Below are 144,179 nucleotides of genomic sequence, written 5' to 3'. Positions count from 1 at the left end.
GTCCATTAACTGATGAATATAAAATGAAATGTGCATTCTCATACAATGTAAAATTATATTGCCATAAAAAGGAATAAAGTATAAGACACATGAAACTTTTTTGAAAATTTTTAATTTTTTCCCACATTTTAGTGGTGCATTACAGTTGTTCATAATAGTGTGATTTGTTGCAACATATAAGACACACGAAACTTGAAAGCACGTGCTAAGGGAAAAGCTAGTCACAAAAGACCACATGCTGCATGATCCCATTTATATGTCGTATGCAGAACAGGCAAGCCTGTAGGGACAGAAAGATTAGTGGTTTCCTAGGGATAGGAGTTTCCTATAAAGGGAGAGTAGCTGCTAATGGGGATAAGGTTTCTTTCTGTGGTGATGAAAATGTTCTAAAATTGATTGTGGTGATGTTTATATAACTCAATTTAAAGCCATCAAGTTGTACACTTGAAATAGATTAATTGAATATCAGGCAATTACATTTCAATAAAGTTTTTAAAAGGCAACCTAAATTAAAAGACTGTAAAAGTCTTTTGAATATAGCACAAAAGTGAAATTACATATGTCAATTTTGTTTTTCAATCTTACTGGTATCATTTTCAATTTGTAAAATATTCTACTTGTTGCTTTTGCTCTTCCACCTGTTTTCCCCTGACGTTCCTTGAATTATCACAACATGTTCAGTCACTAAGTGCATTTTATTAAACTTGTGTGGCCAAAATTTGGTGTGGTTGACAGGACAATGTGATATAAATTCAAATAACCTCAGCCCTAGTTGCCTAGTTGTATAGTTTCTCTTTCTCTCTCTCTCTCTCTCTCTCTTTTCTTTACTGGGGATTGATACCAGGGGTACTTTATCACTGAGCTACATCCTCAGCCCTTTTTCTTTTTCATTTTGAGACAGGGTCTTACTAAGTTTCTTAGTAATTTCTTAGCAATTTCTAAATTGCCCAGGTTGGCCTCAGAACTTGCCATCCTCCTGTCTCAGCCTTCAAAGTCACTGGGATTACAGGCAGGCACCTTTGAGCCTGGCAAGGTTCTTTGTGTTTTTTTTGTTTGCTTTCTTGCTTTAAATAATTATTTTTTAGTTGTAGTTGGACACAATACCTCTATTTCACTTACTTATTTTTTATATGGTGCTGAGGATCGAACCAGGGCCTCACACATGGTAGGTGAGCACTCTACCATTGAGCCACAAACCCAGCCCTCTTTGTGTGTATGTGTATGTGTGTGTGTGTGTGTGTGTGTTTAAACAAATGGATTTCCTTTTTAAATTTTTGCAGTCATAGCTTAAGAAGAGTTTTAAATTTTCTCTTAGATTGTAAAGTAACTAAAATAATTGTTTTGTTTTGTTTTTTATTAACTTTTCTCTCTTCTCCCACCCACTTGGTTACAAGACGTTTTGTTGCTATATTAACCAAGTTTGGCAGCTAGAGAATTTATGCAATCTGACTGCCATGACATGCCTATGAATTATGTGAGGCAGATCATCTATGTATTCTCGTGTTTTAAAGAGAATTTAAGTTTCACAATAATTATTTCGAACTACTCAAGTTTGTTTACCCTGATATATTAAAAATGTATTTCATAGCCGGCTTTTCTAGCATTTATGATGTGTTTGTGGTATATCCCCTGTAGACCCCAAGTTAATCCTACAAGTAAGGAATATAGAGTTTATATTAAACTAATTCAGGCAGATCATATTTTTAAATTTAATACTTGAATAGTTTGTCAAATGTCACATTATTTTAAATGTATTCCAAGAGTATTTTTATATTAAATTCCTTAAATGTGTGGGTTAAAATTAGGTAAGTTAAATGCTACTGTGAATTTTAAATAGGAACATTTTTAGGCCTTCTCCTTTGGGGTTTGATTACTATTTATGTTGGATTTATAAATTTTAAAATAAGTAGTCACTTTTTTGACTGGCAGTTCATGTGCCAACATCAATATTGAATTTATCTAGTAGCTATTTATGCAATGTTTAGACAGGCAAAATGAAATAGAAAAGTGAGGCAATTGTCTGTAGATCCTACCCACACAACTTCCAGCAACTGCAGAGAAAATGGTTTGGTTGTCCAGAACAATTGAGTTGTGTTGACTGTGCCCTGAACATTGAGTTAATTGCACAATTCTTGATGTCCTTTAGCCTGTGTTTCTGCAGTTCACCTCCAACCTCAGCTGTTCACGTGGTTGTTAATTAAACATGAGGATTGTTTCCGTGAAAACAAACTGGGGATCTTTGTCCATTGTAAAGCTTGTTCTTTAAGGATGATTTCATCAGTGGCATAATCTCTTTTAATGGCCATAGGGAAAGAGATTACCAAGATATAGCCTCACTTGGATATAAGAAATTCACCCTTTAAAAAAGGTAGATGGCATTACGATTTGAATTTTCTCTATTTTTTTTAAACCCATATGGTGCATAGTTTTCTAAACACACATCTATGCAAACTTGAAGACAAAGAGATTTAGTAATTCATGGATAGGGTTAATTATTGAGTAACTGCTATTCAAATTAATTAGTTTTTACTCATTGATTCAATCCTGCAAAAGAGACTTTGGAAGCATTGACTGAGTCTTACATTTCAACTCAGGAGAAGTTAATTTTGATCACTGAGGTGTAAATTGCAAAACTCTGCTAAAGGTCTCTCCCATAGTGAAGCTACTAAGTATGAGAAAGGGAAACGCTGTGTTTCGCTATTGTCCTGATTTTTACATTCCCTAAATAAATGCCAAAAGGCCATTTAGAGGGTGTCAGTAAAGAAGGTGCCTGTGTTGAATTCTCACAGGTTCTGACCTGCCACTGGATGGAGAGGGGAGGGCATGGACTAGAGATGACCTTTAATGTCCTTCCCAACCTTGAGCTTCTGCGCCTCCAAGAAGTGGGCATTGAGCCTATCCTTTACAAAGTTACCATATGGGAATAAAAGATGTTCACACCAAAAAGAGTCCACATTAATGACAGCTTCGATGGGTTAAGCCTTTTCTATGCTTGGATTCATGTATATAACCTCCTTTAATTCACCCAGATAATGAATGAGGTAGAAATTCTTATGCCAATGCCCTGTCTCACTCCCACCCTGGAGATCAAACCCAGTGCCTCAGGCAAGCTAAGCAGGTGCTCTACCTTGAGTTACACCCCAACCCCTCATCTTCATTTTACAAGAGAAAAGATCAAAAGTTAAAGAGGTAAAAGGACATGTCATGGGGCTGGGGATGTGGCTCAAGCGGTAGTTCGTTGGCCTGGCATGCGTGGGGCGCTGGATTCGATCCTCAGCACCACATAAAAATAAAATAAAGATGTTGTATCCACCGAAAACTAAAAAATAAACATTAAAAAATTCTCTCTCTCTCTTAAAGAAAAAAAAAAAGAACATGTCATGATCAGGAGCCAATAAGCAGGAATCCCAAAATAGCTTTCTGGGGAAAATTAGAGCTTCTATCATCACTGCATAAGGATCCAAGGAAATCCCTTCAAAGAGAATAGGATCATAACAAGGCCTAGTTGTGTTCTTGACTTTCACCACTGAGAAGAATTTCAGGATATTGCCAAAGAAAGGCACAAGCCCAGATTTACTTAAGGATCCCAAAGGTGTACTGTACACACTCAAAGTCAGGATGCAGGTGCCCCTCACCCCTCAGAGAAGAGAAGACAAGTGATATATCCAGGGATGACCCTCTGACTATGATATTTGTGGGAAGAAAAGTGCAGGTTCTCAGACAAACTTTTTTGAAAATCAAGTCCCATGACAATCATTCTATACTGGGGTTCTGAATGTTTCTTTTTGGTTAAGCAATCTCATCCTAAGTCTTTGTGGGCACTTTGTGTAAATCTTTAAATCTGATGGTGTTTAAGTTAATTATGTTTTTTGTTCTAGTTGATCTGTTGCAAGCGTACGGTGGAGGTTTTGGTCGTCTAACTAAAGTAATAGACATGTCAGGTTGTGCTTGTAGATCCGGGTCTCTGCCTAGATCACCTTTTTTTTTTTTTTTCATTAAACTTTGCTTTAATGGGTCTCAAAAATGCTTCAACAGATTTTTTAGTCAAGTTGTTTTCCATTAAAAAGTATGGATTTTAGGGGCCAGAGTTATAGTTCAGTGGTAGAGCACTTAGCCTGGTATAAAAGGCCTTGGATTCAATCCCTAACATTGCAAAAAAATAAAAATGCTGTTTTTAAAAACTAATCACTTAAAAATGCCCCCCACCCCGATGATCCACAAAACATTCTCCTTTCCTTCTGAAGGTTTTGTGATATGTTGTTATCATTCTTTTACTATGGAACTTAAATGGCCAATTGAGGCAAGCAGTCCTGAGACAATTCTTCCACCACTGAGTAAGACTTGGGTGGCAGATGTTAGGACTGATATTCACGTAGCCTTCTGAGCTGTCTTGGCAGACTTGGTGGCCTTACCAGCTCCAACAGTCTTTTTGTCCACTGTTTTGATGGCATCCATAGGAAATGTCTGTCTCATATCACAAACAGCAAGACAACCTACAGAAGAATAGTGAGGGACGCTCTCCCCACATGTGGGCTTGTCTGAAGCCATATCAATGATGGCAGCATCACAAGATTTCAAGAATTTAGGGCCATCTTCCAGTTTCTTATCAGAATGGCAATGAATCTTTTCTTTCAATAAACTTGCAACCAATGTACATTGTGTAATAATCTAGTATCGGGCATAGCCAGCATGGATTTATTTAGCTTGGATGGTTCAGGATAATCACCTGAGCACTGAAGCCAGCTGTTTGGTCACCCTTCCAACCAGAAATCAGCACAAATGCTACTGTGTCAGGGTTGTGGCCAATTTGGTTAATGTGGGTTCTGGTTTCCTTAATGACTTCTTTGTTTCTCTTCTGGCTGTTGGGTGCCTCAGTGGAATACATTCTGTTAATGCCAATGATTAATTGGTTGGCAGTGTGTAAGCCAGGGCATGCTCCTGGGTCTGCCCATTCTTGAAGGTGGCAGCTTCAAATTTTCCAATACAAAGAGCAATAATTAGGACAGCACAGTCAGCCTGAGAGGTGTCTCTCATCATGTTTTTGATAGTCTCCTAGTCCTAGGGCATCAATGATAGTCGTATAGTACTTCATGGTCTCAGATACGGCAGGGAGATCTCAATAGTGATGCTAACTTCAAGCTCAGTTTTCAGTTTGTAAGATCCAGGCAAAATGACTTCATGACTTTTGCCAACAAATGGATGGATCTGGAGACCATCATGCTAAGTGAAATAAGCCAATCCCGAAAAATCAAAGGCTGAATGTTCTCTCTGATATGGGGATACCAGCACAAAACAAGGGGTGGGGGAGAATAGAAGTTCTTAGACAAAGGGGAATGAAGGGAAGATGGGGGGATGGGTATAGGATAGACTGTAGAATGGATCTGACCTAACTTTCCTATGTCCGTATATGAATACATGACCAGTGAAACTCCACATCGTGTACAACCACAAGAATGGGACCCGAACTAGACTTAAGTTATATTCTGTGTATGTCTATCAAAATACACTATACTGTCATGTATATCTAAAAAAAAAAAAAAAAAAAAGATCCAGGCACACTTGAAGGAGTGCCTTCCCATCTTAGCAGCCTCTTCACAATTTTCAGTTATTTTGTCCTCCCACCACATTTGTAGATGAGATGGCAGTGGTAGACTTTTCCAAATCTATGTGTCCAAAGATGATGATGTTAATATGAGCCTTCTCCTTTCCCATTTTAGCTTTGATTTAGTGGTGGTTTTCATGATACCTTTGTTCTAAAGACAAAAGTATTATGGAAAAATAAGCATATTAAGATATTAAGTCTTCTTTGTAACCAAATGATCCAGAGATTTGTCTCCATTCTCCAATAGGGATTGCATATAGAACTAATAATGTGAATCTATAACAATCACTTCTAGCATTCTTTGAAATTTATGCATGCCCACGCTCAAAATGTCATATTGGCTGGTCTGAGGTCTTAGCTCAAGTGCCTTCCTCTATTGTTATTCCGTTAATGTTAATATTTCTCCACTTGGCTATCTTTCTTTTTCTCCCTTGTCATATTCCCACCACAGTCTACATAAACATTAATGATAGGCTTGTGCACACCAGAGTATTTATAAAATAAACAAAAGACCAATTTACTGACTAAACTTCTGTGTGGCTAAAATTATATACATTCTGTTTCATCCCACAAGAAATACTTGCATCAATTATGAAAACCCATGCCGAAATTATTTTGAAAAATAGAATAATTGTTGATTGCAAAATCAATTTTCTCAATTATTATTTGAAATATGTATTTCCCATTTCATTCAGTAACTTGTGCTGCTTATAATTTGTATTATGACACGCTTGTCTAAATCAATCCTTCCAGATGGTTTAAAAAAGAGTTGAGTTGTTTTTATTCCTGTTAATTTTTTTTGTACCTAGAGATAATGTAGGTCAAAGATAGTTTTCATTTTTAAATAGAGTTCATGTTCTCATTGCTTAAGTAAACTCAACATCTCCAATGTCAATGGCTTTTTATCTCAGGAGATATTGGTATTACTGAGTATCTTAAAATGTGTTTTAGGCTAACATACCTTTGAATAACCTGGAGAATTTGTATAAAATGCCTGTTTGGGAGCCTTTTTCCAGATCTATTGAATCTGAATCTCAGGAGTGGGGCCCCAGAAAGCTTTCTGTAAAACTCCCCAGACAATACTTAAATATTCAAAATATGAGAATCATTGTCTTAAAAGGTCATGTTACTATCAGTATTTAAAAGTGTATCCAGGGACTGTGGGTGTAATTCGGTGGTAGAGTCTAGCATGCAAAAGTCCCTGGGTTCCATCCAGCACCAAAAAAAAAATAAATAAAATAAATGCATATCCACACTTAAAACTTCCTGGGTCTCTGGCAGGTCATACCCAGTTGTAGGAAAATAGGTCTATGTGATAATCCACTAAGGAATAACCCAACCCAATTGCTAACTCTGTGTTCAAAATGATTGCACCATATATGTGCCAATCAACCATATCTGCGGCAGGCATGATGACTATTCCCCCTTAAAACAATAGAGACAAATGTGTCCCCTACTTTGTGTTGAAACTGATTTGGCAAACACAGTTTTGTAATCCAATTTTAGTTTTCAATTCTCCTCCTACATTTTTCTAATATCACCTTTGGCATGAGGAGGCAATTCTGAATTTAGTTTGCAGGGCAGAAGGAATGTCTTGGTGGGACAGTTACTCTACTTGACATGCTGACACTCAGGTGATTCACTTTCCTCCCTTCAAACATGAAGTAACAAAGACAAATTTGCCAGGTCAACCTGACCTTACTGTTGCTGTCAACTCTGATTGCTCAAAAAACAAACAAACAAACAAAAAACGCACAAACAAAAAACAAACACTGCATTTTTTAAGTGCCCTATAACCACTCTAGACACTTTAAGTACAATTGGAAAAGAAATATAAACATTCTCTTTCTTCCAACATATCATTGTACTGAATGGCAACTATACAATTATTTGGAGGTATAGGAAAATAGTAACTGTCTTGCTATCATGCAGTTCTTCTTTATCTAGGGAACTTCAAATTTTCCTAACAACAAGAGAAACAAAATTCTGTGATAAAAAATCTCAGCTGTCTAAATCATGTTTATAAAGGTCTTTACGGCTGAAGTGCAGCTGCACCCCATTGTTTGCTAATATCCATTGCATGAAAAGCCTACTAAATTCAACCAGTATTCATAATTAATAACCTCTTATGATCCAACTTCTGTTTGTAGTCCTAAATTTTTGCCAACCTAGAATCCAGGGCCCACTGATTATCTTAAGAAGGATTTTTATATTTTCCCCAAATTGTAACATAAAAGTAATAGCAAAGCATTGCTTGTTTTTTTTTTTTTTCTTTTTTTTAAGTTGTGCTCTCCATGAGCTGTGTAGAGAGAGCATGCTTTAAATTCTTCAGGCTCTGGAATGTCAAAATTCCCAGATGACTGAAAATCACTTACTCATCTAGATATTTAGGCAAGCTTTACAAAGTTTATTAGCACATAATACCTATATCTTGAGACCATATTACTTCGAAAGACCTATACATATTGAATATTAGAAAATGAGCATATTGCTCTCAACTTTTACTATGTAACTGTTAGTTTTCCTCCCTTTGGTGAGACACATTTTCCCCCACTTAATGAGATGAAACTGAAGTTATAAAATGTCAGAGCACTATATTTGGTTTTGCTATGTATATATTATATTATTCTGAAAGTATAAGGTCATAAATTTGGAGGCTTAAGCTATATGAAGTGTTTCATTATAAAGCAATATATATATATATATATATATATATATATATATATAGCTTTGTATATATAGTTGTTTCATGGACTTAGTTGCAACATGTGTTCATAAATTGCTATTTAAATATTATCATTAATAACCATAAACATTTTATTTAAAATAAGATTTTATTAATTGTAATATTTCATGCAATTATGACTCTTATTGCTTCTTTGTTGCACTTAAACAAAGACTCCACAGGAGGTATACAAATTCCCCCAAGGATTTTGACATTTGAACTAATTACATCACTTGGATCAAGACTCCTTGTTATTGGAAGTCACAGCTGGCTGTTCTAAGGGCTGGCCACCCACAAGACTCACTGAGCAGAGGTGTTAAGAAATTTGGGGGTACATTTTCTGCTTTCAGAGAATCAATATCACTGGTGATTATAATTATTTTTTTGGTTCTTTTTCCCCCTCATTATTATTTTCAACAAGCGTGACTTTCCTGGGGGTTCTGATGGAAGACAGAGACCACTCTTTCAAAAGTTAAAGTTGTAATGGCACACGCTTGTAATCCTAGCAACTTAGGAGGCTGAGGCAGGAAGATTGCAAGTTCAAGGCCAGCCTCAGCAACTTAGCAAGGCTCTAACCAACTTAGAGACAGGGTCTCAAACTAAAAAATAAAAAAGGGCTAGCATCCCTAGGTTCAATTCCTGGTACTCCTCCTCCCCCCAAAAAGTTAAAGTTGGTATTTTAATCAACACAAGGCTGAGGCTGCAAAGAACATTCTGATCATATGACCACACCACATGTTTGATTTTAAATCAAGTCAGGGTTGTGGAGGTGATTAATAACACACATTGACTTGAAAGTCAATTGGCATAATTATAAAGGGAAAACTTTTCTGGCTTTGGTGAGGAAACATAATTGATCTTTACATTCCTTTCTACTTTAAAAAGGCTTTCTAGCCTTTTAAAAAATCTTCACACTTGGGTTACATATTAAGCTTGGAATTATATGGTTTACGAATGTGAGATTAATACACTTTCATCTTGGCGTAAATATTCTCCAAATATTTATTTAAAAATATGCAACAGTTATGGCAGTCATAATTTAACACAGATGGTAGGACTATACCAACACCATGTATTAATAGCAGAAGTAGTCTATTTGAATTTTCCTAAAATTTTGCTGCTGGGAAATTTGAAGGGACCTAAATCTAATTTATTTCGACTGTGCTTTGTGGAATACACAGAAGGTTTGTAATGCTTCCTCAGAAGTAAGGATGCCAGAGAGGTGCACAGCTGTCCAGGACAGTGGGAGTGAACTGCCAAATGTCCACAAGGGCTGGAGGGCAGATGTGAGGATTCACGCCTCCATCCTCTTCTGGCTCACTGATCTGTCCTCTCATTAGGATGCTTACTTCATTTTCTGGCTCTTTGGAGAATCAGCATTGGCACATATTCCCACACCAAGACTATTCATTTTCCTCATTAGGAAAGATTAGGGGGAAAAAGAGAAAAATGCAGGAGGGCAAAAAGCATGTTGCCCACACACCCCTCCCCCACCTTCAGCTGTGAAAGACCAAAGAGTCTATTTCTATTTGTTTTTTATTTATTTTAATTAGGTATATATGACAGCAGAATACATTTTGATTTATTGAACACAATTGCAGCCCAATTTTTCATTTCTCTTTACATGATGTAGCATCGCACCATATGTACAGTCATACATTTACCTAGGGTAACGATGTCCATTTCATTCCACCATCTTTCCTGCTCCAATGTCCCCTTCCCTCCCCTTCTTCCCCTTTGCCCAAAGTTCCTCCATTTTTCCCATGCTTCTCCCCTCCCCCCCCATTATGGATCAGCATCCACTTCTCAGAGAGAACACTTGGCCTTTGGGTTTTGGGGACTGGCTTACTTCGCTTAGCATGGTATTCTCCAACTCCATCCATTTACCTGCAAATGTCATAATTTGTCTATTTCTTACTGGAAAATTAGTGACTCTAGGATGTAGCTCAGGGCCTGGTGCACAGTAGGTACTCAGTCTTGAACAAAAGCATGTTTCCTCCAGTCATACCTTCCTTACTTTGTAGGGACTCACTAATGATGTTTTTATTTGTTCTTTTACTTATTGACCCATCCACACAATACATACCAATTAAGGACCCACTGAGGACCCACTACAATACCAAGGACCCGACAAATATTTCACCTAGACACTTCATTGTATTGTAAAAATAGACATCATTTAATTTTTCAAGCACTTTCTTTCTATTTGGCATTCAGTAGTTTCCCCACTGCACAGGAAACTTATGTCATCCATGTCTTGTCCACCTGATGTCTTCCATCAAGTGACAATCGAGTCTGCCTAAACTTTTGGCCCAGGAGGTAGTTATTAGTGAGCATAGGAAACAGGTGCAGGGCCTGTAAGATGCAGATTTCTTGTTCCTGTCTGCAAGAGATGCCAATTAATTTGCAGGGTGAGAGGCCAGGTTTTCAATATTTTAAAAAATCTCCCCAAGTGATTATAATGTGTGGTCAAGTATAATATCCACCAGATTAATGGGCAGGGTTGCTCTACCATTGAGCTGCATTCCCAGCTCTTCTTTAATTGTCTAAATTTTGAGACAGGGCTTCACTAATATGCACTGGCTGGCCTCAAATTTGTGATTCTCCTGCTTTAGCCTCCGGAGTTGCTGGATTTATAGGCTTGCACCACTGTACCTGGCTTGTAATACATTTTAAAATATGTTCTTATAGAACAGTTTTAAATTCAGAGAAAAATGTGAACAGACTAGAGTTCCTATCTATACTGTGCTAGTATTCCCTATCGTTAACATCATTAGCATGGTACATTTGCTACAATCAATGAACCAGCATTAGTACATTACAATTAATTGAAGTCCATATTTTATTTAGATTTCCATAATTTTTACCTAGTAACCTTTTTCTGCTCCAGGATTCCACCTAGGATATCATATTGTTTAGTCATTGTGTCTCCTTAGATGACTTTTGGTTGTGACAGCTTCACACACTCTCCTTGTTTTTGATGACCTTGGCAGTTTTGAGAAGTACTGGACAAGCAGTTTGTACAATGTCTCTCAACTGGGATTTGTCTGATGTTTTCTCATGATTAGGTTGAGGTTATGGATTTGGGGAGAAAGGTCACAGAGGGAAAGTGCCATTCTTTTTTTGTTTCCCCACTTTGGTATTGGAGATTGAACCCAGGGGGCAATTAACCACTGGGGCCACATACCTAGCCTTTTTAAAAAAAATTTTTATTTTGATACAGGGTTTCACCAAGTTTCTTAACACCTTGCTAAGTTGCTGAAGATGGCCTCAAACTTGTGATCCTCCTGTCTCAGTCTCCCAAGCAGCTGGGATTACAGGCATACAACACTACGCCAATCTGAAGTGCCATTTTAATCATATTATGTCAAGGGCACAGACTATCACAACTGGGAAGATGTTAATCTTGATCACTTGGCTTAAGTAGTGTTTGTCAGGTTTCTCCACTGTAGATTCTCCCTTTTTAATGCCTTTTTGATACTATACTCTTTGGAAGCCTCTATGTGTGGTTCACACTGAAGGAGTGAAGAGTTATGCTCTACCTTACATGATTTATTTTGAATTCTTATGTATGGGGAAGGACTCCACAGATGGCCCCTAGATCTCAGTCAAAGCAGCATGATGGGAATTCACTTCTAGATGTTTGCCAGGAGCCCCTAGGGCTCTTGAGTATTGATGGCCAGATTTCCCTGCTGAAGCAAGCAACAAATTGCATACCATTGTGCTGGAGGGGCTTTTAAATTTAGGCCAAGGTTCTGTACCCAATGTGTTGGTTCTCATCAAGTTCCAGATCAGAAACCACATTCTTCACACTCTTCCTGCAAGATCACCCTGCCTGGGCCCCTACTGAGAAGTGTCGTATCCCTGGTCTCCTGTGTGCCTTTAGCACGATCTAACTTCTAGTATTTTTATTTAATGTATGAAGCTTCATTATTAAACTCTAAATTCTAAGGAAACTGGCTTTCACATCTTCATCTTTTTGTAGCACCTAGGGCATTCCCTCAGTGGACAAATGATAGGACAAATATTTTCTATTGTAAATATTTTTACAATAGAAATGTAAAATGTTTTGTGTAAATGTAGATATTACCAATTAATATGCTCTACACATTTACTGCACTTAAAACTAACACTTTAGTAGTAGCATTTAGTATATTTACAACTTTCACAGTATCTAGAACATTTGGAACATCTAATTCCAAAACATTTTCATTACTCAAAGGAAACCTTGCACCCAATAGCATCAACTCCCCCAGGCCTGGGCAAGCATCAATGTGTTGTCTCTATGGATTTACCTATTCTGAATATTTCATGTAAATGGAATCATACAATATGTAAATTTTTGCATCTTGCTTCTTTCCCTTACCACAATGCTTTCTTTTTTTTTTTTTTTTTTTTAGAGTAGAAATTAGAAGTTTATTAAAGGACAGCAGAAAAGACTTCTCCCGGAGGAAGAAGGGGACCCAAGAGGTGGAATCCCAATGCTTTCAAGGTTCACCTGTATTTGTAGCATGTGTCAGTAATTCATTAATTTTCATGGTTGAATAATTAAGCATTTTGCCTTCTCCTGAAGATACATAGCCTCTGCCCTGATCTTACCACTAGATGGCATCACTTTCCTGGAAATTTCCTGGTTGTTGCCTATGCTGCTTAGTGAAACTAACCAAACTAAAGTGGAATTTTATCAATTCAAGAACCGCTTTCATTGCAAAGCCGACTCATACCTAAAAAACTAGCCACTGTGGCTTCTTTCGTGCCCCATCATACACTATGCCATGGGTCTAGTTATTATAGGTGGGTTATAGGCAACTGTGGTCTCTAGAAAGTAATGTTTTTCAGATGTGTTAAAAATATTTCTTTCATATTGAAAGAATTATTATACCATAAATCTTTTATTCAACCATCAATGAATAGTACTCCTGTCAAGGTTTGAATAAAAAAATATTATAGGGGATTTTGTTTTGTCCTTGTAAAATCTATGTGGCTTGATTTAGAAAACCTGGTTCTATTCATTAACTGAAGGATCCTAGGCAACTTATTCAACCTTCTTGGGTTTACTTAATCCTCTACAAAGGGATAAAAATAAGTAACATCTTTCTTTCTGAGTCTGATGGGTTTCAAATTAAATAATGTCTATGGAAATGCACTATAATCTGAGAAACATTATGTTAACTTTGAGTATTTAAAAATTCACACTCATGTTGGTATTTATGTATTAAACTATTAAGGTAGTCAATACAATCAAGCCCAGGGGTTATCAAGGATTTGAACAATCTAAAAGGCAATTCCATTTTGAGGATCTCTCTGGGACTACTATCATAGAGGGTGCTTTGAAAAGATTCTGTGCAGAAATTCTAGCAATATTACTTGACTTAGCTAAAATACATTTTGGTATGAGGAACATTTATCCTGTCTGGTGACAATAGTTCACAGCCTCTTTGTACCTTTAATGCCCAATATGGATTTTGACATGTTATAAGCCTTAAAGAAGTATATAATGTTCTGGACGTGGTGGTATACATCTGTAATCCCAGTGGCTTGGGAGGCTGAGGCAGGAGAATTGCAAATTCAAAGCCAGCCTCAGCAATTTAGCAAGGCTCTAAGCAACTCAGTGAGACCCTGTCTCTAATTAAAATATTAATAATACTGGTTGAGTATTCCTGGGTTCAATCCATGGTTCCAAAAAAAATTATATAATGTGAAACAATAAGCAAATTCCATTTCCTGTATTTCTCCCTCAGTTGACCAGGTTTTGCTTTAGGGTAACAACAGTTTCCTTGTTTATTAAATTCTTCTTATCTGGCCCTCAAAAAAATACAGCAAATGAATTCTTAAATCCACCGAATTCTTAAATAGACAAAAATATTACTACTAAAATGAGTTTAAGATAGTTTAAGTTTTGATATTTTACCAGCCTGTTACAAAGTTATACATTCTCTGTTAGTTGACACAGCTGCTTAATTAAAGTTGCCCAAGAGGTAATCATTTTTTTAAAAAAAATATTTTTTAGTTGTTGATGGACCTTTATTTTATTTATTTGTATATGTTGCTGAGAATCGAACCCAGTGCCTCACAACCCTAGGCAAGCGTGTTACCATTGAGCCACAGCCCCAGTCCAGAGGTAATCATCTTTTGACAGGTGTTGTTCATAGCTAAGTTTACAAATAATTCAAGTGATCTGAATTTTCCAAAATATAAGCAATACAGAGCTCTTTGCATGTGTAGGAAGTAGCGGGATCTTGAAAACAGGATAGGCAGGATTACATGAGATGATCCACACAAAGACTTCAGCTGGCAACTTTGGGATAACAAGGTAAAGACCTCTGGGCAGATGAGGCCCTGCAGATCCAGTTTGGCAGATTGGGTGGGGACCAGATTTCTATCCACAAGCACCTCCTTGGGTAGCAACCTTGCTTAATGAACAACTTACAGAACTATTTTTGGAAGCTCTAGTGCTAGTTATTGTCATTTAGAGTTGGTAGACAGAGTGGTCAGACTGCTTCCCCCACATGAGCTGATGCCTAGTAACATAATTACCTGGGCTTTGTCTCCTCAAAAGAGACAATAATTTTTTTTTGGTGCATTATCATTATACCTAATAGTGGGATTCATTATGCCACATTGTACATGTGCATAATTTGCTGAGTCTTATTCCTCAGTGCCTTTCCTTTCTCTCTTTCTCCCTCCCCCATCCTCTTGCTCAACTCTACTGATCTCCCATCAATAATTATATATATATGACTGGGGTTCATTGTGGTATAATCCTACATGGACATAGGGTATTTATTAATTCATGGTGCTGGGGATTGACCACAGGCCTTCAGGCAGGCTAGGTCAATGCTTTACTTCTGAGCTACAGCCCCAGTCCCCGATTCCTAGTCTTTTGGGGGAATCTCATACTGCTTTTCAAAGTGGTTGTACCAATTTGCAGTCCCACTAACAATGCATGAGTGTACCTTGTCCCCACCTCCTCACCAGCAATTATTATTTGTATTTGATGCCTGCCATTCTAACTGGGGTGAGATGAAATCTTGGTATAGTTTTGATTTGCATTTCCCTGATTGCTAAGGATATTGGAAACTTTATTATATATTTGTTGTTTATCTGTATTTTTTCTTTTGAGAAATAGCTGTTTAGTTCATTTATCCACTTTTGACGGGGTTGTTTGTTCTTTTGGTGTTAAGTTTTTTGACTTCTTTATATATTCTGGATATAAATCTGTTGGATGAGGAGCTGGCAAAGATTTTCTCCCATTTTGTAGACTCTTTTTTCATGTTCTTATTTCCTTTTCTGTGTGAAGTCTTTTACTTTCATGCTGTCCCATCTACTGATTTCCAGTTTTCTTGAGCTTGAGGTGTCTTATTAAGGCAATCAGTGACTGTACCGGTATGTAGTGTTGGCTCTGTTTTATTCTAGCAGTTGCAGTGTTTCTGATTTAACTCCTAGGTCTTTGATCTACTTTGAATTGATTTTTTGTTCAGGGCGAGAGATAGGGATCTAACTTCATTCTTCTATTTATGGATATCCTGTTTTCCTAGCACTATTTATTTAAAAGACTATTTTTCTCCAATGTGTTTTTGACATCTTTGTCAAGGATCAAGATGACTGTATCTGTGAATTTGAAGAAGACAATAATATTCACCCAATAGGGTGAATATTAAGCAGACCAAATGAGTGGGTACTAGCAAAATGCAGAAAGGTGTTTTGCAAATGTATATATTCCAGAAAATGCAAGCTATTATTATCAATATTTTCCAGATAGACTAGTTCTAAAATGATAGACAAAGCAAAATTGCATACACCAATCCTTTGACGGTCTTGTGGAATGGGATTCAGGGTATTGAGGGTTTTTTAAATTAATTAATTAATTTTAATTAGGTATATATGACAGCAGAATGCATTTTGATTCATTGTATACAATTGCAGCACAACTTTTCATTTCTCTGATTGTACATGATGTAGTGTCTCACCATATGTGCAGTCATACATGTACCTAGGGTAATAATGTCCATCTCAATCCACCATCTTTCCTGCCCCCATACCCCCTTCTCCTCATCTTTGCCTAATCAAAGGTCCTCCATTTTTCCCAAGCCCCCACACCTCCATTATGGATCAGCAACCACCTATCAGAGAGACCATTCGGCCTTTGGGTTTTTTTTGGATTGGCTTACTTTGCTTAGCATGATATTCTCCTACCACATCCATTTACCTGCAAGTAAATTATGCAAGTGCCATAATTTTGTCCTCTTTTAATGCTGAGTAATATTCCATTATGTATATATACCACAGTTTTTTTATCCATTCATCTATTGAAGGGCATTTAGGTTGCTTTCACAGTTTAGTTCTTGTGAATTGAGTTGCTATAAACATCGATGTGGTTGCATTAATATAGTATGCTGATTTTAAGTTCTTTAGGTATAGGGTGAGGAGTGGGTTACCTGGGTCAAATGGTGGTTCCAATCCAAGTTTTCTAAGGAATCTCTACACTGCTTTCCAGATTGTTTGCACCAATTTTCAGTGCCACCAGCAATGTATGAGTGTGCCTTTTCCCCCACATCCTCTTCAACACTTATTGTTGTCTGTATTCTTGATAACTGCCATTCTTACCGGCGTGAGATGAAATCTTAGAGTAGTTTTGATTTTCATTTCTCTAATTACTAGAGATGTTGAACATTTTTTCACATATTTGTTCATTGATTATATATCTTTGTCTGAGAAGTATCTGCTTAGCTCCTTAGCTCATTTATTGATTGGGTTGTTTGTTTTTCTGGTGTTAAATTTTTTTAGTTCTTTATATATCCTGGAGATTAGTGCTTTATCTGATGTGTGTGTGTGACAAAAATTTGCTCCCAAAATGTTGGCTCTCTCTTCACCCCATTGATTGTTTCTTTTGCTGAGAAGAAGCTTTTAAGTTTGAATCCATACCATTTATTAATTCTTGATTTTATTTCTTGTGCTTTAGTTGGGACCTAAGGGTGTTGAGGTTTTGAAAAAAAGATTGTTCTCTGCAAGAGCTCTGGTAAGAACACTGTGGCCACGTGATCTTGCAGAGAATTATAAGTACTTAAACCCTTTTGGAAACATCCAAAGTTAGAGGAGCATGAAATTCTTCCTTGTAACTCCATAATATTATTTACTACTTCAGTTCCAGTGCCTTTCATCTGGGTGTTCAGCAAATATTTGTTTGGTGGGCTTATGCAGTCCTGGAAAATTTCTACAACCTTTGCTCTCTGTTCATCCAGACAGCTTATTTGTTAGGATTGCTAGTTTGTTCTGAAGTCTGAAATCAGATGAGACAGTTTTCTCAATCTCTTCTCCAGAAATAATTACTTATTTATACCTTTTCAAATATGACAGCCTCCTAAAGCATGCTTTTCTTTATCACTTGGATTTTCTGTCACCTGCCTTTTATTATTATGAATATTCCTGTTCCCAGGATGACAAGGAATATGAACAAGCACAAGAATCCTCAGATTGCATTCTGCTGGAATCTGAATACCAGACTTTCTCAACAGACTTCATTTTTAAGGATATTTTAGGTTCACAGCAAAATTAACCAGGAAGTACAGACAGTCCCATATGCTCTCCCCTCCAACATCCTCTCCCACAATCAACATCCTACACTAGAGAGGCACATTTGTTACAGTTAAACCAAAATCAGCATGTGCTTATCACCCAAAGTCTGAAGTTTGTATTACGGTTCATGCTCTGTGTTGTACATTCTGTGGGTTGAAATAAATAAAAAATATCACGTGTCCACTATTACAGTATCATACATAACAGTTTTCTTTTCCTAAAATTGCCCTATGCTCCACCTATTCATCTCTCCCCACTGCCTATACCTGCCTGAAGCCCTGGTAATCACTGATCTGATCATTTACAATCTCCTCAGCTTGCTGTTTCCAGAACACCAGCACAGTTGGATTTAAACAGTAGGTGGCACTTTCTCATTGACTAATTTTGCTTAGTAAAGTGCATTTAAGGCTGTGCACCCTAGCACTTACCTTTTAAAAAGTAAGTGATGGTGTAGTGATGTACACCTGTAACCTCAGTGGCTAGGGAAGGTTGAGGCAGGAGATCGCAAGTTCAAAGCCAGCCTCAGCAACTTAGCAAGGCTGCAAGCAACTTAGTGAGATGCTGTCTCTAAATAAAATATTAAAAAAGGGCTGGGGATGTGCATCAGTGGTTAAGTGCCCTCTGGATTCAATGCCAGTACTGCTAGAGAAAAGAAAAAAAGCATTTAAGTTTCTTGGGTGTCCTTTCATGGCTTGAATAGCTAATTTTATTGTATTTTATTTTTCATGTTTTGGCAGTACTGGGGTTTGAACCTAGGGCCTTGCATATGCTAAGTAAATGCTCTACCACTGAGTCACATCCCCAGCCCTTTTATTATTATTATTGGTTCTTTTTAGTTATACATGACAATACAATTCATTTTGATATCATTATAAAAGCATAGAATATAATTTGTTCTAATTCAGTCCCCAGTACTTTTCCCCCTTCCCTTCCTCCCACCCCATTTCCTTCCCTCTACTCTACTGATCTTTCTGCTATTTATTTATAATTTTGTTTAAATTATTGTCTTGTGACTGCACACGATGGTGAGATTCACTGTGGTATATATATATATATATATATATATATATATATATATATATATATATATACACACACATACATACACACAGGAACGGAACGTTGGGTCAGATTTGTTTCACAGTTTCTGTATCGACATGGCAGGACCCCTGTGTGTTCTGCTGTGTTGCATCAAACCTAGTGCCCCAAGCAGTTAGTTATTGACTGGTCACAGGCCATCAGATAAAGGTGTTGGAAGTTCCAGTGGTGAACACAAGAGGATGCTGTTGTCTCATCTTTCCGACCCTGGCTCCCTTTAAAATCTTGGATATCCGTTAAACGCGTTTTAAAACCTAGCATTAAAGAAGCAAGTTCTTTATTCTATTGGGTTCGGTCAAAATATTTAAGACAAAGCAATTTAAACTGACTATCCCTCTCTATTGGATAACATAAGGCATAACGATATTATAATTAAGGGAACGGTCTGTGCCCTCTTAAATACTAATTTGCTTTATTAATCACTGTGGACCCCTTTCAGAGATAATTGCTAACCCCGAACACTTCATTCCACACTTACTGACTGCCTTATAGGTGTTGGGAAATTTTCTGGGATCTAAGTGGGGATCCAGGTATTTAGCCTGGTGGATCTTCCACCAGGAGAAGGTTGGGGGCAGAATATACCTGCTGACATAGGTTTGACAGCCTTGAAACTTGATCTTGGGAATTATCTTGGAAATAGATTTATGAAGGTGAAAGGGGATTTGGAAATACCTAGTGGAAAGTCAGATGCCTAGAGGGGCCAGGTGAGGACTGCCATTGGGTGAAGAACAGGTGTTCTCTCAGTTAGCTTAGTCTACAATAGACTACAATTTTCTTTTTCTTTCTCTCTCTCTCTCTCTCTCTCTCTCTCTCTCTCTCTCTCTCTCTCTCCTCTCTCCCTCCCTCCCTCTCTCTCTTTCTTTTTTTTTAACAACCAAAAGCAACTCCTCCATTCGCTACAACACACACACACACACACACACACACACACCCCTTATCCTGGAGTCACCAAAGAGGAAGTACCGCTCTGGAAATGTAAATTAAAAAAAAAAAAGAGGAATGAGATGACTAGGCAAACCACTTTGTTGTCTTCCCACCCTCCGCCCAACCAACTATTTCTAAAAAAACGAATCTCAATGAATAGTCACCTTAAACTCTAATATTGAACAATGGAAGACCACAGCATGAGTGGTAAGCAAAGGTAGGGTACAAGTGGGGTCTCTTGTTTTCCTGTTTCCTTACAGAGTTTTCTAGACTAATAAAAGGGCTTCCCTTCCTGGACCTGGTTCTATGTCTCCTGCTGAACTTTGCCACGACAGAGCATGGTGTATGACCATCCTCAGGTACTATCAGAAGTGAGGTGGGTAAGTTGTGCCTTCCTCCCTTGACGTTTGTGAATAAAAGAATGGGCAACCCAGGCAGGGAGTCCCTGAGACTAGATTTTTCCAGGGAACTCAGATTTTGATTTTTCAAAAGAAGCCAGGAATCCAGACTTTCATAGAAACTCTCCCAATTTAAAAAGTTCATCAATGAATGAGAATTTTTCAAATGCTTTGAGGGTCAATCCAAGCTCATTGGAGACCTAACCTTGTGTCATTGTCTAGGAGTTTAACTGATAACCTAATTCAATCCCTTAATTTTACAAATGAGTTGATAGACTCAGAGAAGTTAAGGAATTGCTTGATGTTATCACAAAATCTATATTCCTTTCATTTAGTCATAAAATAGTTACAAAAAGTGGAGAATATGTCTGATAGCTATTGACACAACTGTTGACATAATTTGGGATTGAGATGAGCCATGCTCCTTGGCAATATTCATGCTAAGATGATTTGAAAGTGTGTGATTTATACAAACAATGACTGTACTGTGGGCCTAATGTGGAAAATGAGGATTATTGCAGAAAGGCTAATGAGAAGACCAAAGCTCTGCTACCCTGGCTGTTCTGTGTTACAAGCAGGCACCAGGATGGTGCTGTCAAATATGAATGGTTACCAACACAACAGTGTGTTGGAAAACAGATACAGGATAATGTCACAAGAAATCCTGGGCAAGTCAGAAATTAGTATTTTATGAATCTAATAATAAAAAAGTACATACAGATTTTACTATTAAATTAAAAAGAATGGTCCAATATCACATAGGAAACACAATAAATATGTGGATTTGAATGAGTGAATGAAGGAACATTCAAGTGAATTCAGTAGGAACTGCAAATTTGGGGTCCATTTCAAATGCATTCAGTGTTCATTTCATGGAACCAGGGAATTTTTTTTTTCCAAAGAAAGTGCTACTTCTTTGAATGTTTATCACACCTGGCTAATTTTTGTGTCAAACTGAAATTCAAAGAGGAAAGCCAATGGCAGATGTCACTATCTGGTCTTGCTAAGTTTTTAACTCGTTTATCTTAGGGACATCCACACCTTGAAAACTTTGAATCCTTTCATTCATTCATCCAATAATTGAATCCTAAATATACATCAGGCACCAAGCTAGGTGCTGGGAATACCATGGCAAATGTGATGGGCACCATTTTGGTTCTCATTGAGCCAGATAGTTTAGACCCAAACGTGATAAATGCAAACAACAACTAAAACACTCACATTGAGCCTGGCGTGGTGGTGCACACCTGTAATCCCAGCAGCTCAGTAGGCTGAGGCAGGAGGACTGCAAATTCAAAGCTGTCCTCAGCAATTTATCGAGGCCTTAAGCAATTTAGCAATAACCTGTCTCAAATGAGAATTTTTTTTTTTTTAAAAGGGGGATGGAGATTTGTCTCAGTGGTAAAGCACCCCTGGGTTCAATTCCCAGTCCTAAAATAATAGTAATAATAAATAAATAAATAAATAAGTAAAACTTCAAATTGGATGGAAAACACTCTAAAGCCACTGGGATTCAGTTTACTGTTTCTAAACTTTGCAGAAACAAAAACAAGCTAGCATTTTTATCATGTTATGCTTCTCCACACTTCACATTCTATTAGAATAAAATATAACTAATGATAGTTATTATTTATATTGCTAGAAGCTCTTGGTTCTTCAAGATGCTTGAATGAATTGTGATTTATTAACTTAGTGATGTTATCATAGTCTTATCTAGAACCATGAGAACTAATTAAGATGAGCATGTAAACTCGGAGGGGAGCAGACACAATGGTATCTTGTATGTGTAATTTTTTTTTTTAAGAGAGAGAGAGAGAGAATTTATTTATTTATTTTTTCAGTTTTTGTCGGACACAACATCTTTGTTTGTATGTGGTGCTGAGGATCGAACCCGGGCCACACACATGCCAGGCAAGCGCACTACCGCTTGAGCCATATCCCCAGCCCTTGTATGTGTAATTTGGATAACACAAGATGTACTTAGAGCATAGACAGTAATGGGGATTTGGTCACTTTAATTTAAGACATTTATCTGGATGTCTTATTCATTTGCTTTGGCTTTATCCTGATCAAATACTGTCTTCAATTTGCATTTTCTGAATGAATAAAGGTGAAGTGGAAACTTGCTAATTAATTCATTGAGAAGATCAACAGAGAGAGTCAGAAACGGTAAATCAACCCCAGCAAAGCTGGCTATGTCCCTTTTTCAAACAAGTTTAATTGGTCTTCACTTGTGTTTCTGCTGTTAGCAGATGAATGGTTCAGTGGGCACCATCCCTCCCTTCAAATGATTTACAAAAATGGTCTGATCTTTCCAAGCACAGTGGTCCTCCCCTATAATTCAGCTCAGGAGGCTGGGGCAACAGGATAGCAAGTTCAAAGCCAGCTTCAGCAACACGGTAAGGTCTTAAGCAACTTAAGGAGTTGTCTCAAAAAAAAAAAAAAAAAAAGGCCGGGGATGTAGCTCAGTTGTTAAGCACCCCTGGGTTCAAAAAATCAGATTTAAGAGGTGGGAACATGGGTTGAAGGGAATAATTCTATAAAATGAGCCCACTGTGCTGACCCCCACATGCTTTCTTTTCCAAGAAGCAATTTACCTGCAGCCCTACCTGGCTTAAGAGGACAAGATAATGCCACATTTCTCTGCAAACTACCTGTTACCTGCAGAAGAAATGGAGGCCCCAAATAATGTTGATAAGAGGAACCCAAGTTAGCTTGAAGGAGGAAACTTTTGTGGCCTTTTTAACAGACCAGAGCCCAGAACTCGGGGAGACAAGGATAATTCCTCCTAACCATAAAATTTGTAAGAATTTATGTTTAAGAATCCAATTAGAACAAGTTAGCATGGGCCAAAGTAATCTAAAATTGTCTTAGCAGTGGGGACTTGAAAGTCTGATGTTATCCTGCTGTCAGTCAAGTCAAGGGGTGCTACTGTGTGGGATTTTCTGGATCCCAAATAAAACTGGGGTATAGGAGAGTGCTGCAGTCTGGCTGGGCACAACTCTTTATTCCCAAACTCTCACCTGCACTCTACACACAATTCCCGGGAACACACTCCCTCCACCGGGCTCTGTGCGCCAATTCTCCCAGAACCCGGGGAGAACTCAATGGGAACTCCAAAGTAGCGCCCCCCACCCCCAGGCAGCAGGATCCACCCTAATCCCGGATCCACCCTATTCCCAGCAGGATCCGCCCTAACCCCCCCCCCCCCCAGCAGGGTCACCTTTCAGCCATTCCCTCTAGCAAAATGCCAGGCTTCATTCTGACTAAACTGTGGCTCTCAACAGGAGAGGCACATTGTCCCTCTTCTCTTCGAGTGGACCCACTCTCTCCTTTGAGAGTGTTCCCTTTACCCCTTTCCCATCCCTTCTAATAAACTGTTAATCTGAGCGACCTGTCTGAAATCTTTCTGATTGACCAAAAGAATTGGGGCTTAAAGGGGGGAGGTCTTCATATTGCTTCAGTTTCCTGGAAGGCCCAGCCCTGTAACACTTATCACTCATTCTTTCTTGAAAGAGCCTTTGTTGGTGGACAAATGGAAGTGTGGGTGATGGTCTGAGACATTGCAGCCAAACTGGGAACTGAGGACATGGCCGAGACTGATCTCAAGATGGTGCATGACTTCACCATGGTGGTGGCAGACACTCCTGCAGCAGATGCAAGATAAATTTCAGGCCACGTACAAGCACATATTTGGAAGAATTGACGGTACAAGTAGTCACATTGATGATCTGTGGAAAAATATCACAGACCTCCTGACACTGGGCTGGGGCAGAAGAACTGGAAGGTGAAAACATGATACCTGCTACACAAAAGAGTTGTAGGTTGCTAGTTACACTGGAACACCTTTTTCCAAGCCAAGAGAAGACAGAATGACATTTTTGCAACTAACTACTAGGTGTAAACAAGTTTCTATGTTATAGTGCATTCTTACCATATACTATGCAATCAGTTTTTAGAGTGATCTCTCTCTCCTGACCTCCAGGTTTGGAACTTGGTCAGTTGTGCTCTTTGTTATTAAACACAAAAATTTGGGTGGTTCCTGTGAAGGAAAAAATAAAATGAAGATGAAGAAAGAAAGAGACTGTGTGCTCTTTTGCTGGTGCACGGACTGCCCTTCCCTCTGTGATTATCAAACTTACAGAAGCCGTGCGTATTTGTTCCATCCTGTATCTTCCTTATCTCCCTCACTAGACCTTGCAGGTATTCCCCAAGGGCCAGTCCTTGCTCAGCTGCTCTAGCTTCATCTCACCTCTGAGGCACTAATTTTTTTCTGGCCCAGAGTTTCCCCCCATGGCCCCTGATCCTAATTTCCAATACTAGCTGGGTATTTCATTGCCACCCCAAGTTCCATGTGTCCAATATTGAATAGTTCACAAGCTGTTAATGATCCACTTCCTCCTGGCTATGAGACATAGGGGCTTCTCCCAGTCTCTTCCACTCCATATCTAATCAGTCTCTTTGTCCTATTCATTTTCCCAGTTCTCATTGAAATGGCTTATTTACTCACTTCCAAATACACCTTGCACTTTGCTTGGCAGTTTGCTCTACCAAGACTACTTTCCTACTTGCTTATTCAAATGCTCCAAGAAGGGGCACAAGCCCCACCTGTGGCTTGCCAACTTCTCTCCCAAGCAATCTACTTTTCTTCATTGTCCCAGCAAAAGTAGATGTCCTTTATCTAAATGATCAAATTACTCTTTCTTATGGTAAGAAATCCTTTGTTGTTCTTGAAACCCTTTATTGTTATTCAATCACTCTCATTTACATGGCTATTTATATTTCCAGTTAGCTTATAGATTCCTTGAAGACAGAAGTCATGTCTTAAAATGCCACTGTACTGTGCACCGAGCCTCTACAGACCAGATGTTTCAGCACACTGGTTGGTTGTTAGCTTTGCACTGCATCTAACTAGTGATAAAAATGGAGTGATCCAATTTACACGGTGTGGAAATGGGCTCCACTTCCTGTTAGGAGGAGCTACAAAGTCACATTGCAAAAAAAATGGAAACAGGGATGGTGGAGAATCCCAGTTATTTTCACATTCAATCTGCCCCAGAATTAGACAGACCTGGTTTTATACACCAGCTCCATTTACTAATTGCAATTGGACAGTTGAAACTAGACAAATTCTTTAACCATTCTGAGCCACTTTTTCCTCAGTTGGAAAAGAGGTATTGTGTGAGTTGAATAAAATAACACATAAGGCCTGGGACATGATAGGAACTCAAAAAATATCAACAAATTTCCTCACAACTCTCCCTCCAAGGAATTGCTCTTAACATTAAATAAATTAATTAATTTTATTTAAATAAAATTTGGGGAAACAAAATGCTAAAACTAAGCACATATTTCCAGAAAAAAAAATGACAGAAAAGATGAGTCTGAATACATTAACTAGAAAATAGCCTGATGTTAGTTAATGAAGAAGAGGAAGAGGAAGAGGAGGAGGGAGAGGAGGAGGGGGGAGGAGAAGAAAAAGCCCATGTGCTGATCCAATAAGATCAAGAAAAGGTAGGACAGAAAGTTTGTGGGTCAGACCATGGGGAGTTTATCACTTTCCTCTTTTCGTATTCCAGAGCTGATTGGAGCGAGAGAGAATTTGGGAGATATAGAAAAAGAGACTGAGTCTCAAAAGAGAAGTGCCCATGAGCAGCTGGAATTCAGGAAACACTAAGGAACTTATAAAATGCAAAATAAACATTTCTGAGCAACCCAGAACTTATCCTCAGCCTGTGCCCTTGGCTGGCACCCTTGACCCATGCCTTTGCCTGCAAAAAGTAACCGGAGGGCAAGTAATAGCAAGCACAGGGAAAACTGGCACAAAATTAAGTAACTACCCTCTGACTCCACCTCTGGTCCAGCCCCTTGCTCCTGTCTCTATATAAATATCAACACCCCAAACCAATGGCTTGCGGTCTGTCTCTCTCTCTGAAGATGGTCCATTCTCTCTTGAATGTGTGTTGCTTGCTTTACCATCAAAATGTCTCTCCCTTGTGACAACCTGCAATCTCTCTTGAATGTACATCTGCTTTCTTTGATAAATTTGTCTTTATCTCTGACTGGCACACGCTGAAATTCTTTTCTGTCACGTATGATAAGGACCTCACTTGTCTCGAATCAAGGTCCCCTTCTACTAGAACTGCTCTGGTGACAGGAGTACTAGATGAGTAAATTTTCTTCATCTCTCGTTCTCCACACATTTATTCCTATTCTAGACATATCCTCAGAAGGGTTTTAGATGGCCCAGAGAGCACTTTAAACTGCACAGCAGCACCCAGCTAGGACACTATTGATGTCAGGGATGAAGTATTGGGTTACATGTGGGTTCTGCCAGTGGTTGCTGGCTTTGTTCATGATAAATGCTTCATAAACACTAAGTGAATGGATCTATTAGAGAAGAACAACAGTGGTGATCAACAAAGGTGACACGTAACTGGCATCCACTCATTCTGCAAAGATTTATTACATTTCTATTCTGTGGGCCTTCGGGGAGTGGTAAATGGGACAGAAGATTCCTGTCATCAAATAGTTTATTCTCTATGTGTTCAAGGGAGGGATTTTGTATTTTCAAGTAACATTTATTAAATGCTATGCTTCAATTACTGTGCTAAGCACTTTTCAAGTTTAAATCCTATTGAACCTTCGCCAAGGTCTTATGAAGAAGGGAAATAAATTCGGTAACTCAAGTTCTGAGTTGTTATGTAACTTACTCAAGGGCACCCAGCTAGCAAGAGATAGAGCTGAGCCTTAAACTCAGATCTGATGCCAAAACTTGGGTACTTGATGACTATGGCTAGATTTATGGGGGGTGGAGCTTTGTGGGGAAATTGGGATATTTATTTTTCATTTTCTTATTTTTTTTTAGTTTTACTATTATTATTATTAGTTGTTCAAAACATTACAAAGCTTTTGACATATCATATTTTTTTACTATTTCTTTTTTTTTAAAGAGAGAATTTTTTAATATTTATTTTCTTTTAGTTATCGGCGGGCACAACATCTTTGTTTGTATGTGGTGCTGAGGATCGAACCTGGGCCGCACGCATGCCAGGCGAGCGCGCTACCGCTTGAGCCACATCCCCAGCCCCTTTTTTTTTACTATTTCTTTTGATTTTCTTATGACAGCTTGAAACAGAAACAAATTGGAAGAATTACACCATGAATACCTCTATGTTTTTACCTAGATTCTAGGTCAATATTTTAGTAAATTTGATTTATTACACAGCTATCCATCTCTCTCTAACCATTAATCATCTTATACTTTTGATGTCTTTCAAAACAAGTTACAGACAACAATAGAAGTTGAGATTGGTATTTGACCTTGAAGGATGTTGTCAGATCTCTACAGGCGGAAGGGAGGGAAAGGAGAGGCCATGCAGACATGGGAAAGAATGTGGGTAAAACCTAGGCACTGTGATTTCATGAAATAAGAAGGCTGTGAACAAAGGGTGATGGTTAGTGTCCAGGAGCATGGTAATAAAGAAGGCTGGATGAAAGAAGCCAACCAGAAAATTATTTCCATTTCATTGAAGTAAATATGGGAAATAGGAACCACCAGAGTTTCTGGTAGAAAGAATGCTGGGCACAAATAGTGTCAGGAAGATTAGTTGTGGAGATGGGCAGGGAGAGACTAAAGTAATGGAACCGTGGCTGTTCTAGTGCACCATGCATGAGGGAATCTGAGACTGCAGAGCCGTGTCAATAGCCGGGGAGATAAAACTGTTAAGAAAATGTAATATAAGAAGTGTAGTGATGTTTAAATTAAAGAATAATATTTTCTAACAAATAGTAGTTCAAAATAAGACAATCTAAATTTCATTTTCCAAAAAAATGTTCTTTCACCTGTGATTTTTCAGAAAACATCTCATCTTGATAGAGCTTTATGAACCAGTAGTGGACCTCTGTTATGGTTTGGATGCGAGGTTCCCCCCAAAAAGCTCTTGTCTGAGACAATGCAAGAAGGTTTAGAGGAGAAATGATTGGGCTATGAGACCCTTAACCCAATCAGTGAATTAATCCCTGATGGGATTAACTGAGTGGTGACTGGCCTTAGGTAGGGTCTGGCTGGAGGAGGTGGGTCACTGGGGGTGTGGCTTTAGGGGGTGTATGTTTGTATCTGGTGAGTGGAGTCTCTGCTTTCTGATCATTATGTGAGCCGATTCCCTCTTCTACACTCTTCTGCCATGATGTTCAGCTTCACCTTGAACCAGAGGAAATGGAGCCAGCTGTCTATAGCCTGAGACCTCAAATAAACTTTTCCTCCTCTAAAGTTGTTCTTATCAGCACAAAAGCTGACTAAAACAACATCCATGTCCTTCCAGTGGTGGTCCAGGTCAAGCTTCAGCTTTGTCATCTCTGGGTTCATCCCTGAAGCACTCAAAGAAGAAGGCACTATGTCCTCCTCCAGTTTTGTGCTCACCCCATAGGAATATTTAGCAGTGTCAGAGGACATTTTGATTGTCTTGACGATGTGGTTATTATTGAAATCTCATAGGTAGAGACAGACCAGAGATGCTGTGGAATGTTCTACAATGTACAGGGCAGCCTCACAGTAAAGGAATCAGCAAGTCCAAAGTATCAGTAGTTCAGAGATTGACAGTAACCTAATAAGTACAGAGGTTGGGATAAGTTGCTGCTCAATCAATGTTTTTGGAATGATAATAATGGCCTCATTTTGTAGATGAGAAATCTGAAGGTCAGATCTTAAGAAATTTCCCAGGCTCATACTGCTAAAAAGTGGTAGAAAGATTTTTATTTTGGTCCTCTGATTGTAAAGTCAACATCTTTCAGTTATACCATGATTCTAGGAAGAAGAAAAATGGATTGAAATGATTCCATGACTTCAAGTCATCGCAGATGAGAGAATTTTAGCATCAGAGATGAAGATGGTGAGGTTGGAAAGGAGAAACTTGAGTTACTGAGGAGCTAAGAGAACAATGCTGTGATAACTTCAGTTCCTGACATTTTAAAATTTGAAGTGATGTTGAGGGGGTGGGGGGGAGAATGCAAGTGGAAACATCCACTGGGTGTCTGGTGACAAGAACTGGAGTTCAGAGGGAGGTCAGAACTGGAAATGCAGTGTTGCTGACAGCAGTCATGAGAAGGTGACTTGAGATATGTATCCAGAAAGGAGAGCAGGGGCTGCGGATGTGGCTCAGTGGAAGAGCACTTGCCTGACATGGATGAGGCTCTGGGTTTGATCCCAGCACTACCAAAAATAAATCAACAAATAATAATAAAGAGAGTCAAGAAATAGGCGCTGACTTCTAAGAAAATGCTGATAAGTAATAAAAAAGGAAGTCAAAGAAAACAGTCAAGAGAGTGGATTTGAAAGGTGTCCAGAGGCCAAGATGTAAAGAAGTCAGATGAACAGTAGTCCAAGAAGACAGTTATTCAGAAATCTATGTTTCTTTTTTTTAATATTTATTTATTTTTTAGTTTTCGGTGGACACAACATCTTTATTTTATTTGTATGTGGTGCTGAGGATTCGAACCCAGCACCTCGCGTATGTCAGGCGAGCGCGCTACCGCTTGAGCCACACCCCCAGCCCATACGTTTCTTGATATCCAGATAAGAGTTTCACTATGTCTATGTATTGCCCTAGTTTGTGTAGCTGACAGAATAAAATACTTACACCTTACTTAGGCTGTTTGTAGTTATTCTTAAAATCTTTATTAGTCTTAAAAATGAAATTTCAAATTCCATTTAGGCAAAAGCCTTAAGCTTCCATCCCAACCTCCAACCTTTTGGTAGCTTTCATTCTGATGTAAACACTCCAAATTCTCCTTATCTGGAGCCAATGTTCTTTTTATTTATTTTTTTTCTCTCTCTTTCTCTGCTGACCAAATAACAAGAGCAAATAATTCCTTCCATAATGGATGTACCCTAAGGTGCATGCTTCTCAGAACCTCATCTGAAAATTAATTGCACCAGCGGTACAATAGGATTTTAGTTAAGACACTTGTTATTTATTGCCTGCAAATGGTAGGGATTTGACCAAATATGCTATGCCTCCAGGCTAGAATAATACAGGTAGCACTCAATTCTAGGGAGAAAAGGGAAGGGAGGGATATGGAGCACAGCTATTAATGGTAGCTGAGGTGCTGATCACATCAGCAAAAGGTTATTTAATTAATAATGATGTGGAGCTGGGGTTGTGGCTCACTGGGTTAGAATCTCATCACCACATAAAAATTAAAAAAAAAAATTGTGTCCACCTAAAACTAAAAAAATAAATATTAAAAAATAATGATGTGACTATAGTACCATGTCCCCTGCTAAAGAAAAAAATTATTCAGTGACACTTATTAGACCATGATAAGGAAGACAGTTCAGGACCACTGACAAGCAGAGGGATCTGCAGTAAAAGAGTGTGGGTTCTACTCCAAATACAGCATGGAAATTGACAGCTAAGGGAAAGGGGGAGGGTCAGAGGATGGAGAAGGGCTGGAGGAAACATCATGCATGAAGGAGATTGTGTTGCATTACAATTCTTGTAATGCAAAAATAAACAAACAAATAAATAAAGTAAAGGAGATTGTGGTAAAAGTGACCTGACAGGATTCTTGCTGAAGGCAGGTCAGAGTAATCAGAAATCACATGGGGGATGATAGAGGATAAGGAACCTGGTCAGATCTCCAGGGTGATCAAATATGGCGTAAGGGGGTCTTGCTAACCTGACTTACCAATACATTTTGCTAACACTAGATTTTTGTAGAGAAGTACACAGAAGACCTAGAGAGGTTAAGAATTAAAGTTGGACCAAGCAAATAATCTTTATCACCCCCAACTTTTTTTTTTTTTAATTTAGAAAGACCGTTAAGTAATAGGATGGTTTAATAACTTTAACATATTTACTATGTTCAGGGCATTGCATTAAGTACATTCTATGGATTATCTCATGTGAACTCTCACAAGGGCTCAGTGGTTCAGATTTAATTATTATTCCACTGTTGGCCTTTGAACAGATGACCAGGTCTTGGAAAATCTCCTTATCTGTGCTTACCTCCTTACCAAAATCCTGGCCTGTAAGCATCATTGGCCAGAAATGGTTTATGGGCTGCCCAGTACAGTAGATGCCAGCCACACATTGGTATGAAGCACTTTGAAATGTGGCTAGTGCAGCCAAATAGCATTAAAAACAAACAAATAAAATACACACACACACACACACACACACACAAACTGAATTTAAAGCTTGGTGCAGGGGCACCTGCTTATAATCCTAACTGTTGGGAGGCTGAGGCAGGAGGTTTACAAGTTCAAAGCCAGCTTCAGCAACTTAGGGAGGCCCTGAGCAACTTAGGGAGGCCCTGAGCTATTTGGTGAGAACCTGTCTCAAAATTAAAAAATTAAAAAGGGCTGAGGATGTGGCTTAGTGGTGAAGCCCTTGGGTTCAATCCCTGGTACCAACCAACCAACCAACCAATAAACAAATAAAAACCAAAAAAAATCCCACCCAATTACAATTTAATTATTTAATTAAAATGTAAAAGTAAAGAGCCACATTTCAAAGCTCTGTTGGACTATGCAAATATTTCCATCACTGCAGAAAGCTCTATTGGACAGTGCTATTTAGAACAGACACTGCATCTCTCTTCCTGCCTGGTTGGATTCTAGGGTTCTACCTTTACTTTTCTCCCAGAGTGTGAGCTTAAGGGCTTTCTTCTCTCCTTCCCAGTTCCTCAGTCTTCCAACCTAAGAGAAAGGCGATTCCTTTTCTCTGCCCATATCCATAGCAGCAGCTATTTTGACAGCTGTTAAGTGGGGGACCCCACAGGAAGTGAACTTTCTTTATCAGGCTCTGCCTATCTCCTTTTCACTATTCTGTTCTTCTTCTCTATCTTCCTCCTCGTCCTTCTCCTCCTCCTCCTCCCCATCATCATCATCACCACCCCCACACACAATTATCAAACTCTTAAAGGATGAGACTCTGTCAGAGACAGAGTTAGGCAAAACAAATCTGAACACTCTCAGAATAAAATAACAACCACACAGCACTTAATGGAAGAAGCAAAATATTTGCTTTGGGCTTTGTTTGAGGCCCTGCAAATGGTGACTGAGAAGGGAACCAGTGAGTTTTCCTTCTATCCTTAAAATAAAACAAAACCGGTGTCCTACATTATTTAACTGAGAGAAGTATTTTATGAAATGCAAAGGTATTCGAGGCTTATAACCTAAAGACCTTGACAACTGAGAGTTCAGGGCTCAAGTCTGCCCTGCTTTAGAGTTTCATTTTCAATGCTAATGAATTCTTTCAATAGCTGTATTCCTTCCTTCTTATTTGTATTTTAAACATATGTTCACTAAGTCCACGCTTAGATTTAGCTTAGAGGTTTTTGCAAATGAAAAATAGGACTTAAATTCAGATTTATAGGGCTGGGGATGTGGCTCAAGTGGTAGTGCGCTCGCCTGGCATGCATGCGGCCCGGGTTCAATCCTCAGCACCACATACAAAACAAAGATGTTGTGTCCGCCAAAAACTAAAAAATTAATATAAAATTCTCTCTCCCTTTAAAAAAAAAATTAAAGAACTGTTTAAAAAAAAAAAAAAATTCAGATTTATAATTAAAGGGCAAGAAAGAGAGGGGAGGGGAAAAGGTAAAATGACCAGAAGGAAAAATGAAAAAGAACTTCACTAGTCTGAAAATACCCCAAGTGGGGCTGGAGATGTGGCTCAGTGGCAGAGTGCTTGCCTAGCATGAACCAAGCCCTGAGCTCAATCTCCAGTGCAGCAACAACAAACAAAAAACCCTAAGTGGCAAACAGTGCTAGTATCAGTGACTTCCTTTTTCCCTTCTTCGAGAAAAGTCAAATTTATTTAGAAACTTCGATGTACATCTGAGCCTCTAGGGAATCTTGTTAAAAATGCAGATTCTGATTTAGAAGATTTGTGGTGGGGCCAGATAGCCTGCATTTTTAACAAGCTCTCAGGTGTTGTTGGTCAGTGGATCACTATGAGTAGCGGGAATGCTGACCCCAATAAGTTGGAATCAGAACTTATCAGTTCAGAGGCTTTGCTTCTGATAAGAAGAGCGTTTTACACAAAGGTTAGCCTAAAACCTGCCTATGTGGAGTACCTCCTAGAACGACTACTTTAGGTTTTAAGTCAACATTTACTGGGGGCATGTTATGTACTGGGCCCCTGCATCTCGCTCTCAACAACCAAGTGAAGTTGGCGCTATTATTTTCCTTTATTGTGCAGATGAATGTACAGATGAACAAACTGAGGCTCAGATAAATGGACCGCCCGAAGTTATGGGCTTGTTAGCAGAGTTGAATGTAGGTCCGTTCGACGCTGTTAACTAAAGCTCCGGCGCTTTAGTTTTCTGTGCTGTGAAATGGTTAGCACGAGCCAGATCACCACCAGATACACCTAAGAGTACTTGTGTCTTTTTCCTGATCTTGCTCTTTGACCCCTCGGGGAAAAGTTCATTTTGAAAATACTGAGCCCCCTTGGCTTGTTTAGGTCAGGGGCTCTCACGGTTGTTCCAGGGAGAGTCGGGTAGTCCTGGAGCGAGCTGGCTCGGGACACAGCTCGAGCTGATGCATTACATAACCACGAGGCGTCCCTCCTCCCCCACGCCCCTCACCCTTGGCAGAGCCACAGAACAGAAAGAGGATCCCAGTGATAAATCCCTATTGCCCGCCCGGCACAGTTCCCAGCGGAGCTGGCGGGTGTGAACCAGGCAGTGCGTTCTGGGCGCTGAGCAGTGGGATTTTCCCCGTGCCGCACTCCTCCCCCGGTGCTGCCCTCAGGGCCCGGGGCCTCAGTCCCGCCGCTGCCTCCGCCCTGTTGGCTCCCCGCCCCTCGGAAGCGCCGACCGCGGTGCCTGAGGCTAGGGAAGAGGCCACCACTCAGGGACGCGCGGGTGCGCCCTAGGGGCATGTCGGCGCTCCACTGCCAAGGCTGCAGCGGTCCCCGCGAGGTGAGGCCGCAGCGGGACCGGGCTGCGGGCGGCGCGGCAGGAGATCGGGTAGGGAGTGGGGCCATCTGCATGGTTTGAGGGACTCTGCAATCTGGCCCCACCAGGATGTCCCAGACTGGGTCTTAAGAGCGACTTGGTGCCCGGATCCCTAGAACCCGGGCCGGGAAGCTCCCTGCTGCGCTCACCCTCTTCGCTCTTCCGACAGAGTGAGCTGTGCCAAGGGCGAGGTGGCTCAGGTGACACGGGCATCCTTCGAGACAGGGTTCCGGGTGGCGGGGCAGCGGGGCGATAGGGATGGGTTTGGAGCTGGTGGAGGACCGGGACGCTCCATTCTTTCTGTGCTGTCCCAGTACCCAGCGCGCGCCGTGAGTCTCCGACCCTAACTTGGGTCGCTCCGAACGCCTGTTGGGTTAGGACCGAGACACGTGCCCATTCTTTCCGTCTGTGCCCCTTGGCGCTTTGGCGTAATTTCTGGACAGGTGACTGGGGACGGAGAGCCTTTGGTCTCCATATCCCGCGGTTTCCAAATGCAGACTTCCCGATACAAAAGAGAACCGCTTTCTCCTGCATTCTGTGTTCCCTGCAATTTTTAACCATTAAGCCCTGATAATAACGTTTATTTACTTTTTGTGGTGTCTTAAAAATACACCGGCCTTCAAATTTTTCAATGGATTAAACGTAGTTTCTCCAGTTACTTCCTATCTGGGGGGGAAAAAAATCGGTGATACTTTGCAATGAGAACTCACAGCTCAGCATTCTATCCTTCCATTTTGAAGGGTCTGTCTTTAGTTTCTTTCCCCTACCTGATTCTTTGCTGAGGTCTGGGCGCTCCAGACTCTCAGCCAGGAAGATCTTCAGGCCTGCCAAATGAAGAAACATTTGTTTCCAAGGTGTCTGAGCTCCCTCGCTTTTAAAATCCGACAGCCGCTCCCTACCCCTCGCATAATTTGTCTCCCTGCCAAAATCTTGGCAGGTTACAGCTAATGGTGTCTACCTCTCCTAAGGTGTCCAACCTATGTCTGTTGAAGGAATGAAGGATGGAAAAGAGTTACTTAGTGATCTGGCTTGATCACTTATAATCATAGGATCTTAGAAACCAAGGATTTCATAGATCATCATCTACTAGAATCAAACCTTCATCTTTCACAGCCCAGGAAACTCAGATCCAGATCTCCAGGATAGGCTAAAGTCATGTTAAGGTAGAGGGAAAACCAGCACTTGAATCTGGGCCTTCTCGTTTCCTCCTAGTTCTGTTTTCCAGGCATATTGCCTGCACGCGTTTGAACAAAAATGATATGACTAGAATCACCCCATCATATCATTTCCTCTCCTTCCTTTTTATTTATCTTTTTTAAAAATCTGGTAGAATTCTGAAATAGATAAGAGAGGTTGATTTAGTCAAACTGCCTTTGTAGCATAATTGAAAGAAAAATAGGCATCCTTAATTTTAAGTAATATTTTCAATTCTTCTTATATGAAGATGAATATGCAAATATCCCAGGTGAATCCCACAGGAAGAAAAGTAATCAAAATAGATGAAAGTCTACACCAATCTGTCCTTGGAGTTTCTTCTGATTCTGTACTCTGGATGGTGATGTTTGTTTAGAGATAAAGACATGATTTATGGTGTTAGAGCTAACTTGAGAAAAGTGGCTTATAGGAGGACCATTTATTTGTTATGATTAATACCATGACCTATAACAGAAGTTGTGGTTTAAAATTTCAAGGAATTGGTGCTGGAGCTGTAACTCAGTGGTAGAGCGCTTGCCTCACACATGTGGGTTCAATCCTCAGCACCACATAAAAATATTAAAAAAATAAAATAAAGATATTGAGTCCATCTACATTTTAAAAATCAATTAAAAAATAAAACTGACTTTTTTAGTATTTTAGAATTGCATTACACTGCATGTTTTTCGCATTTTAAAGTTTAATTCAAATTAAGTAACATTTATTGAGTGCCTACTATGTGCACAATACTCTTCTGGACATTTGGGATGTGTCAGTGAACAAAACAAAGAACTTTGATCCTGTGGAGCTCATGTTATAATTCATTCATTAGAATTTTTCCAGAATTTTGTTAGGCAGATAAAAGAGAATTGCAGTTTCGCCTAAAGCAGGGAAATGAACACAAATGTTCCAATTTGCCTTCCTCCCAATCCCATGATTCTGTTGATTAAACGTGGGAAGTAAAAACAAAAACAAAACAAACAACTCAACTGAAGTTGCTTTGACTTTGACAAACTGACTTACTACTATATATGAATAGCAGTGCTCACCTTCGGCTATTTAAAATATGTTCCTTTGGAGTCTTTTTCCTTTATTTAGGGACATCATTTTGGTGACTTTAAGACTAATGAAGCATAGGAGGATTAGTTTTCTCAAAAGTGTGAGTGCTACCATGTTACTGTTGGAGACAATAATTGCATTAGCTTGCAGAATGTAGCTGGCTTTTTATTTATTTATGAAGGTGGCATTTCATTTTTATTTTGTCTCACTTTACATTTTGTCCCCTCTGGTCTCTGAATTCTTAGGCAGCACAGTGTTGACTTATTGGTAAATCTGTTACTGTGATTGTTTCATTAGACATTCCAGTTTTCAATGATCTCTAATTCTCTCATTTGCATTTTCTTCAAAATGGCATGGTTTGCAAGCTCAGGCATGTTTGTTGTTTTTAGCAAATGCTTATCAAAATGAACTTGGCAATCTTTCCATCGTATACAGCCAAAAAAAAAAAAGCAGCAACTACAGCATTCAGTGCAGCATTTGGGTTTTGTTTTGTTTTTTTTTGTTTTTTTTTTTTTTTTTGCATTCCTCACCTAACCAATTGCTTTGCTTTTAGAAATTATTGAATCAGAAGTTATTGAGTTTATGAGTTCCCTGTAAATATATATAAAAATTCACCCATTAAAGTAATGTAATTTAACTGAGAAAAACCAAATCCACAGTTGAAGGCTTTGAGAGATTTTGAACACAAAGATTCTCTCTGTGTCTGTTTTAAATTTGCCCTACATCAAAGGATGCTAAAAGTGTTATTAACTAACAGTTCCCTATTTAAAGGTGGTCTCTGTTAAACACATTAAGTCATAATTTCTGATGGCTGCTGGGTACCCATGGAAATTGATTTTTATCTTCATTCACCCACCACTTTGTCCCATCAAATTCTCATCCTGCTGTCTTTTTCTGTATTGATAAGGGGGATGAGTTGCTGTAGCCGAGTACAAAGTTGCATTTCTTTAATTAGTTATTTAATAAACTTATTAGTTTATTATACTTCTACCATATTTCGAGCACCTCTTTTTCTGTGCTGGTGGCAGTAAGGGGTTTACAGACACAGAACCTGCCTCTGAAGAAGCTTTCAGCCTGATTTGGAAAAAAGAACATTCTATGACTAGCAGATATAACTAGCGTAAGAGATAGGTAAATACTTTCCATATTAAAAGGCAGGGGAAAGCATGTAGTCACTGTGGGGAGTTGAGGGTTGGGAAGACTTTATAGAGAACATGTCTGAGCTGCTTCTTGAAAGACAGTAGCATGGTAAAGCTTTCATGGAGGTGAAAGAATAAACTGTCTTTATGGGAGCACATTCTTGCCTCTTCTGTTCCTTTTTTGTGGTGCTGGGGAAGAACCCAGGGGCTTGTACGTGTTAGGCAAGTGCATTACCACTGAGCTACAGCCCCAACCCCACTTGCTTCTTTTTGAAGATAGATAGAAGACTTCTTATTAGGGACCAATTGAGGTTGTGTTGGGTTGTCTAGTAGATACTTATCGCTCTGCACCCTTCTGCACACCTCCTCCTCTGTCCTGGGTAATGGACCACTGATCAATACCCAAACAACTCATTGCCTGACCAATGTTTCCCTTCCCCTCTGAAATATACTGATTGTTGCTCAGAGTACAGAGATCTTTGTAGCAATAGCAATCACAATAAATTTGCATAGTTTTCTCTTTACAGCTCAGGAATGCACTTAGGGTGCTGTTTGGTCACAGTCTTGTTTATGCCAGTTGTATTTGCTCCTGTAATTTTTCAGTGTAATTAAATATTGCACAAATTAATTTAACGTGAATGCCAACAACGAGTTTGTTTCTATGAAAGCGGAGTCAATTTGCCATATAGGCCCATGCGTTTGTTAGTCAGTTTCTGGTTGCTATAATGAAATACTTGAGATAATTAGCGTTTCTAGAGAAAAGGTTTATTTTGGCTCATGGTTTTGGAGGTTCCAGTCCAATATTGGGCAAACCTGCTGCTTTGCCCTTCTGGTGGGAGTGCTGCATAGCAATGGTGGGGCTGTGTATGGCGGAGAAAACTTCCACCTTACGGCTAGAAAGTAAAAAAAAAAAAAAAAAAAAGAAAGGATGGGTGAGGTCTGACAGTCTCCTTCAAAGACATACCCCTCATTAGCTAAGGACATCCCATAAGGCCCCACCCACTTCTCAAAGGTTTTACTGTCCCCCAATAGCACTACCGTGAGGACCAAATCTTTAACACATGGAAATTTGTGAGGCATTCAACATCCAAACTGTAGCAGCCCATGAATGTAAGCCACATTAAAAAAAAAAATCGATACAGGGGAGGGGAGGGGGGATGGTAGAGGATAGGAAAGGCAGCAGAATACAACAGTCACTAATATGGCATTATGTAAAAATGTGGATGTGTAACCAATGTGATTCTGCAATCTGTATTTGGGGTAAAAATGGGAGTTCATAACCCACTTGAATCTAATGTATGAAATATGATATGTCAAGAGCTTTGTAATGTTTTAAACAACCAATTTAAAAAAAAATCGATACATGCTGTGCCACGGATGAACCTTGAAAACATTAAATGAAAGAAGCCAGATACAAAAAGACCACATATGGTATGATTCCATTTATATGAAATGTCCAGAAGAGGCAAATCCAAAGAGATAAAATATGAATTAGTGGTTGCCAGGAGATGGACAGAGATAGGGGGAAGTGGGAATGACAGATAACGGCAAAATGATCTTTTTTGTGCATGTGATGATGGCTGTTTTCTGGAACTAGATAGTGGTGATGGTTGCAGAACATTGTGAGTATACAAAATCACTGAATTGTACACTTTAAAATGATTGAATTGTCAAAGTTTATGTTAGGTGAATTTTATCTCAACTGAAAAAGACTATAAGGCTTTTTAAAAAGCCACATGAACAGGGGCTGGGATTGTGGCTCAGCGGTAGAGCGCTTGCCTAGCACGGGCGGGACCCGGGTTCGATCTTCAGCACCACATACAAACAAAGATGTTGTGTCCGCCGAAAACTAAAAAATAAATATTAAAAAAAAAAGCCACATGAACAAACTACTACTCTTAGGTAGTAGTAGAATACACAGCTATAAAAGGTTGGGAAAGGACAGTAAAAATCTAGAAAGATTTTGCACTCAAGCATTTATATCTTTACAGTCCTGTTTTAAGAAATGGGAGCAAGAAATCATGGGTGTGGTGTAACCAATAAAGGCAACTCAGAACTCCAACTGTGACTCAATATCCAAAGATTCGTGGATGCATTTATGTTCACTTATCTGACTAAAGTTGAAATAAAATGTTTGAAATGTGTTGATCAACTTTCAATTCTGTTTGAGTGACTTCAATTGCTTCAGTTTCCAGTATATCTTGAAAATGGCTCATCTCTCTGCATCTGGCTAGAAATTCTTGTTTATGAGCCTCTTGGGAAATATAGAATTAGTCACTTAAGCTTATGGAGGAGACTTGAACTTAGTTTTCAGGTTTCCAAATCCCTATAAAAATCAACAACACTTTCCCCTCCAAACTCTCGTTACAACTGCCTGGTTTGTATATGTCAACAGAGTAGTGACATAAGATGTTAACTCCACCAATACTTCAAATTTACTACCCCAATAATTTGTAGAATATAATTTTTCAAAATAGTCCTGAGCACGATTCACCATCTTGTGGTTTATTTGACATATTACAAACTATGAGTGTAATTCCTTGTTTTGGGGACAAACTGGTATTGTTTTTGTAACTCTGCTTTGCTTGATGAAATACTTTCCATAGAAATGAGCTCATATTTATCTATTGAAACCAGCTGTATTTCTTGAAATAGCAATTTCAGTTCTCTGAAATCGGTAACTTCAAAACAGCCACATTATGTCCCATGGAGGAACCACCAAAAACCCTCCCTCACAATCAAGTTACATCTGCTTTAATAAAGAATAGTGTTGTTTCTTCAGTCAGATATGGGTCAGTCAGAAAGGTATCCCGAACCAAGCTTAACTCTCATTATTAAATAGCTATGAATAGGAGTAGTTCAAACTCAAAGGAATAACTGGTATCAAAAAGATGTGGTTTGCTCATATGGATACCTGATAACTTAGTAGCCAGAAATCAGCTGACTCAATGGTTCTCAATGCTGGATAGTCCTTAGAATCACCTGGGAAAGAAAAATTTACTAGTGCCAAGGCTCACTCCCCAAAATTCTGGTTCTGTAGGTTTGAGATAAGATCAGGGCATCTGTATTTTTTAATGCTCCCTAGTGAAGCTCATGTGTGTTCAGGGTTGAGAGCTACTTAATAATTTTATGCTTCTTCAGAAAAAAAAATTATTGAAAAACAATAGTTACATAATATTTTAACATCTGATGAAAAAAACATGATACTTTTTCTTATTTTCACTGTTTGTTTGTTTGTATTTTCTCTATACGGTGCCCATTCAGTATAGGGGAAGTTTTTCCCAATGGTTAAATTAATTTTTACTGATTTTTTATACCCTGTGGAATTTACTAAGTATATAGTATCAAAACAATCAAATCAACCTTATTGGTCTGTTTCCTATTGTTGTAACAAAATTCCTGAAGGTGAGAACTTTTTAAGGAAAAGAGGTTCATTTAGTTCATAGTTTTGGAGATCAAAAGTCCGAGATTGGGTAGCATCCTCTCTCTGGCTTCTAGTGAGGGCCCCCTTGGCTGTGTCTCATCGTGGTGGGTGGTATCATGGTGGGAATGTGTACTAGAGGGAAAGATCACATGGAGAGACAAAACCAGAGAAAGATTCAGTCTTGTCCTTTTTTACCAATCTACTCTTTCAGAAATTAACTCACTCTGGGAGACCAGTCTTAATCACTTCCAAGGGTGATGCTCCCAATGACAACCACATGTAGTTAGGCCCTACCTCTTAAAGGTCTCACCAACTTTTAACATTACCACATGGAGGACGGAGCTTCCAACGGTGAACCTCTGGGGAACAAACCATATTCAGACCATAAGGCATCACCAAATTGGAATAATTAGAGTCAATCAACAAATTAATTGACCAACTTTTTTTTGTGTGTGTTCTTTTTTTTTAATTTATTTTTTAGTTTTTGGCAGACACAATATCTTTCTTTATATGTGGTGCTGAGGATCGAACCCGGGCCGCACGCATGCTAGGCGAGCGCGCTACCGCTTGAGCCACATCCCCAGCCCTTGTGTGTGTGTGTTCTTGATGCTATCATACAGGTATATTTTTGAGGACAATAATTTGACCTTTTGCTCTATAACAACAATCTGTTTCCTTTAAAATAACACAGATATGTTTCCCTAAATTGAATTGTCAACCTTAATGAACAGACTGCTTTCGTTTTATTTAATTGTATCAAAATGGATTTTCAGAGTATAAAGGTTTTTACGTAGAAAGATATTAAAGAGGGCTATTAGGTAAGAAAGAAGCTTTAACCTTGTGTTGTGTGACTTTAACAAAGTCTGATTGATTTTAGGTTGTTCTCTGTCATTAGTATTTATCGTCTGTGAGAAAATGTGGTAAGGTGATTGACGTGAAAACAGGAAAAACCTATCAAGAAGCATCTCACGTTTATCAGTTGGCTTTCTCAAATCGTGCTTTGACTGTTAATTTTTTTTTGTTAAAAGATGGTGTCTTCTAATAAAAAAAAACTGTAAGTAAATAGCAGAAAGATCTGTAGAGCAGAGGGAAGGGAACAGGGGGAGGGAGAAAGGGAGGGGGAGGGAAAGATCTGGGGACAAATTAGGACAAATTATATTCCATGCTTTTATAATTATGTCAAAATGAATCTTATTGTCATGTATAACTAAAAAGTACCAATGTATATATAAATTATATATATATATATATATATATTTATTTATTTCTTAAAGACAGTGGTGTCTTCATGGATCTTGACTCATAGACTTCTAGGAGTTTCAAGGAGCTTTCAGGGGCTGTTACAGGGCATAGGCCCTACCTCTTAAAGGTCTCACCAACTTTTAACATTGCCACATGTTAAAATGGGTAGGTGAGGGGAGAGCTTCAGCTTCCAGCTTAGGGCTTCTCTCTGGTGGGCCCGCTCTGCAATGTGAGCAGGTGCTCTGGATTTGACATCATGGGTTTCCAAGTAAGATTTTGGATTTCTTGGCTGAGACAAATTTGTTACAACTGGGCTCTGTGTTTCTAAATCTCTGATTCCCTCCACCCTGCTGAATTTGGTTTATGTCCTGGCAGCCACTAATTATCTGTAGCCACTGTTGTGCCTTTGTATTGAAAAAGCACAGTGAGTCTTTGGTCTTATTTACTTTATAGATTTTGGTGCTTGTGGTGGGAGAGAGCCAAGTGAGCAGTTAGATATTCAGAGAAAGAAATGTAGATTGGAAATTATTTGTATAGAGACTCAGCTCCAGTCATATGTCTTCCTTCCTGAAGGGTGTTAATAGAGAAAGGTGAAGATGGGTCAAAGACAAAATCTGCCCTGTTGGACCAGACACCCTTTTCTATACTCACATGAACCCAACACACATTTGGGCAATGGAGCTCTGTTTTCATTTTATATTTTTTACCACATGCGTCTGCCTAACTGTCAAAAGAGTGTTTATGTGTGTGATCAGGGTGGAGGGTAGCCAGATGGAGTCAGAGCAGAGGACTAGGACATTGCTTCTTTCTTTGAAAACCCTCTATCCTGCACACATTTGTAGGGCCCCTTATGTATGCATATTGAAATGTAGAACAAGAGGATTAACTTGAACGGTTACTTTATGGATTTGCCATTCAGTCACTGTGGTGTCCTTTAACACAAAAATGTTTTAATAAATATTGTGACTGATCTCAGTGGTGCATGCTGAAATCCCAGCCATTCAGGAGGCTGAAGCAGGAGGATCACAAATTTGAAGCCAGCCTGGGCAATTTAGTGAGACCCTGTCTCTCAAAAAAATAAAAAGGACTGAAGGTGTAACTTGGTGGTAGAGCACTTCTGGGTTCCATCCCCAGTGTATAGTTTCTTAACTTTCAAAGTAAAGAGATCACCCCCAAGTTTCAGTTCTCCCTGGTGGAACTAAAATGTTGTCTGCTGATTTCTGGTTGTGACCCCACAAGGTCCCATGGCTAAGTCTCGGTTCCACATGAATCTGTGCTTCATTGACCCATAACCTACCCTCAATGCTGGCCAGCTATCTGGCAAATTTAGTGACAAGGATCACTAGGCAACAGTATATTAACTAAATTTAAGAACTCATAAACACTCTTAGAAAAAGCTAAAGTACTCAGGTAAAGAATAAATAAATGCTCATAAATATGATACCTGTTAAAAGTATTTTACTTATTAGAGTGTTCCAATGATAAAGGGATCGGTCATTATGTCAAAGATAAAGACCTACACATTTCTTACTTTCTTTTTATTTCTTATCTTTATCTTTAAAATTTAAAAAAGTACATATTTGTATATTATATATATTATATAATATATAATTCAGTGAACTCTAAATTCTAATTTTATTAGATATGAAGGTGTCATTAAAGATTCAGATGAAGCTGAGACAGGAGGATTCCAAGTTCAAGGCCAACATGGGCAACACAGACCCTGTCTCCAAAAAAAAAAAAAAAAAAAAAAAAAAAAGGGTAGTGGTGGTGGTGGCCTGGGATCCAGTTCAGTGGCAAAAAATGCTTGCATAGCATATGCAAGGGTTTGATTCCCAGTGCTGAAAACAAAATTCAAACAATGCTAAGGAGCTAATGTGCTCAAATTTGCTTTTCAGAATCTTCCTGGTATAGTCTGCTTTCTTTATAAATTCTTTCATGCTACAATAGCTAGTTGACTATAAATGCAGGCTATGTTATGGTGAAGTTTCAATTTATTTTTTAGTAGTTTTAAGCAGAAACTGCAGAAGAGACATTTGAATTCAATGAAATAAAATTATTTACCTTTAAAGTCTCTAGTAAAAATGCTGTGATTAAGCAATGTTAAAATAACTCAGTGAGTTTACTTCTTCACCAGGCAGGTGTTTACTGTGTGTCACCACATGCTAGGTGCTGTGCCGGGTGCTGATGGTCTGCAGATAATAGATGGGCCCTTTACTCAGATGTTGTCCACCTCTCAGAGAGGGCAGGTGCCTGTCTAGAGAATCACAGCACTGTGAGGAGTCCTGTGACCACCTGCTCTGGAGGTCAGAGCCAGAGGCAATTCAGTCTGCCTAGGCTGGTCAGGCTGTTAAAGAAGTAGAGAGATTCCTGTGGTGAACATTCTGGCAATAAGAGCGACATGTACAGGTACTCCTAGGTGGAGAAGTGCACTGGGGTTGAAAGCACATCAGGTTCTTCACAGCGCTGCTCGGGTTGACATGCAGGGAATATAGCTCCAGTGATAGATGACACCAGAGGACAGGCAGGAGCTGGAGCTCTTAGGATCTTGTGTATTACACTGAGGACTTTCAATATTGCTTTGGCAGCTTCTACACAGCAAGAGTTGGGAGGCAGTGGGGGGTTTCATAATTAAATTAGCTGTGTTTCAGATAACTCTAAAGGAAGCTTGAAGAAAGGCCCCAGAAAGGGATGAACTAAGGGTCTGTTGACAGAATGCAGGTGGGAAATAAAGTTAGTGCCTCCGGGTAAGACTTTTATTTATAGTTATATTCTTGATGCCTGGTATTCTGTAGGGGATATCTGATAGGCAGTTTGATATTCTGGACAAGAAATCCAAATTTGGACATCATCTGCTAATAGAATCAGTTGAAATCACATGTCTGAGTATAATTACCTGGGCAAAAGTGAAAGAAAGGTATAAAGCAAGTTAAAGAATGAAGGAGAGGGGCTGGGGTTGTGGCTCAGCAGTAGAGTGCTCCCCTAGCATGGGCGGGACCCAGGTTCGATCCTCAGCACCACATAAAAATAAAGGCATTGTGTTGTGTCCATCTACACCTAAAAAATAAATGTTTTTATAAAAAAGAATTAAGGAGAATAACCAGGCTGTGCTCATGCTGTACCCAAGGTATGTCTTGGTGCTATAGTTTGGATATGAGGTGTCCCCCCAAAGCTCATGTGTTAGAAAATGCAGGAATGTTCAGAGGTGAAGCGATTAGATTAGGAAAGCTGCAACCAAATCAGTAGATTCATCCATTTTATGGATTAATAATTTGAATAGATGATGAGTGGTAATTGTACACAGGTGGGGAGTGGCTGGAAGAAGTAGGTCACTGAGGGTGTGTCCTTGGGATTATATTTTGTCCCTGCCGTGAGCTGAGCAGCTTTCCTCCATATACCCTTTCACCATGATGCTCTGCCTACCCTGGGGCCCAGAGAAATGGAGTTGGCCATCCGTGGACTGAGTCCTCCTCAAAGTTGTTCTTGTCAGGTATTTTGGTCACAGCAATGGAGATTGACACACTTGCACCTTTCTTTTTGTACTCTAATTGTATACCTATGTGATGGCCTTTTTCACTGGGCCAATTGTAAGGGCAGAGTCTGTGTCTTATTCACAGTGTTACTGACACTGTGCACCTTCTGAGAGTGCCATTTATAGGTCTGTGTGTTTCTGCACTGTGAACAGTATCCTCTTGAGTGGCACTTCAGCTGTTCCTGCTTAACTGATCCCAGCAGCCATCATAGTACCTGCTATGGTTTGGAGAAGGTTTGTCTACTCTGAGACTCATGTGGAAACTAAATCCCTGCTATGAGATATAAAAGAGGTAGGACCACATGGGACCTTTAAAAAAGGCGATTAGGGTTTTGCCCTCAGGAACAGATTAATCCATTCATGCTATTAATGGATTAATGGATGAATGAGTTATCTCAAGAGTGGGTCTGCTCTAAAAGCCAGTTTAGCTAGATCTCTTGCATATTTTCTGTCTCTCCCATAAGATGCCCTATGTGGCTTCAGGACTCTGACAGCAGGATGGCTATCACCAGATACAGCCCCTTGACTTTGGTCCAGAATTGTGAGCCAAAATAAATCTTTTCTTTATAACTTACCCATAGCTATAGTATTGTGTTTTTAGTAACAGAAAACAGACTAAGACAGTGCCAGTCATATGGTAAGTGTTCAACATGTTTATTGAATAAATGAATAAATGATACATCATATAGTCAGAGGGAAAGAATCTAGCACAAGGAAGTAAGAACAAGAGGTCCACAGCACTCCCCTTATGGAGATTCAGGGAAGAACAGTTCTGATAATGAGAGCAAGGTGAACTTGCCAAGTGCTACAGAAGGGTCAGTTAATGAAGGGTGACAGAGTAACCACAGGAAATGAGGAGTCATTGGTGATAATGTCAAAAACATCTTGAGTGGTGCCTGAGGGAGGCAGGAGGCAAATTCCATTCCACTGAGGTGGAAGGGAGGACTAGGGGTGAGGAAATGGTGTAGACAGGTCCCGAAGAGGCTGGGTTTGTGAAGAGAAGAAAGAAATTGGTGACAGCCGGGAAAGGTGGTGAGGCTGTGGCAGTGGGGGGTGGGGGGTGGGGGGGTTCTTCTCTGCTCTTTTCTTGTCTTCTCTCCTTCACATTCTTCCTCCTGCTTTTAAGAAGACACTTGGGTAAATTTATAGGCTAAGGAGGACCCAGGGAAAAGTCTAGATTCAAGATGTAGGAAAGAAAAGAGGGAATACTCCTGGAGAAACTAAATACAAAAGGACATGTCACTTTTTGAGGCTGGAAGAAAAGAAATAAGAATGTAGGTGGATATGAATAAACTAGAGGGATAAACTGAAGGAAAAGAAATGGAGTAGAATCCCAAAGGCTTCAGGTTCTGTCTGTAAAATAGTAACTAGTGCGTTTTGAACACTTTCTCGAAGTCCTGACCAATCCTGTAAAGATGGAATTATTATCTAAAATACAGAGAGATTAAACAACTTGCCTGAGGTTATACGGCTATTGAGTGTCAGAACCAGGTCACGGAGCCACTGACCATCTTGCTATGCTGCTGAAATCGACAAGTACACAGGGTGCTTAGGACTTCAAATAACCAACGTGCAAGCAGCAGGTACAACATATTGCTGCCCAGTCACACCCAGAACTTATTTTTGTTGGAATTCATAATCTGCAAGGTCGGGAGGTTTCCTGTAGCCAAACTTGCCTTACCAGTTACAGGAGTGGAAATTTTTGGATGTTTGGACTGATGTGGAATTAGGGATTGGTAGTGTGGGGTAGAGATGCCAGCAAGGGAGCAATTGAAGTGATGACTGATGAGCTCTCACCTCCAAGGAGAAAGACAAGAGAGCCAGGCGATAGGATTAGAGAAGATGGAGCAGCAAGGGCGAATCTCAAGGAGGTGCTCAAGGAGGTTGAAAGCCAGGTGCAATAGGAATTAAAGAATTGGAGACTTGTGGAGGAGAGAAAGTCAGGCTTAGAGAGGGGTGCTTTATTTTCACAACAACCCTAGGTTTCAGAAGTGAGGATTGGCATGTGTCGTGATAGGTTGATGGTGTGGTTTGAGGATGGCATGGCTGACGGGTTGCAGGTGACCTGATGGGCCATGAGATAATCTCCACTGTGCTCTGCCTGCCATTGGAAGATAGTGCCTGGTGACCCTAAGGGCTGGTTTGAACTTTAGAAAACTCCAACTCAAGTGTGTATGGGTCTGGGGAAATTTAGATTAGCTGATTGACTGGCAGTCAGTAAAAAGTGCTTGATGGACTCAATAACACATTGTCAAAGAGCAGCTGATGAGCTTTGCCCTGTGATTTTTGAAAAAGAACTTGAAGTTTGAATCAGCAAAACAAACAGATTTCATAGGTAACTGAGTGGAGGACCCAGGGAAAAGTCTAGATTCAAGTTGTAGAAAAGAGAAGAGCTAATACTCCTGGAGAAACACTCCTGAGATCTATCTCATGGCCCATCATTGTTATTTAGGAAGGAAAAGACGTGATCAAATGAAATCTCCTCCCCTTCCTTCCTCCCTGCTTCCTTTTCTCCTGATTCTGTGCAACATAACACTCTTCAGACAGAGAGAGAGGCAGCTGAAGACCATCAGGCCTCCAGATGTGGAGCTTTGTTATGACTTGAGGGGGTCGGGGTCATGTGAGATGAGCCGGAAGCTTGGGTAGAATTCAGTGTGGTGTCCCCTGCTTCTATAGTTAGCCAGGCGATGGGAAACCAGCAAGTGTACTGACCCTACAGCTGCACAAGCCATCATCTCCTCTGCTCTGCCCATGTAGAATTCCAGGAAATCGGAATGAGACCCGACATGAGCTTAGAAAACCCAGCGTGGGAAGATACAGAGCTACCAAGGAAGGGGATTCTATGTGGGTACCAGGTCTGATACATAAGTGGCATGAGTGGAAAATGCATCAGTGAGGATATTTGGGGATATCCTAACTGCCTCTGACCTTGAACTGGCTTCCATAGTAAGGAAAGTATTTCTCTATGTAATAGTAAGTCCAGAAGCAGAATGTCTGGGCTTTAGCTTTGCCTCTCTGTGATCTCTTGCCCTGGTCCTGCCATTTGTTGGTTGGTTTCTCAACCTGATCCCCCTCATAGTTTCAAGATGGCTCCCACAGTGTGAAGGGTCACACTGAGCTAGGAAATGTAGAGTGGATAGGGAGAGGACACTGTGTCATGTCTCCTCAGCAGTGAGGAAGCCTTTCCTGGAAGCTCAATGGAAGACAACTGTTCCTCAAATCATTGGTAAGAATTGGGCAATTGCTTTTTCCTTAAATCAGCTCATCCACCTACAAGGGGACCAAGATTACCATAATTCTTTTTTTGTTTTTAATTTTATATTTTTATTTTTAGGGGTACTGAAAATTGAACTCAGGGGCACTCAGTCACTGAGCCACATCCCCAGCCCTATTTTGTATTTTATTTACAGACAGAGTCTCACTGAAGTTGCTTAGCACCTTGTTTTTCCTGAGGTTGGCTTTGAACTCATGATCCTCCTGCCTCAGGCTCTCGTGCTGCTGAGACTGCAGAAGCGCACCATAGCACCCAGCTCCATAATTCTTGATTATCCATTTTGAGTGGATGGGATGTTGAGAATCAATTACAAAGTCTAAGATAAAGGGGACAAGAGGACATTAGTATGACATTCAAGCAGCCTTGCGGAGGGGAAAGAGCCTCGATGTCAGTCAATTCCCAGCTTCAGCATTTGTGAACAGTGTGAACTTGGACAAAGTCCCAGCTTCTGTGACCCTCAGTTTTCTGGAATTGTTGCAGAAATTGAAAGTGTTTTATATAAACTGTAAGTAAGAATACAAATGTGAATTATTCATTTAACGACAACAACAATAGTAATAATATCAACACCACTTCCACTTCCTCTTCCTGAGCACTTAGTTGTTGTAGGCATTTGGCTACAGGCTTACCTGCATGCTCTTCATTACTCATTCAGCATGTGGAGAGCCATAACTATATTTAAGAATTTTGCTAAATGCTTTATTTTCTATATTCTAAATACCAGTTAAGCTAAGAACATGAATCACTAGGGTAGGGTAGGGGCAGAGAACAGGTGTGAGCTTAGTTTCATTCAGGGGTCCTGTTTCCTTGCCTTGTGTGACAGCATAGTGGCATCTGGGCATGGGACCTCAGATAATTGCTCTTTTTTTTCTGCTTCTGATTGCCTTGTTCACCAGTTCGCTGCATGGGGGATTTACAAAATCTAAGTGTGTATTTGCTTTTAAATCACTCAATGCTTTTCTTGCCATAGTTTCTTTGTTCCCAAATATAGATTTTTGCAATTTTCTGCTTTTGAAATAGAAGAGGGATTTTTCAAATGCTTATTAATTTCCTGTCTTATTTTTGAACCTCATGAAGAAGTCAAACCTGAATTTTTATTGTATTGAGGCATTGTGACCATGGGACCCATCAGTGAGGTATGAAGTTTGGAATTAGGCGACATTATTTTTTTGATGTTGCAAATTGCCTTGTTTCGAACATCCTTGTGACAGGAGCTTCTTCCATATTTTGGTTCATATTTTTATGACAGCTTCCCTGAAGGAGAAATCCTGGGTACAAGGTTTTGAACTTTGAAAAATACAGATTGCCTGATTAATCCATGGAAGCTCTTTGAATGGTAAAAAGAACACACTTATAGGGTTAGCTTGGGATTATGAATTTTGTCTTTTCATAATGTTTTATGTGACTGGGATCATAAAGTATTCCTAGAAAATTTGAATTGTTTTCATATTATATAACCTATTTTTCCCCAGAGCTCCGTTATAACTATAATAAAAATAGTTTTTATATGATTTAGTCTGTACTAGATTTTGAAGGGACCCAGCCCCTATCAACTCCTCCCCCTTAATCTATCAAGTCTTGAGAAGAAACTAAACTTGTACATCTTAATCCTTCCTCCCTTTGTGTGAGTTACTTCTTATGAGATTTCTGATCCTGTGGTCACATAGACTCCCTGTAGGCCTATCTCGGGACACATCTGCTTTCCATTCACAGTTCTGGTCCTCACAGCAGGACCCCTGCTACACTCTTAAATATTTTGGAATAAATTGATAGGAGATACTGGCGTTTTGCTGACACAGTATGAATATAGGATATTTGTTTTAGAGTTGTACTGGAGATGAAAAGATTTTCATTCATATGACTTGATGCCCCAGGGAATTCTTTGGACAATTCCTAAAATACCAATGCTTTCTATACTCGCCCCCACCAAGATATATGGAAGATGAAGCTATTGGCAATAGAAAATCAGAGGAATGAACTGCCATTTTTCTTAAATAGATTTTTAAAAATTACAGTTGTGACCATAATGTGTACAAAGTAACACCTATTAATATTTTAGTCACCTTATATGTTAGGTATGACAATAGGAAAAAGGAAAGGCCCACCTGCCCAGGATGCTCCCAGCCACAGGGGCCACAAAGCAAGGCCAGTAGTCCTGGGGAAGGTGGAGAGAGTGCTGTGGCAACTGTATCATTTGAGGGAGGGCCCCAGAGCAGCCCTGTGATGTGTAAGCCCAAATTGGAGACCCAGGAAGTCCTCATGCTGGATCACACAGCAAATCAATGGGAAAGCCTGGATTTCAATCTTCCTAGGCATAAATTGCATATTCTTAATTTGCTTTGCTTGGGTTCTTTTTTCCAGATTTGAATTTTTTAAATTATCACTAAGAAAATAAAAGAGTATTCTGCTTCCCCTACTTTAACTGAGAACAGTTCGGTGGGTGTGCCTCCAGGAAATTGTCTTTGCCTGTTCAAATCACCTAAGGAAGTTGTGTGCCAGCGTCCAGCCAGGCAGAACAGCTGCTGGGAGGCAGGAGTGCCTTGTCCTCTGTGGCACCTACCTGGGTGAGACTTGTGGCATCCCAGCTCTGGGGACCAGGGAACTCCCAAGTTTAGCAGCGAGGAACCAGCATGGCCTCACAGCCCACCCTTTTTGCATAGGAGAGCTATTTGTACCCTCTGGTTTTCTGCCTGCACTGCTCTGACTTCCCAAGCAGAGAACAGGGTTCCTCAGCAGTGGAGAGGTCATGGGGAGGCCCGTCATCTTTTCTTTAATGCCTGGTCTTGTTGGTGCCCAGCTACTTTGCACGAAAGGAATGAAGATACCCTAATTCTGCAGGTAACTTGTCTGAGTGGCTTTGGGCAGGTTGCTTCAAGGTTAGATGTCTAGTCTCAATTTTTCGCCTAAGGTGCCCCCCCCTTTTCCTTTCTCATTTTAATGTTTCTGAAATAAAATGTGATTGGCATTAGGTATGTATCAATAAAGTAGTGTTTCTTAATTTTCCTTTTTTATCAAAAAGTTGTTAAGTCAATGGAGTAACTTACAATTTAGGTTATTTTAGGATTGTGGGAATATTACAATTGGTCCATTAAGGAGTCATTTGAACAATGACCACAGCCTGATAAACTACTCTGTGAACTGTGAAGCACTGTATAAATACAAAGGATCAGAAAGTTGCCAGCCAGGGAGTCACTTCTCAGAGGTGCCCAGTCAGGAACTTCTTGACTTCAAAGCTAAATGACAGTCTTCTATTCAGTGAAGTTGATATTCTAGATTTTAAGAATGTACATTTCTATTTTGTCCTCCACCCTTTACAACTCAGCCATTTTCCTTTTGAATTAAATAAACAAACATGGTTCCTAAGCATCTGGATTTTTCTTGGACACCTCCTTACTATGGATTTACTGGATTCCTGGCCTTTGCTGGAAGTATCAGGATGGCCACAAAACTCTTGTTAACTTAACCAGAATATTAATCCAAAAGGAGGTGTTGTAATTCAAATTGAAAACTAGAATGTCATTGAGCACCTAAAATAGGCCAGGCATATTAAAAAACAATTACTCAGACACTGCACTCTGTTCTGGTCCAGATGGAGTTCAGTGTAGACAGAGCAAAGAAAGAAACACAGGTACACAGCTAAAATTTCACTTTTCAGCTAATTCTACCAATTTGCCCTAATAACAGGGGACTCAATCAGATCCAAATAGTGTGCCCTTTACCTGGTAGGAAACTAGGTAAAAATAGGGCGTGAATTAAATAACACATGGAAGCAAGATCACAGAGCGAATATTTACATTTTGCAAAAAATCTGTTATGTGAGCAAACAAGTGCAAGTTAATGGTCTGTTACAGCACTGAAAGCAGGAGATGCAATCAAACACCCTGGGGGGCTCAACTATGAAGTAGCTGAGCATGATGGTGGGGGGACGCATTGGACTGTAGCCACATGGGAAGGATTGACCCATTCTCTCACCTTTCAGCAGATACATTTTTAAAAAAGTTATTCAGGTCTTATTTAATTTCTTCCAGTTTTGGTAAATTGCATATTTCAAGAATTGTCTAAGTTGTCACATTTATTGGCATAAAGTTTGTAAACTGTTCCTTTTTTTAAAAAAATTGTCCTAATTTGTTATACATGACAGCAGAATTTTGACACATTATACTAAATGGAGTATAACCTCTCATTCTTCTGGTTGTACATGATGTAGAATCACACCAGTCTGTAGTTATATGTGCTCATAGGGTAATAATGACTGATTCATTCTACTATCTTTCCTATACCCATACCCCCTCCCTCCTTTCACTCCCCTCTGCCTAATCCAAAGTACCTCTATTTTTTTCCTAGTCCCCTCCCTTATTGTGAATTGGCATCCACATATCAGAGAAAACATTCAGCCTTTGTTTTTTTGGGATTGGTTTATTTCACTTAGCAGGATATTCTCCAGCTCCAACAGACACTTCACAGTAGATACTTTTGTTCTTTCTTGGTGCTAGGAATTCATCAGTGATCAAAATCGACTAAAATCCCTGTCCTGGAGTTCATGATCTAATCTGCTGCTGCCTTAGAAAACAAGTAAACTAGAATTATCTCTATTATATTAGAATAATTATATTAAATGTATCTCCAGGGGGCTGGAGTTGTGGTTCAGTGGTAGAGTGCTTGCCTAGCACATGCAAGGTCCTGAGTTTAATCTTCAGCACCACATAAAAATAAAATAAAGGTATTGTGTCCAACTACAACTAAAAAGCAAAATATTTAAAAAAATATATCTCTAGGTAAAAGTAAATTAATCAGACACATTGGTGTGCTCCTGATCTCTGAATAAATTGAACAGATTTCAGTTTTGTTGGTGTTGAGACCTTTTCCACATAGAGAATATTTCTGGATAAGTGATTTCTGGATAAACAAGATTACTATAATTATAAGAAGAGGTAGCTTATTTTTGAAAATCTACTTGGTCTGTTGCCCTGATTTGACAAATAACCATAATTATGAAGTATTATTGGCTCTTCACAGCAGCACCTGGTTTTTTCTAGTTTTGCTGTTCAATTGAAAATAAAACTTCGTCGTGAAAAAATCCCATTTTCTCCATCGTGTTACTATGTGGTGACTTATTGTGGTCAGCTCAGGATGGCCTAGTGTGATTGAGAGGGTTGCAGGCAGTGGATTCCCTGTGGGGGGCTGGGTGGGAGCTGGTGAGCATGAACCAGCCCCCAGGACCCCAGGAGGCTTCACTCAGGAAGTGCTTTTCAGGCCTGGTTTTCCAGTGACCTGCTCCAGCAGGGCTTTGTACAGTGTGACTCTGATGAGATCACTACAATAACAAGCCTGAGAGCCTGGACCTTGGAAACCATATGCCTTTTCTTTGAGCTTCTTGTGGGAAAACAGGGATAGGAACCATTGGTGGCTGCACTTATCTTTCATTTCAACAAATGGAACTTCTGCTATGTCTGAAAAGGAGGCAAAATTAATCAGTGGTGTGAGAGAAAGAGCAGGTGGCTGGCAGGGACTGGAGCTTTCGGCACTTACCCCCAAGCAAATTAGAGGATATTAAGGAGATGAATGCTTGTGGCATGGGTTTTTGTTTCAGGACCTTCTTCAAATGTGTACCTGGAGCTCATTAATTTTGGCAAATCGACATCCCTGATTTGGGGGACTTTCCACTGGAGAGACTTGGGAGTTCTAACAGTCCTAAGTGGTCTTAGGGAAATCTCTCCCCACTGACCAAATGCATCCATGGAAGAAGGGCACATGAGCACCCACTGGGAAGGGAAGCACCCACTGGGAAGGGAACCACCCATCAGCCAGGAGGAAGGCACTCACCAGAACCTCCCCTTGCTGGTACCTGGATCTCAGATGTCCAGTCTCCAGAACTGTCACAGGGTAAATGTCTGTTTTTTAAGCCATCAGCCTATGGTATTTTGGTGTAGCAGTGTGAGCTGATTATGAGAGGCATAGCGCTGCTCTTCTTAACGTACTACCTGGTTGATGGTGTTGTTTCTCTATCTTTGATGACACCATACTCTCCAGGACCTCTTTTTACTTTTTTTGCCATACTTTCTAAATTTCTTTGAAATCTTCTATTTTCCTAAAAGAGAAGTCTCCCTTCTTTTACACCAACCCTCAGAGCAATGTGTTATTCAAATAGTGGTCCCTAGATCAGCATCGGCTTCACTCTTGAGTCTGTCAGAAGTATGAATTTCCAGCTCCTTCCAAACCTGCTGAATCTGAATCTGTTCATAGAAGTCTGAGATGGCCTACTCTTCTAGGATTTCGGTGGTCAACTGTTTGTCCCAGCATTCAAGTATTCATTGGATGTCTTAGTCCATTTTATGTTGCTATAACAAAATAACTGAGATTGGATGATTATAAAGGAAAATGTTTATTTGACTCGTGATTCTGGGGCTGGAAAGGCCAAACAGCATTGCACTGGGGTCTGATATGCACACCTCTGGCTATGTTACAACATCAAAGAGAAGTAGAAGGGGAAGAAAGTAAAAGAAGCCAAGTACAAGGGGTGGCCTTGACTTATAACAACCTGCCCTCTTGGTAACTGATACAGTCCCATAAGACTAACTCATGACATGAGCACTAATCCCTTCCAAGGGGGTGCCCCTATCTTCCACTAGGCACCGCCACTTAAAGCATCATCATCTTCTTCTTTTTTCTTAATTGTTAACATTTTATTGAAATAACGCCAGCAAATTTGCACAACACTAGGAACTACACATTGGACTGGTGAGAAGCATCATCTTCTAACACCATCACATTGAAGACCCAGCTCCAGCACATGAACCGTTTAGAGGACAAACCACATTAAAACCATAGCATCTGGACACCAGATCTCTCTCCTGGGCTCTAGTCCAATCTATCCAATAGAGCTGCTGGACTCTCTACTTAGAGATTTTTCATGGGGATATCACACTTAACCAGTCTGTCTTTGTCTGTTTCCGGATACTAATAACACAACACTACACACTGGGTAAGTTATAAGGAGAGGTGGAAAATTTTGGCTCATCGTTCTGGTCCATGGTCAAAGAGATACATCTAGTGATGTATCTGCTGGCGCAGTCCTGAGGCAGTAAAGGGCATCATATGGCAAGAGACGGGGATTGAACATGCGTGTTCTGTGCCCCCTACCCTCTCTCCTAAAGCCACCATTCAATCATGGGGGGTGCACTCTGATGACTACCTATTCCTGAGTGTCCCCCAAGGCCCTACCTCTGAATACCATAGTCGGATTAAGTTCCCACCGCCTTAATACCTCACAATGGCCATTACATTTAACATGAGTTTCAGAGGAGACAAATCATATTCCAACACAGCCAGTTTGACTCTGCGTTTCCCAAATATGCCTTTCCTCTGTTGGTTAACCAGCAAAAGACAAGGCATCTCTGGAAACTTCCTTTAGAATTCCCAAATGACCACGTACTCCTGCATTGAACAGTTTCTGTGGTGCCCTTCAGAGCTAACAGCTGGTGTCCACTGGTCCCGCCAGCCTGTTGTTCAGCAGGCCTGGCCCGGGGGCTCAGTGCCTCTGTCAACTTCTTGTTAATTACTTTGAATATTACCCATTGAATCATGTTAGATTAGGAACACATCTAACTTTTCCTCCTTGACAGTAAGTTTCAAAGTGCACCAGCATTTTATAAATATTTAATATTCAGTATTAATCATTATGTGTGTTGTTAATTATTAATACATTCCAAATACTAGTGGTTAATAAATATTTTTAGTGGTAAGGAAATATGACATTCTCTGATTTCAGTGTCAGATTTTCAGAACATTTGTGAATGACCATAGTAAATCCAAAGGAAGGACTATCAAGAATGTAGTGTGTGGGGCTGGGGATGTGGCTCAAGCGGTAGCGTGCTCGCCTGGCATGTGTGCGGCCCAGGTTCGATCCTCAGCACCACATACAAACAAAGATGTTGTGTCCGCAAAAGAAATAAAATTAAAATAAAAAATAAATATAAAAAAAAAAAAAGAATGTAGTGTGTGGGGCTGGGATTGTGGCTTAGCGATAGAGCGCTCACCTAGCCGGGTGGGACCCCAGTTCGATTCTCATCACCACCTTTTAAGAATAAAGGCATTGTGTTGTGTCCATCTACAAAAAAGATTCTCTCTCTCTCTAGGAAAAAAAAAAGAATGTAGTGTGACCTGATATATCATGTGACTAAATTTTAGGGAGAGAGGAGTCAGAGGAAACCTAATTGTCCAACAATAGAGGGGGTGGTGAAATCAATTAGAGCATACTCATACAATCAAATACTATGCAACTATTAAAATGATCAGACAGAGTAAAAAAACCATTAGTGAAAATACATCCAGGGTATCATATTAAGTGAGAAGATCAAATTATGGATAGTATGATAAGCTTTTTTTTTTTTATTGTAGTAAAATGTAGATTTCAAAATTTCCCATTTTAACCTTTTTTTTTTTTTTTTTTGGTACCGGAGATTGAACCCAGGGTCACTTAATCACTGAGCCACATCCTCCTGCCTCACCCTCCTGAGTCACTGGGATCACAGGCATGCACTACCATGCCTGGCCCACTTCAACCATTTTTATGTGTACAATTCTGTGTCATTAAGTACTGAAAAGGAAACACAAAGTGTATACCTCTATAGTCTACTCCTGATAGTTCACTTACAATGCCAGATGTGTGGAATTCTCTTTCCAAACTAAGCCATTCTCCAATTCTCTGTGTCCGGTGACTGGGTGTCCTACAATTTAACTCAGTTCTGACACTGTGTACCCAGAGATATCCACAGGCTAAGGGTCCAGTCCAGAGACTTCCTCACTTCAGAGGCTCATGGAAAGTCTATGATGTCACTTATACTTTGACCTGATTGGCTATAAATCAGAGGCTCCCCACCCCAACCTCTGAGTTCAGTCCTATCCTAGAAAAGCCCACAGAACTCAGGAAAAGTTTCCTTATTATATTACCAATTTACTGCAAAGGATATATTAAAGGATACATAGAGTGAGGTTGAAGGGACCCCAAGTGCAGAAGCTTTCCTCCCATGCAGTTTTGGGGTTGCACCACCTCCTGGCCTATGGTTGTATTCTTATACCACCAACTTGGAAGCTCTCTGAACCCTGTGCTTTTAAGTTTTTTATGAAGGCATAATTACTTACGCGTGATTGATTAAATCACTTGTCCTTGGTGATTAAGTCAGTCAGCCTCTCCCTTCTCAGGAAGTTGGGGGTGGGATAGTATCTCAAGTTCCAACCCTCCTGGCAAACAGCCCCCATTCTAAGGGTCTCCAGGAGCCCCCAGCCATAAGTCAACTCATTAGCATGCAAAAAGATACCCATGGCTTTCAAGATCTTAGGTTTTCTTAAAATTCCAAGGGTTTTAGGAGCAGTGTACCAGAAAACCAGGGCAGAGATGATGTATATTTTTCTTAATATGTCACAAGTACATTCATATTGTTGTGCATCAACATCCATCTCTAGGTCCTTGTCATCTTCCCAGACTGAAACTCTGTACCCACCAAACTTTTAACTCCAACTCTGGCAACCACCATTTCACTTTCTGCCTTTATGGATTTGACTATTCTAGATACTTCACATAACTGGATCCATGCAATGGCTGTCTTTTTATGGCTAGCTTAGCATAATGTTGTCAGGTTTCACTTATTTGTAGCATGTGTTGGATTTTCCTTTCTTTCTAAGGCTGCATAAGACTCTATTTTGTGTATGTAACACATTTTGTTCCTCCGTCAATGCATGTTTATATTCTTTGACTTTTTGGCTATTGTAAATAATGCTGCTGTGAACTTAGGTGTGTAGATAACTGTTTGAGTTCCAACTTCTGATTATTTTGGATGTATACTTGAGAGTGGAATTGCTTGATCATATGGCAATTCTATTCTTTAATATTCTGAATAACCTCCATACTTTTTTCCACAGAGGCTGCACCATTTGACAATCTCACCAGCAATGAACAATGTTTCCAATTTCTCCACATCCTTGCCAACACCTATTTAATTTTTATAGTGGCCATTGTAATGCATATGAAGTCACATTTTTATTTCCAAAAGTTGTAATTTAATGCTTCAGGCCCCGGGTTCATTGCCCAGGGCAATAAATATATATCTTCAAAGTATTTCTTCCAAATAAAAACAGTGCTTGTTTGGGTTACAGGATACAGATGATTTTAATTGTCCTTTTGCTCTATTTTCTCCTTTTTCTGCAGTTAGTTAGAATATATCACATGCATAATGGAAAGTGTTTGAGGGTGATAGCAACTCCCATGGCTCTGGCAGCGCAGCCTCATACTTCTTGATTTGGGATTTAATACCTTTCTGTGTCACTTTCTGCATGTTGAGGCCATCCATGGATGCACCAGCCCTTGAAGCCAGGTGCCACCCTTTCCTGTACCAGGTGAGGCAGAAAGAGTTCCTTGGAAGTAGATATGACTATGGAAACATGATAGGCCTCAGCATGTGTCTTTCTTGCTCATCTTTTTCTCCACATCTATTTTTACTGCAAAGAAATCTCCTTTGAGTTTGTTCATTCACCAAAGTTCTGGCTGGTCCCCTCAATTAATTTCAACTGCAAAGGGTACGGTAATTCCTGCCTGTTCCGTGAAACTGTGTATTTTGCAATTTCCCAAAGAGTTTAAGGCTCCTAACAAGTGTTTATCTCAGCTTACAAAGCAGTCAAGATTTCCCATGTACCATTTTGAAAAAAAAGGTGAGAGAAATCTTCATGGAGCTCATTACCACTTTTGTGAAAATAGGAGGTATCTAGTTTATAATATAAGTTATTCTTTTCTTTCTTGAATTACTATGTTTGATTATGTGCAGGCTCAGAGTGGGGGTTACAAAGTGTTTTTATTTTTTAGTGTTAGAGAGCTTGATGAACCAGGGGACAGGTGATAAGGAAAGGCACATTTGTTAATGGCTTCTTTCTTTTTTTTTTTTTTTTTAGCAACAAATTGCCCAAGATTGACTGCTCTAGTCAATTATCAGTGACTTCTTATGGGGACATATTTTTTTTTTTTTTTAAGAGAGAGAGAATTTTTTTAATATTTATTTTTTAGTTTTCGGGGGACACAACATCTTTGTTTGTATGTGGTGCTGAGGATCGAACCCGGGCCGCACACATACCAGGAGAGCACGCTACCGCTTGAGCCACATCCCCAGCCCGGGGACATATTTTTTGTTCTTTGTTTGGTTTTGACATGATGATTCTGGCTGCCTAGTTTGAAGGCCAAAGATTTGAAGCAGAAGAAAAGAAACTATTAGAGCTGCCTACACTTGAGCTGTTAGGACCATGCTTGGTTTGTGCACATACAGGACAGAGAGGGGAGGTGAGATGACTAAATTGGGGATACTTAGTGCCAGAAGCAGTTGAAGCTGAGATTGAATCGTGCATGGGGAAGTACAAGAGTAACTCCATTTCCTCATCACTCTACATCTGAATAAGATCACAGTTTCTTTTCCTCAACATTTCTTCCTTGTGCTCAGATTTCTCACAGACTTCTCAAAGGAGAAATAAAATGGAGCCCTTTGGGTTTGGCTTTCTGTCACCTTCCTCCCTAGCTTCCAGCCTTCTGGTACGGAAGCTCATCTTCCTCCATACCCTCTTCTCAGGCTCCTGGTTCCTTCCCCTCACAGTTGCCCCAGCCCTAGTGGGGACAACAAATTTGAATGGGGACAATTATAGACTCCACCCACAGCATCTTTCTTCCCAGTCTCTTCTCAATTTTATTGTGAACTTGTCCTCCCCAATTACAGCGGGTCCCCAATTTGTGACCATGATCAACTTAAGATTTTCAGCTTTAAGATGATGCGGCAGCCATATGCATTCAGAAGAAACTGTAGTTTGAATTTCAAATTTTGGTCTTTTTCTGAGCTAGCAATGTCAGTTAGATACTCTTGTAATGCTGGGCAGTGGCAGAAAGCCATAGCTCTGAGTTGGTTATGTGATCACCAGAGGGGACAACTCATGCTCCCCAATGTATTATGTTGTCTGTGTTTTGGGATATTGTGTTTTATGGGTTTGCATCCCATTGTGTTTGCAAAATGCCCGTATCTGTGTGTACACACACACTTCATTGTTTTGAGCATTTTGTTATAAAATAGGCTTTGCCTAACTGTAGGCTAATGTATGTATTCTGAGCACATTCAAGGTAGGCTAGGCTAAGCAGCTATGATGTTTGGTAGGTTAGGTGTATTATATATGCATTTTTATATTGTGTGTTTGTGTTTGTGGTACTCTTCAGTGTGGTACTCCCCACTGAACCCAGGGGTGCTTTACCACTGAAGTACATCCCCAGCCCTTCTGATTTTTTTTTTTTTTTAGGGGGGAGGGAGGGAAGAATCTTGCTAAGTTGCTGAGGCTGCTCTGGAACTTATGATCCTCCTGCCTCAATCTCCTGAGTTGTTGGGTTTACAGGCATGTGCCACTATGCCTGGATAAATGCATTTTTGATTTATGGTCTTTCCTTCCTTCCTTCCTTCCTTCCTTCCTTCCTTCCTTCCTTCCTCCCTCCCTCCCTCCCTCCCTTCCGTCTTCCTCCTCCTCCTCCTTCTCCTCCTCTTCTTCTTCTTCTTTGTTGTTGTTGTTGTTGTTGTTCTGAGGATAGAACCTGGCGTCTTGTGTATGCTAGGCAGGTGCTCTACCCCAACCCTACAATTCACACTTTCAACTTTCTGTTGAGTTTATCTGGATATATGTTGACTCCTGGTAAGTAGAGAAGCATCTATATTGTGAACACGCACACCTGTCTTTACCCACCTGGCCCAGGGTCTTTTTCAGGTCATTGCCTACGATGCACCTGTCCACGTCTCTTTATTTAGGTATATTTAGAACCCCCACCTCCTGCAGCACCATGTTCTAGCCTTACTGGACTATCCCTTTCCTCTCTACCTTCACTGTGTGAAATCACTCCTGTGCTGCATCATGCTGTGTGTCCCCACAGTGAAAGCAAAGAACCATTAAGAGAGAGGACTTTGGCAAATGAATGGGATTTTGTAGGGACCTTTTATAATTCTGAGCGGGATTGGAATAGCAACTATGGATTAAATGGCATTACACTAATTTGTGAGTTTTCTTTTCTTTCCTAAGTGAGTTGCCTCCTAATTTTTCCCCCAATAAAACATAGCTACATTTAAATAGTGATGTTAATCAAGGACCTCCCACTGTAGTACTGTATATTCAATGTAAAAGGAAAATAAGGTAAAAAAGATGGTCGAATTTCTTATTACATGAGAAATCCATCTTCCTGATGTAATTTAATGAGATTTGTTATATGCAAAGAGAACGTCACTTTATTTTCTTTAATGTCCATTCGTTTTCATGATGTGAGGCTGCTTTTGAGAGTATTTACCAGAGAGAGATGAACTAAGTGCCTGTTCTGTTTTGACAAGGTGTACTTATCACCAAACAGGAACCATCTGATCCTGATGTCAGACTGTAGTTTTTTTTTTTAGACTTTTTTTTTTTAATATTTATTTTTTAGTTATTGGTGGACACAACATCTTTGTTTGTATGTGGTGCTGAGGATCGAACCCGGGCCGCACGCATGCCAGGTGAGCGCGCTACCGCTTGAGCCACATCCCCAGCCCAGACTGTAGTTTTGATAGTGAATAAATCACATGTTTCCTGCCAGCTTTGATGATCCTTGTTGATCATCTTTTCAATCTTTGGTGAAGAGAGAAGAGAAAACAGACTGCTAACTTCTTTGGACAGATGGAGGTCTAGTTGATATAAAGTCAGGAAATTCCTGATCCTCTGCCAAGTTAATATTTATAAGAATCCTGTGGCCTCAGTCTGTGGCAATCAATATGATTTGGCAGCTGGAAACTTACATGCACACTCCTTATGGAAGGGCACTGACATTAGCGACGCCTGGCATGCATGCAGGCAAGACGACTGTTTATTTGCTTCTCTAATCCTAAGGGATCAAGGCACTTGACACATTTTTGATAACTCTCCAATGAGTTGCTCTGAAATACTGCAAACTTCTAGGCAAGTTGCTGAATTTTGCTCAGGAATATTACCCATTAGCTGGCGAGTGCAGGCAGAACTTTATTCTCAGTTTACCAATATTTCTCTGAGCCTCACCTTTGCTTGAATTCCAGCATCAAATGGTCACTGTAGCATATATCACCCTACACTCCCCTTAATGAGACAAGGGACTTAGGCTGTTGTAAAAATGGGGATCTATGAGTAGCCACCCTGTAGATAAATTAAAAGCAACACAGTAGCATGGTACAGTGGCACAGGCCTGTAATGTCAGCTACTCTAGAGGCTGAGGCAGGAGGATCACAAGTTCGAGGCCAAGGGATACATATTGAGACCTTGTCTCCAAAAAAAAAAAAAAAAGAAAGAAAAAAGAAAAGAAAAAAAAAAATCAGAAGGACTGGGAATGTTGGTCAGTGGTAGAGCACTTGCCTAGCATGCATGAGGCCCCGAGTTATGCCCCTACCACTATAAAAGAAACGAACGAACAAACAACACAGTAAAGATCACATTGTCTTCAATTCACTTTCAGTTTTAATAAACATTTATTGGGGCACCTTTGTATGTTATGCATGTTCTAGGTTCTGGGAATCCCACAACAAATAAGATTGGCAGAATTTCCTCAACTCCTGGAGTTTACACGTTCATAGTGAAGACAAACAATGAACAAATTTATGAAACAACTTAAATAGAGACAAATGTACTATGAAGTAAATAAAAAAGACTAATTTAATAAAGCATTATTAAGGAATGGGGGTGAGAGAGTCATTATAAAATTATTATGGTGGGGAAAGAATATCTTAGAAGAGATATGTGAGGTGAGACCTGAATGGCTTGAAGGAGCAAGCTTGGTGAAGACAGGTTAAAGTATTCCAGGCAGGTAAGAGCAAGTGCAAAGGCCCTGAGATAGAAACAAGTTTAGCATTCTGGGAAGTTTGTCCATTATGAGCAAGGGTAACTGTGGTAGCAGGTGAAATTTGAAAATGTGAAGCAGGTTAGATTCTTTACGGCATTACAGGCCATACTGACGTCAGGTGTTCTCAGGCAATGTGGAAACAATTAGAGGGTTTTAAGCAGTGGAATGATGTAGTCTGATGAATAGCACTGCCTTCTACCAACTTCACATTTATAGTGCAATCTAAAAAGCCCCCAAAACATGTCAATGTATCTATTGTAAGAATATTATGGAAGGTGTTATTCTGCCTCACGTAGGTCTTCGATGAGGAGTTAAGGAGGTAATGCAGTGGTTAAGAGTTTTAACTCTGTCTGAATTCCAGCCTTCAGTGGAATTTGTAGGGAACCTGACTGCTGCAGCCCTGCAGGCAGGGTTAAACATCTGTGTGACCTTGAATAAGCCAGTGACTTATGGCTTCTGTTTTCCTAATAATAAAAAAAAATAATGCATGTTTGAATTACTAATGTTGGGCCCCTTTGGGCTTTTCCAGTTTGGGTTTTTCCAAGGGATGCCTGAACAAACATTCTCATACATGAGCTCGGGTGCACTGGTATGTGCATTTCTGTTGCCACAGACTTAGGAGAGGGCACACAGAATGCTGTCTTTAACTATTTTACATGCTAAGAGTTATCCAAGATAATTACATCAAGTTTCACTTCTGCTAATAGCTTAGGAGAGTTCACTTGCCCACATTCTTGCCAACACTTCAAATTCCAATCCTTAATTTTTTAAAAAAAAATCAATCTGATGTGTATATAGTGATATATCATTGTGAGTGTATATATTTAATTAATAGACTGTTTCTTAAAACCGTTTTAAGTTTACAGAAAAATCAAACAGAGGGCTGGGGCTGTAGCTCAGTGGCAGAGAGTTTGCCTAGCTCGTGTGAGGCACTGGGTTCAATCCTTTGCACCACAGAAAAATAAAAAATAAAGGCATTCTGTCCATCTACAACTACCAAAAAAAAAAAAAATCAAACAGAAAATGCAGAGTTTCCACCTACTCTTTCTTTCTGTCCCCTCACAGTTTCCCCTAATGTTTTGCATTGGTGTGATACATTAGTTACAATTGATGAACCAAAAATGATACATGATTATTAACTAAAGCCCATAGTTTAGGTTGGGATATATACTTCTGATGCTTTTTGTTTTAATTTCTTTGATTAGAAATGAAATTGTGCAGCCTTTCATATATTCATTGACCACTGGATTTTCCTTTGTGTGGACTGACTGTTCAAATCCTTTTTCTAATGGTTAAAAATTATTAAGGACATTTCACCATTTGCTCTGATAAGCCACCTATTTGGGCATGGTGCTACACCTTCACCAACTGTGTCTCCAAACACAGTATGTAGCATTTCCACAGAGTAAATACAGCATTAGCTTTCTTTCCAAAGGGAAGCCTGATTGTCTGAGGGGACAGAAGCTTTTAAATACTTACCATCAACTTTATTTTTAACCTTTTTTTTTAAAGAGAGAGTGAGAGAGAGAGAAAGAATTTTTTAATATTTATTTTTTAGTTTTCGGCAGACGCAACATCTTTGTTTGTATGTGGTGCTGAGGATCGAACCTGGGCCTCACGCATTCCAGGCGAGCGCGCTACCGCTTGAGCCACATCCTCATCCCCCAACCTTTTTTTTAACTTTATTTTTTTTTCATATTGATTGTTCTTGATAGGAATCCTTTGTTGGTAATATATGTTGCAAGTATATTCTTCCTTTCATGGTCTTATCTTTCTATTATTTTCCTACTGTCTTTTGATGGGCACAAGTTACCAATTTTAATGTAGTCAAATGTAACAATGTCTCCTTTATAGCTGGAGCTTTTTGAGCCACACTTTTGAATTCTTTCCCTACCTCCAAATCGTGAAGACACGGTAGTCCCCTTATCTGCAGTGGGGACTTTTAAGACCCCATGGATGCCTGAAACTAGACAGTACTGAAACTTAGATACACTGTGTTTTTTCCTATATATACATACTCAGGATGAGTATGTATATATAGGAAACTATATATATTTATTTTAATTTTTTCAGTTAGGCACAGCAAGAGATTAACGATACTAATAACAAAATATAATGATTATAACATTATTCTGCAATAAAAGTTATGGGAATGTGGTCTTTCTTTATCTCAGTTATCATGGGCCAGGTGGCACAGATAGGCTGGATAGAGGGCTGACTCATGTCCTGCAGTGGGGACAGAGAAAGACAGCATGAGGTTTTATCATGTTCCTCAAAATGGAGATTTTAAACTTGGGAATTGCTTATTTGGGGGATTTTCCATTAACATTTTTGAGCCATGGTTGATGTGGGTAACCCAAATGGGCAAAACCAAAACAAGAATGTGGGTAAGGGGAGTCTACTGAATTATCTTTAAAAACAAAAAAAACCAAAACAAAACAAAAAAAACCAAACAACAACAACAACAAAAAAAAACACTTTTCTTTTTTTTAATATTTATTTTTTAGGTGTAGATGGACACAACACAATGCCTTTTTTTTTAATACTATTCCCTCTACCTCATATTCTTTTTTTTTTTAATATTTATTTATTTAGTTAGTTATTGGCGGACACAACATCTTTGTTTGTATGTGGTGCTGAGGATCGAACCCGGGCCGCACGAATGCCAGGCGAGCGCGCTACCAGCTACCACTTGAGCCACATCCCCAGCCCAAATGCCTTTATTTTTATGTGGTGCTGAGGATCGAACCCGGGTCCCGCCTGTGCTAGGCGAGCGCTCTACCGCTGAGCTACAATCCCAGCCCCCCGAATTATCTTTTTAAAGTTTAATTATTTTGCCTTACATCTTTGGTTGTATAATAAACCTGAAATTGACTTTTGTGTGAATGGTGTGAGATTGGGGCTGTGGGTTTTTACATTAATTTTATTGAGCACTCAGATGTGGGATATATTTTTATAGCATTTCCCCACCTATTTCCCCTTGTTATTCTTGGGTATGGGACTCTATTCATAGAAAGTTGGATCTCCCAGACTGATATATAAACTTTCTTATTCTTCTTAATATTCTATATCTTCATGTTCTTACTTATTTTATGGGATATTTCTTTGACCTTATCTTCTAATCCTTCAATTATTATTCTTATTCCAAGGGTTTGTTTTTGGTTCTCAAAGTATTTCTTTCTTCATAGCATTCTATTCTTGTTTCACGTATGCATTATCTTTTCCTTTTCTCTTTGAAGATGTTAGCTATAGATTTTCTTTTTCTTGAACTTTTTTCTTTCAGAGCCTTATCCGTCCTCTTTTGCCCTGGATTGTCATTGTTTTCTTTGATTCATTTTTTTCCTTCCTGAATCTACTATCCCATTTTATCATAATAATTAATAATTACATGGCAACATTTGGTTGTTTATTAGTCTCAGAATGAGACACTAAAGAGCCACTTGGGAGGAAGGGCTTGAGTAACTTAAGTTGGCAAGTTACATTGTAGAGTGGGCAGCCCTCCAAACAGCTATTGGGTGTGGTTCCTGAGTAACACTTCCAAGCCATAGTACTTTTTCTTTTAGCCTGATCTTTTTCTCCAAAGAATCCCCCCCCCCCGCCCCCAAACCAGGAAACTGGTTGCTAGTGTATTTGAAGTCAAATGGGGCTGGGGAGATTGGATGGGGCATTTCATCATTTGCTCTGATAAGCCACCTATTTGGGCATGGTGCTCACCTTCCCCACCAGCACCACCTGTGTCTCCAAACACAGTATGTAGCATTTCCACAGAGTAAATACAGCATTAGCTTTCTTTCCAAAGGGAAGCCTGATTGTCTGAGGGGACAGAAGCTTTTAAATACTTACCATCAACTTTATTTTTAACTTTATCCCATTTTTACTGTCTTTAGAAATTCTTTATTCCTTAATTTCTGGGTCTTTTGGGGGCTCTGCAAGTTGACTTACTTCTTACTTTCCTGCTGGATTAGGTTTCAGTGATCTGTGTTTTGCTAAGTCAGATACCATCTGTTCATTCACTTCCCAGCTTTCAAAATTTGTTTGACATCTTTTGTCTACTGTTGACTTCTCTCCTGTTCTCTTTAACCTTGTGGCTTATTTCCCTTTTATTCCATTACTATTGTGGCATTTTAGGAGAGAGCAGAGATAAACACATGTGTTCAATCTGCTACATTAAATGGAAGCTGCATGTATCACAAGGTATCTAACTAATTCCCTGCTAATAGAGAATTATGCCAATGTTTTGCAGTTACAAAAGATGCCTATGCACTCTTATACAAATGTATCTAAACGTTTGGGGGAATGTTACTGTTAAATTCCTAAATGTAGGAGCATTGGGTCAGAAGTTAAGTACATTTAAAAGTCACTGTCACTCAAAAAAGTTGAATGAATTAATGTTCTTATCAACAGTGTGTATGAGTAGAACACAAGTTTTTATTAATGAGTTAGCTACATGTCCTCAGTGATGCTGGGTCAATAGATTTCTTTGCTTGATTTAAAACACTTCCTGTATTTTGTAATCTTTGTAGGATTTTTTATTAGATAACTGAAAAACTTGATATTAAACATTATTGTATTACAGTTCTTCCGAAAAAAAAAAAGATGTTGTGTGCAAGTGATTAAATTAATTTGTCAATAAAATAGAGCTGATATAATTATTTGGATTTTCTGTATTTTTGCTGTGTTCTTCTGACTCACAGTCCTCCAATTTCATAGGTTGCTTTCAATTTCAAGTTTTACCAGAACCTTTAACATTAGAGGAGCTGATGATTTTGTTATAGTCTGCTTTGACAAGATTACCTTGGGGGAACCCTCTGTCTGCTTGATGGTACAAACTCCTATCGCCAGGCTTCTGACATGAATACTGGCCCATCTGATGAGTTGAATGTTTGTGCAAAAAGAGATAAAAGTGTTTAGACTTGTGAAACATTGGTAGTGTAACTATGTGGAACGGAGAAGCAGCTGAGAAATGGGCAGAGCCAGGGACTGGGAGTTGATAGCTCAGAGTCCGCATTCTGGCTCAGCCACGTATTTTTGCTGAGCTTGGATAATCACAGAAGCTCTGAGCCATATTTATAATACAAAAATAACAATCTCAGGACTTAAAGGTGCAAGTGACAGAAATCAAACTCAGGGTGACAAAAACCACAAAGCTACTTCATTTATTCACTTAAAGAGAACCTCAAGGACAGTATTTAGATAGAACAAAGTTCAGATGCTTCAACAATTTCAGAATATGTATTTCTCTACTTCTCACTCCTGTTCTTTCCTGGGTTGGCTTAACGAAGACAAAAATGGCCACCAGCAGTTCTGGGCTTGCATTCTGTGACCTGGGAACCCCATGCGAAGGAGGTACTCCTTCCCAGTTGTTCCAGTAAATGTCTCAGGACTGATTGGTCCAGCTTAGTTCCTAATTATCTGAATGAGTCCTTGTGTCTCTAATTGGTCAGGCCTCTTCAGGAGCATGTAGATTCAAGGCACATAAAAAAGAATGGGTAAATTCCCAAAGGAAAACTGAGATGCTGTTGCTTAAAGGAAACAGGATGATAGTGCTCAGACATAGGCAAGAAATGACCATTAACCTTCTCTGCTTTGCTCGCTTGATTGTTCTGAGGCTTAAATAAAGTCATGTTTGTGAATATAAACTTTTATGGATATTCACTTATAACTTAGTAATATAAACTTAACCAATTTTTACAGTTAATTTTTGCAAATCCTTTTGATCTTGAACAGGTCATCTACATTCTTTTTCTTAAAATCGCTCTGTGTCAACCCATGAAAAATAGGATAATTTCAAAGAGCAAGCAATGATAACTTTTAGTGGATAATTTATATACATTTATCATCCCATTTATAGAGTCTTGTTTAAAATGCCTTGGCCAATGAAATAACCATGAAAGATTATTAATCATATCTTGGTATGCATTGTGATGGTCAGGTAAGATAAACATAGCTTTAAAACTTTGAAATTGATCTTTTGTTTGTTTGTAAGTATGACAACACAAACAAAAGAGAACAAAAGGAGGACTCAGACATATGTCAGTCTCAAGGTGTGACATCTTTCAAATATTCCTTCTCTTGGTAATCTTTTTGATATTATCCATGAATCGATCTAAACTTTTCTTGAGAATATTTAAGCTTAAATTGATATTGCTTCTTGGGGGCTGGGGCTAGGGCTCAGTGGTGGAGCGCTTGCCTAGCATGTGTGAGGCACTAGGTTCGATTCTCAGCACCACATAGAAATAAAATAAGGGTCCTCTGACAACTAAACAATATTTAAAAAATTTGATATTGCTTCATTCCTCAGAAAGGCTGGTACCTGAGACTGCAAAGTAGCTAGTGCCGTTACTCCACCCCCAGTCACTTTCCATATACATCAGATCTCCTCTTGTCCCTTGGCACATCAGACTTCAACTCACCATGATAATTGTGCAGAATAACGTCAACCAGATTTCAATATTTCGGTGTGAAGCTTATATCTCATTTCACCTTGAGGTCTCTGCATCCTAGGCCATATTCTTCTCCCAACTTCTTTTACAAAAGGAATGTGTTGTTCTCTGGGAGTCCCCCAAACTGCCCAAAGAGGAGCATCCATAGATTTCTAAGGCATCCTTTGGTAGGAGCTGTCACCATGTTGGTTTGTTGTTGATGGTGCTGTTAACCCAGACCAGGGCATTGGCAAGCCCCAACATATTAAAGCTAACTTATTTAAAGTGTCACGAGCCTCTCACACAGCCCATCAATTTGAAGGTGAGGGGCTATGATTCCCAAGTCTTCATTAGCACTCCTATAGGTGCAGAATTAATTCAGAAAGGAAAGGGACATTCTGGGAGGTTTGGGTCCCTGGCCGCCAAGCTGCTGAAACGCTGACCCTCTGGTTCTCTTCTCACTATAGCGTGTCCGACTCTGAACACTGGCCACAAATAGGTGTCAAAAAGTCATAGTTGCTCTTATGATAATGTTGACCTACAGAATTAAAACACTAGGTTATATTTTTTGCCACATCATTCTAGATATTTCCTTTAAATTCTCACTTATGCAGTTAGATGTTGTTTTGCCTTAGAGGTCTGGTTACTTTGTCCCAGGATGATCTTGCTCATCCAGAGGAATCTGACCCTTTGTACAGACTCTACAGAGCCCAGGGCTTCCTTCCCAGTGGGTTGCGAAAAGGATTCCCGGTGGCTGGCCCCCAACCTTTTGAAGCACTGCCCCTTGGTAGTGAGGGGTCTCTGTTCTATCCTGTAGTTTTAGATATCATCCTTGAGTGTCTTTTAATCTGCAAGACTCAATTCAGTACCAGTAAACCACACATCTCTCTTCTGGAACGTACTTATTTACTGTGTCCTTATCTTTGAAGTGCTAACTACAAACATATTTTTTTTTCCTTCAAAGAGTTAATGTTATCTTAGGAAACAAAGGAGAAAAGAAAAGAGAGAAATAAGGCATCCAAGAGGCCCCTGTTTCCATACTCTTCATTTCGGGTCTCTCTTTTGTTTTTAGATTTGTTCTATCACATGCCCCGGTCACATAATTTACTTATGCATTCAATTTGCTAATTTTTTTCCATTTTATTTCGTATTACATAACATGCATGCTACATAATACATTGCTTAACGTTCTCACGGGGTAGATGACCATAAATGAGTTAGTGTTTCATCAATCATGAAAATGCTTTTAAACCAGTGTTCTCCAAACTCTTGGACAAATAGTAATAATTACTCCAAAGATGCACTTTCCATAAAACTCTACCAATATAGATAATGGGAAGCCCTCTTTCCCCTGCTCTGGGAACCTGTGCATGTATGCAGTACTACTCTAGGGTGAGGAAGCAGATTGATGATTCCAGAGAGAATCTGGAGTGATATCTTGGCAAAGATTGCGTAGGCCAAAACCTACCTCTAGGCATCTTATAGGTGATGGGCTTCATCTTGACTCTAAATTTAATGATGTTTTTATGAATCCCAAGTCCCCTTCCCTGACTGAGGTAAGGGAGGAGGACTCATTTCTCAGTCTTTATGGGTCCTTCTTCTACCCTTCCTCATCTTCCTCTTTTCCTAACTCCTCTCTCCCTCCCTTCCATCCTATCTTCTCTTCTTTTAAATAAGATAATAAGTAACCCATTAGTCCTAAAGTACCTCAGGGAACCCGGGGCAGGAAGAGCCAGTAGACTTCATGTAGGATAGTTAGTAGCATCCCTGGCCTCTGCCTTCTGGATGCCAACAGCATACCTCAAGTATGACAGCCCAAAACGCCTGTAGACTTTGCCAAATGTTCCCTGTGGAGCCAAATTGTCCCTGGTAGAGAACCACTGGTGCATATGAAATTGTTTTCTTGTTCTGTTCTTGGTTCTTCTGCATATACAGCAGAAACTGGCTCCCCAGAACCTCCCAGCACCAGCCCTACTCTGTTGCTCCATTTCCCAATTCCTAGCTCCAAAGATATAGAATCAGGATTTGTTTCAGGCTTTGGATTGGTTCTTTGAAATGAGGTGTGGACTCCTGGTCCAATTAGCAGAACTGGGGAGGTGTGTATCATACAGTACAAACATGGTAACGGGTCCTCCAAGACAAGAATCATCCTGTGGATCTGAATTTCCCTTGTAGCTGTTTGTTCTCCATTCATCGATTAATTTAGATGGGAAAAAATTCTAAACATATTTTTTTAAACTATCAGATTTTTTAAACATCATATTGTACATAATGGAACATGTATAATTGTGGAGATGGTATAAAGCAGTCGGTTGAGAACACAGGCTTTGGAGACAGACTATCTGGGTTCCCTTTCACTGTACCATGTGCCAACTGTGACATGGACAGGTATTTGATCTCTTTGTCTGGGTTTCCTCATCTACAAAATGGCAGTAATGATACATCACTTAACAGATGTACCAGGCATTGTTTTAAGCAGGTTAATTAAACTGTGTAATTCTCACAACTGTGAGTTTAAAGTTTTTCCAGAAATCCTTAGGATCAGATTTTTGAAATGGTAAATAGAGCAGGATTTGTACTCCTCCAGCAGGGTCTTAGGGAATGAATGTCCTGTAAACAAGCACCAATGACTGTACTCTAAGACATAAGGATATTCCATGAAGAGAGATGCTTAGGAACTCTAAATAGTAAAAAATCTTGCCACCAAATAAGTGCACTGCTAATATTTGAAAAAATTTTGTTTGCAGAACTGTTTTAATTGTACATTTGCATATTTATCTTCATCTTATAGTTTAGGAAAATGGGTTCAGAGAGACTGAGTCAATTGACTAAGATTATACAAGGGCAGAAGCTGAGAATTGAATGCAGTCATTTTGATGTCACAGAGGACTGCTCTTGGCCATGGAGTTACAATTCTTCATTCTTCAGAGGATCCTTTTGAGGACTGAATGGTATAAAAAGCTTGCAGAGCAGGGCGGGCACATTGTGAGTGCTATTTAGTGATTGTGATTTTCTGTATTCTAAGAGGTCATCATGATTTATTATCATAGCAGTTGACAGTGCAGTGATGTATTTGGTTCTTTAAGGCAGGGATTCCCAATCTCTCTCAGGGAGGCCCCCTCAAAAATCTTCTAAGCTACACTAGAGTTGATCTTGTGGCTGTGGCTGGCCCTGGCAACTGGGCTATGGCCATCAGGGATTCTGCCCAACTGCCCTGTAAGCTGAGGGGGTCTGTCATAAACTGAATATCTGTGTCCTCCCAAATTCAAAGGGGGAAGTCCTAACTTCCAATGGGACTGTACTTGGAGATAGGGCCTCCAAGGAAAAAAAATATAAGGTTAAACACTAAACCCAGTAAATTAAGGGTCATAAGGATGATCCCTGATTGGATTAGTGTCCTTATGTCTTTGTTTTCTGTTGTTAATAATAATAACACAATGTCACAGACTGGATATATTATAAAGAAAAAAGGTTCATTTTGGCTTATGGTTCTGGCCCAATGTGGAGGAGCCACATCTGATGATGGCCTTGAAGGCAGAGTCCTCAGGTGGAGACAAGGAGTTTGAGAGTGATCTAGTCAAACTGGTTTTTATAGCAAACACACTTTAGAGATTAAACTCATTAATCCACTAATTCTATGAATGGATTAATCCATTCCCGAAGGCAGAGCCCTAATCCCCCCTTAAGGGTCCCAACTGGTCCCACCTCTTAATACCTTAGGATGGGGATTAAATTTCAACATGAGTTTCAAAGAGGAGAAACCATATTAAAACCATAGCACCTTATAAAGAGAGATGCCAAAGAACCCCAGCTTTATCTCTCCCATGCATACGCACTAAGGAATGCCATGTGAACATCTAGCAAGCAGGTGGCCATCCCCAAACCAGGAAGAGAGCTCTCACCAGAAGCTGAATAGACATCTTGCCTCCAAAACCGTGAGAACATACATTTGTGTTTAGGCCAGCCAGTGTGTGGTATTTTGTTACAGCAGCCTGTGTGGACTAATGCAGCTTCACATCACCCCTGTAGCCCAGCTCAGCAGTCAGGAGACTGTAAGAAAGCAGATAGATGTGTCTCTCTGCAAAAAATGATTTCAAGTTGATGGATTTTCTAGATTTTTTCTTTTTTTTTCTTTTCCTCCTTCCCTTTCGTCTTTCCTTTCTCTACTGTACTGCTGCTAGATTCTCACCTGTGACTTGTCATACTTGGTTACAGATTTGACAGTGATACTCTTTCCTCCCACACTGAGATAAATAACTTTTGATCGTCATTGGTGGGTCCAAAACCTGTAAAATCAAACTTAGTGTAGAATGCCCAATAAAAATACATCTACAGCACTGACATTTGGAATGCTCTTAATAGTAAAGTAGAGAAATTTTTTAGCAGATACCATCACCATTCATCAACCTGTGTGTGTGTGTGTGTGTGTTGTGTATGTGTGTGTGTGTTGTGTATGTGTGTGTGTGTTGTGTATGTGTGTGTGTGTTCTTGAGAAATGAAACACCAAATGAAACTGAATGTGACACCCTTTTCTAATTGAGGAGCGTGCATTTAAAATGTGAATGATTAAGTACAGATTAAACTATAATTTTCAATCTTATAGATGATTGATTATTTGGCAGAAATCAAAATGTTTATTTTCTCTGTTCAGACCACTTCATTTAAAGATTCCAAAAGAATTCAGTATAATTGAAGTTTTAACTTTTATCTTGAAAACAATGATTCATTCTTCTCCTCAGCCCCTGTGAGGACATTTTGTCATTGTCAGTATTTTCGAAAGGAGTTTATCAAAGGAAAGAAAATGATCTCCTTGTGTGCACCTAAAAAGCACGAAGAACACTACATTCTGCTTCTGTCCAGCACAGTTGTTCTAGAATGGACTTTTCCACTCTGTGCTATTTACTCATCAAATATTGCTTCACTTCATTTTGTAAGAGGAAAACAATTTTGAAAATTTTAGCGAAAGTTCAGGCTGGAATAAGTTTTTATTTTACACGTATACACTCACATGTATGAAAAACTCTGTCAATTAAATTATAGCCAACCTTAAAATATGATAAAAAATTTATTCCACAAATAGATCCTTTTTCTTTATTTCACTTATTTCAAGTAGTTGGGCAGACAAGAATTAAAGAGAAAATTTCCACATATGAAAGAATATCTCAAACCAAAACCCTTTCAAGTACTAGTGGGAGGGTACAGTCTTGATTAGTTTAAAAAAAAGAGGGCAAACATAAAATGATAAATATATAAAGTAGCACTGTCAGTTGCCAAAGAGTTAGAAAAACACATGTGAATTGATGTTATATGGGTAAAAAAAGTGAAACAGTTTGCACACGCTTAGTTACAACCATTTAAAAGTAGTTTTTATGATTTTTTATAAAAAGACAGTCTAAGAAATTCAGAAAAGGCAGGAACAGGACATTCATAAGCTTACTTTTCTCAAACAACTGTTTTCCACTTTTGTGTGTTCACTTCTCTTCTCCTTGTGTGTGTGTGTGTGTGTGTTTCTACAGTTGTGTCCATATCACATATATTGGTGTTCTGATTTTGAGTTAGGAGCTCAGCATAGGCATTTCTGTGTGCTGTGTCAGTCCTTGTGATTGTCATTTGTAAAGATTTATTATAGTCCATGGATTGGACACATCTGTGTGCAACTTAGGACAAACATTTAAAAAGGGAAGAGAGTATAGGATCATGCATTTGGTGTCCAATTTGACTGTAAGATTTCAGCACGCTGTTCTAAAGAGAGAATTAACTACAATGTTCAAGGGACATGATATTTTTTGGATTTATAGTTTTCTCTCTTATTTTCCCTGTGCTAGTCTCCCTTATTCAATATTTAACTTTTTTTTTGTTGTCTCCATATCATAGTGTAAAATTGACATGGAAATATGGAGACATGGGTCTCTGTTGATAGTTTTTCCTGTTGGACTACAAGAAATACATATGTGTTTTTGGCTATTTTTATTTCCTAGTAATTATGATTAGTAAATAGTACCAAAGATATTTATGTACTAATAATTTTCTAACTATGTCTCTAATTTAGTAACGGGAATGAGTTTAACTTAGTTAAATATTTTTAACTTAGTTAACGTTTTTTTGTTTGTTTGTTTTGTTTTTGGTGTTGCTGGGAATCAAACTCAGGTCCTTGCACATGCGAGGCAGGGACTCTACCACTGAGCTACATCCCCAGTCCCTAGTTGAGGGACTATGTTACCATGTAGGTATCAGGATAGAATATAAAATCTATTACTTTTTAATGTGGAAAATTATTGAAAGGAGCAAATTAAGATGAAAAGTGTATCTGTTGGTATAATAGGGAATGAAATTGACATTTGTTAATATGTGACTATTTTAATATGTGTCAGATGCTTATCCTTGTATTTTGACATTTAATTGTAATTTAAGCCCATTAAAGAACTGTTTATTCCAAAATACACAACAGGAGAGATTCAGAAAACCAAGTTGCAAGTCAAGATATATACTAGTTATTGAGTTGGGCAGTGCCTCCCAGGGCTCCTAAGGCCCTGTTCCAATGGGCTTAAAAATGTAATATAAGTATTCATATTGGTAGCAAAGTTTTAAAGGCCTCAGTGAGCGGTGAGGAGAAGAAAGTCCTTAGAATTATTTAGAGAGGAGTGTCCTGTGAGAGGAATGGATTTCTTTGTCTTTTAAAAAATTTTTCCATATTTTTATTGGTGCATTGTATAGTTGCACATAATGGTGGATTCATTCTTAATATATTCACACATGCACACAATATAACAATGTAATTTGGCCAAAATCACTCCCCAGTGTTTCCTTTTCCCCTTGTTCCCTTTCCTCTACTGTACTGATCTCCCTTTGATTTTCATGAGATCTTCCACTCTTTTTTTTTTCTCTCTTTTTCCTCTTTAGCTTCCACATGTAAGAGAAAACATGACTCTTTACTGTCTGCATTTGGCTTATTTCACTTAACATAATGTACTCAAGTTCCATCCATTTTCCTGAAAATGAATAATTTCATTCTTCTCTATGACTGAATAAAACTCCATTGTGTATATATTTACTTCTCTCTCTCTCTCTCTCTCTCTCTCTCTCTCTCTTTCTTTTTTGGTACAGGGATTGAACCCAAAGGTGCTTAACCACTGAACCACATCCCCAGCCCTTTTTATATTTTATTTAGAGACAGATTCTCACTAAGTTGCTGAGGCTGGCTTGGAACTTGTGATACTCCCGCCTTACCCTTTAGAGCCACTGGGATTACAGGCAGGTGCCACTGTGCCCCACCATTTACTATATTTTCTTTATCCATTCATTCATTGATAGATACCCAGGCTGGTTCCATAGTTTGGCTGTTGTGAATTGTGCTGCTATAATCATGGGCATATACATATTACTATAGTATGCTGATTTTAATTCTTTAGGATAAATACCAAAGAGTGGTATAGCTGGGTCATATGGAGCTTCCATGCCTAGACTTTTGAGGAGCCCTCATACTGATTTTCATTGTGGTTGCACTAATTTACAATCCCAGAAACAGTGTAAAAGTGTTGCTTTTTCTCCATATCCTCTCCAGCATTTGTTATTGTTTGTATCCTTGATGGCTGTCATTCTAACTGGAGTAAGATGATATCTCTGTAGTTTTAATCTGCATTCCCTACTTGCTAACAATGTTGAACACTTTTCCCCCACATATTCGTTGGCCACTTGTCTTTCTTTCTTTCTTTTTAGGAAGTATCTGTTTATTTCATTTTCTCACTTATTAGTTTGTGGGGGTTTTGATGTAATTTTTTTAGTTATTTGTATATTCCAAATATTATCTTCTGTCAGAAGAGTAGCTAGCAAAGATTTTCTCCCAGTCTGTAGATTCTTTCTTCACGTTCTTAATTATTTCTTTTGTTGTGCAGAAATTTTTAAAATTTGATACTTTATTAACAGGGCATTATTTTCTGAGCTTTTGGGGTTTGATTGAGAAAGTGACTGCCTGCCCCTATATGTTGGAGTGTTGACTCTACATTTTCTTTTAGGGGTTACACAATTTCTGATCTAATTCCTATGTTTTTGATCCATCTTGAGTTGACTTTTGTGTAGGGTGAGAGCTAGGAATCTAATTTCATTCTTCTACATATAAATAACCAATTTTTCCAGCACCTTTTCTTAAAAAGGCTTTTCTTCGGTGTGTTTTTGACTTATTTGTCACAGGTCAGATGATTGAATCTGTGTATTTGTCTCTGGTTCTTTTAGTCTGTTCTATTGGTCTGTGTGTCTGTTATAATGCCAGTATCATGCAGTTTTTGTTACTATAGCTCTGTAGTATAATTTGAAGTCAGGTATTGTGATTCTTTCAGCATTGCTTTTTTTGGCTTAGAATTGATTTGGCTATTCTGCATCTTTTATTCTTTAAACTAAATTTTAAGACCTTTTATCTAGTTCTGTGAAGAATGTCATTGGTCTTTTGATGAGGTTTGCACTAAATCTGTATATTGCTTTCAGTAGTATGGCCATTTTAACAATATTAATTCTGCCTATCCGTGAACATAGGAGATCTTTCCATCTTCTGAGATCTTAAATTTCTTTCTTCAATGTTCTGTAGTTTTCTTTTTGAAGGTCTTTCACCTCTCTGGTTAGATTCAATCCTAGGTATTTTATTTTTAGGCTATTGTGAACAGGACTGTTTTCTTCATTTGTTTCTCAGCAGATTCATTATTGGTACGATAGGAAAGCTATAGATTTTTATATGCTGATTTCATAACCTGCTACTTACAGGAAGATCTTACAGGAAGATCCTGTGGGACTTACACCTGGGAGGAGATGACAGAATTAGTACATGTGCACATTCACATTACAGGCAGTATTCTCAGTGGCTTGAAGAATATCCTACACAATTGCCATGATTTTTAAAAATGCACATAAGTGTCTTAGTGAATCACAAAATAAAAATTATTTGAAAATATTATGAAGTTCATTTTATCTCTTCTCTTCCTATGTTTTTTTAAACAACAGATAACTTATATTAACAATACAACTTATTACCAGGTTTAGCTAAAGGCATATTTCTAAGCTTATAGATTGTACACACATGCAAAGATATTGAGAACTAGTTTCAGGGCCCTTGTTGTTCAAAGTTCGCCCAACTTGTTTGGGTCCCTAACTAGAAGGAGGTGGAATGAACTGGCTCAGTCATAACTATTTCTATCAGGATAAGAACAAGGACAACCAACCACCTCTAGGGGCATTTTTGTATTTCTAACTTTCATTTCAAGGAAGAAAGTCAGGCCCTCCGTCTCTTACAGAAAAAGAGCACACCACATTCTCGGCCTTGGCAACACCTTGTCCTTTGTGTGACCTGCTGTGGCTCAAGCAGTGATCAGAGTCTACAGAACACAAAAATAAACATCTCTGAGGGCCTGTGGAATTTGATGGCCTGTGTAATGTGGGGCAGACAGTGGGCCGCAGGCCAGGCTCTGTAGGTAAGCCCTCCCGCGGCCCACACTCCTTCTTAGCCACTCTGCAAAAGCAAGAAGAGCGAACCTGGCAGTAAAGCTCTGTTTCCAGGTTTGGACTGGTCTGGGGTCAGGCCTGGACATGCCCCCTTGTAGGCAGGGAGCTCTGCTCACCTAGGGCTTTATGAACCAAATGCTGGCGAGGCTGGTTATAGTGGATAAAAGAACAAAGAAAACACTGGTGATTTATTGCCCCCATTCCTAAAGCTCCTTGTACCAACTCCCATGTGATTTTTGGAACTAGAGAGCTGAGGAAGTTCATTCACGAAATATTTTTTGAGCATCTCTTCTCTTCCAGGTGCTATCCTGGAGGTAGACTGAGCAAATGGGAACCATAGTGTCCCCTGCTGTGAGGGAGCTCACACTGTCACACAGATGTGTGTTCTTCTGCCTGCATTCTCTTTCAAACACCAGTTTTCCATGATGCTCCATGATATAAAGGGTTAACTTCTAACCAACTAAAAATATTTGACTCCTTACCATTCCTGTTTCAACAACATGGCAGAGGGCAGTGATTACAGAGTGCGGCAAATGTTGTGGTATAGACCGGCTGTACCGTTCTTCAATAATAGGTTCTCTGTTGGCTAACAAAAAGACTCTGTCAAATGTGCCTCAAATTCCCAGGTTCTCCTCTGCAGCCAAGAAGCTTTGAACATAACATAATCTAACTTAATAATTCCACATTCTGTAAGAGTGCAAAATTAGAATTAAAGAATTCCACAAAGGGCACCGAGTTAGACAGAAAAATTTATTCATTACGTCACCTAAATATTGAGAATGAACTCTGTACCAGATAATTTGCTAGGTGCTTGGTTACTCGATTGTATGATATATCTATATATGTCATAAGATACACATATACATGTGGTTTTTTTTTAATTTCATATGTATATTTTTAAAATCAATCAGGGCTACAGCTCAGGCCTATCACTTATTTTACTTTCAAATAAGAGAAAAGATTTCATGACTACAGAAAATGGAAATCGGAGGCAAGTTCCTGGTTATAAACTACACTGTCAACAATTTAGAAATAAGCATTTTTTCTGCTGTTGCCTAGAATCCGTGGCTCTGTGTATCAGGAACTGAAAGGGTAGAAGAGAATTTTGCTTTCTACATTCTGCCTTTAATGTGAATCACGAGTTGTATCTTTTCCTTCCTTTCTGTAGACCAAATACCATATAAATCACTTTGCTGTTTATTCTGGGTCTTATGTAAAGTATTCTTATCCTCAAAATATCACACACAGTGTAGAAACTTTGGTAGCTTTCTTAGCAAAGGTCAATGTTTCAGTTTAGCGCCCAAAGGTCCCTGACAGGCATCCAAAAATTTATGGTTGAAATCAGTAATTATTTACTCCCCTGTTACCAGGATTTGTTGGAGGACAAAGCAAAGAGAAGCAGAAAAGAAAAAACTAAAAAGTGAATCATTAGTCTTTCTTCATCTAAGAACCTATGGGCAGTGTTTTTGAGCAACAAAAGTAAATCCATATGCAGTTAAAGACATCCTAAGACCCAGACATTGCTCCCTGGATCAGAGTGTACAAACTTGAGCAGAGTGGGGCTTCCCTAACTTCCTCTCACGTTAGACCCTCCTGGAAACTGACTTTGCCCCCAGGATAGGAGTCTATAAAGCTGGAATTCTTTGCTATTCTGGCATAAGGGCTTTGCAGGTAGTTGCTGAAATTCCCTCACAGCATACTTGGAAAACTGTCCTTCCACATCCTTTACACACATGGTCCCTCTGTGTTTCCTAGTCATAGATCGGGATGCTAGATGGGGCCTAGAGTCTGGGTTGGGGAAGAATCATACATTTAATTCTTGGTAAGAGGGGATAATACAATGTCAAGAGACTGGGAAGCAAGTTATCCTCCATGAATATCCACAGGGGTTTATAATCAACAACATTTAGCAAATATATATGCCAGGCACTGCTCTATACGATGGGGACACAATGTGGAAAACATAACAGGTATGGCCTCCACCGTGATGGAGCACAGAGGCCAGTGGAGAAACAGCAGTGTGCCTTGATGAAGAGCGCAAGTCTGAAGTCAGACCTGAGGTGGGATCTTGGTAGGACATTGCTTGCTTTATTTGTGATTTTTATTGTGATTATAATACCTGCTTCATGGGGTTGGGATGAATGTAAGCTGGAATAACATTTATAGCAGTGAATTCAGAGCCTGGTGGCTTAAGTGCCCTAAATAGTAACTGTTGGTATCATTATTATTTTGTGACTTTGTCCCTGGCCTAGGAGTCAGAGATGAGCTCGAAGAGCTGGCGATGCCTCTCTGACAAGAACACTATGCTTCAGTGTGCTCCACTTAGAGACAAGCTGGTTGTGTTAAGTACTCTTCATCTTCTAGTTATAATGGATGTTTTTCTTGCTTTATGTCTGGAGATTAGTTTATTTTTTATGACTTGAGTGTGTGTGTGTGGGGGGTTCCTCAGTGAAGGCAGAACTCTTTTTATTCATTTATTAGGCATTAATTAAGCTCTTACTGTGTACCAGGCTCTGTGTGAGTGTATATAAGAGTGGTATATGTGAGTGTGTGTGTGTGTGTGTGTGAGGGAGAGAGAGAGAGAGAGAGAGAGAGAGAGAGAGAGACATGCAGTTTGGGGGTGGTGAGGAGAATTGGGGGGGGGGGGTAAATATGTCTGAAGATAGTTTCTGTTCAGTGGAGGAGTTAAAGAGTCTAGTGATAGAGCTAGATCGAGGTAAGTAGATAACAATGATGTTCTTGGTAGTGCAAGAAGCAGGCATGGGCAAAGGTCTCTAAGAGCCTGGATAAGGAAGATACCTGCTTTGAGGTGTGGATGCAGTTGAAACAGGAGTGATAGAAAAGTCAGATGGGGAAGTGGAGAAGGAAGGAATTTGAAGGTAAAAAGAACAGCTTGTAAAAGATATAAAGCCTGATATTTTTAGTGAGTTGCAAAAAATTTATAATATCATGAATAGGTGAGGGCAGACATGGTGGGTTGGAAATGAGGTTGATATTTGGTAAAGGAGCTTGTTGTGCATATGGTTGAATATAGTTTCTACTGTGGACTTTGAGGACCAGGCAATGCTCAGTAGATGCTGTCTGAGGACATTGAGTTTCCATGATCACAAATAGTGTTTCTGTTTCCTTCTTGCTACTACAGAGACAAGAGTGTCTACATAGACAAGTTTCAAATGAGATTCCCTAAGGGCTACAAATAATGTATCCTGAAAGAATACTGCCCCACTGCAGAGGGTCCTTCCAGTAGGGAAGGGTCCATTTGGAAATCTCACAATTCTTGGTTGCTATAATAAATCTAAACTTTTTCATAAGCCTCCATTTTAATTGAAGGCAAAACTGGGGTGTTCGATCTGCAGTTTGTGTCCTAGGGAAACTGTCTATCCACAGATTATGAAGATCTTTCTCCTTTGTTTTCTTCTAGTAGTTTTATAGTTTTTGCTATGACCCACTTTAAGTTAGTTTTTGTGTGTGATGTGATATAAGACTCAAAATTCATTTTTTCCCATACGAACAAATGCACAGGTCTATATCTGGGCTCTGTTCTGTTCCACTGATCTAATGTGCCAATATAATACTGTCTTGATTACTTTGGTTTTAGAGTAAGTATAGAAATCAATTGATAATTTTTTATCCTTTATTTTTGCTCTTAAAAATGACTTTGTGAGGAGGGAAGATGGCGGCGAGGGGAGTGCATTACCCCCGTGTGCTGCTTCACTGTGTGGGAGTATGACAAGTCAGGACGGCTAAAGGATATCTTGTTAGGAATTTCCAGCAATAGTGGGGTGCGCCGGAACCTGGAGGAAGGATTTCCATCGCATGAGGATCGGCTACGGGGACTCAAACGCGAGAGGTTTGTCGCACGGAGGGTAACACTGCTTATTCAGCAAATCGCCCCGCGGCTAGAGTCTGCAAGGCGCGCTGGGATAGAGACGCAGGGTTACAGCGCTGCAGTTTCTGCCAGACGCGCAAGCACCGCACTCAGGGCTGAATTCTGGGTTCGAGACGGGGAAGGAAGCGGTCCATCTCGGTTCTCCACACCGGTCAGACCACAGAGGAGGCCAGCAGCCACCATGTTGGTAAACTGACGTCACCACACCTGTTTTTGACTGACCGCAGCTCATTCAGCCATAGAACAGGTAATTTCAGGCTGCAATTCGCCTGCGGCTTGCAGACAGATTGCTAGGGTTCAGCGCCTGGGGGCTTCTTAAAATCTGATCTTATCGGAGTGAACACGGAGCGCGGGGCGGCCAAGTCCCGGCTCCCGGAACCGTCCCGGAACCGCCCTGGCTCCGGGCTGCGGAGCCTGCGGAGGCTGCTTCTTGGACCCTGCTAATATCAGAGCAAACACGAAACACCAAGAAGCCGAATTCCAGCTCCCGGAACTGAGCCCGCGGGGACTGCTTCTTGGAGCTTACACTTATAGGAGCTTACACCGAGCACAGAGCGGCCGAGTTCCGGCTCCCGGAACCGTCCCGGAACCGCCCTGGCTCAGGGCTGCGGAGCCCGCGGAGGCTGCTTCTTGGACCCTGCTACTATCAGAGCATACACCAAACACTAAGCGGCTGAATTCCGGCTCCCGGAACTGAGCCCGCGGGGGCTGCTTCTTGGAGCCTACACTTATAGGAGCTTACACCGAGCACGGAGCGGCCGAGTTCCGGCTCCCGGAACTTCCCTGGACCGGGGCTAGGAGCCCGCGGAAACTGTGTCTCGGTCCGGGTCCTGCTGAGGGCAGGTCAGGACTCACCCATTGCTTGGGTTGCCTGGCAAGGGGAACGAAATGCTGCCATTCGCATAGGATACCAACATGGCAGAGATCTGATGTCAGCAGAAAGCGGTGGAGGAGAGATCTTCATCAATACCAGCGGTGACATAAGCAGTTGGTCTTCTGGTAAGGGGGGTGAGGCTCAGTCACCCGAGTCTCCTCAATTTGTCCTCGAGCCGGAGGGAAGGAGCCGGGCCGCCGCCAGCCCCCGGAGCAGGCCCAGCGGCTCGCCAGCGTGGTGACCGCGTGACCCCAATTGGAGAGGGGGCGGAGCGGAGCCGCCACCCACACCCGCCAGGTGGGCAGACCCACGACCCAGTAGTACATGGGCGTGGTAGGAGGGGCAGGGCAGAGCCGCCCTTCGCGCTTGCAAGGTAAACAGACCTGTGACAGCCTGGCGGGTCAGGCCCAGTGGCCTGCCAGTGTGGTACACACGTCACCCCAACTCGAGTAGGGGCAGAGCAGATCCTTATCCCACGCCCGGATCAGGCCCTGCCGGTGTGGTGGTCACGTGACCCCAATTGGAGTGGGGGTGGAGCGGAACCGCCACCCGTGCCCGCAGGGTGAGCAGACCAGTGATCAACCTGCAGATCAGGCCCAGGGGTCCGCAGGCGTGGTAGGAGGGGCAGGGCAGATCCGCCGCCCGCGCCTTCAAGGTAGGCAGACCTACAACAGACCGGCGGATCAGGCCCAGGAGCCTGCCGGCGGGGTACAAACACCACCCTAATTGGAGTAGTGACAGAGCAGAGTCGCCTCCCTTGCCAGGAACAGACCCAGCATCCTGCAGGCGGGGTAGTCACGACACCCCAATTGGAGTAGGGGCAAAGCAGAGCCTCCACTCGTGCCCGAAAGGTGGGCAGATCTGCGACCGACCAGCAGGACAGGCCCAGTGGCCTGCTGGTACGACAGACACGTCACCCCAATTGGAGTAGGGGCAGAACAGAGCCGCCACCAGCTCCCAGAACAGGCCCAGTGACCTGCCGGCGTGGTAGCCACGACACCCCAATTGGAATAAGGAGAGAGCAGAGCCGCCGCCCGCACCTGCAGGAAAGATACGCAAGCAGTATGAAAAGACAAGGAAAGAAAGGACCACAAGCAATGCAGGTCAACGCAACTTTAGAAGAGGTAACAGCTGCAGCAGATGGAATGTCAGATAAAGAATTCAGGATATACATGCTTCAGATGATCTGGAGTATCAAGGAAGACATTAAACAGCAAAATCAGACAATGAAAGATCACTTCGACAACGAATTACGCAAACAAATCCAGGAAGCAAAGGATCAACTATACAGGGAGATAGAGGTTATAAAAAACAAGCAATCAGAAATCCTAGAAATGCAGGAAGCAATAAACCAACTTAAAAACTCAATGGAGAATACTACCAACAGAGTAGAACACTTAGAAGATAGAACATCAGACAATGAAGACAAAGTATTTCAACTGGAAAAGAACATAGACAGCTCAGCAAGACTGTTAAGAAACCATGAGCAGAACATCCAAGAAATATGGGATAACATTAAGAGACCAAACTTAAGAGTCATTGGGATACAGGAAGGTACAGAGCTCCAAACCAAAGGAATGAGCAGTCTATTCCATGAAATAATACAAGAAAACTTCCCAGACTTGAAGAATGAGACAGAATCCCAAATCCTAGAAGCCTACAGGACGCCGAATGTGCAAAATCATAAGAGATCCACACCTAGACACATTATAATGAAGATGCCCAACATACAGAATAAGGAGAGAATTTTAAAAGCTACAAGAGAAAGGAAGCAGATTACATTTAGGGGCAAGCCAATCAGGATAACAGCTGATCTTTCAACACAGACTCTGAAAGCTAGAAGATCCTGGAATAACATATTTCAAACACTGAAAGATAATGGGTTCCAACCAAGAATTGTGTATCCAGCGAAATTAAGCTTCAGGATGGAGAATGAAATTAAAACCTTCCACGATAAACAAAAGTTTAAAGAATTCGCAGCTAGAAAACCATCTCTTCAAAACATCCTAGCCAAAGTATTACAGGAAGAGGAAATGGAAAATAACAATGAAAACCAACAGTGGGAGGTAGGACAGTAAAGGGGGGGGGGAAACAATCAAAGAGGAAAACAAACAATGTTTAGTAACAGAAATAAACAAATATGGCTGGAAGAACAACCCATATCTCAATAATAACCCTAAATGTTAATGGCTTAAACTCACCAATTAAGAGACACAGGCTAGTAGAATGGATCACAAAACAAGACCCAACAATATGCTGCCTACAGGAGACGCATTTGATAGGAAAAGACATACATAGGCTGAAGGTGAAAGGTTGGGAAAAATCATATCACTCATATGGACTTCGGAAACAAGCAGGCGTGTCCATACTCATATCAAATAAAATAGATTTCAAGCCAAAGTTAATCAAAAGAGATAAAGAGGGACACTACATACTGCTTAAGGGAACCATACACCAACAAGACATAACAATCATAAATATTTATGCCCCAAACAATGGTGCAGCTATGTTCGTCAAACAAACTCTTCTCAAGTTCAAGAGTCTAATAGACCACCACACCATAATCATGGGAGACTTCAACACACCTCTCTCGCCACTGGACAGATCTTCCAAACAAAAGTTGAATAAGGAAACTATAGAACTCAATAACACTATTAATAACCTAGACCTAATTGACATATATAGAGTATACCACCCAACATCAAGCAGTTACACTTTTTTCTCAGCAGCACATGGATCCTTCTCAAAAATAGATCATATATTATGTCACAGGGCAACTCTTAGACAATATAAAGGAGTAGAGATATTACCATGCATCTTATCTGATCATAATGGAATGAAACTGAAAATCAACGATAAAAGAAGGAAGGAAAAAGCATACATCAATTGGAGAATGAACAATAGGTTACTGAATGATCAATGGGTTATAGAAGACATCAAGGAGGAAATTAAAAAATTCTTAGAGATAAATGAAAACACAGACACAACATATCGGAATCTATGGGACACATTGAAAGCAGTTCTAAGAGGAAAATTCATTGCTTGGAGTTCATTCCTTAAAAAAAGAAAAGACCAACAAATAAACGATCTCATACTTCATCTCAAAATCCTTGAAAAAGAAGAGCAAAACAACAGCAAAAGAAGTAGAAGGCAAGAAATAATTAAAATCAGAGCTGAAATTAATGAAATCGAAACAAAAGAAACAATTGAAAAAATTGACAAAACTAAAAGTTGGTTCTTTGAAAAAATAAACAAAATCGACAGACCCTTAGCGATGCTAGTGAAGAGAAGAAGAGAGAGAACTCAAATTACTAGCATACGGGATGAAAAAGGCAATATCACAACAGACACTTCAGAAATACAGAAGATAATCAAAAACTATTTTGAATCCTTATACTCCAATAAATTAGAAGATAGTGAAGGCATAGATAAATTTCTTAAGTCATATGATCTGCCCAGATTGAGTCAGGAGGATATAGAAAACCTAAACAGACCAATATCAATTGAGGAGATAGAAGAAACCATCAAAAGACTACCAACTAAGAAAAGCCCAGGTCCCGATGGGTATACAGCAGAATTTTACAAAACCTTTAAAGAAGAACTAATACCAATACTTTTCAAGCTACTTCAGGAAATAGAAAAGGAGGGAGAACTTCCAAATTCATTCTATGAGGCCAACATCACCCTGATACCTAAACCAGACAAAGACACTTCAAAGAAAGAAAACTACAGACCAATATCTCTAATGAACCTAGATGCAAAAATCCTCAATAAAATTCTGGCGAATCGGATACAAAAACATATAAAAAAAATTGTACACCATGATCAAGTAGGATTCATCCCTGGGATGCAAGGCTGGTTCAATATACGGAAATCAATAAATGTTATTCACCACATCAATAGACTTAAAAATAAGAACCATATGATCATCTCGATAGATGCGGAAAAAGCATTTGACAAAGTACAGCATCCCTTTATGTTCAAAACTCTAGAAAAACTAGGGATAACAGGAACATACCTCAATATTGTAAAAGCAATCTATGCTAAGCCTCAGGCTAGCATTATTCTGAATGGAGAAAAACTGAAGGCATTCCCTCTAAAATCTGGAACAAGACAGGGATGCCCTCTCTCTCCACTTCTCTTCAACATAGTTCTCGAAACACTGGCCAGAGCAATTAGACAGACGAAAGAAATTAAAGGCATAAAAATAGGAAAAGAAGAAATTAAATTATCACTATTTGCAGATGATATGATTCTATATCTAGCAGACCCAAAAGGCTCTACAAAGAAACTATTAGAGCTAATAAATGAATTCAGCAAAGTGGCAGGATTTAAAATCAACACGCATAAATCAAAGGCATTCCTGTATATCAGCGACAAATCCTCTGAAATGGAAATGAGGACAACCACTCCATTCAAAATATCTTCAAAAAAAATAAAATACTTGGGAATCAACCTAACAAAAGAGGTGAAAGACTTATACAATGAAAACTACAGAACCCTAAAGAGAGAAATAGAAGAAGATCTTAGAAGATGGAAAAATATACCCTGTTCATGGATAGGCAGAACTAACATCATCAAAATGGCGATATTACCAAAAGTTCTCTATAGGTTTAATGCAATGCCAATCAAAATCCCAATGGCATTTCTTGTAGAAATAGAGAAAGCAATCATGAAATTCATATGGAAAAATAAAAGACCCAGAATAGCAAAAACAATGCTAAGCAAGAAGTGTGAATCAGGCGGTATAGCGATACCAGACTTCAAACTATACTACAGAGCAATAGTAACAAAAACAGCATGGTACTGGTACCAAAACAGGCGTGTGGACCAATGGTACAGAATAGAGGACACAGAAACCAATCCACAAAACTACAACTATCTTATATTTGATAAAGGGGCTAAAAGCATGCAATGGAGGAAGGATAGCATCTTCAACAAATGGTGCTGGGAAAACTGGAAATCCATATGCAACAAAATGAAACTGAATCCCTTTCTCTCGCCATGCACAAAAGTGAATTCAAAATGGATCAAGGAACTTGATATCAAATCAGAGACACGCCGTCTGATAGAAGAAAAAGTTGGCTACGATCTACAGTCGGTGGGGTCGGGCTCCAAATTCCTCAATAGGACACCCATAGCACAAAAGTTAATAACTAGAATCAACAAATGGGACTTACTCAAACTAAGAAGTTTTTTCTCAGCAAAAGAAACAATAAGAGAGGTAAATAGGGAGCCTACATCCTGGGAACAAATCTTTACTCCTCACACTTCAGATAGAGCCCTAATATCCAGAGTATACAAAGAACTCCAAAAATTAGACAATAAGAGAACAAACAACCCAATCAACAAATGGGCCAAGGACCTGAACAGACACTTCACAGAGGAGGACATACAGTCAATCAACAAGTACATGAAAAAATGCTCAACATCTCTAGCTGTCAGAGAAATGCAAATCAAAACCACCCTAAGATACCATCTCACTCCAGTAAGATTGGCAGCCATTAGGAAGTCAAACAACAACAAGTGCTGGCGAGGATGTGGGGAAAAGGGTACACTTGTACATTGCTGGTGGGACTGCAGATTGGTGCAGCCAATTTGGAAAGCAGTATGGAGATTTCTTGGAAAGCTGGGAATGGAGCCACCATTTGACCCAGCTATTCCCCTTCTTGGTCTATTCCCTAAAGACCTAAAAAGAGCATGCTACAGGGACACTGCTACATCGATGTTCATAGCAGCACAGTTCACAATAGCAAGACTGTGGAACCAACCTAGATGCCCTTCAATAGACGAATGGATAAAAAAAATGTGGCATTTATACACAATGGAGTATTACTCTGCATTAAAAAATGACAAAATCATAGAATTTACAGGGAAATGGATGGCATTAGAGCAGATTATGCTAAGTGAAGCTAGCCAATCCCTAAAAAACAAATGCCAAATGTCTTCTTTGATATAAGGAAAGTAACTAAGAACAGAGTAGGGACGAAGAACAGGAGAAGAAGATTAACATTTAACAGGGATGAGAGGTGGGAGGGAAAGGGAGAGAGAAGGTAAATTGCACGGTAATGGAAGGAGACCCTCAGGGTTATACAGTGGAGGGGGTAGAGAGAGAGGAGGGGAGGGGAGGGGAGAGGTGGGGAGGGGGGAGGGTGGATGATGGGAAAGGCAGCGGAGCACAACAGACACTAGTATGGCAATTTGTAAATCAATGGATGTGTAACTGATGTGAATCTGCAATCTGTGTATGGGGTGAAGGTGGGAGTTCATAACCCACTAGAATCAAAGTGTGGAATATGATATGTCAAGAAATTTGTAATGTTTTGAACAACCCACAATAAAAAATTAAAAAAAAAAAAAATGACTTTGTTTTTTTCTAAGTCTTTTGCATTTTCATATAAATTTTAGAATCAGCTTGTAATTTTCTATTAAAAAGAGAATGTAGGTTGAGATTTCATCAAATCTGTCAGTCAACTTGGATAGATATGATATTTTCCAAGTTTTCTAATCCATGAACATGGTCTCTGTCTCTTAGTCTCTCTCTCTCTCTCTCTCTCTCTCTCTCTGCCCCCCCCCTTCTCTTTCCTTCATAAATTTATCTCATTGCTGTTTTGTAGTTTTTAGTCTACAAGTAATGTACATATTATGTTAAATTTACTCCCAGGCATTTCATATTTTTCATGCTACTACAAAGTGATATTTTAAATTCTAATTTTATAATTGTTTACCACTAATACAGATAAATGCAACTGACTATAAGAGGAAAAAAATCACAAATTTCATTTAACCACAATTAATAGCTATGCGTTTCAAAATATATCACTAAGTAATGAACAGACAATCACATAATGGCAGAAAATACCTGCAGTACATACACCTACAAAGGATTTGTATGTAGAATATAATAAATTCTTTAATCTCAACAATAAAAGATAATCCAATAAAATATGGGCATAATATCTGAATAGACATTCATAAAAGAAGATTTATGGATAATTAATGATTATGTGAAAAATGGTTGACACCATTAGTCATCAGGCAAGTACAAATTAAAACTGTAATGAGATACCATTATCTACTAAGTATTGTTCAGGTTTTGGGGCAACTGGAACTCTAGTAGGTTACTAGTAATATCATATAACCACCTTAAAACAATTTGGCATGTTCTTCTAAAGTTAAATATACACTTACCATATGACTCAGCACTTTCATTCCTTGATGTTTACTCAAGAGAATAAACATATGTCCACAAAAAGGCTTGTGTATAGATGATCACAGAAGTTTTTTTCATAATGGTTTAAAACTGGAAGCAACGCTAATGTTCGTCAACAGATGAATGAATAAACAAATTGTAGTACATCCATAACACAGACTACTATATTCAGTATTAGAAAAGGAACTAACTAGATACAACAAACTGGATGAATCTCAGAATATCATCAGGAGGGAAAAGGGTGATAACTCTGTGGTAGAGCCTGTGTTCAGCACATGCTAGGCTGTGGATAGCCAATCCCTAGCATGTGTGTGGACACACACACACACACACACACACATACGATCAGCAAAAGAAGTCAGAAACAAAATAGCCCACATCATGTGATTCCATTTGTATAAAATTCTTGGCAGACAAGACTAATCCATATTAACAGAAAGTAAACCAGTGGTAGCCTGGTCCTGGGATTGGTAAGGACCGATGGCAAGGAAGCCTGATGGAGCATTTGTGGGTGATGAAAATGTTCAGTCTTGATTGTGGTGGTTGTGGTCACAAGAGTGTATACATTTGTCAAATGTACTGAAATGTAGTTTTAAAATAGTGTGTTTTGTTGTATATCAACTGTGCCTCGATTTTAAAAGTTTTTAGCCGTCTTTACAAATTTAATCTTTTTCAGCTAAGCGCAGTCTTTTCTGCAGATTACTTAGTCAAATCCAAGGTTAATCTCCTTATGAGCATTGTTTCTCCCCTCTGGGGCTTCCCCCTTTAGAAGTGTCTGGTCTGGGGACAGCACATGCAGCCCTGTGACAATGGCAGAGACGGTGGTTGTCATACAGTTTGCTGGTTATTCACTAAGATATCATGAGCCTGTGCAGAATTCCCCCTTGTATTGGTCAGTGGGACCCCTGCTGATCTCCTGGACCTCGTAATACAGTGAAACTCATCCTGCTGGTGTCCAGGTGTTGACTTCCATCTTCATGGTGTGTTGTGCTGAATTGTCTGCTGTTGGCGCAACCTGTGGTTTATACTTTCTGTATGAAAGTACTTTCCTCAGGGCCTGGAGAAATCCCCCATCTTTCTTGTTAAGTTCTTCTTAAGGACCAGCTGTCATTCCCACTGGGCTTACTTTACTTGCCAGAAAGTCACTTTCCCTTTTGCCACAGCCCTCTCAGCTCTTAGTCATCTTCTGTGTCTCTACTGAGAATATGGGAGAATGCCTTCATCAGTGGCTCGGTGAAGCTGCATCTTCACATGTGACCTCCTTGTGACAGCTTCTCCATCAACAGGCGAGCTTGGGAGCACTCTCTTCACTGTACCATATACCTGCCCTGGTCAGACTCAGGGAGTGAAAGATGTGTCCCTGGGAAACTTGGGCAGGTCATCACTCTTTCTTTAAAACAAAAGCAAAGACAAAAACAAAAACACAACATTAAAAAACAAAAACAACAACAACAAAAAAACCTTTCCCTTTCTTCCCAGAATGGGCTTCTACTTTCCTTTCTGCATGGTGAGCACTTCCCTACAACACAATCTATGGTTCCTTGCCTGCAGAACTAACCTCATTCCCTATAGCTGCAAGTTCCTGTCGTAGCCTTAATGACTAAAGAGGCAAGAGGCAGTACAGGGTTTTGTTTTGTTAGTACAGGAATTTTTAGAAATACCATAAAAAAGGAACAGACTGGTAAACTTCACTGCTCTTCAGTGATAACAGAGAACAAAGCCAATTTGATTGACTGGGAGTGCTTATTCTACCAGATGACCTCAATGACAGGGAAGGTACACTGGATTATCAGCCACCTGGGTTGGGGTGGTGGGTGACACTAGCAATTCAGCAGCCTGATGAATCAGGAAAGAGCAGCAGAGAGGAAGTGACTCACACAGCATCATACCAAGGAGTAGGGTCACTTGGACCCAGACATCTTGATTTCCAATCTGGGTGTTTTCCTGTCACACCCCTTTACCTATTTTGTGGCTGCAAACTGATTCATAAAGGAAAAGTATAGCGAAAGGTTAAGAGGCTGGAAATAGAAGGGATTGGGGAAGGAAATCCCTTGTTGGAAGCCTTCCCAAAACAAGTGGATCCAAGTCCACTCTTTCCTTTTACCTAACTGCTTACTGATGTAAGAAGTTTGTAGGTTTTCTACTGAGAAAGGGGATCGCTTTGGAAAACTTCACTGAGGACAGCATGAAAGAGTTTCCCCACAAATGGAGTATTTTACAGGAGGGTTATTGAGTGTTAGCAAGAATTCTTTAGGAATGACTAGATCTTTTTTAAAGTAAGAAGGAAAAAGTAAAATAGACTATATCCCAGTTTGTACTATAAGGGATAACCTTAGTAGAGCAACACAGTATATAGTATTTTGTTGTTGTTGCTTCAGAAAATTTTTCTGAAGCCAAAATAAGAATCAGAATGCAATTACTTTTTAGTGATTGGTGTCAAAATACAATAAATTGGATGTTCATTAGTAAAATGAAGAACTGTTTGATGGTAAATGCTCCCATAATTTGCAATTTTAAATATACTACTAACTCAGAGTAGCCTTTCCTAATGTATTTGTCTAATATCACGTGGGTTAATTATTTACAAGGATGCCCAGGTCAATGTTGCAGGGAGACTGTCAGGCTGCTTCCAAGTCTCTAGGAACTGAGATTCACCTTGTCTAACCTGCACATTTCTTCTGAATACATACAAATCTGCTAGACATTTTTTTAAATATTTATTTTTTAGGTGTAGATGGACACAACACAATACTTTTATTTTTATGTGGTGCTGAGGATTGAACCCGGGCTCCACCGGTGCTAAGCAAATGCTCTACAGGTGAGCCACAATCTCAGCCCCATCTGCTGGACATTTTTGAGAGAAACTCACATGGGCTGTTTTGTGAGCAGCAGTCTACCCTTGTGCCAACCCTGCAGGCTGCCCCTTCTTCCTTTTGTCGTGGTTGCCCATATGAATAGGCACTGAAGCTTTAGCATCGCTTGGACATCTTGTTGACAGAAATTCCAGTAGCAATTTTTGAAATCTTAAGTGCAGATGGACCCATGCACCCCTCAAAGCCAGCCAGAGCTACTTGTTGGCCTCTGTGCTCAGATGCAGTGTTGTCAGGAGAGGCCCTTCCCTTCCCTGAGCTTTGGTTTCACCATTATGAAAATAGCGTCATCTCTGAGGGTTGTGAGGCTCAAGGGTGAGTATTCACAGGCAACTATGAGTTGCAGTTCAGCACACACATGTGTTCAGGGAGGACGTCGCCTGCTCTGTGGCTTCACCTAGGTTGACGCTGCCTTATAACAGTCCTTTGTTCATCATGCTGTTGCTATAGCAACACTGGGATTGTTACTTAAAATTTTTGTTTGCATTTGTACAATTGTAATTTTTGAGATTTCCTCATAAATCAGGTCTTATAATTGTGAGGATGCCAAAGAGGGATTATTCCATCAAAACAAATGCAAAGAGACACATTTGGGGTTAGCAGAGGCAGAACATAATGCTTAATATTCTTGTAAAGAAAGGAAACATTCTATTTCATCAGGAGCTTGGTGTTCACTGTGTGTCATTTATTGAGTAATAACCTGTTTTCAGTGTGAAGTATCAACAAATGGTATGGTTATTTTTAGTCTTTGAGAAGCCATATAAAAGAGATTTTTGTACTCACATTTTATACTATAGTGGACCTGAAATAACTATTCAAGAAAATTGGGGGTTGTTATTATACAATTGTATATACACATTATACACACACACACACACGCATGCACGCATGCACGCGTGCGCGCACACACACATACTTAATACAGTTTTGAAGATTAATAATAACTTAATCATGCCAGTCCAACTATATTCAAACTATATTCATCTTTGCATATTCTTGTTTTGTTTTGTTTTGTACCAGGGATTGAACCCAGGGGTACTTTGCCACTTAGCTACATCCCCAGCCCTTTTTAATTTTTGAGATAGGATCTCACTAAATTGCTTAGGGCCTTGCTAAGTTACTGATGCTCGCCTTGAACTGGTGATCCTCCTGCCTCAGCCTCTGGAGTCTCTGGGATTATAGGCGTGTGCCACCACGCAGGGCTCCTCTTTGCATAATCTTGCAAACAATTTCTACATAGATTTCACCTCGCTTCCCCCAGAAGGTATATACACTTTCAGAATATTCTTCTTGCTTTCATGTTGCATCATAAATGCTTCCCATATTGGAATATTATCTTCTTGTTTGTAAGTTTAAAGGATTACATAGTATTCCGTTTATTTACTGGATCGTAATTCTCTAAACACTTTCCATTTGTTGAGCATTTAAATTGTTTTTGTGTTATGTATTATTCATAAAGCAATTCTAATGTTTTTGCTCTTAGTGTTTGCTTCCCTAAAATTGTTTTCTCAGAATCATCTTGCAGAAATAGAATTGCAGTTCAATGAATATGAATCATTTTCTGATTCTTGATCCACAACACTACACTGCTCTCCGGGACTGTTGCATGGCACTGTTTCAGTGTTTAATAACAATCGGCAGTGCCACTGAAGGTGGTTCTCATACAGTACATTTATGGGTAGGTAGATTTACCCTTCCACTGGAAAACAGCTTAGTGTAGGAGGTTATTTAAATGGAAAACCTGAGACCAGGACCAAATCAATGCAGAGGTTTCTTTCTTTATAAAATATTTTTTAGTTGTCAATGACCTTAATTTTATTTATATGCAGTGCTGAGAATCAAACCCAGTGCCTCACACATGCTAGGCAAGCACTCTACCACTGAGCCACACAACTCCAGCCCTTAATGCAGTGGTTTCTAAGCTTTGACTTTTTGACTGTAGAATTAATTCTATCATTTCATGACACATTGAAGCTAACTGCATTAGCTTAACTGATTATTTATTCCATTATTTGCATTTGTACGCAGGTGTAAGCCAAATCTTGAATGCTGACCCTATTGGAACTGAGAGAGCAAGCATGCTAGACATAAAGCGTAATATAAATGTGATTCACATATGACTGTTTAAAAAGCTTTGATTTATGCCAACATGATACAGGCAGAAGTTGAAAACTGTATTGCCTTCGGGGTCCTGAGGAGTTGTCCATGAGTGAAATAGCATGGGGTTGGACTGTCTGGGCCATCAGGGACAGGTGAAGTGGGAGTACAGATCTTATCTAAATTTGGACACTACCACTTGGTCCCAGCTGATGAATTTTATAAAAAGTGTTTAATTAGTGCACTATAGTTATACATGAAAGCGGGGTGGGGTTCATTTCGGCATGTCCACAAATGCATGTAATAGAGTTTGCTCCATTTCAGTCCTCAGGGCTTCCCCTTTCCCTTCACTCCTTGCAACGTAGAAACTTTCGTGCTTCTATTTTTTTTAGAAGTATTTGGATGTTTGAATCTTTAGGTTTTAGATAAATCTTCTGATATGTACGTGTCGTAGTTAATATAGTCATGGACATTTTTACTAATTAGTAAATGTCATTCCGGATGCAACAAAAATGCCCTAACGTTCAATTTGGTCACTGCTGCCAGTTTGAGATTGCTTTCATTTGACTCTAACTACAATCCAGTGAAGCAGGCAGAAGAGGGTATTTTTTGTTACAAACAAGGAAGCTGAGGCCCAGAACTGATTGTCCCACCGTTTGTGCACTGCCTGTCCCCTGGTAACGTAAGCTTCATGAAGCCATTTCCTTCACTGCTCACAACCCAGCTCCTGGAATCGTTTCTGGAGCAGGTGGACACTTGGAGAAATATAGGTTGAATGAATGAATGATGAACAAATGAAATGAAGTTAAGTCACATGTCAAACAATGTCTACATTTCTGTGCCAAATATTCCTCATTCTTTATCTCATTTTAATTTGACAACATTTTGTGAGAGTTAATAATATTATTTTGTAGTAGAGCAAGCTGACACTCAGTAAGTTGCCCTGAGTTCATGCATTTTAGAAGTAGAGACTTCAGGCCAGAACCCAGATCCTCCTTGGATTGCTGATTCCTTTCACTATCCTACTCTGCTACTCTGCCACATAGTTGTAATATTGATATTGTCCACCCTATCCTCCCAAACCCGGACATCTTATCTTGCATCGCCTCTTCCTATGCTGCATGTGGGGGAAATACGGAGGTGATCAAAGTATTATTCTATGAATTACCTGGTTTATTGACATACAAAGAAAATTTTTGCTTAGGTTCATAATGCTTAAGGAGGAGGGGAATAATGAGAACAGTCTCACGGGGAGTAAACTTAGATGTACATTAAACACATAGTGAGTGGGTTCCAAATTTATTGAAGTCAAGTTACTCAGGGGCAGACCTCTGTAGAAAGGAAAATGTAACTAAAGTTTGAGGTGTATATTTATACAAGCAGTTCTTTGGAGGAACTGGCTCTACCATTGCAGCAGAGATCTGCAATGTCACATGAGGTGCCCTGGTGCTTGAGGGTGGTGCCGGTGTTGGTGGGAAAGTGTGTGTTCAAAGCTTGGAAGCCAACATAGTGTCACCCTGTTACAGCCTGAGTTCTCAAGTCTTTGGAGAAGCAGCCAGCGGAGTGTAGTTCTGCTGTGGCCTAAATTCTTAAAGTGTCAGTCAAACCCTTGAAATTATATATATCTTGAAGTTCTGTAGTTGCTATGGTTTGGGTCTTGAGTGTTGTGCAAAGGTCCACATGTTAAAGGCTTGGTTCCCAGATTGTGGTGTTACTGGGAGAGTCCTTTAAGAAGTAGGTCCTAGTGGAAAGTCTTCAGATTATTGGGAACATACACTGGAAGGGGATCGTGGGACTCTGGTCTCTTTGTCTGTTTTGCTTCATGGCCATGAAGCAAGGGGTTTTGCTCTGCTACACACTCCTGCCATGATGTGCTACATTGTTTTAGGCCCCCCAGGCCTAATACAATGTATTTGTCCAATCATGAATTGGAAACTCTAAAACTGTGAGCCAAAATAAACCTTTTCTCATTATAAATTGATTATGTCAGGAATTTGTTATAGTGATGGAAAGCTGACAAACATAGTAATTGAGGTTAATAACTCACACATGGGGGTCTGATGAGGTTTAATGTAACATTTCTGAAGGAAGAGGGAATTTGCTCCCACATACGAAGGTCTGATAAGATGTTGTATTCTTAAACAAAACATCAAAACAAAAAAATGCAAACTACAAAAGAAAAACTTTATATAATAAACTATGTATTTGGAATCATTTCAAAGCAACATAACACCCTAGAACAACGGCCTACACACTTTCTCTGTGAAAGGCCAGATATTAAATATTTTAGATTTTGTGAGTCACACATTCTCCATTGAAAGACAAATGTACATAAATGTGTATGGCTGGGTTCCAGGAGCCACATTTTTCTTGAGGGCTATAGTTTTTCAGTTTCTGCCCTAGAAGACACGGAAATTACCCACTCAACTGGGTAAGTTCATAGATTATAATAGATGTTTAAATTCTGTCTTAATTATTTATCTTTACTTAATGATTCTTAGAAATGTTTACTGCTGTTGCACCTTATGTTACTCTGAGGTTGCAGTGGTGTGCTGGTAAATGCATAACAGCTAGTTCTCTGGTAGGATATAAAGGCTTTGATGAGTAGTTTGCCAATTTATGATTTCTGTGGTATAAATATTATTGTTATGGCCAATTTCAACTCATCAAGATGACTGAACATAGCATGGAGAGGACATGCAGTTGGGGCTGGCTCTAGAACCTTAGTGGCTGAGGGACTAGACCAGTTTGGATTCTTCTGGAAGAAGTAACAAAAATTCCAACTAGTTATAACAATAAGTAAAATGTACTGTTACTTAATAAGCTAGAGAGAGTGGCTCCAGAAGTAGTTAACTCAGTAGCTCAGTGACATCACTGAGGTCCCAGGTTCTTTTCATTGTTCTGCCCTGCTGCCTTGGCTCATTGACTCTGTCCTTGGGCTAGCTTCCTTCATGGTTAAGGGGTGGCTGTTGTAGTCCCAGGTATCAGGTCCAGATTCAGAATGCTTACAGGATGAAGAAGGCTTGTTTCTTTCCTGTATCTTAAGAACAAGGAAACACTTCCTGGAGGATTTCCCCCACAGCCCATTGGCTAGAATTGCTGTACATTTCATCCCTTGTCACTCACTGACAGAGGGAGGTAGATCAGCCACAACCCATTCCCAGAAACAGTGAATTGGATCACCATTCCTTGAAGCATGTGGCCACTGGAAAGAGCTAGTAAATACCTACCTGAGCAAAACCAGGGATAGGATAGAATGGAGAATGGGTAAACTATGGATTTTGAGTGGGCAGCCAACTGCCTGCCATAGTAGTCAGTGTTTGTGAAAACTATGAATAATAGTAGCTCTTTTAAGTTAGTCTTTCTCTGAGTGTTTAATTTGAGGGAAAAAAGTAATAGACTATTAAAGCTAGTTATCTACAGCACAGATTTATATTTTGGAGGGATGGATCCTGAAGCTCCAGAGTGTTAGAAATTCCTTTAGAGGACTGGTTTTGCTTTGAATTTGGAGATAATTCCATGGCTGATGAAGCCAGTGATCTACAGACACCTTTCAGGGAAATAGCAATGGTACCATTTTTTAAAAATGCATTTATAGCTGCATCAGCCTGCATTTTACATCATCCTTTGAGTGTGTCATCAGCAAGAGTTGTATGTGTAGGATTAGGCAAAAATGTTTATGAATTTCTACCACAGAATAAGGACATGTGATGGAAGCTGTGCTGGGCATGGGTTAGGAATAGTGGCCTTATAATCAGACTAGTTCATGTCCCACTTCTGTTGCTTAATAGTGATAATAGTAATTGGGAAAATTAAGCTCTCTAGCCTAGTTTCTTACCTACTTTCTTTGGGTTGTTATAAGCATTAACTTTTGGTTATTCTGTCTCTGAGGCTATGGAATAGCATTTTGGCCTATGGAAAGTATTCTATAAATGGTAGTTCTATATCATTGTTTTCACAAGCCCCGACACCGGTATTTTGACTATTCATCCCTAGGCCAGTTATTAATATTATTATTTCCAATAATGATTTTATTTTCTTTAATCAGTAGGTTTAGTATCAATATTGGTCTTCCAATATTTTTGATGAATCTCTAATACTTTTCAGCTATCTACTTGCTCTCCTCTGACAGCCTCCCTCCATTCACAGGATGCTAATAAGATAAAGAGGAGGCACCTGGCTTCAGAGTGAGCCATCTTGAGTGGTGTATGTGGAATTACAGTTGCTGCCTCTGCTTCACTACCTGTGCTCTGTATTTGCTCACAGAATTCACCGGCAAACAGTTTGTTCCAGTGGCTTCAAAGATGTACTCATGCAAAATTCTGTTGTGAGCCATTTTCTTATATTAACACATAGCTTATTATGCAGTTTGGTTTGCCTATAATTTACCAGGTGGTACATAGTCTATGTTCACCTGATAATGCACTCTTTGTCATGCTTGAAACAATCTTTCATTTAATTAATGTTAATACTTCTACTTGCAATCATAATGAAATTGTATCAACAACTGAGTTATTTGCTCCATCCACTAAAAAATGTACCTGTCAAACTCGTATTTTACCTCTTAAAAAATTTGTCCTTAACTATAGTTAAGGAGGCTGAAGAGTACCTTAAGGAACTTATTTCCTTGCATTTTCTATGGGGCCAGAATCCAGGCACAGCTTAGTGGGGTCTTTCCCCAAGGGCCTCACAAAGCTTCAGCCAAGGTGTCAGCTAGACTATGTTCTTAACTAGGGAAAAATCAGCTTCCAGGTTCACTTGGGATGTTAGCAAAAATAAAAACAACAACAACAACAACAGCAAAAAAAAAAAAAAAAAAAAAACCTCTAAGATCCGTCAGGTTTTTTTTTCCCCCCTTCTGTTAGATGACAGTTCCTGCCAAGTGGCTGTCCATGGGCAGTAGGCAACATGGTAGCAGGTTTCTACCAGGCCAGTGGGAAGGCCAGGGTACAAACAGGAAAGTAACAATCACTTCTTACCAAATGAAAAAACCCACCTTTGGACAGGGCAATAAAATACAAATATGTCCCCATTTTTGTTTGTAGATGGCCAGTAACCCATGTGCCAGGTAGCATTCTATGCCGACCTTGAATAACAACAGGAAGCCGCTGAGCAGCAAACTCTTCTGAGATCATAACTTGCTGTTGGAATAACTTAGAAAAGAAGAAAAAGGAATTGGAACCATGGCAAAAGTAAATAGACCTGGGTCTACCTCCCCTCCAGATGGAGGATGGGGCTGGATGATCGTGGCTGGCTGTTTCCTTGTTACCATCTGCACCCGGGCGGTCACCAGGTAAGTGGAGATTTTCTTCTTTTCTTTCATTTCCTTCCTTCCTTCCTTCCTTCCTTCCTTCCTTCCTTCCTTCCTTCCTTCCTTCCTTCCTTCCTTCCTTCCTTCCTTCCTCCCTCCCTCCCTCCCTCCTTTCTTTCTTTCTTTCTTTCTCTTTCCCTCCCTCCCTCCCTTCCTCCCTTCCTTCCTTCCTTCCTTCCTTCCTTCCTTCCTTCCTTCCCTGCCCAGGCTGCTCTTGAACTCCTGGACTCAAGGGATTCTCCTACCTCACCCTCTCAAATACTGGGACAACAGCTATCATCTCTGCCTGGGATTTTATTCTTAGTTTGTTAAGAAGACCTGGTTTGTCTTTTCTTCTAAATATGCTTCATTCTATTTCTGAAACTATCATTGTGAAAGTGTGTGTGTGTGTGTGTGTGTGTGTATGTGTATTTCCTTTGCACAGATTTTTTTTTTCTTTGCAAGTTCTGATATTCAAGAGTTTGGGAGAGTGGTATCTTCTATAATATCTGATATGTGTTAGAATATTTAGGAGTGTTAGGATATTTTTAGACCAAAAGTAATGGCACACCAGCATTCATTTTCATCAGCAGCTCTAGAAGATGTGAAAGAATATGACATATTTCTTTTTGCCCTCTATCTTCCTTTATCATTAATATGAAATATTTAAACATGAGATAACATGGGACATGTCTATATTTGCACATTAGAGGAGGAATTTGTTCCATGGTATTTTCAAAATGAAATTACTGTTCTAGAGATTTTAAAGAATTGATAAATTCACACCAAGAAGCTAAGATAATATCTGATATGTGTTAGAATATATAAGCTGACATGGTTTCAGAAATGTGCAAGATGATTTCTGCAAGTTCATTTTTCCAGAATTTTCTTATTTGTCATATTCATGATAAATGTTAATTAAGATAAATCTTAATCATTAAGATTTAATAGTGGAAGTGGAAAGCTAATTGGGTGTGTGGTTCCTAATTCATAAATCAACAAAGCACTATGACAAGAGATCATAATGGTATAACATGTGTCTTTCAATCTAGGGATGAGGAAAAAGAATGCCAAGTGACAAAAAGTGTGATTAGAATGCTTACAGTAAATTTGTGAGCATATCATATGGAGTTACCCTTATGCAGGGTTAGAAACTATAATCACCCTTGAAAGAAAAAGCACATAACTTGGGAACCCTTTGGTTCATACAGGTACTGAGTCCTTTGAAACTCACAACCTGGAATTAAGATTTTTTAAATTTCATTTTACATTTTGGTTACGGTGATGGAGGCTGAGTTTGAGATTGAAGAAGGGGAACAACCATAAATACAGGAATTCTCTCATTCTCATTTGCTCATTTCTTTCTCTCTCTCTAAAAGTATGGTGTTTGCTTTGCTTAAGTTAGATGGGTATACATTGCAACTCATTTCATTTTTGTTTGGAATAAATACTTGAGATCTGCATATGTTAACTCTTTCCTATCAGGTGCTTTTTCCTCCCCAATAGTACTCTGCTTCTTCTCTGGCAACACATTTTTGACAGTAGAAGAAAGTCATTTGCATTAATAACTTTATTTGAAGGCATCAACAATAAAGGCATTAAACCCTACCCCCCCAAAAGTGTCCTGTCATAGTGCCAAGGGGACAGTTTTCTTCAAATTCCTCTTACAGAGACCTTCTACCCTGTGTCCTATTGGTAATTGGCCATAGGTAATATTATCCCCAATCCATGTAGAAACAACTACACATTAAGAGATTTTTAGATTATAATTTTGTTTCAACTTCAGTTGGTACCAATCCCACCAATATGCACCATGCATTCATTGAGGATAAGGCTCTGTGCTAGGTGCTTCCAAAATCCCAGAGATGTTGGACACCATATGGTAAACTCAGACATAAATAAAATAAAAATAAAAATGTGCTTAAGTAAAAATGAAATGTAAAATAATACTGAAAGATAAGTTCTGAGCTGTAAGTTCAGAGCAGGCTTTCTAGAGAAGTTGGCCTTGGAGTTTGGTCTCAAAGAATGAGAAGTATTTGGCCCAGCAGAAATGGCAGACAAAGATGTTTCAAGCCACATCGGTGCCATGCACTTCACCTGTCACTCATTTGGTGGCCATGGCGAACAGATTCCCTTCCTGAACTACCAAAGACTGAGCCAGAAATCAGAAAAGAAGTTTGCATTTGGTAAAAAAAGAGAGGTTATCAGGATATATAGAGAGGAGGATGCCTGAGCTGAATGAGGCTAAATGACAAAAGTGTGACAGTGTGGCCAGCATTGGACTCTAAATGTCCTGAACCAGGAAGCAGCCATGAGAACTGGCAAGGGAAACAAGTAGGTAATCCAAGTGTGATTCATTCAGTCAGATAATCAGTGCCTATTGGGAAAACAACTTTTTAAAAAAAAAATTAAAAATTTACTAAAAACCTAAATATCATGCAATCCAAATTTTTAAAATTTGGAAATATATAAAATAAAATGTCTTTTTCTCCTCACTTTCGAAATCCCAGTTTCATTGCCTAAAGTTAACCTCATCAATAGTTTCTTAAGGTTAGCCCAAAAATAAGACAAAACAAACAAAATCTCCCAACCTTATATGAACATGGAATGCATGTCCTTTTCATTTATATCAAATGGGATCATATTATATATACTGTTTTGTGCTTTTCCCCCCTCACTTAGTAATATCTCTTAGAAATCTTTTTGTATTAGCACACATGGCTGTACCTCACTGAAAAATAGCTGCTTACAATTCCACCATATGAATGTATCCATAATTATTTAACACATTTTTATTGATTGAGCATTTATATTATTTTCTGGTTTTGCTGTTACAAAAAGTGTCGCAATATATGACCTAAGCCAAACTGAACAGACACTTAACAGAAGAAGAAACACAAATGATCAACAAATATAGGAAAAAATGTCCAACCTCTCTGGCAATTAGAGAAATGCAAATCAAAACTACACTGAGATTCTATCTCACTCCAGTTAGAATGGCAATCAGTACATACAGATCAGAACCATCATTTTAATACTTAATAATACAGTATTTAATTTATATGCCATAATTTATTTAACCAGTTCTTCATTGATGAACAGTTAGTTTGTTACAATATTTGGCTACAATAAATAGTTCTCCAAAATATATCCTTTTATGTATGTCTATTACTATTATCATCATGATGATCTGATTATTACCTTTGTATGAATCCTAGAAGTGAAACTGCTGGGGTTTTTTTTTTGTTTTTTTGTTTTACAATATCTTTATTTAATTTACTTATTTATGTATGTGGTGCTGAGGATCGAACTCAGGGCCTCGCATGTGCTAGGCAAGTGCTCTACCGCTGAGCCACAACCCAGCCCCCTGGGTTTTGTTTTTATAAATTGCTTTTTATTTTTAAAATTTTAAGTTGTATAACCACCTTTTAGAGTTACGGATAGTTGGGCCTGCTGGCACACACTTGTAATTCTGGATACTCCAGAGGCTGGGGCAAGAGCATCACAAGTTTGAGGCCAGCCTGGGCAACTTAGTGAGACCTTATCTCAAAATTTTAAGAAGGGGTAGGGCTGGGGATATAGCTCAGTAATTAAGCACCCTTGGGTCTGGTCCCCTGTACCAAAACAGGAAACAAACAAACAAACAGAGAAGCAGCAGCAGCAGCAGCAGTAGATGTTAACACAGTATTAAGATGAATAATGAGTGTTATTCTTGGCCTGCTGTCTTTTCTATAAATCCTTCTCTACAGCAAGGGTCTTCACATCTACTTGTCTTCAGGAGTCCCTCTGTGGGTTGAATGCTTGTTGTTCTAGTTCCCCAGAATGACCCAAATGGTTCACGTCTGAATTCCTACTTGCTATGCCTCAGTCATTAAAACTCTTGGAAATTGAAAAAACTGATTGAATCAAAACTTTAAAGTTCTGGGTCAATTCCATGTTTATTTGCTTTTCATATAAAATGCCTGCCTTGTATTTTTCAGATGTATCTCAATTTTTTTTGTGGAGTTCCAGACATATTTTGCTCAGGATTATGCACAAACAGCATGGATCCATTCCATTGTAGACTGTGTGACTATGCTTTGTGGTGAGTATCACATATTGGGATAGACAATTCCCAGATACCCTTGAACTGTCATGCCCATGACCTCTGACCAGATTAGAGAAAATGACTTTGATTACCAGTTTTTTTTAAGTGTAAGGATTATGTTAAAAATTGTACCTTGAGATAGAGTCTCATTAACGTTTCCCAGGTTGGCCTTGAACTTGTGATGCTCTTGCCCCAGCCTCTGGAGTATCTGGAATTACAGGTGTGTGCCAGCAGCTCCCCACCGACCCCACAAAAAAAAAAAAAAAAAAAGTTAGCTAAGACTATATTAAAAGAAAAGATCAATCCTACCTGTAGCCAACCTAACCAGACTTGCTTTTGGAATTAATGGTTTTGGCTGATGCTGGATGGGAGAAATCATTAATACACAGAAAAGGGCACATATCACCTCCTTCTTCCATATAAAGAGGTAGGATACTGATCATCATAGAACTTGTCCTGATTTGGGGAGCAATTTACCACATTGTACATGCTTGACTTTTGTTTTGCAAATGCTATAGCATCCTTTTTCTCCAGTCTAGTAAACAGTCACTGAATAGCACCACAAGTTATTTCTATATGCTCTCCTAAGTGAGAGGCAAGAGTGTTGCATTACATCTCAAAAGTCTTGGTTTGCATCCCATTCCCTTCCCAGAGCATTCAGAATTTGTCTCTCAGATTTTATCTTTTCATGCATAAATCTTCATGCTTAGTAAAGTGTTGGGGAAGGATAGGATTGTATAATCAGGAGCTAAAAATATTCATTCACTGTGGCTATAATTTCATTCAAGAAACCTCAGAGGTTCTTTTTAAAGGATGTAGAGTGTTCTAAAAATTAATGGAAACCAACATTGCATTGGTATAGAAGGAGAAAACAAACTTTGATGTTTTTCTTTTTATAAATTTCAATCACAGTTAGCAATTGTTAAAGTTTCTAAGATCGGATTAAATTGGAACAATCTGTGTACGGCCTAGACCCACTTAATCCTTTCACTTAGAAGAGTTTCTAATACTCTAGAAAACTTACTTCTTCAAGCCATGTCTCAGTGGCAAAAGAGAAATATTGTAATATTCAAAAACTCATATCTTCATCTAATTCCATTCTAGTTTCTGACTCATATTTATTTTTAGGAAAAAATGTACATTCTCAGGAGTCAGTTGAATTGTGCTGAAATGTATTTCTTGGGAAGAAGTTGAGAGCAATTATAGAACTAAAAACAGATTTCATGAGAAGACCAAGTTGACTTTTTCAACTAATAAAAGGTCTTAGAAGACCAAAAAATAATATATTTTGGCTTTGGAGCCTGACAATTTTTTTCCCCTCTTCAGCTATCACTTGATTTGAGGGTCATGTTGTTAGTCACAGCATTTGTATCAGCTCACCAAGAGGCTGTCTGTCTTTCTCAGAGGATATGGGTGACTCATTTCCCCTACTGTTATCTTTTGGAGAATATTTGTAATCCCCCAAAGAGGGGTAAATGGCTTCAAGTGACCAATGACTATGTGAGACTTTGAGGGTCATGTCAGAAGCAGTGTATTTAAGCTCTGTGCAGGAATGTGAGAGCCCATATATGAATACAAACTAAGTAACTCCACATCATGTATGACCACAAAAGTGGGAAGTTATACTCCATGTATATATGATATGTCCAAATACATTCTACTGCCATATATAACTAAAAAGAACAAAGAAAATTTTTTTTTAAAAACAGAATGTCAGGGCTGGGGATGTGGCTCAAGCGGTAGCGCGCTCGCCTGGCATGCGTGCAGCCCGGGTTCGATCCTCAGCACCACATACAAACAAAGATGTTGTGTCTGCCAATAACTAAAAATAAATAAATAAATAAATAAATAAATAAATATATATATAAAAAAAAAACCAGAACGTCAGAGCTGTTGTTATACCCAATTATATATTCTTACCTACTCACCAGGTCAGATAATACTAGAACATCAGAGTTTAGAGTATGGACAAGAGAGTGCTGAATCACATCTGGGACACCCGCTGGGCAAAATTTGCCATATGATGAACAGAGAAGTGAACCTTATTCATTGAGGGTGTGTGTGTGTGTGTGTGTGTGTGTGTGTAAATTATGGTATAAATTTTGTCACTTTCCAGCAAACATAGTAGGGCAACCTTGAGAATTCTGTATGTTCTTCAGAGATTCACTCATTCCTCTTCTCCAAGGGTTATATATATAGCTGATGTCTGAGTCTACATGGACATTGCAGTCCACCTCCATTTTAAACCTGCTCGATACAGAAATGATCATATTATACGGCTGCCCAAAGCATCAGCTTTTCTGATTTTATTCTTAAGAGTACTGGTGTCTGCATGAATTTTTCTTCAGGAAACAAACCACCCAGCTTTTCTACCCATCACTTTTGCCATTGTCTGGGAGACCAAGGAGTTATAAGATGAAATAACCCCATACTTAGCGTCAGTTGCCCTAAGCTGTACTTCTTGGTGACCACAGGCAGCTATATACCTCTTTTCTGGCCACATGCAGCTTTAACTAATATTCTATAAGCCTTGAGGCCAACACAATTCAGATACACTGGCAAATAGCAGATGAAGTGAAGCCAACCAGAATGTCGCTATGCATGTAAAACAATTTCCTTAGAATTTTCTAGGCTTTGATCTCTCATCCACATGATGGCAAGCCTGCATGCAGTGCTCGATGGTGGGATTTATCTTGCATTTTCACCCTGGTCTTCTGCTGCATGACATTGCTGGTGGCACAGGGCTGCCCACTTTCTTTCTCCACCAATTAACTGTCATCATCATTGCTGATGGTGTATTCCAACAGTACATCAAAGATCCTTGTTCAAGTGACATGTAATTTAAGTAAAGATCCACTGTTAGTCCACTGTTTAAAATCCCTATGGTCCTGGGATTGTGGCTGTAATGGAATGAAGATAAGGAAGAGGTGCTGAAATGCAAGGCGGGCCGCTTGAGTTTTATCCTGGCCCTGCTGCTTATTCTTTGTCTGGTCATGGACAGGTCACTTCTCTCTGGGCCTCAGTTTCCAAAGCTGTAAAATCAGTGAGATGGGCTTGGTGCTTTAATGGTTGATTGTTGGGGTTGTGGTTGTAGCCCAGTAGTAGAGTTCCTGCCTAGAATGTGTGAGGTACTAGGTTCAATCCTCAGTATCACATAAAAGTATATAAAATAAAGGCATAAAAATATTGTATCTGCTTAAAAATAAGTAAACAAACAAAGGTTAATTGTTCTCTGCCCTGCCAATACAATACCACAGCCTTCTCACAGGGTCCACAAGACCTTTCAGAATGTTGAACCTCTTTTTTTGTTATTATTTTTGAAGCTCCACTTGGGAGTGCTGTCAGTAACCACTTATCCTGTCAAGTGGGAATCATGCTGGGTGGCTTGCTTGCATCTACTGGTTTCATCCTGGGCTCATTTGCCACCAGCCTGAAGCATCTCTACCTCACTCTGGGAGTTCTTACAGGTAAGGGCGCTTTGTACCACTCATCTCACCCTCTCCCACTCAGGTGTTGCCAAGCATACAACAGAGCAGTGATTTTTAATATATTCATTGTGTTAGATGCACAGTTTAGCTGACCTAGGTTATGTCTGCCTACCTAGCAGTTAAACAGAGTTGCAAATGCTATTGCACTACCCTAATGAAAATGTATCACCACCTTAATTCATCCATAGGATAAAAGTAACTATAACTTTTCTCTTCGGCATTAATATATGGCTGAGGTTCTGTATACAGAAGAAACGAGATTTCACTCAGCACGATATAAGTTTTCAGCAATGGTCATTCTCCTAATTTCTTTGCCAAGACATTAAAATACTATCTGTGTTTAATCTGAGTTTCCCTTGTTTTATGATGAATATCATTATCCAGTAAGTAGGAATTACCAATTTAAAAAGGATAGCCCTTGTGAACATTCCTATATTACACATAATTTACATTACAGATAATTTATGGCACCATTCTCAATGTTATACAAGCATTGCTTCAGAGAATCATAATGAATTCCATGCAAAGAGAAGCATCATATATACATTCCATAAATCACACTTAAGGGACTGTGTCAGATCAAGATGGCGTTGGTTGGTGGAATTGGAATAGCAGTTTGCTCATCATTCAGAGGAGTGTGGAGAGTAGCACCCACTCTTATCTGGGTACTGTGCATAGATCAGGCCAATAAAGGATGTAACCTTCACAGGAGGCTGTAAATCAAGCTAAAGAAGATATATCCACCCCTAGTAACCTAAAGGGCCTGACGGCTAAGTGATCAGAGATCTTTTACCAGGTACTGTCCTGGTTTTAGCTCTGAAAGTCCCATATCCAGAAACCCCTAAGTCCAGGCAACTCTAGATTGCTGACCACCCTGCACTGTAGATGGAAATAGATCTTAGGGGGTTTCTTCTTTCCCTTCTCTGACATTCTAGATGCTATGAAATCTAGGCTTAAAGCACTACTCATTCTCAGGGGCTTTGTTTTGAAACTCTGTTTGTGATGCCTTGATGTGGCCAATTACTCTAAAAGAGGACCAATCAAGTCCGTATCTTAAATTAAAAAGTAACAGAAACTGAAAACCTTTAGAAATCTCTGGACTGTCAACATCTTTCTGCTGACCTTAATGGATATTTGCAGATTGCTATGTTCATAAATAAAGTTGGCATGATGTTTCCTGACTATATATGATGGAGTCATATATGTTATTTCAATTCAAACTCCAGAGTGGTCCATATTATCAGTGCATCTTCATAGGCAGTGAAGATTACAGATTATTTATGGCACCATCCAGATTTTCTAATACATTCCAGTTTTTAGTATGTATGATGATTTTTAACTTCTTCATTTAAAGTTGCTTAAAAAGTTATATTTTTCTAAGAAGAAAGTCACACATATTCTGTATTTTGAAAATTATGGGTGACTGGTGAGGGGAGACTTATTTTCAGCTTGGTTTACAAAACAGCTTTTAAAGGATTTTGCAAAAGGTGCGGCTCTCTATAATCCAGATCTTCTGAGATGGCTTCTGCCACTGGCTGCTCATGATGTTCCAGCACTCATAGAGTTCTCTTTTTCCCAGGTCTTGGATTTGCACTTTGTTACTCTCCTGCGATTGCCATGGTTGGCAAGTATTTCAGCAGACGGAAAGCCCTTGCTTATGGGATCGCCATGTCAGGGAGTGGCATTGGCACCTTTGTCCTGGCTCCTGTGGTTCAGCTCCTTATTGAACAGTTTTCGTGGAGGGGAGCACTACTCATTCTCGGGGGCTTCGTTTTGAATCTCTGTGTTTGTGGTGCCTTGATGCGGCCAATTACTCTTAAAGAGGACCGTTCAAGTTCAGAGCAGAAATGTGACTGTCGAACTCAGAAAGAAGACTGTAAGCGGGCATCTCCCTATTCACCTTTGACCAAAGAATGGGCGCAGACCTGCCTGTGTTGCTCTTTGCAGCAGGAATACAGTTTTTTGCTGATGCCAGACTTTGTTGTGTTAGCCGTCTCTGTTCTGTTTATGGCTTACGGCTGCAGCCCTCTCTTTGTGTACTTGGTGCCTTATGCTTTGAGTGTCGGAGTGAGTCACCAGCAAGCTGCTTTTCTTATGTCCATACTTGGGGTGATTGACATTATTGGCAATATCACATTTGGATGGCTAACCGACAGAAGGTAAAATCCATGAAAACACAATCAATCAGTTCCCCACTAGGGGACCTTGAGTCTTGAACTTCCTCTCACCCCCTGACCCTACAGAATACCTACATCTGAAGAAGTTTAGCAGGTCCTTTGGTCTCTGAGGGCCACTCCCTAGATCATGGGTTAGCAAGGTTTTTATGTAAAGCGACAGATACTAAACATCTTTTAGGTTTGTGGGCCACGTGGTCTTTAGCACAGCTACCTAATATGGTGTTGTAGCAGCCACAGACAACACGTTAGCAAATAAGAGTAGCTGTGTTCTGTTGAGACTTTATTTATGCACACTGAATTTAGAATTCTCATGATTTTTACATGTCACCAAATATCATTCTTTTGATTTTTTTCCAATTATTTTTAAATGGAAAAAAGTCATTCTTGGTTCACAGGTAGTCCAAAAACAGGTGGCAGGCTGGATCTAGCCAAAATTTGCCTACCCTTGTTCCAGATGGTTTACAATGTTGAGTCTAAGTTGCAGAAGCCAAGGGTAACTACAAGTTCTTGCAACATATTTAATTCCATCCCAAGTAAACGCTTTCCTCAAGCAAGACAACTTCTGGCTGGTGTTATTGGTTTAATTTCTTTTTAAGTACCCCATAGATTGACTTGCAATGGGAAGAAGAGCAGAATCCAGGCAGGAGGGCCAGTTACCATAATAATCCATTATTTGTAGCCACATATTTATGTTTGACAGAGAAAATAGTAAGTAGTTCTAAGTAGACTTAGAAACCAAAATGATAAGAACCTACCAAGTAGTGTCTTTAGCAAACGCTCATCTGTTTGGATTGAAGTGTGTAGGTTACTCATGTCTCCTAAATGAAGGACTCTTTATACTTAAATTACGACTTGGGAGAGCTACGTCATGAAGCTTCTCACAGTTATGTCTTTGGTAATTAATCAGGTTCCAACTGCCATTCTCCAGTGTTATGAATACAATATTTAGGAGTAATTCCAGTTTTTTGTTTTTTTTTTTTGTGGTGCTGGAAATCGAACCAAGACCTTGTACATGCTAAGCAAGTGCTCTGTCACTGAGCTGCACCTCCAGCCTCTCCACATTTTTAACTAAGGAGGAAAGGGTAGAGGAAGGGAAATCTATAGTCAGCAATTCAGTGAGAAGCAGCTTGTTGTAGGTCTTGCAGGAGGATCTCTAGTCTGAGACTCGTAAGACATAAGTTCTTGTGCCTGCTCTGCCCTTGATTAGTCCTGTGACCCAGGGAAAATCACCTAACCCTCAGATGCTCAAGGGTCTTCACATGTCAAATAGATCAGTGCAATGTTTACTGGTCAACCTGATACCATTTTGTGAGGCTCAAATAAGGCTGTGAAGAGAAAAGTGTTTATAAAACAAGCTGCAAGAGTTGACATTGTAAGAGTTTATGAAATAATTGGTGTTGTGGATGGGTTTGGAGTTACAGAGGGAAAGTAAAATGGAAGTTCCACTCACTGGGAAAATTTTAAAATAAGACTTAGTTTTAGTACAAGGCCTTCTTCATCTCTGGCAATTCATTTTAATGTCTTCATATTTCAATTTCCCCTTTGTATAGCCACTTGAGTTATATGCAGATACCAATGGGTAACATATCTAAAGGATTTAATATGGTAGATGGCTAAAAAATATTAATCTCCTGACACTCTGCATATTTCACAGCTACCTTTAGAGTAACTATGAAATTGGTAGCCTTGAACAACCCACAATAAAAAATTAAAAAAAAAAAAAAAGAAATTGGTAGCCTTCTCATTTTAGAGTGAAAGAATTTGAAGTTCAAGGTAGGCAGGTAGTAGATGATAGAACTGGTTTCCATTTTACACCTTCCTTATTTTATAGCACATATTCTTTCTACCATACTGTGCTTCCTGGGAAGATAGAGTACTGTATTTGCATATGCCAAAAAAAGGACAGGAATGTGTAATGGGGGAGCCATCCCTATAAATAATTGCAATGCTTACTGCTGCATGGCCGTGGTTTTAAAGCTTCTTTATAGCAACTGTGCATCCTGCACTCATTCTTGTTTTTCAAATCCACAGGTGTCTGAAGAATTACCGGTATGTTTGCTACCTCTTTGCTGTGGGCCTAGATGGGCTCTGCTATCTCTGCCTTCCAATGCTTCGAAGTCTCCCCCTCCTGGTGCCTTTCTCTTGTACCTTTGGCTATTTTGATGGAGCCTACGTGACCTTGATCCCAGTAGTGACTGCTGAAATAGTAGGGACCACCTCTTTGTCATCAGCGCTGGGTGTGGTGTACTTCCTTCATGCGGTGCCCTACTTGGTGAGCCCACCCATTGCAGGTAAGTGTTCAGAGATCCCCCAACCACTTTTGTCCTATTGATTGCAAAGAGTGAATCCCTCTTCACAGACATACATGATGAGGATTTTAAGGGAGCTGAGAAAGAGTAAAAGAGAACAGGATGCAAGAGCCACCGCAGAACATCATGATCTTACCCACATTCTTGTTTTATATTTTTATCTCTTTTTTCCAACCATATGGGAACTTTAGCCTTCCTGGAAAGAAAAAAGTCCCAAATTAGCATCTCTGTTCCATTCCACACTAATCATGGGAGCAATGGAATGGAGCAGCTGTTCAGACTTCTAAGTGAGTAGGGCACATTCAGAAGGAAACCTGGTGGGAGGATAGGATTCCAACAGGGGGCAGTGAGGATGAAATGAGAAAGTGCTGGTGGCATAGTGGGTGTTTTGAGTGACAGGCAAAGAAGCTGGGCTCTATGTCCTTCAGAGACTGTGGACAGTATTAACGTTTTTGTGCACATTAATACTAATGGTAAAAAGGATATGACATTAGATTCCAAAGAATTACTAGGATAAAGAAAATGAACATGAAATATCTTACTAACAATTATTTTCTTTGTGAATTATATTGGTAATCCACTGGGTTAAATGAAAATATATTAAAATTAATTTCTCTATTTGTTTAAAAGAGAGAAAGAAGTAAAGGAGTACCAAGGTAACATATTCTGTATCTTCACAGTAGTACTATATATCCATATTTATATGTTGTCATTTTTTATATTTATGGTATCAAAATTCATATTACTTTAAACTAAATAGGGCAAATTGTACCATATATAAATTATATCTCAACAAACATGACTTTAAAAAAGAAATCTAGTTCATGAAGTATTTTAACAGTATTGGGCACATTCTAAGTTTTTATAAATACTTATATACTAAATATTTATAACCTGATAAATAATGGCTATTATTATGATTCATTAAAACAACCAGCATCAAGCTGTTTCATAGTGGGATAGGAAGGAGGAGCATGAGAGGAATAGAGGAATTCCAGATAGGGCAAAGGGGTGGGAGGGGAAGGGAGGGGGCATGGGGTTAGAATTGATGGTGGAATGTGATGGACATCATTTATCCAGAGTTCATGTATGAAGACACGAATGGTGTGAATATACTTTGTATACAACCAGAGGTACGAAAAATTGTGCTCTATATATGTAATATGAATTGTAATGCATTCCATTGTCATATATAACAAATCAGAATAAAGAAATAAATTTTTAAAAGGATATTTTAGAAAGATGCGATCTAGCAATTAATCCAGTGATTTAGGACAGAGGCAGTTCAGATTCCATTTTAATAGTTCAGGAATCAATTGATAAAGGCTTAAACTGGGGTTGCTGCAGGAGAAGTGGAAATTAACTCCAGGTACAAGGAGGAGATTTGAAAAAATATGAACTGAATTCAGCATAGGGGGGGTGAAGGAGAGAAGGAAGTGAAAGATGACTTAGAAAATAATGTCATGATTGAAAGTCATAGGGAAATTGGAGACAGTGGCTTTGTCTGAAAAATAACAAATTTAAAGTTGAGATGTATTGAGATATCTGAAATAAACAGGTGAAAATACTCACAGGAATTATTCAAATAAAATATGTACTTTAGGGAGCGAAGAGATTTGTATATACAGATTTGGGAGTCATCAAGTAAAGGATCTAGCTGTAAAATGCTAGAAAGGTATAGTGGTGCATGCCTGTAATCCCAGCAGTTCGGGAGACTGAGGCAGGAAGATAGCAAATTCAAATCCAGCCTCAGCAACTTAGTGAGACACTAAGCAACATCCTGTCTCAAAATAAAAATTTTTTGAAACGGGCTGGGGATGTGGCTCAGTGGTTAAGCACCTCTGGGTTCAATCCCTGGTACAACAACAATAAAAATCTGTGAAATGCTATAGAAACTGGGAGCATGATCAAACAAATAATTCCACAAACATTTACTGCATGCATTAAACAAGTAATCCAACAAATATTTATTGCTTTTATAACCAGCATGGTGTTTGGCACTGGTGATTCAGTAACAAACAGGTCAGAACCTATTTCTTCTTTCCTGGAGCACATGGTATGTAGACCAGTGATTCTGGGAATCCTGCATCCAAATTTCCTAATACCTTTGTCAAAATTTGTTGAAGATTAATTTGTTGCAGATTCTTTGAACTTTTCATCTAAGATCTGAATCTTTGGGGGTAAATTCCAAGAATCTGCATTTCCAACCAGCTTTCTTATGATATTCATGCACACTAAAGATTGAAAGTAAATGGTCCATATTATTATCTGTCTAAATTAAAACTAAGAGTGAACAAGAAAGGCAAGAGGAAAAGGACCCAAATACTTGCCTAGGAAGAAGGGAGTTTCTTGAGGAAGGCAGGATTTCTGCTATTGGCTGCTATTATGAATGCACAGTTTAAGGTTATTTCCAAACTCCAGCAAGTGCTAATGCAGTGAGCTAGGACGAAATGCAGCTGCTTCACTACCCCAGGTGAAAGTTCCTTATCAGTCTAAACTCCACAATATGGGATTCTGAGTTTAGTCTTCATTTTTGGAAACGGCCCTCCACATATTCCCAGGTCCTCTCTCCAAAGCTAATTTTAGGGCTTACCAACTTTTAGGAACAGTATAATTCTGCTACATATCACAAAACCCAAATGAAATTGGGATTCCTGGAACTTTTTTCCCAAATTCTGGCAAATCAGATATTATACACATTAATGGAAGTTAAAGGATTAAGATGTGAGGTCCTGTCATAATAATTTTCTTGTTTATTTATCTTTAAATGAGAACTCTCCACTCAGTCTCTATTTGGTGCTACAGAAATACATGTGTAAATCAGGTGATAATTAAAATGTTTGAGAATAGCTGAATTGTAGAAAACTTTATAGGACATAAAACAATTTCTACAAATGCCATTTTTGACTAGTAGATTTGAGATGGGCAAAAGGAGAAACCAAATACTTCTCTGGTAGATTTCTTGGCATGTAAGCCAAATTTGGAGGAATTAAAAAAAAACTTTTTGTTAATCACAAAGTAATTATCTACCACAGTTCAATTTTATCACACTTATTCTCTGATCATTTTAGTCCATATTTTGCATATCATACACCTGGTTTTCCTCAAAATTTAAACCAGGATAGATGTTGAGATTAATTTGTTGCAACAAGAGATAAAGGAAGTAAAAACTATGCTTACAAGTGTACACCTTCAGAAGTATGCTTTTGCAACATCTATGATGGTCTGAAATTCTGATTTTCAAACTGGATGGGATATAATATAATTTTCAAATTGGATCCAAATTAAAATTTGGACATTGCTCCACAGCTTATTATATTATTTAAGATAGTTGTGGGAGCTGGGAATACCACTAACACTTAATGTGATAATATTTTCTTAACCCCCTGAATTACTCCAGCTTCAATAATCTGAATGATGTTGAAAGTCACAGGATACACAATAAAAACTTAAGTTTTTATCTTTTCTACCAGATTTCCTGGGTTTACTAATAACTAATTCTTACTGTGTGGTTACTAAGTACACAGCACCATTCCAAATATCTCACTTAATAACGACAATCAATTTGTTTTTAGAAGTTGCCCTAAAAAATAGAATGCGTTTCTCAGTTGCTGCACTATATTTTTAGGCGATCTGCTTTTTGTCTCAAAATTGTCATGTTAGCACTAGCGATCTATTGTTATTATCCTTACAGATTATTCAATTTGCGAGTGGGTAAGAGCAGTGATTGAATTTTCAACTTAAGGATGTAATTTTGCTGCTGTCTGTTGCAGGATGGCTGGTGGATACAACTGGCAGCTACACTGCAGCGTTCCTTCTCTGTGGATTTTCAATGATCTTTAGTTCTGTGTTGCTTGGCTTTGCTAGACTTGTAAAGAGGATGAAAAGAACCCAGCTGCCATTCCTTGCCAAAGAATCTGGTCCCAAGCTGCAGCTTTGGACCAATGGATCAGTGGCTTATTCTGTAGCAAGAGAATTAGATCAGAAAGATGGGGCTTCTGTGGCTACAGCAGCTCCTGGTTACAACCTCACATGACCAATGGCCTTCAGCCTGGGAATCTTTGGGGCTGATGGAAGAAAGGCCACCAGATTGGGCATATTTCTGAAGCATTTTATTTTGGCAGAAGTATTGCCTTCTAGGGAAATCATTATTATTGTTTTGTTAACATATTTATAAGGGAAAATAGAAAAAAAAATAAAGAAAGCTGGACTAGCCTAGAGTTTTTTCATTTGTAATTTGGACTCGTAATATTGCTCTATGAGGAATGGAAGGAATTGATAGTGTTGGCTGTGATTAAGGGTAGTTCCAAGGCATAGCCAAAGCAAGTTGCCTGGCAGCAGCACTGTAATCCCCAACACTCTGCTCCCATCTCTATCCCCTTCATCGCCCCTCAGAAGGCAAACAGAAACACTGACACGTGGGATTTCTTACCCTATGCAGTTTGCAGAAGTCGGGGGGGGGGGGTCATCTTGGGTGTGCTGGCAGAGTGTGAAAATGCCAATCCTTTTCCAAAGTGGAGTTCCTCATTAGGGTTTTAAACAGGGTGGTTAAAGCATACTTGAGATTCTTGCAAAGGTAATGATTAATGTAAAAAGAGACCCCCCCCATGCCCCTTTCTTAGTCTTCTAGCTAGCCCTTGCTTCTGCCAATGGGTAGATATCACTTTGAGAATCCATGAAATGCCATGGTTGGAATGGCATCTTAAAGGGTAGCTGGTAAGATCTGTTTGAAATTGCTTGAAATGGAAAGCTCCTTTCCTAAGACTGTCCCAGGCACACACCTCTGTTACTATCACATACTAACTGTAAATTCAGGAGGACCTGTCAAGTCACAAGGGCAGCCTTTCTATCTTTTCTAAAATATCAATGATGCCAAAACTTCCCACTTTTTTTCTTCAGAGTGAGGGGAAAAAAACCCACTCATTTTAAACTGCAGACACATTTCTGCTAGGAACAGAAAAATGTTGGCAGTATTCCAACTGAGCAGGAATTGAATTCTTGAATCAGCAGATCTCTGGTGTGCATTTTCTTTGCAGATCAGACATTAGATTCATCATTACCCAGAAGAGGACTTGGGGGATTTGAACTGAAAAATATTACCCTAGAGATATTCTGAAGGTGAGATCCTGTGTTCCTTCTTGGTGCAACGCCTAGTGCCTTTCATCTGTTTATGGATAATAACTAGAAACCTAACACACTGGATTATACTAGTTTATTCATCCCCCAGATACCCCACTTTTCTGTGTTTTGGGATCATTTCTGAGTTTTCAGATCCAAGAGGAAGGTTTTGGAGAGAGAAGAGAAAGGGCGGTCCCCTAGTTTATCTCTAGCTATTTAAAATTCACAGAGTTGTAATCTCAAGTCCCAAGTCATGTAAGATCTATAAACACTGATGAGTTGCATAATTACAACAGGGGGGTTGAGGTTAATTATTAAAGAATTTAAAATCCAAACTTCAAGAAAATATTTTGAACCCAAAGACCATTTAGCCCACTATCCCTCAAGAGGCCTCTCCAATGACCTGCCAGGGTTACAGGAATTAAAACAAAGAAAGGGGGAAGATTTGAAGTTGGCTGAAGAGTCCTTGCTTGGAACTGGATTATTTCACAAAATTAATTGTTAGTTTATTGCTTGCAGAATGAGATACTGGCTTGATTTAATATTTCATAATTGTTTTTCAAAAAGAAATATGAATGTTGTCTGTTATTTCTTTTCACAGTTTGAGAATTGAGTTTTTGAATCCATGGAATTTGTCATTTGAAATTTTAAAAAATATTTTTGAAAAAATCTGTAAAAAAAAAAAATCAAAGTTAAAATGAAGTTATATATGTTTGGAATAGCACTTTACCTTAAATATCATTTTTGAATCTTCAAGCCAAATATTTTTTAAAATTTAAGTAGCTATAAATACTCATACGTATTTTTTCATAGTGATCACAGTAAAGTTTTTGTTTATGTACTTCTGTAATATAATTTCTCTAAAGTATTTATGAAAAATGAGCATAATGAGAGGTTTTAAAGATTTGTGTAAAATGATTTGGGATATTGTGACTTTGTACATGCATAAAATTTGCATTTTACTTTCTCTCCTGGAGCAGAATTTTCAGAAAGCCAGTCAGAAAAATGTAGATCCACAATATTGCCATCTGCTCAGAATTTTACTGTTAACGTTCCATATATTTATATGGTTGAAGAATTCATGGGAATGATGTATTTTATGGGATCAAGAACAAAACTGTAGTAGAATGATTCTAAATCTTGAATATTTCTTTATATCATTGTAAATTTTACTTTGGAATTGACTGAGTAGAAAAGCAGAAAAAATTATCTACTTTTATAGTTGTGCTCTACCTTTGGGCCCTTTGTTCAGATTATAATTTCACTAATAAATTATATGTATGCTAATATTTTCCTATTTCAAATAAAATGAGTTTGTAGTCATATGCTTGGAACAATTTTTTCCTTGGACAAAGGGTTTGGACAGGATGGTGAATGAGTCTCTCTGGTAATGCTAAGATGTAGCTAGGCGATCTACCAAATTCAAACCCTTTATTGAGTACTTCTGCTGTGCTAGCTACTCTACTAGGTGCTTCCTATGCATTGTTTCATTTAATCCCTACTAACCTATATCATCACAGTTTTGTAGATATAGTAACTGAAGCACCAGATCCCACAGGTTAGCTGCCATTGTGCTCCAGTGCCGTGACCAAGATCCTGTAACATTGGAGTACTGTTCAATGCTGGAGCCTTTGGTGCCTACTCGGATCATCTTTTGTGAGTTCAAGAAGCCATTATGAAGTAGGCTCTCCCTTGGGCAGATAAAAATCCTTTGCATTATGCTTCAACTTTCCAACCAGCGCAGAAGGGAAGATTTTAGATTGGAAATTTCCAAGACTTTTCCCAAGAGGTCTCATCAAAAACACTACTTCCAGCTAATTTGCTGGTGACTGACCCAGGCTTTTCTTTGGGATTTGGGGGATGGAGATATTGGGGAGCATACTTTTTCCCCAAAGTGAGTTCCACCTTCTGAGTGACCTAAGGCATGCCTTCCCAGTCAGCAGTGAGTTCTTTCAGAAGTGGCTGCGCCATTGCCAGTGTCTATTTGGCACTCACCTTCCTGGTCCTGATAGATCTAATTCTGAAAGTATTTATTGAAATGAAATAGTATGAATTCAGGGTAAATATCAGAGTTTCTCTTCTCATGTTTCACAGTTTGAGTTTTTAAAATTTTTTTAACTCCACCAGAATATATATTTTTATACCTGTTACCAGAGCGCTAAAAGTCCATCAGTGACAGTAATTGTGATTCTGTCTCATAGTACAGAGAAGTATTTGGTGGCAGGATTGGGTATTAAATAATGACAAAAAGAATGACATTTAAAATAGAATACTTCACTAATGAACATTCCAGACATATACAAAAGTAAAAAAAAAAAATAAATGAATTCCATGTGCCCATCCCACAGAAGCTACAATTCCTCCCCTTCAAAGAAATAAGTTGGAATATATTAACATGTTGGTAGAATATGCCTTCCATAATAACTGAACTTGCTGCCCAGAATAATGGAACTTGGCAAGAACAACTTGTTCATACCAGCAGAGGGCATGGGTGGTTGGTATACTGTCACCTATTAATGGGCTCCATTGCTCCCAAAGCAGACTGGGAACCCTTTTTTGCTATGGACTTGGAATCTGAATTGAGGGTTAAAACTTCCTCCACTATTCTATATCCCTCTTGCAGGCTTATATACCTGAGGCCTAGGATGATAATAAGGAGAAAGTGCACTCGAGATCATTATTTCTCTCATTATTGTTCTTAATTGATTAAGAGTCTAGGATCTCTTTGAGGGGTCTGGGACCTAAGATTGGTCTAAAATCAAAGAAAATTACTCTATTTTCATGGTTTTGACACTAAAAAGAATTAATGTGAGCATTATAAATGCAGACCGTTTAAAGCTTTCTCCTAAAAGTGTTTCTTTGAAGGATCTAATGATGGAAGAGGTAGAGCTCGTGATCCTAGGAAGAAGACTTATTCTCATTCCTGGAGAGTTTGTTTTTGCAACTGGGTCAGAGCAGGGTCTAAGTGTGTGTCTTGGGAAGAATCTGGAAATGAGGGGATGGGATATGGGGAAGCCTCTTTGTTCCAGCAGACACCAGAGATCTCTGTGTCTCTAAATGTGTCAATTCCTGCTCACACAGAGATGGGAAAAAATTCAGATACCTAACTTTGGTACCTAAAGTTCAAATAGGGACCAGGTGAGTTGATACACACCTGTAGTCCCAGCAGCTTGGGAGGCAGAGGCAGGAGGATCGAAAGTTCAAGGCCAGACTCAGAAAATTAGCAAGCCCCTAAGCAACTTTGTGAGACCCTGTTTCAAAATAAAAACTAAAAAAAGGCCGGGGATGTGGCTCTGGTTTCAATCCTGGTACCTAAATAAACAAAATTGCAAAAATAAAGTTCAAACAAAAGAGGGAAAAGCCTTTTTCAAAATCACAGTATTTGTAGGTTTGGTATGACCATTCAATACCCACACTGGAATATGACTGTGTTCGTCAGCTTTTTGTCGCTGTGACAAAAATACCTAGAAGAACAACTTAGAGAAGGAAAAGTTGATTTTGGGCTCACAGTTTCAGAGGTGCAGTTCATAGTCAGCTGACTCTGTGACCTGAGGTGAGGCAGAACATCATGGAGGGAAGCTGCTCAGCTCATGGCAGCCGGGGAAAAGAGAGCGACAGTGAGGAGCCAAGGACAAGATATGAATCCCAAGGGCACACCTCCAGTGACCTGCTTCCTCCAGCCCTGCCCCACCTGCCTACAATTACCACCCTTTAATCTATGTGTTATGGTTTAGATATGAGGTTTCTCCCAAAAGTGTGAGACAATGCAGGATCTTCAAAGGGGAAATAAGGGGAAGTGATTGGATTATGAGAGTGTCATCTAAGCAGTGGTTCAATCCATTTATGGATTAACTGGGATATAACTGTCAGCAGGTAAGATGTGACTGAAGGAAGTAGGTCATTGAGGGTGTGACTTTGGGGTTTATATTTTGTCCATGGTAAGTAAAGCCCCCTCTCTGCTTTCTGGCTGCCATGTCCTGAACTGCTTTCCCCTGCCATACCCTTTTGCCTTGATGCTCTGCCTCATATTGGGCCCACAGCTATGGAGTTGGCCAACCATGGTCTGAATCTCTGAAACAATGAGCCAAAACCATGTTTCCTCCTCTACATTGTTCTTGTCAGGTCTTGTTCATAGTGCTGCAAAGTTGATTAAAACACCATTCAAATTATTAATCCACCAAATGGATTAACATGCCAGTTACCTTACAGCTCTCATAATCTAATCATTTCACTTCTGAATATTCCTGCATAACCTAACACATGAGATTTTAGGGGAGACCTTATATCCAAACCATAACAATTATTTACAAGGTAGCATGGAGTGTGCATCCCCTGTTGGGCTACATCCCCGACCTCTCCGCACACTTCAGCACTCAGTCTACCAGTTCCTCTAATTACCAAGCTCTGACTGGGGGCATTTTGTATGTTGATCCCTATGTACACTCACTACTTATTTTTTTTTCTTGCAGTACTGGTGGCTGGACCCAGGGGTGCTCTACCACTGAGCTCTATCTCCAGCCTCTTTTATTTTAAGACAGGATCTCTAAGTTGCTACCGTTGGCCTAGAACTTCCAGTGCTCGTTGTCTCAGCCTCCCAAGTTACTGGAATTATAAGCATGTGCTGCCTGGTCCAGCTCACTTATCTTTTGAGCCAGAGCTTCAAAGCCACTTCTCTAGAGAATTTCTAATCACTGCCCGTATCTGTTACATATCCTCCACCTGCATTATTTTTTTCTCATAGCACACTGTTCTTTTTCTTCAAAGAACATGTTAGTCATAATAATATATTTGTGTTTTTATTTTAATATTCCACCCTCCACTCTTTCCAGAGAAACCCCACAAGCTGAGAATGGAAAGCATACTGACTTATTCACCATTAAGTCCTGTGTCTGACACATAGTAGGCACTCAATAAATGCTTAGTAAATGAATAAATAAATGAAAAGAATACATGAACAAATGAAAAGAAGAATGAATGAAAAACATGCTGTAGAAAATGTGACACAAACATGGGTAGGGCTGAGCAAAAGTCTGGGGTGTTGTTTGAAGTTGCTCTTTTTTAAAATATTTTTTCTTAGTTGTAGTTGGACACAATACCTTTTTATTTTATTTATTTATTTTTATGTGATACTGAGGATCGAACCCAGCACCTCACACATGCTAGGTGAGCACTCTAGTGCTGAGCCACAACCCCAGCCCTGAAGTTGCTCTTGAACCTGGAACAGAAACAATATAGTAGATGTTCCTAATTCAATGGTAAAGAGAACACCTTGTGAGAGGTGTCACATAAACAGCAGGAGGTCCAGAGCATTGAGTATTGCAGTTCAGGTTTGGGAAAGGGAATAAAGTGGCAAAAAGAAGAGTTGATAGAAAGATACTAAATAACTAAAACTTTTGAGGCCTGAATGTAAAAATGATACTACAATGTTCAACACAGATTTAATTAAATAGCTCTGTTATGCACAAATGAGTAGAACCCCTGGGAAGGGGCACTGCTCACAGAGAGTTCTGGAACACTGGGAAAAGTATCTTCACACATGCCACAAGCATGAAAGGATAGGGTTTTGTTTATAGGCATTGCACAGCTGTTTTTATGTTTATGTTCTACATGAAATCTCTATTCCACAGTTTGGACCTGTACAGAAGTAGTCCCTGACTGGAGTCTTTTCCCCAGACCCGTAGCTAGCTGTCCCCTAATTTAATAGGACATTACTGAAAATTAGGATGCTGGCAGGCATTTTTAAGAGTTATTGAGCGAAGTTACATAAACCAATGACTACTTATTAAACACTTCTTTGCAGGCTGGTACTATGTTATACACAGTGGGGAATTAAAAATACACAACAGCCCCTCCATGAGTCCAAGTTTACTGTCTAATTGGTAAAGTGAAATAAACTCAGTTTCTTAGCTTCTTCTTGGTGTTGGTTATTAATCACTGAGGGTGTAACATACTCTAGAGATTAGGAGAGGAAGGATTCATTATGGGCTAGAGAAATTTTAAAAAGGTCCTAGGGAATTCTAAAATGCAGGGGTTAGAATCAGCCCCAACTCTTTTCAGGAAGAAAAGAGTGGGGAAATGATGGTGGGCAGTCACTTTGTGTGACAAGCTGAGAAGTTCCAGTAGACATCTGAGGCCAGGGCAGAACCAAGAACAAGCTGACATAAAGGTGTTGCTGGGATTGGGGCATTGCATTTGGCTTCTCTAGGTTAAAAGGAGAAATTTTCAAAGCATTGGGTCATACTTCAATACTCATCTCTCTACTCTAAAAAGGAATCATTTGTAAGCCCTCTCTCACAGGGTCCAGAGCTGCAGAAAGATAGAAAAGCTTTTGAAAACAGATGTTATGCAGCACTGCCATCTGCTGGACTTAGTGAGAATGCTTTCTAGAAGTTGCAGGTGTGTCCAATTGTTCACCTCAGCAAGGCTGGCCTTAGCACAAACATTTTTATTTTTTCCTCTTCCAGCCCCATCCCCTGCTCGCTGTCCACTCCACACAAAGCCTTTTCCTCCTGCGAAGGCTCATGATTGTAATCCCAGGTTATCTGGGAGGCTGAGGCAGCAGGATCATGTGTTCAAGACCAGCCTCCTCAATTTAGCAAGCCCTCTCCTCAAAATAAGATTTTTAAAGGGGCTGGAGATATAGCTTAGTTGTAGAACACTTGCCTAGCGTGTACAAGACCCTGAGTTCAATAACCAGTACCACAAAAAAAATATTGTGATGAATTTTTCAGTATTTTGATTGCCTACATGAAGCCACAAAGTTAATATGAATGACGAGTCATGACTAGGGGTGGCCACTAAATTCTTTCATGTAAATAAACTTTTGGAACCCCTCTTCCCTTCTTGAGAACCCATATTTCAATCCTGAGTACGTCTTTTTATTCCCTATGATGAGCCCTACAAAATGTTGATGGATTTGATGTGCATTGATAAAAGATTAAGTTAAAGTGTGAAATGCAGAATCTCAAATATATATCAGAAGTCAAATTTCAGAAAATGTTGAAATTGAGTGATAGGAGAGTGGATTCTGGGTCTATTTGGAAATATAAAACATCAGGCTTATTATACCATACACAGATTATGACAATTTTAGTGATTAAATTTACTTTAAAATGTATATTTCTACCAAATGGGGGGAGGGTTCTGCTGTTTATTTGTAATTACAATTCCATTTAAAGGAAAGTGGATCATGTAAAGTGAAATATCTTTCTGTTGAATGAAACAACTTGCTGAACTTGGCTATGCATGGGGGAGGTCTGTGGCTGAGGATAAGGATAAGAGGAAAAAATGAAATTGTTCTGTTTAAGAAAAATAGAGAGATGTTTCTTGTTTCTGAGGGAGAAGAATAGGCATAGGGAATCAGGCTAGGCCCAGAGTCATGGAAAGAAGCAGGAATATCAATAAATGGTCAAAAATCTTTACTTCTTCCCCCTCCTCTCTCCATCCTTTTTTCCTTTGTTTCCTTCTTTCTTTCTCTTTTCCTCAATTCCCTGTCCCTCCACCTCTTTTTCTCCTGTAAAAAAAACAGAGATTAGGGGCTGGTGTTGTGGCTCAGTGATAGAGTGCTCACCTAGCATGTGCAGGACACTGGGTTCGATCCTCAGCATCACATAAAAATAAAATGAAGATATTGTGTCCAACTACAACTAAAACAAAATATTTTTTAAAACCCAGAGATTATCTAATATTAAGTTTTAAGTTGTAGGTTGTCCTGCCTACTGAAACCTTTTAAGTAAAGTCTGCAAACAGTTTTTAGTTTTGGTGTTTGATTTAGTTTTTATATTGTTTATTCGTTGGATGAAACTGTTACAGTTAATGTACTATGCAAAAGGGAAAGCTTGGAGAGAGAGGAAGCCCCTCTCAAGTCAAATGAATATTTAGTGGAATTACGGTCTCAGAGCCACTTTCTAGAGTCGAGTCCTAGAGGCTCAAGGCAGGTCCAGGGATATTAAGGGGCAAATTCTGGTTGTTGCATATATTACAGCACTCTGCATCCTTCCTTCCTTTTTCCCTTTCCCTCTTCCTTTCTCTCTCCCATTCTTCCTTCTTTTTAAGGGAAAAATATGAATCTTCATTTATCATGTGTAACATGTTTTGAAGTATGTTGTTTTGTGCAATGGCTACACCCAGGCATCTCCCTGGTTTCTTATACTGCTCTCTACCCTGGAAGAGGTCTGATAGGGTTGGGGTGTGCACAGGATGCATCCTTCCTCCCAAGGGCAAAGGACTAGGTGTCTTGGCTTCTGATAGTTTAATGATTCTTTAGCCTTCTACAGTAGTTTTTTTTTTTTTTTGAGGAATTTATTACAAATCTTTGAATTTCAACATCCAATTCTTGAGACCGTTCCTCACTAGATCTAGTCCCTTGATTTTTTAGGCCACTCTCTCAGGGGCTTCAGAGCAGATTTGAATCCCAGCATCACAAATGACTAATTCCATTTCACAATTCATTCCAGGAAGTTTTGGGGGCCTTGGGTAAAACAGTGTCTGGTGACCTATGATTGTAGAATGTCAGAGCTCCAAATCGTCCTCTAGAATCACCTATGTCTCTGAAAATATATGATTCTGTCTGCCCTTGTGCTCCACCTCAATGTTTAAGACTATTTATTATAGAGTGGTTAAGTACAAGATCCTAGAGTCAGACATCCAGGGTTTAAATCCTTTCCTACTTCTTATTAGGTATGTGACTTTCGGCTTTCGGCTTATTTAAATCTCTAAATTTCAAAGTACTGATTTGCAAAAGGAAATAATAAATATGCCTGTTTTGGTGATTTCATACGGATTTTATTAGCATAATACACCTACTGCCCTTTGACAGCACCTATAGAGTTAGCTGTGATTTTTCCATGTGTCTCTAAAGTCTAGATCATGTACACTGTCCTCAGAGTCCAATCCCCTGTGTCAATTCATGCTTGCCTGTGAGGTCTCTGAGTTCTCCCAGAGGATGGCTTTCCCAAAGCTTACACTTCTCACCTTTCTTATTTCTTTGGTTACCCTGCTTAGGCGTCATCAAAAGAAAAAGGATATTGAGAATTCTAGTTCATCACTTTGTAGAGGAGCCTCTCAGTTCAGAGAAAATGGGAACATATACATGGCATTTCTATGCACGTATCTTGCAATTAGATGCTGTTTTGTCTTTGCTTAAAGTGAAATAAATAATATGTCTAATGAACAAATTTGTCTTAGTAAATAGGAAGCTGCCAGAAAAGGAGGTGGTTGTAGTTGGGATAGGATTGGGTGTGTGTAGTTTGATCCCAGGAAAAGAAAAAGTTAAGGATAGGAAATCACATCTCAGTGATCCAGAAAACTTCTAGAACTAATAAATAAATTCAGCAAAGTAGCAAGATATAAAATCAATACTCATAAATCAACTGCATTTCTATACATAAGTGATGAATCCACTGAAAGAGAAATTAGAAAAATTACCCCATTCAAAATAGTCTCAAAAAATATAAAATACTTGGGAATCAATCTAACTAAAGTGGTGAAAGGCCTCTGAAATGAAAACTACGGAACACTAAAGAAGGAAATTGAAGAGGCCCTTAGAAGATGGAAAGATCTCCTATGTCCTCGGGTTTGTAGTTACTATTGTCAAAATGGCCATACTACCAAAATTTATACAGATTTAATGTGATTCCTATTAAAATCCCAATGTCATTCTTCATAGAACTCAAAAAAGCAATCATGAAATTCATATGGAAAAATAAGAGACCCAGAATAGCCAAAGCAATCCTTAGCAAGAAAAGTGAAGCAGGAGGCATCACAATACCAGACCTTAATTTATACAAAAACAGCATGGTATTGGCACTAAAATAGACATGTAGACCAATGGTACAGAATAGAAGACACAGAGATCAACCCATATAAATACAGTTATGTCATACTAGACAAAGGTGCTAAAAACATACATTGGAGAAAGGATAGCCTTTTCAACAAATGGTGCTGGAAAACTGGAAATCCATATGTAGCAAAATGAAATTAAACTTCTATCTCTCACCATGTACAGAACTCAACTCAAAGTGGATAAAGGACCTAGGAATTAGACCAGAGACCCTGCACCTAATAGAAGAAAAAGTAGGCCAAAATCTTCATCATGTCAGATTAGGACCCAGCTTCCTTAACCAGACTCCTAAAGTGCAAGAAATAAAATCAAGAATTAATAAATGGGATGGATTTAAACTAAAAAGCTTCTTCTCAGCAAGGGAAACAATAACGTGGAGAGAGAGCCTACAAAGTGGGAGAACCTCCTTACTACATGCATATCAGATAGAGCACTAATCTCCAGGATATATAAAGAACCCAAAAAATCTTAATACCAAAAAGCACAACAAACCAATCAACAAATGGGCTAAGGAACTGAACAGACACTTCACAGAAGAAGATACAGAAGCAATCAACAAATATATGAAAATGTGTTCAATGTCTTTAGTAATTAGAGAAATGTAAATCAAAACTAAGATTTCATCTCACCCCAGTCAGAATGGCAGTTATCAAGAATACAAGCAATAATAAGTACTGGAGAGGACGTGGGGAAAAAGGCACACTCATACATTGCTGGTGGGACTGCAAATGGTACAACCACTTTGGAAAGCAGTGTGGAGATTCCTCAGAAAACTTGGAATGGAACCACCATCTGACCCAGTTATCCCATTCCTTGGTCTATTTTAAGTCCCAAAGGATTTAAAAATCAGCATAACTACAGTGACATAGCCACACCAATGGTATAGCAGCACAATTCACAATAACTAAACTGTGGAACCAACTTAGATGACCATCAATAGATGAACGAAAAAAATATGTGAGAAAAAATATGTGTGTGTGTGTGTGTGTGTGTGTGTGTGTGTAATGAAATGTTACTCAACATTAAAAGAGAATACAATTATGGCATTTGCAGGTAAGTGGATGGACCTGGAGAATATTATGCTAAGCAAAGTAAGCCAATCCCCCAAACTAAAGGCCGAATGTATGTTGATTTTAAGACCTTTGGGACTTAAAATAGACCAAGGAGTGGGATAGCTGGGTAAAATGGTGATTCCATTCCAAGTTTTCTGAGGAATCTCTATGCTTTCCAAAGTGTTTGCACCAATTTGCTGCCCTACCAGCAATGTATGAATGTACCTTTTTCCCTGCATCCTCTCCGACACTTATTTTTTTTATACTTTATTTTAGTTATAGTTGGACACAATACCTTTTTTATTTTTATGTGGTGCTGAGGATTGAACTCAGCGCTCCACGCGTGCCAGCAAGTGTACTACCACTGAGCCACAACCCTAGCCCTCTCCAACACTTACTATTGCTTGTATTCTTGAGGAGGGGGCATGGGTAGAATAGAGGAACTTTGGATTGGGCAAAGGGGAGGGAGAGGATGGGTTATGAGGATAGGAAAGATGGTGGAATGAATGGACATTAATACCCTATGTACATGTATGATTGCATGAATGGTACATCTCTACACTGTGTACAACCAGAGAATTGAATGTTGAACTCCCTTTGTGGGCGATGAATTGAAATGCATTCTGCTGTCATACACAACTAAGTCGAACAAAAAAAAAGTGGGGGCTTCACAACCATGGGTTCTTTCTCTCTTCTACTCTCTTGTCATGTGAGGAACAGAGAGCCTCTCCTCTGGAGGAGAAGCAGAGACCAGTGTCATTAAGTCTTCCTTGCCTTGATCTTGGACTTCCCAGCCGTCAGAACTGTGAGAAATAAATTTCCGTTCTTTAGAAATCTATCTCAGGTATTCTGTTTTGCAGCACAAAATGGACTCAGACATATATTGGGGGAATAATGGCCAGTGTCTCATTAAGGGGTCCTTCTTCCTGCTCAGGATAATCCAAGCCACCCTAAGACTTACAATTTCGAATAATTAGTAAATAACAAAGCCCAAATACTCAGAAATATTTACAGAAAATGAAGCCCCTGATAGATCTAGTCCACATAGGTTCTGGAACTAGATGAAGAACAAAATGGCTCCTGTGGTTTATTTAAGGGGCTACACCAAAGGCAGGGATAAAGTCTCAAAGGTGGAGTCTTGCTTCCTGATGGTCAGCAGGTTGATTGACATCTTGGCAGGTCACACCCTTCTCAGGTGCTGTGTGTGATCTTTGGCAGAACTTGAGGGGGAAGTTCACCTGCATGCCATTCCCCCATCAATCCCTGAGTGGGGTGCCATGGGAGGTTCCCAGTGCCAGACTTACCCCCTCAGGAGGATACTATGCGCAACAACAGTCCACACACACCCCAGGGACCCCTAGAGACAGATATATTCCCTTACTTCTTTTCCCTCTTTTGTTTTCCAATTCAAATATAATCAAGGTCGGAGAAATTTATGCTTTTTTTTTTTTTAATCGCAATCACTAACCTCCAAAGTTGAAAAACAGCAAATGGTGTTTTGACTCTGTAAACATGATTTACCCTACAGCCAGAGCCCTGATTGCATTTCTCTCACTAGGGGTGTCAGTTTGAGCTAAGATCGGATTGAACATGCGAGAAATTTATTAGGAGAAACACCTATAAGTTAAAATGGGCAAGAGCAGAGTGAGACTGGGAAAGCGGCTTAGCCATGATGCAGGCCTGTCCTCAAAGTAGGAGACAGAGAAGGAAAAGAAGTTAGAAGTATCTAAGATAACGGTATAGTTTTAAGGAAAATATGACAAGGCTGAGAGAATCCTGGAGTCCTAGCTGCTTGTCCGAGGAGTCCTGCCTCCCCAACAAAGGGCCTTAGCATCTGTACCACACTGGGAAGCATTGTCAAAAGGTAAATGTAATGACAGATTCAGTGTATTGCAGATGAGACTCTCATTAAATTATAATTTCTCTATTTGAAGAGCTGAGAGGTATTTCTCATGACCACTGCATTAGGGTAAAAACATTATTACCTCTGAACTCTTCAAAGGAGATTGCTCTAATCATCAAGGCCAAATGGATTCCAATTTCTTATAATTCACCAAATATAAAAAAGCATGCTACATATTAATTCATTTGTATGTGTTATGTTCTTTATCCTCCATAGTAAACATTCCACAAAAGAACTATTCTTGCAGAATAGTTCTGTGTTGTAGTTGATGTCATGTAGGCATGGTCACTTCATGGCCAGCTCAACTGTCAACTAAGGTTTAACCTGGTATAATAAATATTACTGATTACAGGTACAAACACTTGTCCATCAGGGAAGAGTGCTACTGACCCAGGAACCAAGAGCAGAAACTACAGCCTATAAATTAGCTGTGAAGTCTTAATAAGTCACATCACCAGTCCAAATCTCAATTTTCATATCCATAAAATTGGCTGAAGAAGGCATTTCCTTAGGGTGCTCTTGGTTCTAATGTTCCATAGATCTATAATGTTGTTTTTGAATGGTGATAATTTTCATCTAACATCAATCTAGAAACAGTAACTGTGTGGATTGTCTTTTTTAAAAAAATATTTTCCAGTTGTTGATAGACCTTTATTTTATTTATTTGTATGTGGTGCTGAGAATCGAACCCAGTGCCTCACACATGCTAGGCAAGCACACTACCACTGAGCCACAACCCCAGGCCCTCTTTTTTTTTAAAAGTGTTTTTTGAAGTATTTTTTTAGTTGTAGATGAACACACAGTATATTTATTTTTATGTAGTGCTGAGGATAGAACCCAGTGCCTTACACATGTGAGGCAAGCACTTTGCCACTGAGCTACAGCCCCAGCCCCCTATATTGTCTTCGAAACTGATTCACATGATCAACTGCTAACACTGGCTCTGCACAGAGGACAGCAAATAACTTCAAGAGCTCCATTAGTTCCATTACTCCTTACTCTGAAGCCATTTTCTGCTGGCTGATTTATCATTTTTTGAAAGGACTTCTCAGTTTTAGTGCTCAAAGAAATATTTTCCAAGAGCACTTTCACAATTTGGACAAATTCTTTTCCTGAAGGGCAACTGCAGCTACTTCCCTGGGCAGGCTGGTCTAATAGGCAAGGAAAAGAACTTGGGCCCACATCAGGGGACTTTATGAGGCTTGACAGGATGAATTTACCTTACTGGAATTTGGACTCAGGGGCTTTGAGTCAATTGGTAAGAGCAGATTTCAGAGGTAGGGCAGTATACTGTGCAATGCAACTCAGAAAACTTTAAGTAGACCTATTGCATACCCAGTGCCATGAAGGATTGAATTACCAAACAAATACTCAAGAGATCAAGGAGTATCTGTAAGCCTGTTAGCTCAGTGACTTTTATTATGTTTGCTTCTCCCATTGTAGATCCTAGTATCTCAGACTTTGCTGCACAAGAGTGTCACCTCAGAAAGTTAAAAATCATGATGCTTGGATCACACCCTATGCCTATTAAGTCATTCCTGGGGGTAGGGAACCCAGACATGAATGTTTCACTTTTTGTTTTTTAGCTTCTCAAGTGATTCCAGTGTGCAGTTTGAGGAGCAATGTTGTACACTCTTCACTATTCAAATGTAGTCAAAAGAACATCATCATCATCATCATCAGCTTGTTTAAAGTACAGAACCTCAGGCTTCTGTGATACCTACTGACTCAGAATCTGTCTTTTAACAAGACTGTCGCATGATTTGCAAGAACACTAAAGTTTGAGAATTGCTACAGACCATGTTTCCCAAAGATTTGTTTTGTCTATGAGCATAGCTCATCTGCAGATTTCTAAAAACTAGGTAATTGATGAAGCATATCACCTTCTGATTCACTGTCTGAATCCAGCCTGATCAGAGTCTTCTGAATTATGTAGAATGCATTGGAATTACTATGTACTTTAAGGTAGTAAAAAAGCAGCTGTGTAGTCATAAGGCCACAGAAAAAGGTGTTGTGTGAGAAAGGGAGAGTTGACTCTGAAAAATGCAATTTTGTAATGTAAAAGGCTACGGTGCTTAGTGTGGGTGCACACGTTATGAGGGAATTACTGATCTTTCAGTGGGAAACTGGTAATTTTTTTTTTTTTTTAGTTGTCAATGGACCTTTATATGCGGTGCTGAGAATCGAACCCAGTGCCTCACACATGCTAGGCAAGTGCACTACTACTGAGCTACAACTCCAGCCCCTGGTAATTTTATTTTTTTATAAATGCTTTTTTTTTTTTTTGTACTGGGGATCAAACCCAGGAGCACTTTAACACTGAGTTATATCCCCAGCCCTTTTTACTTTTTGAGACAGGGTCTCACTAAATTGCTTAGGGCCTCACTAAGTTCCTGAGGCTGGCTTCAAACTTGTCATCCTCCTGCCTCAGCCTCCCAAGCTGCTGGGATTATGGGTATGTACCACTGCCCCTGGAAACTCTGATAAATTAAAAAAAAATAAAAAGAAGATTTCTCAAAGAATTGATGAAGTAGAATTTTGGGAAGGTAATCCTGGGTTAGCTCATTCTATTTCATTATGTGGCTCCAGAGCTGTAAGTCAGGCCTTACTCTGAGGTAAGATCTTCAAGCCTCTGACTCTTCATTGCTGTTTTATCTTATTTGATTCTCTTTCCCTTTTTAATTTTTAATTTGTTTTAATTAGTTATACATGACAGCAGAATGTATTTCAACTCATTGTACACAAATGGAGCACAACTTCTTATTTCTCTGGCTTCACACATGCAGAGTCACACTGTTCATGCAATCATATGTGGTGAGCCGCTTCTGCCGTTTCTGCAGATTATGGTCGCCATTGCAAGATGACGCTGGCTCCGCTGTGGTCTGTGACAAACAACTCCTTATCTGGGAGAGTTGGCACATGATTTTTCACCACCCTGTACACCACCCTGTGAGAAAGCTCCACGCGGCAGCTTTGCATTGGGGCTTGGGATGCTTTATTAAGGCTGGGAGGGGCATCCGGGAGAGAGAAGAAGAAATATCCAGGGCCTAAATAAACTGTTGAAAGAAGATTCCCGAGTTGCGTCTTCCTTGCGGGCAAGGGGTCGCGACAAGTGGTGCCGAGACCCGGGAACCAGAACTTTCAGCAGTCAGGGGTGGTGCACCGGTTAGTCCCAGGTAAGTGGGATCCGCGACTAAAGCGGGGTTAGTCCCAATAAGTGGGATCCGCTATCAAAGCGGGGTTAGTCCCTAGTAAGTGGGATCCGCGACCAAAGCGGGGCAGCTCCTCTGTAAACACAGAGAGAGCCTTACATTTTATTGCAGCTGCACTGTGTACTTTCGCTTCTACTTTCGCTTTTGTTTTCTGTGTTTCTTTTGTTGTGTCATTTCGCTTTTGTTTTTTGTGCTTCTTTTGTTGTTGTGACGACAGGGACGCTTCCCTGTAAAAGGAAGAGAGCGGGGACTTTTGTACTTTCACTTTCTTTATAGCTCTAAAAACATTATGGGCGTTGCTTCTTCAAGCCCAATTTTGTTGGCCCTAGATGGGTTGTTACATTCAAAAGGACTTAAGATAAAGCAGAGTACTTTGCAGATGTTTTTAAGAGAAGCTGATATAGCGGCTCCTTGGTTTGCTTTTTCAGGGAGTCTTACGGTTCCCAGCTGGGACAAATTAGGGAAAGATCTAGATTTCGCTCATGAGCAAGGTACCTTGCAGGGTGGCATTATACCACTTTGGAAGTTAGTTAGAGGATGTATAACAGATGGTAAATGCCAGGAAGCTGTGAGTGAGGGTCAAGCTATTCTTGAGCAACTGCATGAGGAAAAATCTGAAGGATCATGTAGTGAAGTGGCAGAGAGTATTAAAAGTAACAGTAGTGAGAAGGCAAAAGAGCCTGAAGATAAAAATAGGAGAAGGCTCTACCCAGACTTGACCGAATTAAAAACGCCTGAGAACACAAGCGACTCAGAAAGTTCTGAGGACCTTGATATATTGTTACAACAACTACATAAGGTAAAAATGAAAAAGAAGAAAAAGGAGACACAGGGCACGCAGGCCTACTGTAAGAAGGGGAAGGGAGTTAACATCGGTCAACAAAACTCTGAGGAGGAGGAGGTAGAATATCTAGAAGAAGATATGGTGCCGATTGCCCCACCTCCGTATGTGGGGGGGAGCCAAGGTTCCGGGAGATCTTTTCATGCACAAGTTTGGAGGACAGTTAATACAGATATGGGACTTGCATACCCTGTATTTCAGGACAATAACAGGGGAAGATATCATGAGCCTTTAGACTTTAAGATAATTAAAACCTTGGCAGAATCTGTCCGCACTTATGGCATAGATGCCGCTTTCACTCTCACTCAGGTGGAGGGACTTACTAGATTTTGCATGACTCCCTCAGATTGGGCTAGTCTAGTCCGCGCTTGTGTTTCCCCAGGGAAATATTAGGAGTCCAAAGTTGGCTGTTTAATGTTTCTGGCAGTACCCAAGACTCGGAGCGAGGTAGGAGGCTTAAAATTTCTGCAAATAATTCACAATTATCTAATGCTACATTACCCTCCGCAGCAGTCTGTCTCCAATCTCCGTTCCTGTTTCTTTTGGCTAATGACACCTCGTTGGGGATGCTGGATTGTTCTAGTGTTACCTGTCTCTTATCTGAGTGTTGGAATGGTTCTTGGACTGTAGCAATGGTTATGAAATTTCCAACCTTTGTCCCGATCCCGGTTACTGCAGATCCAGAGTCATTTCCTATTGTTGAACTGATTAGAGCCAGGAGAGATTTTGGAATTACGGCAGCCATAGTGACAGCTGTGGCGATATCTGCTGCTGCAGCAGTTACAGCTGGAGTAGCCATGGCCAGCCAGGTACAAACTGCTGCCACTATTAATCAGGTTATTCAACAAACATCCACCATACTTGAATCTCAAAGTAGAATTAATCAACACATTTTATCTGGGATTCTGGCTGCTAATCAAAGGATAGATCTGCTTCAAGCTCAAGTTGAGGAATTGTCTGACCTAGTACATTTGGGTTGTGTTGATCAACGTGCACATTTATGTATAACCTCTGTCAGATTTTATGATTCCAGAAATGCCTCCCGCATCATTGGAGAGTATCTATCCGGAACCTGGTCCATGGCAGCAGAAAACTTGATCCAGTCTCAACTAACTCAGATTGCTGTTTTGAACAGTACCTGTGTCGATCCTGTGACTTTGGGTCAATTCACCGATTGGATATCTTCTGCTTTTTCCTTCTTCAAAGAGTGGGTGGGAGTAGGCATTTTTGGTGCAATGTGTTGCTTCGGTGTTGTACTTTGTTTGTGGCTTCTCTGTCGCCTTAAAACTCGCCATGCACAAGAAAAGGCTATGATCATACAAGCTCTTGTAGCTTTAGAAAATGGCAACTCGCCTCAAGTCTGGCTTGCGCATCTTAAGCAGTAAACCTTTGTCATGGTCGTTACACCCCAAGTTATTATAACATTGCACTGGGATCGACATGACTTTCCTTGTTATTCTCTTAGTGTTGGAAAGCCCTTGCACTCTGCCGGTCTTACTGCCATTGCACGCAGATGGGTTTCCACACTAGTACTTTTCTATCGCCTTGAAGTTCGTGCCTTTCTTTCAGGGTGCTGTCAACTTGTTTGTCATTATAAACAGCCACAGTTCAGCCTCAGCTACCCCCCTTCGTCCACCATCATCACGATGCAGGATGCAAGGCAAGGCACTGCACTTGAGTGATCCTTGACGTGGACCTCAAGGAGAGCATGTCCTATTGCATGCGGGTTAGACGCGTTCACGCCCCGCCCCACGAAAAAAGGCGTCGGCTGATATGGCTTCAGATCTGGGGAAGGCGCCTCCTTAGGACTGAGTCATACTATGCAGCCACTTCTGCACAGTGGGATAGGACCTCTACTCTCGCCTATATTGTTTTAAGAAAACAGAAAAGGGGGAACTGTGGTGAGCCGCTTTTGCCGTTTCTGCAGATTATGGTCGCCATTGCAAGATGACGCTGGCTCCGCTGTGGTCTGTGACAAACAACTCCTTATCTGGGAGAGTTGGCACATGATTTTTCACCACCCTGTACACCACCCTGTGAGAAAGCTCCACGCGGCAGCTTTGCATTGGGGCTTGGGATGCTTTATTAAGGCTGGGAGGGGCATCCGGGAGAGAGAAGAAGAAATATCCAGGGCCTAAATAAACTGTTGAAAGAAGATTCCCGAGTTGCGTCTTCCTTGCGGGCAAGGGGTCGCGACAATCATACATGTACAGAGGGTAGTAATGTCTCTCATTCCACCATCCTTCCCATCCCCACACCCCTAGGACCTACCCTGAGGTTCTGATTTAGGTCTGTGGTAGGACCTGGAAATTTTATTTTGGATGCTGGTACTGGGGATAGAACCAAGGGCCTAGTTGTGGTGAGCCACTTCTGCCGTTTCTGCAGACTATGGTCGCCATTACAAGATGGCGCTGGCTCCGCTGTGGTCTGTGACAAACAACTCCTTATTTGGGAGAGTTGGCGCGTGGTTTTTCACCACCCTATGAGAAAGCTCCACGTGGCAGCTTCGCATTGGGGCTTGAGATGCTTTATTAAGGCTGGGAGGGGCATCCGAGGGAGAGAAGAAGAAATATCAAGGGCCTGAATAAACTGCTGAAAGAAGATTCCTGAGTTGCGTCTTCCTTGCGGGCAAGGGGTCACGACAAGTGGTGCCGAAACCCGGGAACCAGAACTTTCAGCAGTCAGGGGTGGTGCACCGGTTAGTCCCAGGTAAGTGGGATCCGCGACCAAAGCGGGGTTAGTCCCAATAAGTGGGATCCGCAATCAAAGCGGGGTTAGTCCCAGGTAAGTGGGATCCGCGACCAAAGCGGGGCAGCTCCTCTGTAAAGAAAGAGAGAGCATTACATTTTATTGCAGCTGCACTGTGTACTTTCGCTTTTGTTTTCTGTGTTTCTTTTGTTGTGTCATTTCGCTTTTGTTTTTTGTGCTTCTTTTGTTGTTGTGTCATGGGTGCCGCATCTTCAAGTCCGCTTCTCCTGGCTCTAGATGGCCTGTTACGTTCCAAGGGCCTAGAAGTGAAACATAGTACTTTACAGAGATTTTTACAGAAGATAGATATCGCTGCACCGTGGTTTGCATTTTCGGGCAGCCTTACTGTACCTAGTTGGGATAAATTAGGCAAAGATCTTGACTTTGCTTCTGAGCAGGGGATATTAGAGGGTGGGGTGATACCCCTTTGGAAAATGGTCCATAGTTGCCTTACAGATGGCAGATGTCAGGAAGCACTTACTAAAGGACAGGAAGTTCTAGAGCAATTACATGAGGAGAAAACGGAGACGGCAGGAAGTGAGGTGCCTCAGGAGGATGGGAGTGTGCGGAGCGTGAAACAGGGGAGGAGACGATTGTCTCCGGCAAGAAGTGAGGTATCTCAGAAGGATGGGAGTGTGCGGAGCGTGAAACAGGGGAGGAGACGATTGTATCCAGATCTCAGTACGCTGCGCACACCCCCATGTGAAAGTGGGTCAGAGGAAGAGGAGGATGAGGAGGAAGAGCTCGGGAGGCTGTCTCGTCAGCTAGAGAGTTTAGCTATAGGAGAAGGGAACAGAAATAAACAGGGGCTCAAGAAAAGCGATCCCCCGGATCCACCGCCGTATGGTGGGGGTGTTTCGGGGAGAGCTTTCCATGCCCAAACATGGAGGGCTGTTAACGCTGAGATGGGTCTTGCTTATCCAGTTTTTCAGGATGACAATAGGGGAAGATTCCATGAACCCTTAGATTTTAAAATTGTGAAGACCCTGGCGGAGTCTGTGCGCACTTATGGGGTGGATGCCGCCTTCACACTAACTCAGGTGGAGAGTCTGTCTAGATACTGCATGACTCCCTCTGATTGGGCTAGCCTTGTTCGGGCTTGTGTTTCCCCGGGTAAATATTTGGACTGGAGAGCATTTATGCTAGAGGGCGCAATAGAGCAGGCCGCCCAAAACCATGCGGCGGGACACCCCCATTGGGACAAGGATATGCTTTTGGGGCAGGGTAGATTTGCAAATCAACAGACAGGATTTCCTCTTGAGGCATATGATCAAATTAACAACATTTGCATTCGGGCATGGAAGTCGCTTCCAAATAGAGGAGAGGTGTCTGGTAATTTGACCAAGATTCTACAAGGCCCTACAGAACCCTTTTCAGATTTTGTAGCAAGGATGGTGGATGCCGCTGGAAAGATTTTTGGGGATCCTGATAGAGCCATGCCCCTTATCAAGCAATTGGTCTTTGAGCAATGCACCAAGGAATGTAAAGCGGCAATCACTCCTTATAAAAATAAGGGCATAGAAGCATGGATGAAAGTGTGTAGAGAGATTGGAGGACCTTTAACTAACGCAGGTCTTGCAGCTGCTGTCCTTCGGATTGCAAAAGGGGGCAGTCCTGGTGCTGGAACAAGCTTCCATTGTGGTCAACCCGGTCATTTCAGACGTGAATGTCCCAAAAAAGACAATTTTACTGGACCTCCTCACGGTGGCCCTTCCAATGGCCTTCGTCAACCGGGGCTGTGTCCAAAATGTAAAAAGGGGAAGCATTGGGCAAAAGAGTGTAGATCAGTGAGGGACATCCATGGACAGCCTATTTCAGCTGGGCCAAAAAACGGCCGAAGGGGCCCCCGACCCCAGGGCCCACAAATATATGGGGCAGTGGAGAATGTCACACCCGAACCCGAGACATGGCCATCTCTGCGCCATCCCATGAGACGCGGAGAGCCACTACAGGTGCCGCGGGATTGGACCTCTGTTCCACCTCCAGACTCGTATTAACACCTAAGATGGGAGTCCAACTGGTGGAAACTAAGTTCAAAGGGCCTTTACCACCTGGCACTGTAGGTTTGCTAATTGGACGTGCATCCTCTATCTTACAAGGTCTTCATGTCTTTCCCGGAGTCATTAGCCCTGATACTGTAGGGGCAGTAAAGGTTATGGTGGAGGCTCTAAGGGGCATTGTGTCTATCTCCCCAGGGGATCGGATTGCTCAATTACTAATTTTGCCTAGCTTACATAATCACTTCCCTGCTGACTCAAGGTCACGGACGGGAAGTGAGATTGGTACCACGGGAGGGAATTGTGCCTATTTGTCACTAGATATGAGCAATCGCCCCACTTTGGAATTAAGCATAGAAGGTAAATCTATTGTGGGATTGCTGGATACAGGAGCAGACCATAGTATCATAGCCCTTAAGGACTGGTCTAAGGGATGGCCAGTGCAGACTTCTGATCAATCCCTGAGAGGACTTGGATATGCCCAAGCCCCTCAAATCAGCTGTAGACATCTATCTTGGAAGGACCCGGAAGGACACAATGGCACCTTTCAGCCGTATGTACTTGATTTACCTATCTCTTTATGGGGCCGTGATCTGATGAAAGACATGGGGTTCACTCTTAGTAATGACTATTCCCCAGTGTCTCAACAAATTATGCAAAATATGGGGTATAGGCCAGGTCTAGGACTAGGAAAACACCTACAGGGGCGTAGGCATCCTGTGCAAGGTCATCAAAAGCTTAACAGATTTGGTCTGGGTTTTTCCTAGGGGCCACTGGGGCTCAAATACCCATAACATGGCTCACCGAGGAGCCTGTTTGGGTGCCTCAGTGGCCTCTTCCCTCGGTTAAATTGGCAGCAGCCCATGATCTAGTCAAAGAACAACTTGACTTGGGTCACATCCAACCTTCTACTTCTCCATGGAATACTCCCATATTTGTTATTAAGAAAAAATCAGGAAAGTGGCGCCTACTGCATGATCTACGAGCAGTTAATGCTCAAATGCAACTTATGGGGCCCATTCAAAGAGGGCTGCCTCTGCTCTCCTCTGTTCCTCAGGGCTGGCATATTATTGCTATTGACATTAAAGACTGTTTCTTTTCTATTCCTTTGCATTCTAAAGACTCACAGCGTTTTGCCTTCACCCTTCCCTCGTGTAACCACGAGGAACCAGATCAAAGGTTTGAGTGGGTAGTGTTGCCGCAGGGAATGGCTAATAGTCCCATGATGTGCCAGATGTATGTGGGGAAGGCACTCGCACCTCTCAGACATAAGTATTCCTCCATCAAGATCATTCATTATATGGATGATGTGTTATTGGCCGCTAAGTTAGAGCAGACAGTTAATGAGGCCTATAAAGAATTAGTAAAGCTGTTAGCTCAATATGGGCTACATATCGCACCTGAAAATGTTCAAACGGGGAATTCTATTGAGTATTTGGGAGCGATAATTGGGTATGACAAATTAAAACCACAAAAAATCACCATAAGAACTCAGGATCTCCAAACTCTAAATGATTTTCAAAAACTGCTGGGAGATATTAATTGGATAAGGGGATATTTACATATTCCTAATGGTGTGCTCCAGCCTTTGTATGCTACCCTTAAGGGTGATCCAGATCTTGCTTCTCCTCGTAGCCTCACCAAAGAGGCTAGAGCGGCCCTTATAACAGTAGAAGAAGCTATACAACATGCTACTCTATGCAGGCTCCAGAGTGATAAACCTTTCCAGTTATGTGTGCTTGCCACTATGCGGCAGCCTACTGGAGTACTGTGGCAAGATGGGTCTTTACTATGGATCCACCCACATGTATCCCCAGGAAAATCCTTAGAATACTATCCTGATGCTGTTGCAGCGTTAGCACTTAAAGGGATTCAACAAAGCATTCAATTTTTCGGACAATCACCTTCTTCTCTTATTATACCCTATACTAAAGCTCAACTTAATGTTTTGTGTGCTACTCTAGACAACTGGGCTATTCTATGTTGCTCGTTTCAAGGGGATATTGATAATCATTACCCTTCCCATCCATTACTCCATTTTGTTAAAGAACATCCCATCATTTTCCCTAAGGTAACTTCACCCAATCCAATTCCGGGGGCTGTTAATATTTTTACTGATGGTTCCAAGTCTGGAATGGGAGCTTATGTAATTAATGATTCTCCCCCTGTTCAGCATCAATTTGCTCCTGGAAATCCACAATGGGTGGAACTGCAAATTGTTATTGAGGTTTTTAAACAGTGTTCTTTTCCTTTTAATCTTATTTCGGACTCCATCTATGTGGTACAAGCACTAAAAGTCCTGGAGGCCGTGGGAGCTATTAGTAATGCCCATAATGTATCTGCTTACTTTAATCAGCTTCAACAGCTTATCTGTAGCCGCACTGCTCCTTTTTATCCAATGCACATCCGGGCTCACACCTCTCTTCCTGGTCCGTTATCACAGGGTAATGCCTGTGAGGACTCAGCCACTAGAGGTCAGTTGATATGCTTGGCTTCCTCCTTAGAGGGGGCTAAATTATTTCACCAGAATTTCCATGTTAATGCTTTAACGCTGCGCAGGCGTTTTTCCATTTCAAGAGCGGATGCTCATCAGATAGTATTACAATGTCCCCATTGTGTCACATTTCTTCATCCCCCTAATTATGGAGTGAACTAACGGGGATTGAAGCCATTGGTTGTCTGGCAAATGGATGTGACACACATACCTGACTTTGGTAACCTCAAGTATGTGCATGTTTCTGTTGATACGTGCTCTGGAGTTATTCATGCTTCTGCTTTATCGGGAGAAAAGGCACGTAATGTTATTACTCATTGCCTAGAAGCATGGGCAGCATGGGGTGCTCCTGCATCCCTTAAGACTGATAATGGACCTGCTTTTACTGGCAGACAATTTACATCCTTTTGTTCTACCATGGGAGTGCAACTTACTCATGGTCTGCCTTACAATCCTCAAGGACAAGGCATTGTTGAGCGTGCTCATCGCACCTTAAAGGAAACTTTACAAAAACAAAAAGGGGGAATAGGAGCTGAACACACTCCTAAAGAACGCCTGTCCTTAGCTCTCTTTACAATTAATTTTTTGAATTTGGATATTCATGGTCGCTCTGTGGCCGATAGACATGTGTCCCCTCAGCCCTCTGTGATTGGCTATGTTAAGTGGAAGGATGTTCTTACGGGCCAATGGAATGGCCCCGACCCCGTGCTGACATGGGCG

General features: G+C 39.9%; 2 protein-coding genes and 1 pseudogene across 5 annotated transcripts in view; all 3 read left to right on the top strand.

The window, feature by feature from the left end:
- Window positions 1-22,208: 22,208 nt before the first annotated feature.
- LOC131424402 (heat shock factor-binding protein 1-like) lies at window positions 22,209-24,503 on the top strand (annotated as a pseudogene).
- Window positions 24,504-33,977: 9,474 nt separating this feature from the next.
- Window positions 33,978-120,694, top strand: Slc16a12 (solute carrier family 16 member 12). 4 transcript variants are annotated; one of them, XM_046450274.2, is made up of 7 exons: window positions 33,978-34,255; window positions 101,948-102,195; window positions 106,173-106,276; window positions 109,603-109,746; window positions 111,347-111,926; window positions 113,976-114,235; window positions 118,027-120,694. In XM_046450274.2, the coding sequence occupies exons 2-7, from the start codon at window positions 102,086-102,088 to the stop codon at window positions 118,287-118,289; spliced, it is 1,461 nt and encodes a 486-aa protein (XP_046306230.1). In that variant the 5' UTR covers window positions 33,978-34,255; window positions 101,948-102,085; the 3' UTR covers window positions 118,290-120,694. The 4 variants fall into 4 exon arrangements, with proteins under 4 accessions (XP_046306230.1, XP_046306231.1, XP_046306232.1 ...); XM_046450275.2 differs by having other exon boundaries at window positions 33,978-34,303; XM_046450276.2 differs by lacking the exon at window positions 33,978-34,255 and adding an exon at window positions 34,344-34,491.
- A 17,770-nt stretch (window positions 120,695-138,464) lies between these two features.
- LOC131424383 (uncharacterized) overlaps window positions 138,465-144,179 on the top strand; it is an 8,290-nt gene continuing 2,575 nt past the window's right edge. Inside the window, exon 1 of the mRNA XM_058581072.1 lies at window positions 138,465-138,929. The gene's annotated coding sequence lies outside the window, so the exon portion shown is untranslated. The remainder of the gene's footprint in view (window positions 138,930-144,179) is intronic.

This window comes from Marmota monax, unplaced genomic scaffold, assembly GCF_021218885.2.
Source record: "Marmota monax isolate L192 unplaced genomic scaffold, Marmota_monax_Labrador192_F-V1.1 WCK01_AAM20220418_F8-fsc00004, whole genome shotgun sequence".
In the NCBI taxonomy this organism is placed as follows: domain Eukaryota; kingdom Metazoa; phylum Chordata; class Mammalia; order Rodentia; family Sciuridae; genus Marmota; species Marmota monax.
Note: the sequence above shows the minus strand (reverse complement) of the source record. Positions and strands in the feature narration are given on the sequence as shown.

Bases quoted from the DNA above. Each gene is read 5' to 3' on its own strand.
- Slc16a12 (XM_046450274.2), top strand. From the start codon at position 102,086: ATGGCAAAAGTAAATAGACCTGGGTCTACCTCCCCTCCAGATGGAGGA. The intron at 106,277-109,602 runs GTGAGTATCACA...TTATTTTTGAAG, and splicing joins CTGTGTGACTATGCTTTGTG to CTCCACTTGGGAGTGCTGTC. The intron at 114,236-118,026 runs GTAAGTGTTCAG...TGTCTGTTGCAG, and splicing joins GGTGAGCCCACCCATTGCAG to GATGGCTGGTGGATACAACT.